The sequence below is a fragment of the Tricharina praecox genome (genome assembly GCF_024521635.1).
Source record: "Tricharina praecox strain CBS 144465 chromosome Unknown BZA05scaffold_21, whole genome shotgun sequence".
Lineage (NCBI taxonomy): Eukaryota > Fungi > Ascomycota > Pezizomycetes > Pezizales > Pyronemataceae > Tricharina > Tricharina praecox.
Window position 1 is genome coordinate 521,479 of NW_026250423.1, and position 129,923 is coordinate 651,401.

Genomic DNA, 129,923 nt, shown 5'->3' on the forward strand with positions numbered 1-129,923 from the left:
TGGCTGGCAGCGGCACGTGGGTGCACGTGGGTGCACTGCGTGGGCCAGCTTCCAGCTTTCAGCTCTGCAAGCGTCGGAGCGTCGGAGCACCTATGGACACATGGACCGATGGACGGGAAGAATTCAATTCAATTAAATTCAATGTTGTGAGCAGGTCACCGCGAGAGGAAGAGAAGCGGAAGGGAGGAAATACGAAAGATGTACATGCGAAGGAAATAAGTAAATAAGGAAATAATGAAATACATGGATTAGAAGGAAAGAAAAATGGGAAGGAAAAACAGAAACAGAAACTTCAAACCATCCGAAGAGCGGATCCGAGAACCAGAACCCTTTCCAACAAAAACAAAAACCCAGAGCTCAAATGGTTACCAGTGCTGGATAGCACGAGCTCTCCCCTCCCCCGCCCGCCCGCCACGCGCCGAGCACTTGGAGGTGCCGAATTCGCTGCTCTCTCGCCCTACCCAGCGTCGATGCGATGTCACATACCAGGCTGTGTGAGATAAGCCGGGAACTGGGGATTTACGCGGCCACACTTTGGCAGTCCCGCTCTCACTCTGCGTTGAATGGCCCTGCAGAGTATCTCGTGCTCTACATGGGTGATGAAGGGGGTAGCGTCAGGCCCCATTCCAAGAGCGCGGAAGATATTATGGCCGCTAGTCCGGCACAACAGCGGATGGTTGATGCGGTCGAGAAGCTCCTGGTAGGTGATCGTGCCGAGTGCGCCTTTACGTAAATCTGTGTGGTGCACCATCGTGTTTCGATGCCGGAGAAGACGTGATGTTGGAAGATGGGTGAGAAATCGTGTGTGGTAGTATGCGTGCACTGGATTGTTGGTAGCTATGTACTGATGATGATGGTTTCAGATGCTGTTGTTTATCGTCTGGAACTAGTTATGGGGGACAGAGCGCAAAGGATTTATACTTGGTGGGAGAGCCACTGCGACCATTTAAAGTTTCGTGATTCTAGCTGGAGACGCATTCAAATGGTTTGGCCGCTCGGGAAATTGGATGGGAAATATGTGATATCATAGTAGACGAGCTCTGAGATGGTGGGGCTCTTTCAAGTCCAGTGTAGAAAATCGCAGTTGACTGGAACACAGTAAGAAGAATGGAGTACCTAGCCGAATGAGATCGTGAGCTCCCGTCGGAGGAAAAGTGGCCTCGGAATGTCAAACTTTGGACGCCCGGAGACGTTGGCATGAACATTGTTCCGCGGTGAGCGGTCGAGACCGAGTGTCGGCGGGGGCGAGGAACCATCGGCGGCACCTCAGTCTGTATGTATGTAAAGAGAGACCTCGCCGCGGATGACATAGTTGCTGTATCGAATGGATTATCTCTTTCCGTCTACGCAAATATTGCAACACGGAACTTTGGAGGAAATCACGGCCACGAGCCCAGAGGTGAAGAAGCAAACTCCAAGCGTACCGAAGGATCGGGGAATGCAGAGGTAAATGCATCCGGATGCCTTCTGCTGATTCTGCACAACGGTAGGCAAACGTTTCGAACTGCCGAGTATATTTTGTAGCGGCACCATCCGCAGCGGGAGAGAGGGAGAGATCTTCCTGTTTTATTCCGCATGCAGCCTAGGTAGGTATCTAGACTAGGTATGGCGAACCAACGAACTTCTTTTCCTGCCCGCCCTGGCCAGTCGAGGTGAAAGCCCCGGTACTAGCCAGCCCGATGCGGCGCTCCGCTTCAGATGCCCATCCATCCGCAGCGGGCGTCTGGTCGGCTTGTCGTCCACTGGAGGGTGCGAGTGACATCTCATGGCGACCTCCGACCGGAGCTGCAGGTGTGCGAGTGACACTTTATGGTCACGTACGACCGGAGGCCCGGAGCTGCAGGTGTGCACAAGACCTCAACCGAACGGCGGACCACGTGCGCACACCACCACACCCCACCGGTCATCCCACCATATCTACCAGACATCTACATCATGCACATATCCAGCACGCACACCCCACCCGTTGCTTGTGCCTGACCAGTGGTGCCTGGTGCCTGGTGCCTGTCTCCCACCCGCTGCCCATCCGGCGCCGACACCACCTAGCACCAAGCACGACTCGAGACGTCAGATCTTCCGCGTCACCCAGCACGCCCACGCGCTGGAGCTAAAGCCGAACTCCCCCCATCCAGCGGAATAAATACCCCCCGGCCCCCCATTCCCCCCGGCCCCCCACCCCCTCTCCCCCCCTCCTCCCGCTCGCGGCCCCCACCGAATGTTTCCCCCGCCCCCATTCCCGCCAGATACCATCTCGATGAGGAACCGCCCACCACATCCACCACGCCCACCACTCCCGCCACTCCTGCGGCTACTGGCCGCCTGCTGCTGCTTCGACCACGAACAACAATACTCCTACTCCTACTCCACCTCCGCCCCCCATACCACCCATACCGCGCTCACGCCGCCGCCGCCGCGCGCATACGCCCACTGGGGCGCTGACTGGGGGTATGACTGGGGATGCGCTAGCCGCGACGGCATACTCACGCCGCCGCCGAGGGTGTTGTCCACCCGGAGGGCGCGGAGGGATAGGAGGGAGATGGGGGAGAGGAGTGTGCGTCGCGCTGGGAGTAGGAGTGGGAGTAGGAGTAGGAGGACGCCTAGGCTTGTGGTTTCGGAGCAGAGGGCTAGGGAGTTGAGTTGGTAACTTCCATGGTAGCGGGTCGTGGGTTTTTCTTGGGGGGGTGGGGTTGTTGGTTTGTTGGTTTGGTTTGGTTTGGAGCAGTGTTTACGCTGGGGGCGGGGGCGGTGTTTGCTTTCGTTGGTGTGGGTTTGCACGATAGATTATAGAATGATAGAACGATAGATGATAGATGTGGAGATAGATGTGGAGATGTGGAGATATCTGATAGACTATACATAATACAACCAGCGTGCTTTTGCTTTTGCTTTTACGTTTGCTGTTGCTCGTTGGATGGTTCTGACAAAGTCTATAGTACTGAAGCTACGACGGTAATTTGGTACGCACGTTTGGGTGGAGGGAGGGATATATGTGTTCACATGATCTCGTGGTTCGTGGTCTGCACCGGCGAGCGGTGGCCGTCAGTGGTTAGTGGAGATATCACTCACGAGGCATCACAAGGCATCACGCGGCCCGAACACGAACCATTGTTCACACATCACTCCGAAAGATGACAGCGTCACTTGGTACCGAGCCTGTTACCGAGTCCGTTAATTACCGAGCCAGTTAGTCACCGAGCCCGTTACCGGGACCGTGGACCGACGGACCGAGGGGAGCACAGACCATACGTGTCTACGTACGTACCTTTGCCATCGGTATCGGCCGACAAGCGTCCACGCGAGCGAGCTGTCCGTTCGTCAGGATATGACTAGTGTCAGTGACAGCGAGGCGCGGATGAGCAAGACGTACATAGTAGCAGGCTGGCAGCCTTGTTCCGTGGTCCTTGTTCCTTCGAGAGCGAGGCTTTGCGAGACTCGAGAGGAAGGCATTGGGAGGCTTTGTGAGTCGAGAGTTACAGTTGCACTAAACTCATGAGGCGTTGGGGGCCTGTGGGAGCTGCTTCGAGATGGGATTTCGGACTGTGAGACACCATTACGGTTTTGTACTGTGTAAGTACTCACTGTTATCTAGGTGAGTCGCACGTAATCTAATAGATATGAAGGAATGGAAAATAAGTACTGCCTACCGACGGGTTGGCTGGACCAGGCCCACCATTCACGCTGTTCCCCTTCGCCCAGCCCGTGCACTGGTGGCCGTCACTCATCTCACTCATCTGTCTTGCTCCGTAGGTATGGATGTATGGATAGGGTGTACGTGCGTTTGTATATACACTACTACTGGTACATCATACAGTTGGACTCCTCACTCCTCCGCGCAAACAAACAAAGAAAGTAAAGTAAAACAAGATACAAATACAAATACAAATGCAATACAAAACGAAACAGGACAAAGGAAACTAAAAGTACAGTGCCTCCTGTTCCATGCCCCCCAAACACCAGAACCAGAAACCAAAAGAAAGAGAAAAAAGCAAGATCAAAAGAAAAGAACTGGTGGGAAAAAAGAAAAAGAAAGAGCGGCTCCAACGGAATAGATGCAAGTCGAATGAGACATGCCATGTTGAACCGAACGCCGGAACGAATCGAAACGAGAAAATCAAAGCAGCAAGAAAGCAAGCAAGATCCCCGCCCCCGCCCCAGCCCCCCGTATTGCGCCCGAGAATCCAAACAGAGAACAGAGAACAAAACGAAACAGGAATGTGGATGTTTGGCCGAAGCCTTGTTATTGTGGCGAACAAGAATGTGGATGTGTGGCGGAAGTCGTGTACTCCACTCTAGATAGCAGTTGTGGCGAATGTGGATGCGCGGTACGAAGGCCGAGGATTGGAGGGATTTCTTTTCAACTGTGGCGCAGTTAAGTTCAGATCTGTTGGGACAGCGCGGAGCGCCACTTCAGATCTGCTGTTTGTTTGTCGCATCGCATCGCATCCTGGTGTCGCCCCCCGGTAACCGGTGATCGAGTTGTCTCGCTGGCTGGCTGGCTGGCTGGGTACAGAAAATGGCTCGAAGTTGCAGGGAGGGTGCGCTCCGATTCGCTGTGCAGCAGATGACTCTTCATCATCATCATCGCCGGTCGGCCATCCCGTCACAGAGCGCGTGGCAGACTGGCAAGGGCAAGGGCTGAGGGGAAAGTCCTTGCCGCCTCCCCTCCCTTCCCTTCGCTTCCCCTGCGCATTTCCTGCCGGTCGGTCGGTCGGTGTGTCGTGCCTTTCCCCTCCTTGTTCCAGCCCCCCCTTCCCCTCTTCGCCTGAATCTGGAACAGCAGCAGCAGCGCACCCACGCCTCTCTACCCAGGTAGGTAGAGTAGCTCGTTATTTCGCGCTCGCGACCGAAGACGACGACGAGGCCATAGAGGTATCGCTCCTCCAGCCCTCACTCTCCTGACTCGCCTCGCTAGCCCACATTTCCTCGCGCTCCTCGAGCTCCTCAAAAGAGAGCGTCTTTGTGCCGCCGCCAACGCCGCGGCGCCGATCGCACAGAAGCGTTTCGTGTCGCTGCAGCGTCGGTATCACTCGTGTGTGGCTAAAGGCGGTGCGCCGACGTGAGGCGCCACCGCTCGCGATCGCGGGCTTGGGCGAACTCGGCGGAGAGGGCAGGTACATCGTCGTTCGGAGGATCGGTGTTGGTTGGTTGTTTGTTGTGTTTGTTGTGTAGTTTGTGTGTGTGGTGTTTTGGTTGTGTGTAGAAAGTCCGCTCGGAATATGAAGAAGAAGAATGTTGATCGTGAGCGGCGCTTGGTGCTTGAATCTCTTCGAGCGGGGGGGGAGACGGGCGAGTGGATGGTTTTGTATCCGAAGCGAGCGCCTCCTCTCGCTCAAGCCTCACCAGCCATCCTATCACGTCGGTCCAACCACAACCAGCCCCTGGGTGTGCCTGCAACAAAGGGAGAGAGACAACCGTGCAGGCCACACCCACAGCGATGGATGGATGGATGGCAAATGGAAGGCGAGAAGCGTCATCGCATCGGGGCGGTGGCTGGAATTCCCTCCCTCATCCCTCCGCCTGCTTTCCTGTTTGTGTTTTCTTTCCCTGTTCCCAACGAGAAGAGAGCTCAGGCCTCAAAAGAAAATCCCTTCAATCGATCGCAGACTTGCCACCTCACTCCCTCATCCACGATAACTCCAGTCCAGTCCAGCCTCCGGCTCGTGTACCCCGACTTGCCCCCCGCCCTACGCATGACACGCACCCGTCGCCCGGACCAGCCAACGCATCTCTCGCACGCGCTTGCCTGTTGGTTGCTTTCAAGTTGCAACCTGCATTACCGACAAATCATCTGCTTACTTACCGTAGCTAGCCCTTACCATCCCTCCCTCCCTCCCTTCCCTCCCTTCCTCCCCGCTTCCAGAGCTTGCTTGCCTGCCTGCCCGGTGTTAGAGTTGTTGCAGGGATGACGACGGCAGCGAGGCTGTGTTGGGTGTTGGGTGTTGGCCTATGTCTGGGCCGGTGTGACGCATCGCATCGCCGCCCCCACCCCCCAGCACGGATCACGTGTGCTGGCGCGTGCTGCGCGATGAGTCGCGCGCTGCGGATGGAGGGTGAGATCGAAGGGGGGTGGGGCGACGCGACGGACTGGGCTGTGGTGGGGTCGTGTACGGTAGGGTAGAGCTCACAGTAGTTAGGCTTCCGGACTCCAGAGTCCAGGCACCAGAGTCGAAATGGTGGTGAGCGCCGAGCGGGATGCGCATACGGTAGGTATGGTAGGTGGGTGGCGGTCCTATCATATGATCGCCTCTAGCTAGGTATTGTTTGTATGAACTATTGAGCGCATAGACTCGCCAACAGCCAGCAGCCAGCGGCCAGCTGTGCAAGTCGAAGTCGAAGTCGAAGCCCTCCACTCTTCATCCACCGAAAGCTCGACTCAACTCGACTCAACACAACGTCCTTTCACCTCCGCCTCCACGGCCGCTCCGGTTCCGCTCCGATTTCGCCTGGAAGACACTCTTGCGGTCGGACGGCGAGATTTATAGATTATTTATTTGCGGCGGTGGTGGAGGTGAGGTGAGGCGTGAGTGAGACGGTTGTATACGGTAGGTATAGGTAGGGATGACTCGTAACTGTGAGTATGAGTAACATCCCGGAGATGGGCATAACTACCTTAGGTACTCTATCGGCTTGCGACTCTCGACTCGCGACTCTCAGGGCCGTATTTCGGGGCCATGGTTATTTCGGCAACCCCGGATATACCTAGTAGAGTAGTAGATGACGGTAGGAAGATCACAGGCTGCACTCTGCACTCAGGAACGCAGCCAGGATCCATCATCCATCATCCATCGTCCACCAATCGTTCATACATTACCGCTCCAGCCGCGCGGCTTTCAGTGACGCCAGCCTTCCTCGTGTATTGTACAGCACATGCACATGCCATCCACATATAACAAAGCTGCAAAGTGCACTCCCAAGTACTGGTCGTGACCGGTTTTACACTGCAAAGCCGTTTCAACTTTCAACAAGCATGCCAGTGGGCGCGTGTGTGCTCGTGTGGCCAGCGATGGTGTGGCTACCTGCCAGGTAGGTATGTGGCTGTGTGGTGTTGTGGCTGATCCGTGCCCATCCATGGGCCATCAATCTCCACTCTCCACTCTCCACTCTCCACTCGAAGCGGGGGACTGGAGGCCAGTACTCCACATACTAGGTTTCTGTCCACGTTTGCTTTGCTTTTTATTGTTCTCTATACCCTGCCTTCAAATTCAAGGAGCTACAAGAGCCCAAGTACGCACTGCGGCGGGTCAGGGCACAGATCACTCGTTCCTCTGAAGTCTGTCGTGGGGGCACTGGTGGTGGTGGCCGCTGGTGTATACTTTACCGTAGAGGACAGACCGTTATGGCCGCCACCGCCGCTCTCCCTACACATCTATAGCCGGCATCGATTTGGATATCTCTACAGACTACATACAAACTCAGTCTGCCCACTGCACAGGGCGCCTTACAAACAAACAAACAAACACTGCGGGGCTCATCATCAGAAGAAGAATTGATTCATGTCATATTTCAATGTTTATAATAGAAATCCATAGTAATAATTATATAATGAAACAAAAGGAAAACCTCCAGCAAAAACATCGACGGAGCACTAGTCGTTGGTAAACGTCATGGTGTAGTGTGGGTTTATGTAGTTCATCGCCACGCCTATCATTCCGTTAGCATGGGCAAACATAGTAAAAGCTGGCTACTATAACCTACCTTAAAAGGCGTGGAAAGTGAAAGTGGTGGTGCGGAACGTAATTTTCCTTCCTCATTCGATGAGCCGCGATTTGGATCCGGCTGGGGAGGGAAGTAGTTCCCAGTTAAGCCAGCCCGAGGACACTGGGCAGCAAACCCAGTAGTATTTTTATCCTAGCAGAACACTTGAACTATAGACATATCAGATGAACCACAAATCGCTCGCGAGTCGTGACATCCTCGGGACGTATCAGATGACACCCTAAAGGTTCGCGACATCCTCGGTGAGCGGCTGTCCGGAATTCCCAACATTCTCCTGTTCCTCGGTGGGCGGCTGTTCGGAATTCTCGACATTCTCCTGTTCCTTGGTGGGCGGTAGTTCGGGATTTTCAACCTTTTCCTCTCCTTGTGGGCCGCGAAGAGCAAGAGCTCCTTCTCGATCTTCCTGATCTGGTCCTGGACATCCTCGGTCTTCTGTTCGAGATCCCGCCGCTTCAATCGCTTGTACAGAGCACCCGTGGTGTCGTCGAGAGCAATGCATATCTTCTCCCCCATGATCCGGAGAAGCTCTGAGTTGAAAGCGTTCCAATGCAGCACCAGGCATTTCTCGGTGTCGTTGGCCTCCACCACTCCTTGTAAGTTACTTAAGACTGCCTGAAACTCATCGACGTATTCTCCAATACTCTCTTTGACCTCGGAGCCCAATCCCCGGGAGATACGGCTCTGCTGCTGAGAGACGGCGGCGAATGCTTCTTCTTCCTCCTCGTAGCGGACAAATATGTTGTCGCTGTCGGTGTCGCTGTCGGACATGGCCGGGGATGTCTGTTGGACTGGTGTCAGTTTAGATACATAACTATGTCTCGCACCGGTCAGGGAGATTCGGGAGTGGAAAAGTGCCTTGCATGCTTGATGCTTGAGTCTTGACAAAGACCCAGTTCAACTAGAAGAAGGCCGAACGCATCTTTTCGTCGTATCCAGTCAGCTCACAAACTCTCTCGGAATGCCCCAAAGTAGAATCGAATCACTTACCTTTGTCACTGCGCAGCGTTGTGCGCAGACAACCGGCGAAATATTCGCAAATATGGTTGTCGCTGTTTTCCTCCCAAATGTTTGGGAGGCAAAGCGAGGCGAAACGGCATGGAAGCCGGTTGGCCATGGTGTTGATGATGTCGAAAGACAGACCGAACCGTCAGTGCCGGATTAGAAGCGCGCCGTACGTGTAGGACGGTTAGTTGTATGTGTTAGGAGATAGTATGCCTTCGAGGGACGTTTGCTTCCTTGATAAAGGCGTCATTGGTAGCGGCTGGCCCATGAGCTACCACGTACCAGATGCCGCTGTGAAATGTGGATGGGAAAGGGGGTGGAATGTTGTGGGAAGAAGATGAGGAGGAGAGGGAGCTTTGTTTACGCTTTTGTAGGTCTCGAGGGTGGAAATGATTGTGGGATGGAACCCGTGACATGCTTTAGGACTGAGAGTAGCATCTTGGCTGTACTCGCACGTGACTGCAAAGGAGTTGCTGCAAGGACAGACATGAGGACGGCCCAAATGCGTTTCTGCAGTGAGATGACTGTGGAGTGTTTCCTTTACTCTATTCCAACTCAAAGAACGGAGTCTCCAGAGTGAAAATAAATACTCATGGAGAGAGTGAGCGGCCAGTCACCGAACGGGACAGCGGGCGTATGTGTGTGACGAAGTGGCTTCCATAGGTGGGTGGGTATCGACCAAGAGCTGGATCCGGCCCGACAGGACACGAAGCCAAAATGACCTCGAAGCTACTTAGGTTCCTACCTCAATTGTGGAATTGCGCCAAGCAAGACCTTTCCGTCGTGGAGACTCGAGCTGCTTCGCCAGCTGCCGCTGCGATCATCTGGAACGTGCCCGTCGGGCTGCGGTCACATCACCCCCCGAGTCGATCACTGATTATCACTCGCTCACTCGGCCGACAACAGTGGTTCAGTCGGATATCCGTTGCGGAGGCGTCTATTCGGTTTTGCGGGTTCGATTAGACTACTAGTAGATCACTGCGGTAGTGTTGATCGAAACATGCGCTGCCGAAGATATGTACATATGCTGACGGGATATTTCACCCCGTCGCACGCTATGTCAGGCTATATCATGCTTCGTTTCTGGTCTAATTCACTTTTAAGGAGGTCGTGGCTTTTGGTTTGCCATAGTCTAAGGGCCTAAGGCTGTATACGAAATACATTGGTAGCTCTCTCCCCATATGAATATTTACAAGCGCTCCAGTTCAAATGGCTCGGCGTGCTTTTGTGTTCTGAATGATGGCTCCTCAGATGTCGGTGGGCCTCTCCCAGACTTCTCTGGCGCAGTCCCGCAGTTTTTTATATCTTCCACCACTGGGTAATCGCGAAAAGGAAAGGGTTGTCATTCATCTAGCATGATGTAAACCATTACGAGGCCAACCGAGTAGATATCGTTGGTGACCTCTCCGGAGTCCGCTCTGCCGTATGTATGTACAAGATCGTCGTTCGCGCAACTCTGCAAACATTCCGGGGCGTCCCACTGTCTTATACCGCCACGAGGCTGTCCCGAATCTCCGCTGACCTTGAGGCCACTGAATCCGAAATCCGTCACTTTGACCACGGCCCATGATATCGGCGTCAAAACCAGGCTGGCCGTCGGTTGTAACTTGCGAAGATCAGAGCGTTCTCGGGCTTGAGGTCGGCATGGTTCGAGCTCACTTAGGAGCTGCTGCAGAACTCGTGAAAATGGCTAACGGTATCGTTGCCGTTGGGCAGTTTTGTCGGAATGGAGGATATTGGATACACGCAAACGGCAGCTCGGTCTGGAGCTTGACCCACTGCAGTCATCCTCAATGCGATGACGCGGAGTTGGCTCTTGTTGAGGGTCTTGTCAGCTCGGCGGTAGTAGGAGCTCTGTCTATTCCCAGAGAGCTCGTCCGTAATTGAGGCACAGGCCGATGAGTTCTGGTCGAGTTTCGCCAGGCCAACACCCGTGTACGATCCCCAGGGCTGCTTCAGCACCGGACATGTGCGCGACTGGCTTCAAGTTTGCGGACGACTGCTGTGACCGGGCCCAACTAGTGCAAAAAATTAGTATTTGATTGGTTGCCGGTCGACCAGCCGTGCTGTGGATAACAGTCAAGGATTGCCTGACGTTGGAAGACTTGCCTGTGGCACGGGTGTTTGTTCTGGCCACCAAGAACTGGCTAAGCCTGTCTTGACGGTATATGTCTAACTTTTGACTGGTGTAGTAGCCGAGGTCGGTCGTGAGTTTTAGGAGGATCCGCAATGGTCGGGGATGCTAGCCCGTGCATAGATCAGCGCAGGGAGATGTGAGGACAACGGCGAGCATCTTTGGGAAGGTCGAAACAGAAACAAAAATAGTCCGTGGACCGTGGGTATGTACTCGGGTTTGGAATCGGGGTTGCGAGATGAAGAACAATCCGGCGATCCTGCTGGCGATCTGTGCCAAGTCACGTGGAATCACGTGGGATTGCTTCTCTCAGGGACCAGGGACCATCGGTTAGCCGTTGGACAGCTCCAAGCTCGGCTGTGGAGTCTGGATGTTTCAACACACAAATAACTACAGCCCACCGATTCGCCCGGCCGGACCGTAATCGAATCCACACTCCAAATCCACACTCCGATTCCACTTCAATTCCACCTCTGTACATATCTCCCGCACTCGATGGCTAAACCAACCGTCCCTGCCCCCACCCACCCTGACTTCGCTAGCACACCATGGGCGCACGCACTCCTCACCTTGCCCACCACCGTCCCCATCACCAACAGCATCATCCTCGAGCCGAAGCATACGCTGGGACGCGAAGACTCGCTCACGGCCGTCACGCTGCAAACCCCGTCGACGTTCCGGGCACTATCGCTGTTCCGCATTCTGCCCTGCGACGACGCCTGCCTTCTCATCTCGCTGGGCGACGGCATGAACGGCCACGAGGGGATCCTGCACGGAGGGATGGTAGCCACCATCTTGGACATTGCCGTAGCCGCCTCGGTTGATACTCTGGCTGTTACGGCGTACATAAACGTCGCTTTCAGGAGACCGGTGCCCACGCCGAGTGTCGTGCTGTGTAAGACCAAGCTGGTCAGGAAGGAGCGGAGGAAATTGTTTATCAATGCTACGTTGGAGGATGGGATCGGCGGCGTGTATTCTATGGCAGAGAGTTTGCTTATTGAGATGCGCCAGCAGGCGAAGTTGTAAAACGGTGGGAAGGACCCGAAGCTCAGTCTTTGGACAGATGTACATACATTACAAGGCGGTTGTTGGGTCACTCGGGCCGATGTAGATTTTATGAACTGCACTGCTATCATGTGTGCAAATGGCAGTACTGGTGCTGGTGGCGTGTGTTATAGAATTTTATTTTTCTCCATGACGATCGACAATGTGGCCTGATTGAATTAATGTGGTCCAATTGAATCCTTCCCAGTATCTACATAGTCTCCCAATCCGAGAACCTATCGAAGTATGTAACTACCACAGTACCACGGTAGCACTCATATGCGGTTTTGGGTTTGGGGAACACTTTGTCGATCAGCTTTTCTTTCTTTTCACTCTACATGATGCTCCATGTGCCCATGGGTGGTGGTGGTGGTGGTGGTGGTGATGGCTCATGGATATCTTTTGGGGACGTGAAGGAGGAGAATGGCGTGGTGGGTCTGGGGAGGAAAACCCGCAGAAGCAGAAACAGATCCCACCGTCCCTGCCTTTCATACCCCCGCCGCCCAACCCCCGGATACCATAGTTAACTACCTGCGAGCTCTGCCGGCATAGGTACCTATATGATCGTTGCCCGGGGAAGGCGAAGGGGCAATTCTGAAGGACGTTGGTTAGTATAATACTGTACTGGTAGCAGATGATAGGTAATACAAAACGTTCCGGGATAGGGTGACAACGCACTGCAGTTTTTTTTCTTCCAACGGAGGAAATGGGATGCAGCTTACGGGATGAGGAGATGGGGAAGGGGGTTGGAAACGCCACAGCCAGATATCTGTCGATGTCTCGACCTTGGAGGGTCCCAGGTTGGGTTCCGCCGTCCAGATCATGGGAGAGGGTGGTGGCCAACAAGCCTGATGCCGGCCTTGATCCGTGCAATACCAGGTATGTTGCCCAGCGCCCAGTGCCTTGCGCCTTGAGTGGATGATGCATGATAGCCAGCCCAAAAGCGACATGCCGGACGAGATAGATATTTTCGCATGTGGAATACGGCCGAACATGCGGGTTCGTGTAGCCCGACTCGGTGGCCCAATATCCGTCTACTTGGTATATCCGTACTGCATGGTTGACCCACGAGCCCGACTCTGGTGAAACAAATCCCGCGCTTCCCTTGGGCCGACAGAGGATCTTCATGGGGAATACCCGATGAGAGTCCGATTCGTGGTTCCTCGCTCCGGGTAGAGTCGAATATCTATCTGCACGTCCTGGTTAAATAGACCCAACTGCAAGCCACCATGATGCTACTGACCCGGGAATGCACCCACTCCGCTGTTGCGGGTGTTCTGTTCCAACCCTCCAGTAGTTGCTCTGCCAATCCTTCCGGTGCATGACGTTGAACATCATGACCACATCCGGCAGATTCCGTCCAATCTCGACCGTCGCGACCTGGTCACCGAAGCAGCAGCCGCATTTGCGGGTGTTGGTTTTCGCGCAGCGCTAGCCGGCTAAACTCATGGCTTCAAAGTTTCGATCTTGTACTTTGCCGGATCTTCCCCACCCCCTCCATCCCTCCCCACACGCAGACGCAGACGGTTTTAAAACGTTTCGACCACGCGAGGGCAGCTGCCAGACAATCAGACAGCCAGACAACAACCGGCGCACCAAAAAAAATACAGAAAGAAATATATGCCGACCTACCTACTTTGGCAGCGGAGTTTTGCGGGGTGGGAAACTTTTTGCATTGGTGGATTGCGATCACCAACAGCCTTTCTCGGACCTGTGACCGTCACTTACGCCGAAGTCCGCTCGGCATCTGCATCTGCACGGGATGAGTTTTGATGAGATCCCCTCGTCTTCTGGTGTAGGTACCGTACATAAACTAGCTGCACGGGCTTTCAAGCTTCGAACGGGTACCGTAGTGGCTAACTATTGTCCGCAGTTATAAGTAGAAGGACATTCGCCCATGTACATCGTACATATCGTCTTTTGTTTGCCGTTCCATCTTAGCCTCGCCTCTCGGCCTAATACTATGGCGGTTAACTCCCCCGGAAACACGTTAATCCGAGGCAATCCTTTCTGATCGGCAGGTCTCCAGTCGCCGGGATGACCCCCGGGTGATGGACGTTTCATGATCGATGAGAAGAAAAGTGCGCCGTTTTGCCGGAAGGTGTGTGTGTGCCCTTTTCGAGTTTATGCGGATGAATGGGTTGGTGAACGTGCGTGTGTAACTACCACTGCTATATATTAGTGTACTATTTCACACGTGAGGGGACTCGGCTTCCCGGCGCCATTGAGTGCTGTCTAGTGTCTGATGGTATCCAAGTACCTAACTGCTTACTGACCTACCCATAGTGGTGTGTGTAGGTGGCCGCTGATCCTCTTCTCCCCACCGTCCCACGTCCAGACGCCGGTCAGTGGACAGCGAACAAGACACATCCCCCTCATATTAGCCTAAATACCCCGCCATAGTGCGGGGCTGGGGTACTGCAGCCTTCTCGGCTCGCAGTTCGGCTGCGTTCGTCACCGGAAAATCTCCAGCACTTGGGCATACGCTTAAAGTGCGGTGCGGGTTGCGGGTGTGTGTGCACTGTGCGTGCGCCACCTCGGATGTCAACCGTTGTTGATCAAGCTTTAGCATTCAGGCTAAATGGCGAGGCGGCGTTTGGTTCAGGGCGGTTAATGATCCCATACGCATGGGATGGGACGGCGGTGGGGCCAGCTCCCAAGTTCCGTCTTTCCCCACGGGGGAGCAAGATTCCGCACCCTCGTCGTATGGGGTATGTACGTACTACACACGAGTACCTAGATAACGCGACATAGGTAGGTAGGTACCTACCTTGGTACTCTAGTAGAGTGGTAAAACTGGGGTTCGCCAACGCCTTGTCTGGAGTATAAAGTGCGACGAAGACCCCCCTTACAATGGGATCTCCTCCTTTCTCCGAAACTTCGTTACGCCATCTCGGGTTCCAAGAGGTGCATACTACCAATACTCGCTCGACCGATAAGTCCGGATTCTGACTGCATCCGACGCATCTGCGTATATCAGCCATCATGTACACCATCTACAATATATACGGTACGTAGCAAGAACTCAAAGCCCGCGTTCCATATTCCATACGAATTGGCTTGCTGACGGGAATGGTGACATAGTCTTGGCCGCCTTCGGTACCATCGGAGGTGGCCTCTTCGGTTTCGATATCAGTTCCATGAGCGCATGGATTGGTACGGAGACCTACATGGACTACTTCAACCATCCCAATGAGAACCTGCAGGGAGGAGTGAGTTCTCCACCCAACTTTTTTAATGCCCGGAACGAGTCACTGATTGGCGTTACAGATCACTGCCTCCATGTCTGCCGGTTCCTGGATTGGTGCATTGGCTGCTGGTTTCCTCTCCGATCACTTTGGGCGTAAAAAGACATTGATGGTATGCGCTTCTTCACTCGCCTCTAGTTGAGGCGATCGCAAACTCGGTGCTGACTTCTTCCCTAGCTCGCCTCCTTGATCTGGATCATTGGTAGTGTGATATCCTGCAGTGCACAGAACGTTGGACATCTTATCGCCGGTCGTGTCGTCAACGGTTTCTGTGTCGGTATAACCTCCTCGCAAACACCCGTCTACCTCGCCGAATTGGCACCAAAGAACATCCGTGGTCGTGTTGTCGGGATCCAGCAATGGGCCATCGAGTGGGGTATCCTGATCATGTACTTCATCTCCTACGGCTGTTCGTTCATCAAGGGTCCTTCCGGCTTCCGTCTTTCTTGGGGTCTGCAAGCTGTCCCGGGCCTTATCCTCTTTGTTTCCCTGTTCTTCTTCCCCGAATCTCCCCGATGGCTGGCATCCAAGGACCGCTGGGAGGAGACTCTGGACGTATTGGCGCACCTTCACGCCGGGGGAAACCACAACGATCCTGCCGTGGTCGCGTAAGCATCCCCACCCCCCTGCACTTTGGTGCACCCACGCTGACAAGCTCCTAGTGAGTACGAGGAAGTCCGGGAAGCGCAAGCGATCGCCGCCCAAGCCGCCAACGCGACGTGGATGGGCCTCTTCGGCAAGACGATGTGGAAGCGCACGACGGTCGGCGTGTTCGCGCAGGTGTGGCAGCAGATGCTCGGAGGAAACGTCATGATGTACTACATCGTCTACGTCTTCCAGATGGCCGGTCTCACCGGAAACGTCAACTTGGTCTCCTCGTCGATTCAATACATCATCTTCCTGCTCACTACCGTGGTCACCCTCGCACTGATTGACCGCATCGGAAGACGCCCGTTGTTCATCTACGGTGGTATTCTGATGGGCATTCTTAACTTCCTGGTCGCGGGATTGATGGGCGGTTACGGGGTGCGTTGCTTCTCTCTCCCTTCAAGAAAAATTCATACTAACTGAAAACAGCACTCCATGCCTGAAGTTGACGGCAACAAGAACATCGTCTGGCAAGTCACCGGCGCCCCGGCCAAGGGCATCATCGCGTGCACGTACCTGTTCGTGGCGGTATACGGCTTCACGTGGGCACCCTGCACCTGGATCTACGTATCCGAGATCTTCCCTCTGCAGTACCGAGCCAAGGGAGTCGGACTCGCCACCTCTGCCAACTGGCTGTTCAACTTCGCGCTCGCATACTTCGTGCCGCCCGCGTTCAAGAACATCATCTGGCGCACGTACATCATCTTCGGCGTGTTCTGTTTCTGCGGCGTGATCCACGCGTTCTTCATGTTCCCCGAGACGTGCGGAAAGGCGCTCGAGGAGATCGACCTGCTGTTCGATGAGGGCATTCCCGCTTGGAAGTCGTCGAATCTCACGAGTAAGCTCGATGAACGCATCCATGAAATTGAGGCGAAGAATTTGCATGGTGCTGAGGCCACCGAGATCGAGAGGGCGAATGAGAAGATCTGAAAGGGCGAGGCGGAGGTTTTTTTTATATTGTAGTTATGTAGCCACATACCCGTAATGATGAGATGAGTTTTCTTTGCTGTACTGGGGTACCACGTATTCTCATATTCGACCTCAAGAACAGAGTTGAGTAACTATGGCCCCTGTGATTATAAGGAAGTACAGTTCCAGCACCAAGTATATCCACCACCCCTCAACCATCGCGCGAATCAAGGTGGGCCGTGGGCGACGGATACACGCAGACACCTCCCAAAAGAACGGGGGACTTTGCCGTAGGCTTGTTGATGGCCGCGTCTCCAGCAGCTCGTTCACAGCACCAGACTCCAGTCTCCACCACCTTTGCTAATACGTAGTTGCCGCTCGAATGTAATAATGTAAACTCACTCGGTTTGCTCATCACGTGGGCGGGAATGGCAGCGACCCATGGGTCGGCCAGCTTCCAGCTCCGCAGGCGCCGATGGAACGATGAACGGTCACGGGGAAGAGAAGCGGAAGGGAGGAAATATGAAAGATGTACGAAGAAAATAAGGAAATAAGGAAATACACGGATTAGAAAGAAAAATGGGAAGGAAAAGCCGAAACCATCCAAAGAGCGAATTAGAGAAACATTTCCAACAAAAAAAAAGCTCAAATGGTTACCAGTACTGGATAGCACGAGCCAACCCGCCCCCCGCCCCCCGCCCCCGAGCACTTGGAAGTGCTGAAATCGATGCTCTCTCGCCCGGCCCAGCGTCGATGAGATGTCACATACCAGGCTGGATGAGAGGAGTAACTTGGTAAGGAACTATGCGCTCACAACTTTGCAGTCCAGCTCTCGCTCTCCGTTGAATGGCCCTGCAGAGTATCTCGTGCTCTACATGGGTGATGAAGGGGGTAAAGTCGGGCCCTATTGCAAGAGCGCGAAAGATATTCTCGCCTCCAATCTGGCACAACTTTGAATGGTTGATGCGTTCGAGAAGCTCCTGGTAGGTGATCGTGCCGAGTTTGCCTTTGAGTAAATCCGTGTGGTGGACCATATTGTTTCGATGGCAGAGGTAATGTGGCGCTCGGAAGATGATTTCGAAATCGAGTGTGGTAATATGGCTGCGCTGGATTGATGGTAGCTACTGATGATGATGATTTCAGATGCTGTTGTTTATCGTCTGGAACTAGTTATGGGGGACAGAGCGCAAAGGATTTATACTTGGTGGGAGAGCCACTGCGACCATTTAAAGTTTCGTGATTCTAGCTGGAGACGCATTCAAATGGTTTGGCCGCTCGGGAAATTGGATGGGAAATATGTGATATCATAGTAGACGAGCTCTGAGATGGTGGGGCTCTTTCAAGTCCAGTGTAGAAAATCGCAGTTGATTGGAACACAGTAAGAAGAATGGAGTACCTAGCCGAATGAGATCGTGAGCTCCCGTCGGAGGAAAAGTGGCCGCCAAACCTTAACTCGTGCCGAGATCTCTGGGCGACTAGAGTTTGACAGATGCTCCACTAGAGTACACTAGGGACATCGTCATCTCCGGACGTCCCATATTGTGACACTTTGGACGCCCGGAGATGTTGGCATGAACATGTTTCCGCGGCGGGCGGTCGAGACCGAGTGTCGGCGGGGCGAGGAACCTTTGGCGGCACCTCAGTCTGTATGTAAAGAGAGACCTCGCCGCGGATGACATTGTTGCTGTATCGAATGGATTATCTCTTCCCGTCTACCCGAATATTCCAACACGGAACTTGAGAGGGAATCACGACCCAGAGGTGAAGAAGCAAACTCCAAGCGTACCGAAGGATCGGGGAAGGCAGAGGTAAATGCATCCGGTTGCCTTTTGCTGATTCTGCACAACGGTAGGCAACCGTTTCGAACAGCCGAGTATACCGAGCAGCCACTTGAAGTATTACTATTATCTGAACTATTAGCCAAGATAACTGTGAATGATCTAACGGGCAGTGACTTTAAACCTGATTCATTCCGCCGAGATCTCGTAGTCCTCCGGTCCGATTGACCGCAGAGAAAGCCCATTTTTCAGACGGCTCTTTTGCCAATACCCCTTCATGCCGGCGAGGGGGTGAAGAGGAGAGCACATAGAAGAAGGAGGAGGTAGAGGTTGGTCGTCTATTCTGTAAACGATGATCAAGAAAGAAGAAAATGAAGAACAAGACCCGCCATGCTCGCTAACGTCGATTTCCACTACTAACCACATTCAGTTTCTCCCGCTGACAGGAGTCCTAGGCACTCACTTACCTACTGAGGGAGCGCGGGGGTCGAGGCGGCTCTGTGTTGGAGGGTGGCCTACATAGATGGCTACACAATCATACGACCGCACTCGTCCCAACTTAAATCTACGCCTCTCCCGATAATCTACAATAATCCGCTTTGCCGTGTCACATTATGATCGGAAACGGTGGTATACAGAATGATGAAGAGAAAACAGAACCGAAACAGCGTGAAAACGGAAACAAACTCCATTCATTCCCTGAGTAAAACATACTCCATTTATTCCCTGGGTAAAAGAAACCCCCCCACCCATCAGACCGCAATGGAAGCCTTGTCGTGACCCTCTTCGGTCGGAACAGACAATTCCTCCTCGGCCGGAGAAGCCACGATCTCTAAATCGTTGTATTAGCGGCGAATAGCTCACAGTTGGTACTCGAAAGGATCTGATGACATACTCTCGATCGTATCCACAGCGACTTCGTCACCGTCGAACGAATTCTCCTCAACCTCCTCCGACTCAGTCTCTGCACACACAACCCACGTTAGCAGCTTGCAAATCAAACCTCGTAGGTACTCGAAAGAACCTGATGACCTACTCTCGACCGTATCCACAGACCGCCCCGAGGAAAGCGAGACTGGCGTCGAGTTGCCCGAGTGGAGGAAATTCTATCCACTCGGGCAACTGAGGCCGGCTGCTGGGTGGGTGAAGCAGCCGTCAAAGTTGACTTTTCGTAAGTTAGTTTTATGTTGTAGGAAATGATGGAAGGATGGATGAGAGGGAGGAAGAGAGGGGAAGGAGGGGAGCTATAAATACTTGAAATATGTGGTGTGGAATCGACGGCGCCAAGATATTTCTGGTAGCCCGGAAGGTTGCGCAAACCCAAACTAGCATCAAACTTGTTGTCCGTCTCTGCGACGACGGAGCAACCTAGCTCGCTACTGGAGTCGAGCCTCGCAACACTTGCTGAGTACTCCTCCTTCTTGGTTGGATCAAACCTGTTGTCCTTCTCGGTGACGCCGGAGCAACTTAGCTCGCTGCTAGACTCGAGCTCCGCAACACTTGCCGAGTACCACCCCTCCTTGATGGGAATGTTCGGCATGACAGGAGCCATTTCCTTCTCCTCTCCTTCTCTTGAGCCATCCAAACCAACAGCAAACACGGAATCCTTCTCATCCGCGGGAGATCGAGCAACATCACTCTCCACGCGAGTATCCTGCTTGCCTGGAACATCTGAACTCGAAGAAGAGGCAAGGGCACCATCACACTTGAGCGAATTCATCTTGTACCAACCCTTCTTCGTCAGACTCGAGCAAATGGGAAGTGGGATCGCACCACAACGAAATCTGAATAACCCGAAAGTTTTCGTCTCTTTACTTGAGACGGAGAAACCCTTGACCGATCTAGACACAGAAGCCACCTCTTCCTCTGCTCCCTTGTTGACATCTTGCTGACCCTCTGTAACAGAAGTCCTGTGCAGTCTAACCATGGAAGGGGTGCGAGGAGGAAACACGGCCACCGAAGAGAACCCGACATTCTTCTCGAACTCGGTTCCATCGAAAGAATGAGATGAGGCAGCCGAAGCAGAGACTTCCATGTCACGAGAGGCAGAAGCTTTGAGGGTGGCTTGATCGTCGTGAAAGGAGACATGTGTATCATGGATGATAGCCTTGCCCTCTTCGAAGCAAGCGCTACTGGCCTGAGAGACTACAGTGGAAGCCTTGTTGTCATCTTCATCAGTCAGAATAGACAATTCATTCACAGCTCATAGTTGGTACTCGAAAGGATCCGAGAACTTACCGCCAACAGCAGAAGTCTTGAAGGCCGCTTCTCCATCTTGAGATGAATTCTTGTCATCCTTCTCGGTCGGAACCACCTTCTCATCGGACGAATTCTCCTCATCATTCTCAGTCTCAGTCTCTGCACACATCGCCCACGTTAGCAGCTTGCAAGTCACACCTCGTATTCGAAAGGACCTGATGACATACTCTCAACCGTATCCATAGCGACTTCGTCACTGCCGGTGGCATAGTTATCCTGTCTCGTGAGCGGCCTATGCACCAGCTGCGTCTTCCTGGTGCGATTTTCCGCCATTGCATCAACTTTCTTTTTCATTTTAGAACCGTAAAATTGTCTCACTTTTGATGGTCGCAAAAACATTCCTGTTCTGATCGAATAACCGGAGTGGAGGGGAGTCAAGTGTGGCGCAGCACTGAGATGTGGCGGTGCAGCGGGTTTTGTGGGGTACGCTTGTGGGGGCTGGTTAACGTGGGGCACGAATACGAGTGCACGTGACGTGGTGTTTACCGTAGGGCGGGGCTTTGTGGTTGGGGTGCCGGACCGAGTGATAGCTAGGTTGGTGGGATTCTTGCGCTTTTTGCGCTGCGTGAGAGTAAGCGCTCGCGCGCAGCGGGCGAGGCTAAACCCCTGACCTGCGGAACTCTGCGGAATAGCATAGCAGGTTAGAACTGGTCGGCAATTTTCCTTACTATGTATAAATTCGGTATTGGAGGACTCGATATCGCTGGCCGAAGATTGCATACCATTCTCTTCGATCTCGAGATCAGCATACTCGTTTTCATACTCCCGTCCACAAGCTGCACAAACTTCATCTCTGCCGTGCTCGTCCCCTTCGTACCCTCGACGTGCCTTATCCGTAGTCAGATCTGCCTCCTCCCAATCCGGATCATCCTCTTCACTGGCTGCATCCTCTTTCTCTTCCTCCTCGGTGATCACCTCGTACGCATCAACATCCTCCACAAGCCGCCGTACACCCCTCAAATGTATCCTGCTATCCTTCCCAAACTCCGTCAAAACCGACTGACTCTCGTCCCAGTCCTCCCAATTCTCCCCACCCTCATCATCCTCTCCGCCAACTTCCCCTGCCACCACCAGTCTCGCTCCCTCAAGGCGCCTCACCAACTCCTCCAACCTCCTCAAACTATCATAGACCATCTTTAGCGTCACCTCGACCTCTCCACCTCCATCCGTAGCCGCCTCACCGTTCCCTTTCTGTGCCCGATCTGGAGTTTTAACCTTCCTCTCCTCTGCTTCCACGGACGCGGGACGTTTCCGCTTCCTGGTGGCGGTGATCTGAGGAGCCTGAGCGAGGTCTCGGCAGCCACGTGGCCGACAGTGGCGCGGACTGTGGTTTACTCGACTTAGGCGGGGGCACGCAGTGCAGGTCCAGAGGACAGGCTTTCGGGCGGTAGGGGTGGGTGTTGGTTGGGACATTGCGGCTTGCTATGGAGGTTTGCGCAGTTGCGAGCACGACGGATCCGACCCGCTGGGTATATGCGCTTGGTGGACAAAGCAGAAGTATCCATTCAGATGACGGGTATCGTGAAACGGTGACGGCCTGCGGTTAGTAACGAGACCATCAGAGGACAAAGAAATGTCACGCCCGTCACTGTGAAACGATGATACGAGATGTAAAATAGTGAATCTTGACATTGCGGTAAGCTTTGAAATCGGTCGGAAGCATGATGTATCTGCTTCCACTTATGCAAGCTCGACGTCCATCTACTTAATTACATACCACCAGTCCTGTTTGCGCATGATCAGCTCTCTTCCTCACTACCCAGCTCAAACGCTTCTCCATGCGTAGGTGACTTCTGGGATTAGAAGGAGTACTCACTGTCCGTAAATCAAACATTCAAGTAAGGTGACTTTGCTCAGGAACATTTGCATCATGAACATGTTGAATCTGCAAGGTATCATCAAAGGTCACTCACGCGTGAGTAGAAAGACTACCGGAAGTTTTACTCCACCGTTCAGCTCTGTCGCCGTTCGAGTATGCAGTGGTATATCGCTGTTATTTCTCCAGATGTGGGCACCCTCGGGGCAAGTGCGAATGATATCTCGTGAGTCGCAGACCATCCACGCTGGCGTGCGGGAACCACAATATATGTCCGGTCACGCCCTCTTACATGTCACCGGAAACTGCCAATCTCATTCCCGAGTCGCACCACCCCCCGGTGACTACCCGTCTCCACTCTTTCCTACTCTGGAGGCTGCACCCGTCAGCTATCGATCGGCATTCGTATCAGATCCGTCTCCCTTCGTGTCTTCGCCGCCTTCCCTCGTCAGTTATCGATCGACCTGCATTCATCATTGCACCCCTTCCATTTCCGTTTGCCACCCGTTTACATTCCTCGTTCTTCACCTTCCCGTCGGCTGCTCTTCTCCATGCACATTCCCTTCCCGCTTCCCGTTGGCTCTCCGTCTCCTGTTAGTAGCCGTTACAACCAGTACTATTAATACTGTATTTCCGGGTCTCGAGTCGGCCCCAACTTCCAACGGTTTAATCGATAGCTCTGCAAAGTGCAAATATCTCATCCTGCAGACTGCGGAAGGTTTGTCTCAGCGAGCTTTTCAACGTGGTCTCGAGTCAAACGCTCGAGCACTCTCGTCTTTTTTGAATCACTAGCCGTGCCCTCCGTGTGATTTCGACGTAAACCCTTGTTCAAAGTGAAGTTACTGTGAGGAATTGGGTAAAGTGCAGAAGAATGCCCGGTAAGACATTTTCCGACCATAACTAGATATCATCATACGGATTCCCATTCACAATGCACAGCCCTTGGAAAGAAAAATCTCACGAGATTACGTATGGCATAGCGTAGAGATCTAGTAATGCTCTAACCCATCACCTCACCGGCCCCCATGATACTCCATGAAATTCAGCACATGTCCATCACCGTCCCTATTCGCCAGCGTCGCCAGCGGGTCCACCTGTGCGGCAGCCCCGCTGTCCGCCATCACCGCGCCCCTTCTCACCCTCCTCATGCCACCATCAAGCTCCGCCAACCTCTCCGCTTCTTCCTCCGCTGGCAGTTCCTCAAGCACAGCATTATCCGGCAACTCTCCTACACCCCCCACAGCGGCCAGATCATTCCTTGCATCATCTCTCGCCTCCGTCTTCGATTCATCCCACTCCCTGTGCTCTCCGTGGCTGGCCCACGGCATGCGAGGTGAGAAACTCCACCTGATCGAGCGCCTAGGAGCGCTCCTGTCCTCCGGCGTAGGCTCCGCATTCTGTTGTTTGAGTCGTCGGCGGCGAAGAAAGAACCACCCGAGGGCGAGGAGGAGGAGGGTAAGAACGCCCAAACTTATACCGATGCCGAGGGGGAGGGCGAGAGAATTGTGCTTTTCGGAGGAGGAGGAGGAGGTGGTGGTGGTGGTGATGGTGGTGGAGGATGAGGATGAGGAGGGAGTGGTGATGAAGGTGACGGACGGCACTGTGGTTAAGGAACCGACATTGGTCTCTGGGACAACTGTACCGCCCGAAGGTATAGTCATAGTGGGAGCAACGGGCGTCGGTTTAGTCGCGTCCGGTCCAGTCGTCGTGGGATCACCCAATATTGGCTCCGTCGTTTTCGGTGTAGCAGTAGTGGACTTGGTACTTGTAACCGGTATCGAATTGGTACCAGTAGTTGTCACCAGCGTAGTTACCAACTCCGCAAAACATTCTTCGGAATTATTGCATGCATCGACGCTGCAGCAGCCTCTGAAGCCAATCGCCGCACAGGTATACCATAGTTTCCCCGAAGGACAGGAGCGGTTGTCAGGATTCTCGGGCAATGGTGAGGATATAGCGGTGGTTGGGGTGGGGTGGGTGGGGTGGGGAGTGGTAGGTGACAAACGGTGGTGGAAGTTGATGTCGAGGAGTAGAACGGTGGAAGATGCGAACAACCGTTGGTGTCGGGCTGATCAACTCATTCTTTACCCCAACCGTCTCATTCTCAGCGCGAACAGCTTCATCAACACCACCCACCTACCTTCGCTACTTCTATCAAGAATCAAGGCGATAAAGAAGGTTGTGGGAAGTGGTATGTGGGAATCATAGTACACAGTCCCTTTAGACACGATAATAGATATCGTGGTAGGGATCACTAGGTGCTTAGTTAGACTATCACCGTTGTCTTTCGTACCTACCAGTAGTAGAGTACTCTCTTTAACTCGGATAAGAGTTCTTTCCCAGATACGATTAACTCATCATAGGCCTCAAACTTTAAAGAAACAAGTTGCAAGCCCAAAGAGAATAACGCTTCTCCGGCAAGATGCAGGAGCAAGTCCTCCCGAGAAGCTGTCACGCCACAACCAATGGAGAACCACAACAGCGATTTCGGACCTCGAGGACACCATACCGAAAGTCATCCAGGTTTGTCTGCTTCTCTGTCACATCTACAGTTTTTACTATGAAGCACAGTGCTTGGCCCGAGATTCCAACCGCATGGGACTCTGAAATGAGTTTGTCTTCGTGGAAAGTACTAGGTATCGAACTCATTTCATCAACTGAAGGAATCAGTGTTCTCCATCGTCCGGTCCAGACGGTCCGATCCTCGGACGGACGGTTGCAAGATTTCTCTGTCAGGTCCGAGCCTGGGACGGACGGGTCGGTCCTCGCCCGACGGTGGAGGACGACCGTCCATATCACGTGATAATGTTCTGATCACTCGTCCCAATAGGGGCATACACTAGCCGTTTGCAGATGCACGACTGAGATATCATGATATCTTTTGCAATGAGGATCAACGACCTTTGGCAATTGCTGGTCATCACTTACTATACCGACAGATGTTACCTTGCTCACTCAACACCGACTACTCTTTTGATGTGGCAATTCTCAACACGACTGATGAGGAGGACTTGGAGTAGATTGTACTGCGCACAAATTGCCCAGTCATGCCGACGCTGTTGAGGCGAAGAGTATCAGTATTCTGACTCGGACGCCTAACTTCTACGCCCGAAATCAGGTTTTTGCACAAGGCTTGGCGTCGGACGGCCGCAGGACGGTCGTCGACGGTCGTCCGTCTGGTCCGTCCGCTGAAATAACCTTGGCCGTCATGTCCGACGCTCGGACGGATGGAAGGCACGCCGTCCGTCTTCGTCCAAGGCCCAGGACGGACGGACCGGACGATAGAGAACACTGGAAGGAACCCATTTCTAGACCTTGTCCCTAAAGATTGGCCTGTTGTTCTGATTTCTGGGTCTATATTCTTTTGGTGGCTTTACTGAACCCAACTTTCACGCAGACCTTCAGAAAGACCGGCTATCTGGGGGCTTTAAGACAGAATACGAAAATACCACGACTATTGTTTAATGAGGTCATCAAGATGCCACAGGTTGTTGGGCAGACTTTCACTGGTATCTACAACATATGTCTATCTGAATTCTAGACTTACATATATAACTGCTGGACATCGCCGTCACCACATCCTAAGAGTCATATTCAGACATCTCCTCCGGCTCGGGCATCAGTCCTCCTAAAAGCCATATCCAGACATCGCCTTCATTCTCCCTGCATATTTATACCAAGATATTTCCGTACAAATTCCAGGCAAGGCTGATTGAGCGGCGTAACTGGCCAGCTTGGCCACCAACAGCACCATAGCATAGACTGCGTAGCACGATATATAAATGCTGCTCATTTTCTCGGATAGTGGCAGAAGTACTCGGACAGGCATTTAGCATCCCGGCAGGCAGCATTTTTCCTGGGCAGGAAGCTTTCTCTCCGAGGTCTGATTGTACTTGAGGTATCGAGTCGAACGGGCCTCCAGGAAACACGGGGACGGCGAACATCTCCACTGCGCAACAGTCCAAAAAATTTGAAGATGCTATGTACAGATGATCTACGGAATGGACATGAGCACATCATCGCTCTCAGATGATAGCAACAACCTGCTAAATAATGTCCGTTTGTCTCCCACTACACCGGTATATCGCGATCCGCCTAAGCGGTAGATCATTATCGAACTCGCACGTACTTAGTATGATCTGATAGGGGAATTCAAGACTCAAGAGGAACTAAACCTGTTTCTCGATTGGCCTCTTCAACCTCCTGCAGCATCACTCGATGCTAAACTTTGACGTCAGCTGCCATGGATGATAGCGAGACCAGGTACGTAGTCCCTTTCGTCAATGACCATGCAACCAACGGCCTAGTACTTACAAGGCTTCACAATTTCAATGCGAGCTCGGCAGCTCGGCTTACACACAGGAAAGTGTCGAAAACAACACAACTCCGACCACCTGCGTGACCCCAAAAATTACTTCCGTAGATGCGGCGCATCCAAATCTTCCATTCCCGGTTGACCCTCCCGGCAATCAGGCACAGGTCAGTGACGGTGGTAATATCAGCGGGTGCCTTGAGGCTGGGTATTCATTTTTATAAATCTAAACATGCAAAGAGTTCAGCACGCCATGGGGATGGAACGAAACTAACGCAGCTCTGAGCCGAACGCTTTGCAGTGTACAGCTTCAATTCACGGCCATGCGGAAAACCGCTACTAATCTACCAAGAGTCTGAGTTTCCGGACATGATCCATCAAAACGTAGGCTAGAAATCGAACAAAGTCAACGTTGCAACCCACCGGCTCCTTCCCAAATCACCCCAACCACTTCTACCCATACTCCCTGTCACGTCCCATAGCTTCCTAGGAAATACAAGCAATCGCCACACATATGATATGTTCGCCATCTTATATTCTCTGCGCAGCTTAAAATGCTCCATCAAGCCGAAAACGTCCATCACAAAACAGCAACTGAAAAATCAAGCAACGCCGCAATAGGTCAGCGAGGATTGCATGGAGTTGAATAGCGTGTGGAGAAAACATACCTATCCATTGTCGCTAATCGAGGGCCCCTCGCCGCACTTATAGCTGCGCTATACCGTTCCTTGCATCTGCGATCGATGCCTGCAAAGCGTTGACATGTTCCCCACCTTGAGCGTCGAGATCCGCCCCTTTCTCCAAGAGCAACCGTATCGCCGCCTCATGGCCACTTGAGGCCGCTGCCTGAAGTGCATTGCCGTATTTTCCACCTTGGGCGTTGACATCCGCCCCTTTCTCCAAGAGCAACCGTATCACCGCCTCAATGCCACGTGAGGCCGCTGCCTGAAGTGCATTGCCGTATTCTCCACCTTGGGCGTTGACATCCGCCCCTTTCTCCAAGAGCAACCGTATCACCGCCTCATGGCCACGTGAGGCCGCTGCCCAAAGTGCATTGCCGTATTGTCCACCTTGGGCGTTGACATCCGCCCCTTTCTCCAAGAGCAACCGTATCGCCGCCTCAAGGCCACTTGAGGCCGCTGCCTGAAGTGCATTGCCGTATTGTCCACCTTGGGCGTTGACATCCGCCCCTTTCTCCAAGAGCAACCGGACCGCAGTATCTTCGCCACTTGAGGCCGCTGCCTGAAGTGCATTGCCGTAAAATCCACCTTGGGCGTTGACATCCGCCCCTTTCTCCAAGAGCAACCGTATCACCGCCTCATGGCCACTTGAGGCCGCTGCCTGAAGTGCATTGCCGTATTCTCCATCTTGGGCGTTGACATCCGCCCCTTTCTCCAAGAGCAACCGTATCGCCGCCTCATGGCCACTTGAGGCCGCTGCCTGAAGTGCATTGCCGTATTCTCCACCTTGGGCGTTGACATCCGCCCCTTTCTCCAAGAGCAACCGTATCACCGCCTCATGGCCACGTGAGGCCGCTGCCTGAAGTGCATTGCCGTATTTTCCACCTTGGGCGTTGACATCCGCCCCTTTCTCCAAGAGCAACCGTATCACCGCCTCATGGCCACGTGAGGCCGCTGCCTGAAGTGCATTGCCGTATTCTCCACCTTGGGCGTTGACATCCGCCCCTTTCTCCAAGAGCAACCGTATCGCCGCCTCATGGCCACTTGAGGCCGCTGCCTGAAGTGCATTGCCGTATTCTCCACCTTGGGCGTTGACATCCGCCCCTTTCTCCAAGAGCAACCGTATCACCGCCTCATGGCCACGTGAGGCCGCTGCCCAAAGTGCATTGCCGTATTGTCCACCTTGGGCGTTGACATCCGCCCCTTTCTCCAAGAGCAACCGTATCGCCGCCTCAAGGCCACTTGAGGCCGCTGCCTGAAGTGCATTGCCGTATTGTCCACCTTGGGCGTTGACATCCGCCCCTTTCTCCAAGAGCAACCGGACCGCAGTATCTTCGCCACTTGAGGCCGCTGCCTGAAGTGCATTGCCGTAAAATCCACCTTGGGCGTTGACATCCGCCCCTTTCTCCAAGAGCAACCGTATCACCGCCTCATGGCCACTTGAGGCCGCTGCCTGAAGTGCATTGCCGTATTCTCCATCTTGGGCGTTGACATCCGCCCCTTTCTCCAAGAGCAACCGTATCGCCGCCTCATGGCCACTTGAGGCCGCTGCCTGAAGTGCATTGCCGTATTCTCCACCTTGGGCGTTGACATCCGCCCCTTTCTCCAAGAGCAACCGTATCACCGCCTCATGGCCACGTGAGGCCGCTGCCTGAAGTGCATTGCCGTATTTTCCACCTTGGGCGTTGACATCCGCCCCTTTCTCCAAGAGCAACCGGACCGCAGTATCTTCGCCACTTGAGGCCGCTGCCCAAAGTGCATTGCCGTATTCTCCACCTTGGGCGTTGACATCCGCCCCTTTCTCCAAGAGCAACCGTATCGCCGCCTCATGGCCACTTGAGGCCGCTGCCTGAAGTGCATTGCCGTATTCTCCACCTTGGGCGTTGACATCCGCCCCTTTCTCCAAGAGCAACCGGACCGCAGTATCTTCGCCACTTGAGGCCGCTGCCTGAAGTGCATTGCCGTATTGTCCACCTTGGGCGTTGACATCCGCCCCTTTCTCCAAGAGCAACCGTATCACCGCCTCAATGCCACGTGAGGCCGCTGCCTGAAGTGCATTGCCGTAACATCCACCTTGGGCGTTGACATCCGCCCCTTTCTCCAAGAGCAACCGGACCGCAGTATCTTCGCCACTTGAGGCCGCTGCCTGAAGTGCATTGCCGTATTCTCCACCTTGGGCGTTGACATCCGCCCCTTTCTCCAAGAGCAACCGTATCACCGCCTCAATGCCACGTGAGGCCGCTGCCTGAAGTGCATTGCCGTAACATCCACCTTGGGCGTTGACATCCGCCCCTTTCTCCAAGAGCAACCGGACCGCAGTATCTTCGCCACTTGAGGCCGCTGCCTGAAGTGCATTGCCGTAAAATCCACCTTGGGCGTTGACATCCGCCCCTTTCTCCAAGAGCAACCGTATCGCCGCCTCAAGGCCACTTGAGGCCGCTGCCTGAAGTGCATTGCCGTATTCTCCACCTTGGGCGTTGACATCCGCCCCTTTCTCCAAGAGCAACCGTATCACCGCCTCATGGCCACGTGAGGCCGCTGCCTGAAGTGCATTGCCGTAAAATGTAATGCCGGTATCTCGTCTGATGAAGAAGCGGACTACTTCCAGTTGCTCATTCCCAGCCGCTTCGATGATCGAATAATGGCCCTTGCTATCGGCCTCGTTCATAAGGCTGAGCAGCCGGTCAACGGCATCAACCGAGCCTCCACGAGCAGCGTCATCCAGCGCATGCTTCAGTTGCGTTGAATCTACAGTAAAGCCATTGAGGGTATAGAGCTCGGTGTAGACATTCAGAATGTCGAACAGGGCACAAAAGCTCAACACGCTGAATACTTGCGGAAAATTTCTGTTCCTTGCTATATAAGGGGCAATATAGTTTTCGCACTCAAAGAGGGTTTTTAGCAAGGCTATTAAACCCGCTGTTAGCGGCCATGGTGCCCTTCGAAGATGCTTATCCCAGTTTGAGAATATATAGGCCAGGCCACCATTCAAAGTTCCCTCAGCATATAGAATCCATTGACGGCTTTGGATCTGGCGGAAGTTCTCACAGAGGAAGAGGGAAATTGACCGCCTCGCAAGTTCCGAGTTGGCTTCGCTCTCATCGGGGATAAACTCGAAGTTGTCGTTGAGAAACTCCTTCACAGTGAAATGAATCGGCCTTACAAATCCGTCATCGCTGTTAAGAAGGCCGCAGCATGCGTCGATGGCTACATGGTCCTGATATTTCCCTTTGAGCTCTTCGAGTTTTCTCGTTGTCGATTCAATGGCTATCACAATAGCCAACTCTCCAGTATTGAGCGGCCGCGTCGCCGTGATCACCCAGACCAACGCTCGCCGAGCTAATTCCACCATTGTGGGGTGTTGAGATTTGATCTTCATCAGGATACGGTGGTAGGTTGATGTCATGTTGGTAGGGAGCCGTTGCAATGCGTTTTGAATATCAAGCTTTGACGGCAGCTCAAAGATGTGGTCCAGTTGAAATTTCACCCACAGAAACCTTCTCAATGTCAGTACTGTCGTTAAAAAAAAAGCTGTGCTAGGATACGTCTTACATTCCGTTCGATTGATTCACCAGCGCGTCCTCCACTTGCTTCTTCAGACTAGAATCCGTGTGAATATTATAATAAGGATGACTGCGATTCTCCAGTTCATATGTTACGTAGGATGCCGTATCGGCTTTCACCTTCGTCGCCTCGACCGTAATGGTTCTGAATGTCTCCGACCCAAAGGCCTCCTTGATATCCGGCTCCGGGCGGCTGGTTACGAACAACTTCAGCTTTCTCGGTGAGCTCTGGAAGATGCGCACTATGTATACGAGTAAACTTTTGCGGTAGTCCTTCTTGCACTCGTCCATCGCGTCTATCACGAGAAAGACCTGGTCGAAACATCCGATCGTCTTCTCGAAGTGGTCTTCAAGCTCTGTCAATCGCGGGGCGCGGTCATCGGATGTGCATCGAGTGTAGAGATCCAATATGTGCTGAGGGATATCCTTTGTTCGACGGCAGAGTTGTTTGATCAATGTTGATAATATCTGGACAGGCGTCGACTCGGCCTGAAAGCTGAAAAAGAAAAAGGCAATCCCAACACGGGGGTCAAGTAGATATAGGGACCTCGTCTCCTCTATAACGATGGATCTATCACATGAAATGAGCATTTACTCTGAGACAAGAGAGTAAAGTTCTTCACTCACGCAATAACAGATTTCCCTACGCCGGCTAGTTACGGGTTAGAAAACGAATACAAGATGGAGACCCGACGACGTACCAGAGCCATGACACCACAAAAGGCAATGCTTCACGTCATCAATCCACTCTTTCAACTCCGTCAACTCAACCAACCACATCCCCGTTCCCGGATGTCTCTGCACGAAATACCTCTCGAAGTCATCCTCGGGCTCCAGGTTTGACAGCCACGCTAATTGGCTCCGTCGTTCGTGGTCTCTCTTGTTAGCCGGCTCTCTTGAGCACTCGGATCCTCAACTTTTGCAGATTCGTATGTACATACTTGCAGTTTTCCGCGCGTTCAATGCCTCCTGCAACAGCTGCCTCCCCTTCTCCATAATGTTTGCCGTCTTCTCGATCTTCATTATATGCTCGTTGAAGCGCTTATTGATTTCGTCGAACGTGTCCTCCAGTGGGCTCGACAACTGTTTGAAAAATACCCTGGCCGATATCTTGTCTATCACGTTGTGCTTAGTTCTTTTTCCGGTAGATATCCCGTGCATAACATACCATTCAACGTTCCGTCCTCCTTCACGAATATCCCGCAAGCAGTCTTGAAAAACATGATGAGATCCCCGTACGCGTCGCGAAGTGCCTACACCATCAATCAGCACATCCACACGCGAAAGAGAAGAATAGTCTCACCGTTTTCACCTCTGAATACCCGCTGTAGAGTTTGCCGTAACGCGATAGGTACTCCAGATTCTCACTCATCAAGGAAATCGTCTCTGCTAGCTTATCAAAGAACCCCGCATACCTCGTTCCAATCTACCACCGCCGGCCTTGTATCAGCATTTCATGAATACCATACTATCGCACCGCCAGGCAACAACATACATCGATAAAGATCTTGAGCCCGCCAACTACCACTTGCGCGACCTGGCTGAACTGCGCCGGAACCGCCAGTACCTTCAGGTAGCCATCCGTCGCCTGTAAAAAGCGCTGGGCCTTGATGATGGGCTCACGGAGGACGCTGTCAGTGTGGTGCTGCTGATTGAGGTCCTGGACCACACCAAGCAACTCGACGGCTGAAGCACCAAGGAAAGCGGTTCTCTGGGCAGCACTGAGCTCGTCGTTGTGTCGCTGGAGCTCCTCGCGGAATATATCATCCGCAGGGTCCGTATGATCAAGTAGTGCGGCCAGGGCGTAGGGGGCGTCATCCCGGGTTTGCAAGGCGGGTGAGGTTGTTCGGGATCCAATACCCGGTGGACCTGTCGGAGCAGCAGTTTTTTGAGGCGGAGGTGTAGAGCCACTCGGAGACCCACAATACGGCGCAGGAAGAACTCGCGGGACCAAAGGTGTTGCGAGGGGAGGTGCACTGCTTTGAGGATCCACCGCTTGCGCCACGGTATTCGGAGTCGTAGCCGCACCTGGGCTTCAAGATAACAACGTAGAAAACCCATTAGTTTCCCTGTAGCATTGCGACATGACGCGCCACCCACCTTGTAGTATTCCCACTGGATGCTTGCGCGATGCGGGAGTTGGGGCCGGTGCCTGCAAGATCCGTCGACGGTGGCCTAGAGCAGCAGAGAATCGATCTTCGGAGCCTGAGGCCTATTTCCTTTGGCATTGTTGTCTTGATTGTAGGGGTGCTGTTGGTTGTAAGAATGAGGCTTTTGGGATAGATGGAGACTGTGAATCACCCCGCACGTCCAAACGATTGAAGGGCTGAGAAAGAATACACGGCGTACTTACAGACCCAGATACGTGTTCCGACTGATTGGTACCCAATCGACCAATAGATTTCTGCAGCAACTCACCACCTGAGACAAAAAGGCTCGCAGTTCAATATGCGATTTTCGTCCACGCCACAGCGCTTAGAGTCCACTGCTCCCTCTGGTTCTAGTTAGTTATACGGTACATACACTTTCTGAGTATAGCAGTGACCAGTGACCAATGACCAATGAACATCGCTTGGCCGGCAAGAAGATCTGTTGCCGTCACCTAATGCGACCTCTAGCGATACATACGAATATCACGAAGCTCCCTCTCCCCTTCTCTCTCTCTTCATTCATTCAATTCATACAAGAAAACAACTAAAACACGCCCAACAACACCAAGGAAAGTCCAACCAAACCCCTACTGGCCCCTCCTCATTTGCGGTAGTAAATCTTCTTGAGCTGGAAATGCAGCTGGAGAATCCCTTTCTCGAAGCTACTCTTAAACCCGCGCTCCCGCTTCGCAGAGTAATCCCACTCCTTATCCACGATCCGAAACGCGATGTCTTCGTACGGCGGACCGGCAATGAAGCGGATGAGACACGTATCCTCTTCACCCGCGGGCGCAAAGCTTTGCCCACGCTTCCTCCCTCCTTCTCGCTCGATCCGGTAGGTTGGCGCCTTCGATTTGTCGATGAGATCTGGGTAGAAGATATTGAATTTGTACCCCTGGACGACCTTGGGCGGTGGGTTGTCGTGGTCGTAGTGTGTCTGATTGTATTTGTTCCATTCGTAGCCCATCTGCACGCGGTTGAAGTAGCGGGGCTTGCGGGGGCGGTATTTGTCCGCCCAGGCGGGTTTGGCGGTGGACACTTCTTCCTCGCCGGTAAAGATCTCTTCGTTGTCGGAGACGCCGCGAGCAACTTCTCGCTCATAGAGTGCCTTGGTGGCTTGCGAGAAATCATCGTTAAAAACTGCTGCGAAGCGTGAGGTAGGGGCGACTGCTGTTGAGGACTCGGGCTTCGAGGGAGATGTAGGCCAGAGAGATTTGGTGGACACAACCTTGTCTTGCGGGCGAGGCTTGTGCGGGACATAGCCCATTTTGTGGATCTTCTTTCGCTTCGCCGTTATCGAGGCGAGAAATTCTTTCTCATCCATAACCTCGAAGCCTTTGTCTTCGTACCGGAGCTTCAGCAAAGGCTCTGGATCCATCTCGCGGGAGTAGAGCACGAGAGGCGCGTCGCGGTATGCCTTCTCGGTGTTTGGGTTCTCGCTTCCTTCCTCGACCACGTCTTTTGGCCCGAGAATTGCTTCTAACTTCTGGCGTACCGTCTCCGCCTCTTCCTGCTGCTGTTTCCGCAATATTGCAAGGCGGTTAGCGATGACGCGTGAGTAGACGTTCTTGAGACTAGCTTTAGCTTTCCAGATGCGCAAGCTGCGCAGAAGCTCATTCCAGTAGTCGACGTCGATAGGCTCATTGGAATTGAGTTTCTTCACAATCTGTTCCTCTAGTGTTTCGAGTTCCGAGAGCGTTTTGCTGCCGAGAAGCTTGTCGACGTCGCTTGCAACCGAACCGACTGCACGGTTTCCGTCCGGGTTGACGCTACTCAGCTTCGAGCGGCGGTCGGCGCATAGGATCTTCATAGTCTGAATATATCGTCAGCGTTCCTCTGCCACGAACCCGCGCATGTAGAATAACCCCACCCTCCAGAACTCATTATTAACCCGGTTGGTCTCGAGCGAAATGTACGCCTCGATATCCGTCTGCAACTCTGCGAGCTCCTTCTCCCCCAGGTTTTCCAGTATACTCTCCGGATCAACGACATCTAGATCATCGTCTGGGATCTCATCTTCAAGCGGATTCCGTTCCGTATCATCAATGACGCGCAGATTCACCGCAAGCCAGTCAATCGGCTTCGCACGGCCCTCCTTCACCCGAATCTCCGCCTTCTTCTTTGCCTGCTTAAGTACAAACACATCCTCCTGCTGAACCCACTGACGTGCCTGCTCTGCTTCCTGTAGAGCGTTGAGTCGTGTCTGCTCTTTCATGTTCCGATCGTGCCGACGACGGTCGTCGTCACCACCGCCGCTGGCTTCGTCGGGCCGCGACGACCGATGCGCTTCTTTTTCTTTACGCCATGGTGGGGGGGAGCTCGAGCGCGTACGTTTGCGAGAGGTACGGTCTTCGACGTCGTGTTGGCGGTAGGACATCTCGTAGGTTGTTCGTGAATTGTTGGTGGTGAATTGTGGAAGAACAGAGAAGCTCAACGTTGTCGTTATTGGTGTCAACGGGCTACGCTAAAAACTGTCTAGCGCCAACCGATCGATGCAACTGTCGTCAAGCTCCTTCGCCCTGCTCACAAAACACGTCAACGCCAACAGCAAGCAACACCCACGACCCAACGCGTGACGACAGCATAATGGGCAGACGAAAGACTTTTCTGGACGAGTACGCATCCGACTCCGACAGCGGCAGCGGCGACGAAGACGAGGTCCTTCTCCCCGGCGCGACCCAGGACGAACAAGATGAAGCAAATCAATTTGCCGGTCGCGGTGGCCACCGACACAAACGGCGACGGACGGGGAAGGAAGCGCGAGAGGCGGTGGCACTCGGAGTGTTTGGCAGTGAGAGTGAGGATGAGAGGCCCGGAAGGGGCGGCGCGTGGAAATCGAAGAATTTAAGAAGTCGTGGAATGGGCTTCGTTAGTGCTGGGCAGAACGTTGAGGAGGAGGATGATGATGAGGAGATTGACTATGAAGAGGAGGCGAGAGTGAAGACTAGTAGCGGGCTGGGGTTTTCGGGGGCAAAAGCTACGGAGGAAGAAGAGGAAGAGGAAGAGGACGAGCGACCGACGTTGGGACTGGGTGCCAGAGGGAATCATTTTGTGCCCCCGAGCTTCCAACCGGCGGCGACGCAGGATGAAGACATGATGGAAGAAGACTATTTCGTACCACAGGACCGACCACGGCTCGGTCTGGGCGGCCGCGCATTCAGCAAGCATAACAGAGGTCTCGATGCCGGTGCGGGATCTAGCGGCGAATCGGCGGCGGCTTCGGGAACCTCTACCCCTCGGTCCATCGACGCGCACTCGGGTCTAGGCTTCCGGCCGGGTGCTTCCACGCCCGAAGCTACCAGTAGCACACTACAGAACCCGGCGCCTTTCGGTAGAGGATTCGTTTCCTCCTCAGCAGCAGCACGGGCTGCGACTCCTAAGTTCAATCCAGCAGCGCCATCTTACGAAGCACCCCCTGTTGTACGCCCTAGCGCGTTTGGCACACCAGATCCAACCGGACGGAAGAGCAAAGGCAAAGGTCGTGGAAATGACTCCGATGGGATACTCGCTGTGAATCCTAACAGTTTTGCCGCAAGGATGATGGCAAAGATGGGCTACAAGACGGGGGAAGGTCTCGGAAAGGCCGGTCAGGGTCGACTCGAGCCGGTAGCACCCAAAGTGAGACCTCAGGGTGTTGGTGTCGGTGCGGTCAGGGAAATGTCAGAGCAGGAGAAGAAAGAGGCTCGGAGGGCAGCTCTTCTGCGAGGAGAGATCTTGTCGGACAGCGAGGAAGAGAAGAAGAAGGCACGGAGGAAGAAGCATGCTGGGTCTACCGAAACCACACCCAGCTCGACACCGTTGAGGATCAGGAAGGAGAAGACGAGGTTTAAGACGGCAGAAGAGATTTCGGCGAGTGTTGAGGGCTTGGAGATTCCATCATCGCTGAAAAACATCATCGATTTCACCGGCAAAGAGCAGAAGCTTTTGTCGTCGGCTACTGGACTCATGGTGCAGGCGCCGTCGATGGACGACGAGAACACGAAACTCGCAAAGATGGCAAGGAGAGACTTGGAAAGCTTCGCAGGGGAGTGGAAGGGACTACAAGATCGAAAAGCATTCATCGATAAGGAGGAATCGCGACTTGGTGCTGAGATTGATGCGCAGGTTGCCGAGTTGAAACGGCTGGACGACATGGTCAACATTGCGAAGACACTGCAAGCCTTGTCGCTGCAGCGAACAGCCGGGTCCGAGGCTATAGAGGCACTTGTGGTTCAGCTTGAAATGCTACAGGTAGAGTTCAAGAACGAGATTGAAAGTCACGACTTGTCCGACCTAGCTGTTTCCGCGTTGCATCCATTGGTACGTTCATTCTTTCCATTCCCCTATCTAATCCAATACTAACTGTTTTGCAGTTCAAAGCAGAGCTAGCAGATTGGCAACCTCTCAAGGATCCTTTCATGTATCGAGACTATTTCCGCCGTTTAAGCAGAGTCTTTGCTATCCGTTCGAGAGAAGATCTTGAATACGAGTATTCCAAGAACGGGTTTATTGAACGCAGCAAATACGCAACACCATACGAGAGCATGATTTTGACTCTGTGGCTCCCTAAAGTGCGTGCAGTCATCAACAACGAGTGGGATGTCCACAAGCCGGCACCGGTCATATCCCTCCTCGATATTTGGAGTTCTGTAATCCCATCTTACATACAGTCCAACATCCTCGGCCAGATCATCTTCCCGAAACTCCGCGCTGCCGTGACCGCATGGAATCCCCGTCTCCAAAAGAAGAAACGAACACCGCCTCCCCACATCTGGGTGTTTCAATGGCTGCCATATCTAGGTGGGCACAACATGGACGAGATCCTCCGTGAAATGCGCACCAAATTTGGCGTGATCCTCGACACATGGGATCTTTCTCGCGGCACAATCGAAGGTCTTGAAGCGTGGAAGGAAGTCTTCGGCACGGACAAGCTGGAGCAAATCCTAATCCGCCACCTCCTACCACGCCTCGCCGTGCGCCTTCGCGCCGACTTCGAAATAAACCCCGCCGACCAGATCCTCCAGCCACTCGAAGACGTCTTTAAATGGTCCGACTTCTTCAAACCTTCCACCCTCGGCCGCCTCATGGACGCAGAATTTTTCCCGAAGTGGCTATCCATCCTACACCAGTGGCTCACCGCCGACCCGGTCTTTACCGAAGTTCAGCAGTGGTACCTCTTCTGGCAGGATGTCTTCCCTGCGGACGTCCGCGCTTCTCCCGCTGTCATTGAAGGCTTCCGGAAAGGACTAGACATGGTGAACGATGCTCTTGACCTTGGCGACCGCGCAGCCAAAGAACTGCCCATGCCCGCCGCCGGTCTTGTCAAGTCCTCCCGCACTACCACCAAGGAAGTCCCGCCACCGCTCAAGCCACAACCCCCAGGCGAGCTGAAGGAAACAACATTCAGAGACGTGGTCGAGGACTGGTGTGCGGAACACAATGTTCTGCTCATTCCACTACGGAAGGCACACGATGGAAGCGGGAGCCCGCTATTCAGGATTACGGCGAGCGCGAGTGGTGCTGGAGGCGTGGTATGTTACTTCCGTGGCGACGTTGTGTGGTGCCAGGACCGTAAGGACAAGGAGATGTGGAGGCCGATGGGGTTGGGAGAAATTTTGGAACTTGTGGAGGGGGTACACCGTTAGGATATGCTGGGGAGGGGGGAATATGATTAATGAATGACACGGGAAATTGCCAGGCGAGGCGGAAGTTGCTGTGATATTCCTTCACGTGATTGTAACCGCTCATAGAGCGGGTGAATTGGCCCGAAAATCCGAGACGGATTCCTCGCCAGCTGGGCAACAGATTCGCTATGTTTGGGCTGCGGTTCTCCGGCGCCCCGTCGATACAGGTCTAAATCAGTAGCCTAGGTTGATTTGATTCGATATTCCCATATTCACGGGCGAGACCTCTACTGTGTGGGTGTGTGAAGGTACCTACCCTGCTTATGCTCTGAGCCATCAGGCGCAAGCCATCCGCCAAAGAAACGAACCCATGTAAGTCCTGAAGTATGTACAGTAACTTGAGCTTGTATTCTCTCCACCAAAATCTGGGGGGGGGGGGGGAACACCCAGATTCAGAGCGAACAGGAACCCCGAGTTCCACCAAAAGTTGAAGTTGAGGATTCAAGCACAAGTGAACGATGATTACTACCTACTATATAGGGAGTATAGCCAACCACTCAAACCATCGGCACACGGAGCTCAAGGGTATAGGTATGTAAGTAAGCAGGTAAGGAAAATCGAATGCCCAAAGCCATAGGTAGTAGTACGGATACGGTAGGTACCTATCCAGCTTCATTCGGCTTCTCTCTCTCCCTCAGAGCCAAGTAAAACCAGAAATCAATTCCCTCCGGCACCGGTTCCTTCTCATCCAACTTTTGCAGCCACGCCAGCACCCTCGTCCTGCGCACCGCCATCTCCCTCCTCGCCTTCTCCTCGTCAACGGGGCGGGCATCTAGTATCACCGCGCACCTTAGCCTTGCTCTCCACGCACCCCCACCCACGCACCCCACCCACCAAGAAAAACACACGCACGGGATGCACATACTAACCCCACCACTCCTCACCGCCGATGAGCACGCACTCCTCATCATCCAAGCGCTCATCCTCGCTATTCTTGCACTTATCGTCGATGAATCTGGGGTCCTTCTTCTTTTTCACTTTGAGGCGCACATGCAGCGCACGGATGCACTCGTGCAGCTCCGCGAGCGACAGCAGCGGCACCGTCGCACGCTGGCATAGCGCCTGGAATATGAATTGTGAGCCCCGACGTGTCAGCTTGCGCGACGTGATGTGCGATAGAAGCTCTGTGAAGTCCATCTTTGCGATCTCGGAGGGCTTGGGCGACCGCAGCGGGTAGTAGCGGAATATGCCGGAGACAGACATGGCTGCTTGGTGAGGGGGGAGGGAAGAAGACTGCTGATGGAAACTTGAGAGGAGGCTGGGTGATGGTGCGGGTTCTGCTCGAGTGAGTTGGAGAAGCTGGACAGGTCGGTGAGCTTCTTCGTGATGAGGAAGGGGACCTGAACGGGGCCGTTAGTCTACCTGATCTGAGCTTCTGAAGACTCGCAAAACCTGCGAGACATGTAGTACCGACTCACCTTGAGCAATGAACTTGTGCTGTGTCTTTTCGGGTCCGAAGTCTGAGATATAGGGAAGTCTCCGAGCTCTCCTGGTGGCTTTCCCGGTCATCTGTCAAATTCTGATACTACTAGTCGTTTTCCGCGAGTTGGATTTACCCACCTATGGTCTTGTCGTCGTCGAGCTTTGGGTAGTGTGAAAGACCCCTCTTCGTGAACTTCTTCTGGCCGGCGATTGATCAGACGGGCGCCCTGTCTTCCTGGATCGATTCACCCTACACACCTGTCACAACGTCTTTACCTTCTCCTTCGCAAAGACGGTATGGTAGGTATGTTGGAAGAACTGCTAGCTCGTATGTCGTATTTCCTCCCGTTCTCTGCGAAATTTATCAGCCCCACTATATAGATATGCCACACCCACCCACCCACCCGTCCACCAGTCCATCACTCGCCCACTTACCTAGATACCTTCTTCTTCTCGTAGGTATATCCTGTTCGTATGTCGTATGTCGCTTGCTATGTCGTGTGGCACTTCTGTCTAAGACTGTTTCCAACGCAACGTGTGGAGCTGCAGTCTGCAGATGCCCGCGCTTCTGCAGCCGGTATTTCTCGTAGTTGTGCCCTCTGTCGTATCCTGTGGTTGGTGTTGTTCGCAGTGGAGTCGGGTAAAAGACGGATGTCGAGAGGGAGGGAGGATATTTTAAGCTGGTGGGAGGCCGAATAAAATGCTAGGGGGAGGGCGGGCGGGCAAGAGCGGGTAAGAGCGGGCGAGTGTCGGCGATGATGTCGCCGGCCCGTTGCCGGTCTGTCGCCGCTTTGGCACTTGACATCGCCATGTCTGATTATGGGAGAACACTCCAAAACGATGTAAGTACATACCAGGAAAAAAAATAGACGCAAGCACCAACATGAAACCTCCCGACCGAACCGAAGTATGCTCTAAGTAAATAGGACAACTCTTTCCTGTACATCACCGCCCTGTCCCCTCCATCGTTCAATCCATCGCCCCCATTGTCGATACTAACTCCCGCCCGTTGCTTGCCGAAAACTTTTCCCCCACTCTGATTGGTCATACGTCAAAATGAAGTCCACTCGCCCCGCTCGGCGCCCGGCCCGGCCCGCACCGTTCCCGTCGATTCATTGAGGGATAAGCCCGCACTTTTCACCCAAGAATTCCACAATATCATCGATCTCGTCTGGCTCCTGATTACGAGGAAATCTCATCAGTCATCATCATTATCATCATCTCTCTCTTTCTCTCTCGTTCTTCGCCCCACATCCATATGGAGGGGGATACATCGGGTACAACAGGAAGCGGTGAGGACGAGACCGGACAGCAACGAACCTTGTACCAATGTCCAAACTCCTTGTATCGTTTCCACGTAACGTCCATCCCTAGTCCGTGTCGGAGCGCACTGTATATATTCCTTCCCAGCTTGTAGTCCACAGTCTCGTCCTCATCGCCATGGGCGAGGAAACACGGGGTCTTGAGAGCATTCAGCGGCGAGACCCCCGACGGCGGCGGCGGCATCGACAAATTCTCCCTCACGAACGCCAACGCCTCCACCTGCTTCGCAGCGGACGGCGTGGGATATCGGAGTTTCCGGCCCGATCCCCACTGCATCTTCAGAACAGCATCGATATGATCGGCCTCGGCGCCCCCGGCCTTCTCATCCTCCTCCTCCTCTTCCTCCTCATACTCCTCCTCGCTCTCACTATCGTCGTCGGTATCATTCGGCCTTGCCGCTGACGCCCTCAGTCCGGCGCCGGACCCGAGTCCGCAGATCTCCCGGATGTTGCTGGCAAACGGTAACCACCCGCTCATCCCCACGAAGCCGCCGAGCTGATGGCCGAGCGCAAGGAGCACGTGCAGGGCGGTTGCGCAGCCCTGGCTGATGCCTCCGACGATGATATGGTCGTGCGGGATACCGTTGCGCACCTCGGCCTCGATCAGGGCCGAGAGGTGGATCACAGCTTCCCGCAAGCCCTCTCGCTGCAGGTGGCCCTGCTCCTCGGGGAAGGTGAGCGACGCCGTGTCGAACCACTCGTTCATGTCCTCCCTGAACGTGGTCGAGTAGCGCACCGCCGTGGTCGGGAACATGAATTTGAGGCCTGGGTACAGCGACGGCAGGCTAAACCCGCTGGAGGGGGTGGCGATGTACAGGCCCGAGCCGAACGAGGGCCCGCTGTCACCTCGGCCATGGAGAAGGATGAGCGTGTGCGTGTGCTCGCCTATCGGAGAGACCACGAACGGTGTGGGGAAAATGTGTGGTTCGGCCATAGTGTCGGATGGGGTGGGGGCGGGGAATGGCCGAGATGGCGACTGATGGGCCGTAACTCGTCTGTGGGGCGCGCCCGAACTTGTGGAAGGGGAAGGAGGAGGGCAGTATGAGGAAGGATTTGCCCGCTACCCACGGATAATCGCACAATTGCCACGCTTTCGACTGACTGACTGAGTGAGTGACGAAAGAAGATGGGGGGTGGGGGGGTGGGGCGGTGGAGCGGTGGAGCGGAGGAATTTCGAGCTGAGATGGAGGAGTGCACCAGATTGCCGAAAACGCCCTTACTGCTCCTAGGGACTATTCAGCTCGCTTTTTTTCGTTGGCAGGCCGGACAGGGAAGGTTTGGCGAGGGGAAAGGGGAAGGGGATTTGCCGTACGGAGGGGGATTTGCAGAGAACGGAGGGGATTTGCAGAGAACGGAGGGGATTTACAGTGCAGAGGGGAAAGGCTCGAGCGGATTCCGAACTGGCCCCGCCTGGCGCACACATGTCCGCTGTACGCTTTTAGCTGCCTGCAGCCAGCTCCCAAGAAACGTAGAGACGCAGAGCAAATGTTCTCGACCGACCTGGAGGCTCCGCGTGGGCGAACGAACCAGTGGGATTCCCTCCCTCGTCGAAGCAACTGCTGCTTGATGGCCGATCGATGTCCGGCGGAACCGTCGTATCCGGCTGGACACATCCCCGGATCGGGCGGGACTCGTTCGTCCCTTCCCCCTCCCCCTCTCCCCCACCACCACACCTCCCCCCGCCAACGAACTATTTGTGATGGATCCGATTCTCGCCATGCCCCGCACCACACTACGGAGGGGGCGAAGCTCAGCACGTTTTGAGAAGTGCCCGGTGAACCCAGCGGTAATTTGCTGGTGGGGATATGCATGTCTCGTTGTGGACTCCCTCCTGTGGAGTGAGACATAGATTGATACGCGCCTCGTCCACAAACAGGTTGTAGATCTCGTCTCCGAGAAGGGTGGACCGCCACTACGCAGCCCATTGGTTCAGCATCCATACCCAGTGCTTTTGTAACCGTAGTGGTGGTGGTGGCGGCGGGTCGGCGGTGGTGGTGGTGGTGCGGTTCACGTTCTCAAATCTATGTGTGAGGCGGGCGGATGTCCACGGGAACCTGTCTACATGTAGAGTACCCGCTCTGGACTAGCCGGCCTGTGGGGCCAGAACGGCTGGGTACCAAAGGCTTCGTTCTGCGGAATGCATGAACCTATCAAACCATTCACTAGGCCCTTCTTCAAATCCGAACCTTACGGCCATGCCGCGACTGCTACTGGAAATCCAGCACGATTTATGTACTGAATCATACAGGTACGGAATCTTCCCCATTGCTGCATAACGCGTGCACAGTTGTCATAATCTGCCACCGCCCGCGCCGCTCTGGTGATCGGAAAGAAGAAGGAGCTCTAATACTCAGGCGGCTGTCAGAAACATACTCTAGGGATTCTGCTACAGTACGGTTCGCCTTGTGTATGTTCGAAAGGGGATTCCCCAGTGTCAAGAACCATGCCACCCATTACTCCGAACCTGAGGCCTGAGGCCTGAGCTCTGATGTTTGAGGCTTGAGGCTTGAGGCCTGCAGCATAACTAACGATGGCTGCAGTGGACGGCCAACCACTCCGGACGATCGAGACCGACGAGCCCCAAATTCTTCTCCGTGGATTCATAGGGAGCATACCTGTGTACTAAGTATACATGAGAACTCTGGAGTGGAGTCTGGACACGAAACTGAAACGGCAACCAACAAGGCAGACAAAGAGGCGAGACGCACACTACATACGATAACGATAACCTGGGCATTTTTCCCTATCCTTATCCCTATCTAGGGGCCCTGTCTGGCCACCTTCAACTATGTAGAGTACCGCACATATCGTAGCCCCATCATCGACATCGGGTTTCTGAATCTGATACTGCAGAGGCATGGGATTCTGTGCGTGGAAAATCGAGTGGAGCCGCTCCAAGTCCATGGGCGCTCTAGATCGCCGACCGACCCACCACAGCTCTATGCTCCTGCCTCTATAGTAGCGTCACCTACCCGCGACTGCCCGTCGCATATATACCACCGAGGGTACATATCATACTATGGCAGCGGCGGAGGACAGACGGAATACTGCAACACATCTGATTGATTCCGATTCGTAAGAGACACCAGGAAAACAGGCCACCCACACGCCAGATTGTGATCTGTGGTGGCTTGCATAAGTTTGATATGTCCAGTCGGCCCTCTCCAGGGCTAGCTACCTAGATGGTTCGTTAGCGGTGCTTTTTTCCGTTCATCATTCGGTATTCGTCCCGTACGAGGTTAGCGCCACATCTGGAGGGAGCAGCTGCTTGGCACGAGTGCGCGGTCGTGACCGCGCCTGCCACCGTCGACAGCGCGGACGAGTGGTTAAAGGCCAGACTTCAGTGGTTCTGCGGGATTGTGGGTTTCTCGTTCCTCGCCGCCTCTGGACGGCGCGGTAGGAACGGCTTACCATGGGAACCCGAGACTCCGTAGACTGGGCCGTCCCACCTCCTCCTCCTGTTGACCATCTACCTACTCACAGCCTTGGTCGGTGATCACCCGTCAACCAGCCACATGGCGATGTCATGAGTGGACAGCTCCACCTAGAGTAGGTATTGTACATACAGCTTCGGACCGGCATCGGCGCACATTCACGCAGTCACTTTTCACCGCTCCCCGCGCCGAAGAACCCGCCGCCGATCGACACCTGTGAATTGTCGCCGTCAGGGCAGCTCGTAAGGCCATTGGCCACAAACGTCGACGAGGCATCCACAATCCTCCACTCCACCGGAGCCACAAGCCGACACGCTCGGAAATCGCTCATCGGGCAGTCCATAGGCAGACAGGCAGGTAGGCAGTCGATGTGGGTTTGAACTTTGAACTTTGGACCCTGAACTTATGCACTCCCGAGTACGGTAGAGTAAGGCCTAGCCCATCGCCCCCTTGCAAAGAAGTCTTGTGCTACCACATGCGAAGAAGTCAAGCATCCCCCCCCCACCACCACCACCACGTTGGATATTCTTCCCGTTGCTAACTACTGCCGTCGCTGCTGGCTGCTGCTGGCTGCTGTGAGTTCCACGTGCGACAGAAAACCGCTGCAGATTTTGCAGATCGTCACGTACGGTATGTACATACAGAACTAACCCAAACAGCCATATCAGCCAGATTGTGTGGATTTGTTCGCTCCAATGGTTAAATGCAACTCAACTGCCGGCCGAGTGGGATGTGGAGATGGATTGATGCGATGGATGGGTGGGAAGTAGGTATCTAAACCGGTGGCGAAATGTGAAGACACCGGGAGGTACATACGGTACATGCGCGCTGGCTTTCATACATAGAGCCCATGCTTGGGATGACTTTGGGCGGGCGAAACGTGACGCTGCTTCTGACAGATGTGCGTACATACTAGTATATTTATGTATCACTCGGCGGTCACGATGATTCGGTTTCAAGCACATGGAAAAGACGGATCTCGGGGTTCATGAAATGTTTGGCCATCGTCTGTGTAAGATTATAGATATATCCTATTCTTAACCTCACTCACTCCACCCCCCATCTTTCCCCGCTACTCTACTATCCAAATCTCTTTCCTCAACCCCACGCCTTTCTCTTTTGAAAGAAAGCCTAGCAGCAGATGAAAAAGAAAAGAAAAAGAGCACCGCCTGTCAGACCTCCATCGCCGCCCACCCTCGTCCCCACCGCACTCGAAAGCACAGTATACGGGAACTCAGGTTGAGATCATCACCCACCCGTCCCTAAGGACCGGCAAAACAGGCTTCACTCTGGGGCCGCGAGGAAATAGATCATCGTCCAGGTTGGAGATTCTGTGGCTCTTGTAAAGAGTTCAGATGAGACGATTTACTATAGAAATGATCCCTGATGTGGGGGTTAGTACTCTGTTTGGTGGTGGAGGCGCGGAAATGGAGGTGGCTGTTGGGGGGTACTCACTATGAAGTAAAATCGCATGAGGTTTGAAAGTTGGGGGAGAAAGGGACTTTTATACTTGGGCCGGCGCGGCTCAACTACCGGTGAAAATTTCGGTGCGGACTAGTGGCGGTGAAAATGTGCGGTGCGGCGCGGCTTGGCTTGGCTTCGGTTTGGCTTCGGTTTGGCTTCGGTTTGCCGTTACCCTTCACCACGAGCGCTACAAACAACGCCAGTAGCGTCTCGGTTTGATTCAATCCTTTGAGAGAGAGAAAACATCAATTGGAGAGAGCAAACATCAATTTGTTGTCGCATATGGCCTGTATAAATTATCTCAATCTTTTGCAAACCATGCTCCCGATTGGCGGTTGTCAGCGAGTGATACTGCATGCCGCAGCACACTGCTCTCCCCCGTCTCGGGCCGTCTGCATGTTACCACTGTTTTCCGCGGAGTCAAAACGCACTGCAGAAGTCTACATATTGCTCTTCCTCTCTTGTAGCTGGTTTGGAGCCGTCCCCTCATTGACGAAGATCCACGAGTGAGGACGTGTGAATCGCCCTACTTATAGAGTAAGTACCTACCAGGTCGCCGATTTTACGGACAGGGGAGATGCTAACAACCTAGGTATTAGGGTGGAAGGGCTGTGATGTTTTTCTCACGACGTGTGGAGCGAGTGGGAGAAGAGCAGTGAGCCCTGATACTTGCCCAGAAGACAATACGAAATTACGAATCTACGATGGACGGGGATCACAGTTTGGATGATGGAGAAGATCAATGTGGAGCACTTATTCAACCGTCGAAACCCAGTGACATTGTTATCCCAGCAGAACACTTGATCTATAGACGCATCAGGTGAACCCCAAATCGTTCGTGACATCCTCGGGAGTCGGGACGTATCAGATGAAAACCTAAAGGTTCTTGACATCCTCAGCGAGCGGCTGTCCGGAATTGTCGACATTTTCCTGTTCCTCGGTCGGCGGCTGTTCGTAATTCTCAACCTGCTCCTTCTCTTTGGGCGGATGTTCTTGATTCTCCTCCTTCTCCTGTTTCTTGCTAGTCCTGATGAGCTCGAGCTGCTTCTCGATCTTCCTGATCTGCTCCTGCACATCCACAGTCTTCTGATCCAGATCCCGCAGCTTCGATTCCTTGTATAGATCACTCCTAGTGTCGTCGAGAGCAACGCATATCTTCTCGCCCATGATGCGGAGAAGCTCAGATTTGAAAGCGTTCCATTGCAGCACCAGGCATTTCTCGGTGTCGTTGGCCCCCACCATTCCTTGGAAGGTACTCAAGACTTCCTGGAACGTATCGACGTATTCTTCAATACTCTCTTTGACCTCTGTGCCCATTCCACGGCAGATGCGCGTTTGGTTCTGGGAGACGGCGGCGAAATCTTCTGCTTCTTCTTGGTAGCGGACAAATTGGTTGTCGCTGTCGGTGTCGTTGTCGGACATCGCGGGCGCTTTCTGTTGGACTGGTGTCAGAAGCTTGAAGTCGTCTTTTCGTCGTATTCTGTGACCTGTCAGCCCATCCATAATGTGACGCCATCTCGAAGAAGAGATGAAATGGTGGGTTTGGTAATGTACTTACGTTGCTGGTGGTTGAGAACTTTTCTACTCGAGTGAGTGAACGAGATTCGGCTGATGGAAATCGGAACCAAAAGATCACAGGCTTATTCGGTCAGTTTTGATACAACACTGTAACTGGTCTGGAAGAGACCAGTGAAGAGAGAGAGAAAGGAGAGAGAGTACACACCTGCGTAGTATGTTCTTGTTGATCCACGAGGAGGATCGAAAGCTGTAAGACCGACTCAAAAATCTCACGAGTGACTGAACGAGATTCGGCTGATGGAACTTCGGACTGGATGAACACTGGCTTATTCGGTCAGTTTTGATACAACACTACCACATGTCCGGAAGCGACATGTGGAGTGTGAGAAAGAGAGAGAGAGAGAGTACACACCTGCGTAGTACGTTCTTGTTGATCAACAATGAGAGCCAAAAGCTGCAAAGCCGACCGACTCAAAGATCTATCTCGGTGTCTTCGGTGATGAAAACCTGCACGCCGGCAACGGGGACTTATCCAGTATCCAGTCAGCTCATCCACGATACCTACTGCATTAATAATTCAGAAAAATGATGATTGCCTTTTGATTGTATTGTTTGAGCTCGTCGAGTCGTCGTTGGTTGGTAGTGAACTATGAAGAAGTCGGAAGGAACGAGCTTAATCGGTCGAATTTGTCAGGGTTAGTGGGCTCGGTGTGGGCTACGTTTTTCGCTGTGTGGGCTGGTTGCGACGTGTTTTTCGTGACGGACACGGTTGAGGCCTACACTCCAGCTTGCGAAGTCACTCGTGGTAAAGCCCTCTCTCGTTCGCCGGACCACGAGGCTCTGGCTGCTTATCTCGTATCTTCCGCACTCCACGAGCTCTCTGGCTGGCTGCTTAACCGTCTCCAATATATGGCCTTGAGCATCTCAATATTCCGGCACATTGTTGCCCATAAACACGCCATCCGGCCAAACCATTTTACGCACAACAGGGACCGCCGTCTGTGATCTACGACTTGCTTAAGCTTTAGCTACTGGTCTTCCAAAAGACCAGTACCTTGACGAGGGCACAAGACCGAGAGTTCCTTTTCGGACGATTAGACAATGCAGCGCCTGATTGTAGCTGTTGATTGCGCCTTTGTGCGTTTGCGTAACCCTCTCCAATGTATGGCCTCTAGCCCCTCAATATTCCAGCACATCATTGCCTATAAACACTCTATCCGGCAAACCCATTTACGCACAACAGGGACCCCAGTCTATAACTGCCGACTGGCTTAAAATTTAGCGACTGGTGACTGGTCTTCCAACAAATCTGTACCTTGACGAGGTCACAAGTCCGGGAGTTCCTTTCCGGACGATTAGACAATGCACTGCTTGACTGTGGTTGTCGAGTGCGCCTTCATGATCTTGCTTAACCCTCTCCAATATGTATCCATGAGCTTCTGAATATTGCGGCACATCGATGCCTACTCCCCATAAACACCCCATCCGGCAAACCCATGTTACGCCCAGCAGTGACCACAGTCTGTAATCTCCGACTGGCTTACGGTTTAGCTACTTGTCTTCCAACAAATCGGTACCATTACGAGGCCACTAGACCGAGACTTCGTTTTCGGACGATTAGACAATGCACTACTTGACTGTACTTCTCGAGTGCGCCTTCATGATTGATAGTCGCACAAGCAGCACGTGTTAGAGTAGTTACTAATAGTATAGTAGCACAGGACATGCCTGCAATTTTACGCCCTCCTTGGCAACCCGTCCATTGCACCTCCCACGCGTCCCTCACGAAGCTCCGTCACGTCGTCCCACATCCTACTCCCCGCACGCATCACTACCAGCATCAACACCAGCACCCCTCCACCACCCCTCACCACCCTTCCTCACGATGTCGGTAACACTACACACAACCCACGGCCCCCTCAAGCTCGAGCTATACTGCGAAGCATGTCCCAAGACGTGCGAGAACTTTCTCGCGCTGTGCGCCTCCGGTTACTACGACGACGTGCCTTTCCACCGGAACCTCGCTGGGTTCATCGTGCAGACAGGGGACGGCGAGCTCAAGACCGGAAAGGGCGGGAAGAGCATCTGGGGAGGATTGTTCGAAGACGAGATATCCCCCGCACTGAGGCATAACGCGAGGGGGGTGGTTAGTATGGCGAATAAGGGCGAGGGGACCAATGGCAGTCAGTTTTTTGTTTGTTATGCCCCACAGGTACATCTGGATGGGAGGAATACGGTTTTTGCGAAGGTGAGTGGAAAAGGGGCGGGGTGGATGTGGGTGTCTTAGGAGGTTGGGTGTTAATGTGTGATAGGTCATCGAGTATGCGGATACGACGCTCAATAAGATCGAGGAGGTCAAGGTCGATAAGAAGAATCGCCCCAAGGTGCCGGTGCGCATACAGCGCGTCACCATACATGCAAACCCGTTGGCCGAGATGGATCCGGGCGAGTGAATGGGATGGAACGGATGTTTGTACATTTCACATCATTTACGGCGTTTGAACTTTGGGTTGTTACAGCATTACTAGTATATTGATGGCTCTCATACCAGCCACCTCCGCACTGCATTCCCATCCACCGCGTCCCACCTCCATACCACCTCACCAACAAAACTCCCACTCACACTCCCCCCTCAACGAGCTCTACGCGCTCTGAGGATACCTACACTCCGTCGCCTTACCAACAGTCAAACTAACCCTACTGCACCCCTCCGTCTTCGCCAGGGTACCATTTCCATCCCAATTGATCTTCCAACTTCCCGACGCCTCCGTCTCGGGGGACTTACAGGCGACCCACATCTCAGCGGGCCCGCTGCCAGTGTCGAGCTGAAACTTCCCGTCCCAGCTGCCGAAGCCAACTGTCTGCGCGCCCGCAGGGATCGACGCAGAGTGCGGCGTCGTAAACGCCAGCGGCGCGCTCGCGTTCGCGAATACGTACAGTGTGCGCCACCCCGTCGGCGTCGCGTGGAACGACGTGAAGGAGATACCGTAGCTGGGGGAGCCGCCGGATACTATATGCGTTGGCCTGTTAGATAAGAGACAGAGGAGGGGAGGGGCAGGGGGGACATACGCAGCAGAGGCTCTGAGGACGAAGCGTATTTCACGTTGCCGACATAGGCGTTGCCGCCGGAGAACATCACGTTGTTCCAGACCAGACCGTCGAGGCCGTCGGTGCTGCTGCTTAGGTCGAACAGGGCCGGCGTGTCGTCGGCGTGCACGGCCGAGGGCGCGAGGAGGACGATGGCGGAGAGGAGGAGGGTAGTGAACTTCATTGTTGATGGATTGGTAGTGGTGTTGATGAGTGTGTAAAGAAGTTGATGCGCTGCTGGCTGGTGAGTGGAAGTCTGGAGAGCAGGAGGGGGCGGGTTTATATCCTCTTCTACGGAATGGGGGAGACAATCTACACGACACACTGCTGGCCGACGTGATGGATCATGGATGTACCTTCCCGCTCTCATCCGCCATCGATCCGCCATCGCCACCCGAGCTCGGAGTTTTACCGGCGCATGTGCTCTGCCAGGTAGGTACCCAATTGACTTCAAAGTGGTATCACGATCAGGGCCATGGGCTCTGTAGACTACGGGTTTCGGGGCCTGTGGACTGTAGGACACTGTACTCTACACAACGGCCAGCGACGTCATTACAGCGGAGAATCCGCTTAATCGGGAAATAACGTTGCGGGTCCGGAAGACTGCGGATGAGTGCGTATATCTATCACCCTGACACCCTAATCGCAAGGTTCAATTTAGAGCTCTGCGGGAAATTGCCGGCCGAGCCGGAGCTCAGCTACCCAGGAACAGCCCGAATCCAGCTGGGAGACCCCCGGACGCCTATGTACAGCTAACTAGCGGAGCGAAGAAGAGGTGCCGTGAACGCCGTGTGGACATACCCTAAGACAGCCCACATGTCGATCTCCCGCCCAGATCCGTGGATGAATGTACGATTTACGATTTACGTCCTGCTTTCGACGGCAATGAGGTAACCATCTCATCGAGATGTGTCCTTGTCCAGCGATTCAGCCAGTTGATCTAGATCCGCAGCTCCAACTATCTACAAGCCCTCGCCGGGTGTATATACCTCTTCCGCCTTCCGCGTAACCATACTCCAGATCCCCGGCAAGAAAACCCCCTCCTCAACCGCCTCCTCGAGCACCTCCCTCGCGCCTCTATCCCCCTCCCTAATCCCGCCCGCCTCTTCCACCCCATCCTCGACCCTAACGGCCAACTCCTTCACCTCCGCCTCCCTCTTTGTCTTACCCTCCCTCTCGCCCACGAGCCTGACCGCCCCACGATAAAACACGCCCGCATTCCTGCGCAGCACCGCTCTGGTCTCGGGAGTACACGCCTCAGTCCGGCTGCGAAGCAGCTCCGTATCGCCGCGCGCCACATGTATCCGCGCGGTCTTCCCGCCGTCGAGGCTGGCGGCTGCGGCAAGGGCCTGCGAAGACAGGGCGTAGTGTCGCCAGGCCGCGGCGGGGACCGTCGAAGCGAGGGATATGTGGCAGTCTGATTTCGCGCAGAGCGCTTCTGGGGAGTGCGGCCACGGCCAGGTGGGTGAGAAGGCGCTGGTTAGGGTGGATTCCCAGGTGCTGAGGCTGGAGGGGGAGGGCGAGACGCGGTGCGCAGATTCGGCGATCGCGCATTGTGTGACTGCCGAGGCGATGGAGAGCTCGGTTTGCCGCGAGGGGAGGGAGGCGTGCAGTAAGTGGAGTTGTTGTAACAGCTCCGACGCTGATGCAGCTGCTTTGCGCGGATCGGGCAGCAGCGGTAGCAGTGTGCTCAGCGTCTTTAGCAGTTCCACGAGGGTGTCCGCAATCACGCCCTCTGTCACAGGCTCTTGGATAACCGCGTACTCCTCCCCCTCCTCCCTCCTCTCCTCGCCCAGCTCCACCCCGCCCATCTCCATATCCTCATCCTCATCCTCCCCCGTCCCGTCCCCCGCCCCCATCCCAATCCCCATCCTCATCCCCATCCCCTGCCCAACCAGCGCAGGCTCACTGTAGCTCTCAAACACCCCCCTCTGCCATCTTAAACACTCAGCGAACATATCCCTCGCCTTGAGCAGATGCGCGACCGCCTCCCCCGCCTCCCCCCCATCCCCGCTACCCCCCCTCTCCAGCACCTCCGCAACAGCCGTATGCACCTGCGCAGTATTAAACAAGACATCGACCCTGCCGCCCCCGTCCCTGGCCAACTCCAGCGCACGATAGTGCGCCTGTAGCACACCCTGCCACTCTTTTTTTCCCACCCCACCCCCCACCCCCTCCCCCACCCCCCCCTCAACTTCAGCAATCCTAAACCTTACCCGCGCAAGATTATACGCCGCGTCAAAATCCAGTGCCAGGTTGAGAGAGCTCTCATACGCCTCCGCAGCGCGCACCCAGAAGCGCAGCGCCTTTTTGGCGTCGCCGGCGCTCCACCGGTCGCCGGCTTCTTCGTACTCGATTGCGGCGCTGAAGAACTCGGCCGAGGTCGTGGGGACTTGGCGCCGCTTGGAGTGGGTGTGGTATTTTTTTGGGGGCATGGTGTGCTGGTGCTGGTGCTGGTGGTGGCGGTGGTGGTGGTGAGGGGGGGGGGAGGGGGTGCGATCTGGGGGGCGGGCGGTGGGTGGGCCGTGGGTGGTGAGTGGAATTGAGTTGCAGAGGTGGAGAGTTGAGAGTTGGTGGAAAGTCTGCCCTACAGGAGTGCCCTAGTGGAATGCGGGGTGGTGAATCGTGATGACATCGACTTTTGACTTTCGATTCTGCAGGTGTGTATAAGCAGCAGCTCACGCTCAAAATCTTGTACATATGCATTATGTATTCAGCCTCCTCAACTTCCTCAATTCCCGCTGGCACTTCCTAAGTTCCCCATTCTTTCTCTATCCACCGTAACGGCCAGCCAACCCAATGTTATTCCAGATACCACTACAGTTCGAGTTTGAGTCCCCCATTCAAGCCCTCATTCAAGCCACATCTTCATCTTCCAAGTCTACACCAACGCTCCCCACCACGCTCCCCACCACGAACTATTTCCACGGAACAGAATTTCAGCAACCCGCCCAAATCCCCAACCTGCCCAACACACCCAAATCCCCAACCCGCCCAATCCCAACATTCCCCAAGCAAAGAACACAGAAAGAAGGGGTATAAACACGCACTCCACAACAGCAGAAGCAGCCGCGTCAGAAAGAAAGAAAGAAAAACTGAAGGCAATTAATAACCAGCCCATAAAAATCAAATACAACCACAACCACAACCACAACCTCCCACCCTGCCACCCTGCGCACATGGGGTATTGAAAGAAGAAAAAAAAAATGCACATAACCCCCTCAATCACCATCACCATCACCGTCAAAAAAACCATCCATGAAAAATCGGCAGCGCCTCCAGCAGCTCGCTCAAACAGGATGACATAAAAAAACAGAAAAAAAGCCGGCCAATCCCATCCCATCCCATCAGAAAGAAGAGAAGAGAATAAGAATGAATGAATGGGAACCAAGGGGAGGAGGGGAGTAATGAAGAAAACAATATAAAACTCCATAAAAAAACCAAAGGAGCAGAGCAGGTGGAATATTCACAGAGGCCGAAACGAAAAGCGAAAGCGAAAGGGAAAACACCGTCATTAGAAACAGAAAAATCATTAGTTTGAGAAAAACGATTGCGCGCAAAAGCGAAAAAGCGAAAAAGCGAGAGAAAAAAAAAAGTGAATAGAAAAAAGAAGAAAAAAGGTGTCCGGTTAAGGTTAAGGTTAACGTCGCGGTACGTTCAGATCATCCTTGAACCGACTGGAGCTCTTTTCACCGAGGCGGCGACCTGGGTATGCTTCAGCTCGCGGATCGCCATAGTGACTGTCGTCGAGGTTCTGGCTGCGCTGGGAGGAGGAGGATTCATACTCAGGTGCCACTTCATTCTCGATCGTTTTCTGCCAGTGGTCGGGAAGACAGACGCAGACGAGCGGGAACGCTTTGATCTCGCCGTCGACGTCGGGAGAGGATGGGTCGCGGCGGTGCGAGCCGTGCGATGACCCGCCGCGGCGGTGCGAGTGCGATGCCGACACTCCGCTGTCCCGCATTTCGCGTCGTCGCCGGGACGCGTCTTCGGCGCGGTCGGGGAGGAAAATTCCGGTTGCCCAGCCTAGAAACGTCAGTAAACCCCCCACATCCTCAGACAAAACAATATAACTCACCATCATCCCAAATTCCAACCACCTTCAACATATCACCCCGCTCGAGCTCGAATTCATCCGGCGCGCGCGGTGCATACGCCCACAGCACAGAGACCTTATCGCCGGGATGGATATCTTCGTTAGAGTAGTAATCCCTAAAGTACGGCAGCTGTTCCGAAGTCGAGCCCGAAAACCGTCTCGATCCCTTCTCACTCGATGCAACCAGGGATGTCAGGCCTCCCTCAGACATGAGGACCGACGAGCTGGACAACGACGCATTCCGTCCACGCGGCGGGGGATGCAGCGGTCTATGCTGTGGCGATCGATCCCGACGGGATATTGGGCTGTCCTGGAGTCCGAATTCGGACGACGAGGATGATTCAGCGCCAATGATTGCGCGCGAGATGTGCGGTGGTGCCGCGCTACCGGCTGAAGAAGCAATATCGATCCGAGAAGTGCTCTCCTCAAGAGCCGACATGCGGGCGACGCGACTTCCAGTAAGCGCTTCGTACCCGTGGCCGGTTTGTACTGGGCCCACCGTGGTGAAGGTCATGGACGGTGGTCCACGCGCGGGGTGATTGAAGATGGGAGTTTGATTTCCGTACCGGTTCCGACGCCTCCACCAGAAGAGCAACGCGAACACGAGAAACCCCACACCGACCAACGCTCCAATTGTGATCCCCGCAATGACGCCGCCGCTCAACTCATCGTCGTCACTACCCGAGGCTGAAGACGTCGATGTTGCTGTCGTTGTCGTGGTGGCTGTGGTGATTGGCGGCAGGTTCGTAAACGTTGGCAGAACCAGCCCAGCGCATTTCGTTTCGGCGCCCGAGGAATAACAGCAAGTATCCGTAGAATTCGGCGAATTTTCGGCGCAATACAGACACAATCCCAAGAGATTATCCCTTCGCATGGAAATTAGCGACGATCGCCCCGTAGCATGTACCGAACCAGCATACCTGAAACCACAATTCTCATACTCGTTGTCGGACCCCAGGATACAAGACTGATCCAGAGAATCGGGGGGCGAGCAGATTGTGTAATCGGAGAAGACGATGCTGAAGGCATCGTCCCTTGCGTTCGAGCACGTGTCTGGGTTCGACACGATCATCTGTTCACTCCTCCCGAACTGGGCCTACACAAATCATCAGACGCGGAACCCACATCGAATCACGGGACACAAAAACATACACAAGATTCGGCACAGAGCGGCTTAGCAGTTTCGTCCGTCAGCCCGCAGTCCGTCCTCGAGTCTTGTATCATCCTCGAGCAGAGAACCGTCGACGTGAAGCGAGCATAGTACTCGTCCGTATTCGGTAACGACGTCGTGACATTGTCGCATCCGAACAGTAGTCCAAACCTATCCTCGCCGGCGGCAATCAGCAAACCCGTCCCCCCTCATCACTCCGCAAGGCATCAACTAACTTGCTCGTAACGTATTCCTCTTTCGTGAAGGTCTCGAACTTTTCATCGAAGTGGGTAAGGTTGGAGACAAATCTCAGGAATGGGCTGTAACACATCCACAAATCAGAATCCCTCTCCTCTGCACTCGGGCTCGATCCAATCTCACAATTGACCCGTAAGTGCGTCCCCCGTCGAAATCTGCGACTTCCCAAAGGCAGAGCACATTGTCGATCCGGCGAGCGGTATGCATGCGGCAGCAGCCAACGACGACGCCGGCAACAGTATCACGGCCATTCCCATCGCGCCGACGACCCCGATCCCGCCCCTCCTCTTGCTCCTCCTACCCCCTCCTCCCCATCCCCCTCCTCCTCCTCTCCTGCTCATGGTGACTTGCTGTGGCTGTGGTTGTGGTTGTGGACGAGATGTCGAAGTCGAAGTCGAAGCCGCAATCAAAACTGCATGGCGATCCTTGTTGTTGTTCTTAATACTGGAGGTACTGGCCGTCATCGACCGCGTTCGTCCGTCCCTCGGTCCGTCCGTCCCTCCCCAGGTTTTGTATTGTATTTTGCCGGTTCGTGTTATCGTCGTTTATGCTGACTGCTGGAAGCTGAAAGAACTGCACTGTGCTGGACTGCACTGGACTGCACTGGACTAAGGAGCGACTATGAATGACGGGGTACCCGAACGAACTGTCTAATCGGAACTTTTCTATCGCTGGGCTGGCTGGCTGGCTGGCTGACTGGCTGAATGGTGAAGGAGTGTGGTGAGTGTAGGTAGCACTGTAGCTTGCAAACAGGAGAAGCGAGCGAAGAGAGCGTGCGTGGTGGTGGTGGTGGTGGTGGTGGTGTGTACTCTATGTGTGAGTGTGAGTGCTCTGATCTCCTCGCTCCTTCCTTCCTTCCTCTCCTCCCCCTCGTCCACCTCCCTCCCTCGTCTCCCCCCGTCTCCCTCCATGCCTCCATGCTACTCTAGGTACTCTAGTTAGTTAGCGGAGCGGACCCGGCATGACAGGGGTGGGTGCAGCCAGCGCTCGTTATGGTTCCTGGTTCCTGCATTCGCACTCATTTTAATTTCTTGCGAGGCGAAGAAGAAGAAGAAGCAACCAGCAACCAACCCAGCACTCCACCTCTCTACTCTGCACAGTCGGCCCAATCGTGGCGGCGTGATATGGGGGCATATGGACGTCAGCCAGTGGATAACCTCCATTTCGCGATGATGATGCAGTATGTGCTCTTTCAATAACCTGCACTGCAGAAGAGTGGAGTGGACGCGATTCTATTTGCCGCGCGCGCAGAATTGTGTACTCAGAGTACCCGGGTCGCTGGGCGATGGATCCCTCGTGAGTCGTTGGTCCGCGAGGCCATTGTGGGGAGATGCACGAGTGGCTGGTATCAGCTTGGGCGACCAACCCTCTGTCTCCGCGACCGGAGACTCGTACTCACTATTCTGCATAGGTACGACAGGGCATCGTATATCACTCGTCTTCACCCGCCCGCACTTCCAAGTTCCGTTCCCGAGCGAGCGATCTCTCGTCAGACTCCTGACGGCAGGCAGGATACCTAGAGTAGAGTACGCGGGTTATGATCCGTAGAGGTCGCACTCTATATTTACCAGTACTATGAAGAATAGGAAGTAGGAGGAGGCAAACAAGCGATCAGGAATCAAGATCTCAGCCCTTCTCAGCCGAGCATCCTGCCTACTCTATGGAGCAGATACGACCTGAAGGCCGTAGCCCGTCCCACAAACGAGCTTGATCCACAGCCGAGCTTGATTCACACAAAGCATCGTGATACCTACCGTAAGAACACACCCGTATGATGTACCGGTATCATGTAAGCATGCCATGGCCATCCGCTGCCAGCCCAGCTAGCTCAGGAGGAGGAGGGCCAGATGTAGATGCCACATAGTACCTAAACAAGCCATGGCCATATTCAGGTACTGAGACCTATTCCTAGCTATTCCTGGTTATCCCGCGGTATTTTCGTCGTCAGCCTTCAGGCGGGCGGAAGCCAGCCCAGCCGAGCCAGCCCAGCCAGCCCAGCTCCTCCCCCTCACATGCATGGCATCAGGCTGAACGAGAAGGAAGGAAGGAAGTATCTCCGAGAGAGGCAGAAGCAAAGCGGAAGGAAGGGCTTGGGCTGCCGCTCTCCACACGCAGCGCCACGGGGCATCACTCCTCAAGTTCACCCCGGATTCCGCGTTCTTGTTCCTCTTCCTGTTCCTGATCTCCCGGCTGGGGCGAGCATGCAGTGGGGAGGGGGAGATGTCCCCGCCAGTTCTTCTGGCTCCGACGATCGTTCAGTGGCCACATCCATGGTCCGCCCTCCCATCCCTCCTTTTCCCCTAAGAACCACAGCCACAGCCCCATCCGGCGTCATCCATCCATCCATCCTTCCTGTCCAGACTCCAGACTCCAAACATTCACAAAACTCCGCAAGATATATACCATCCCTCAAACCTCAAACCTCGCAACTCGCAAGGAAGAGCTGGTACAGTGGTACAGTGGTACTCGTCTCAACCGTAATCTCGCTACTCTACTTAGTCTGGTCGGTTCTTAGGGATGTGTGTGTAAGGATAGGAATTCATCCATCGAGTGATCATAATAGCTCGCTATTATATCGGCACCGACACCGACACCGATAAAGTGCTTACCAGCCCCACACACATGTGAATCTCCATCCTCACCGCGATCCTCACCGCAATCCCCACCGCAAATCAATTGATTTCAGTTTAAGCAATCGGAAGAAGAAGATGTATAAAAGGTAAAAGCAAGGTATATAACACGCACACACTTCGCACACACTTCGCACATCGCAGTTCGCACGCACAAACTACCATATCCCCATCTTTCACCCATCCACCCACACACACACGCGCACACACACACACACAGCAAGTCCAGATCAAAAAGCTGTCTGTCCACCACCACACGCCTCAAACGAAACGCAGCAAAGCAAACAATACTCCCAACGCCAACCGCTCCACACCACGTAACGTAACGCACGTAAGTACCCGCCTTACCCACTTTCCAACCAACCAACCGCCCATCCACCCCTCCATCCGTCCGCCGCCTATAAAATAATACAGCTCTTCTTCTTCTTCCTCTTCCCGCCGATGCCGACGGCTGGCCCTTTGCCGTTGACCCCTATGGTCATGTCCATAGCGAGGTCGAACACCTCGTTTACGCCGACCATCTCCTTGCTCGAGCACTCAGCGTAGGTGGCGTTCATGCGCTTCGCGACCTCGCTGCCTTGCGCCGCCGATACGGGCGTCATGCCGTGCGTGCGCAGGAGGTCGATCACGTTGCGGTTCTTGCGGAGATCCGTCTTCAGGCCTACGAGCACCACGGGCGTTTGCGGACAGAAGTGAAGGACTTCGGGATACCACTGTTAAGATCCCGTGGGTTAGCATGTGTCGTCGTCATCGAGGGGAGAGGGGGGAGGAATACCTTGTCGAGCACGTTCTCGAGCGAGTGGGGTGAGTCGACGGCGAAGCACACAAAGAGTACGTTGGTCTCGGGGTAGGATAGTGGACGTAGACGGTCGTACTCCTCCTGGCCGGCAGTGTCCCACAACGCCAGCTCGACGGTTTTCCCGGAGTTGGGGTGCACCTTGTGCGTGATGTAGTTCTCAAACACCGTCGGGACGTATTTCTAAGGCGACGCGAGGGGTTAGCTACGCTCGGACGGAAGTGAAGGGGATGGCGGCGGGGAGAGGGGGGAGGGGGGCTGGGGTCCGTACCTCGGGGAAAATCCCTTGCGAGTATGCAATCAGCAAACAGGTCTTTCCGCAACCTCCATCGCCGACGACGACGAGCTTTTTCGAGTACGCGGGGGTGGGGCCGGGTGTAGTGGCTCCTGTGGAACGGGTAGCACGTGTGTTTACGGTGGAGGTGCCGGACTCCATACTGACGGGAGTGGAGCTTTTCAAGCTGACGGGAGTGGAGCTGTTGTCTGTGAGCGGGATGCTGTTTGCACTGTTGCTTGAAACGAAACGCGAACGTACACTCTGGAGATGGTCGATGCTCTTCTCATGACAGGTGTCTTAGATCGGATGCAGAACGATCGTTTCGTAGCAGTGCTCTGAGGATGCTTGGACCGATCAATTCCGCGAACGAGTGACTGGTGTTGTTATTTCTTTCGCAGCTGTCGGATATAGCGACCACAAACAGCGATGTGTTTTCTCGGGAATTGCGGCGATAAATGACAGCGAGATGGTTGGTTGTAGTTGTGGAGGAGGAGGCGGAGGGGGGTGTTTCTTGTTTGGTGAGCGAGTGGTGGTGAGTGAGCGAGCGCGAGTGTAAGTGGTGTGTGTGTTATGAAGTGGGAGTGGTGACGTTTTTGAAGTGCTGGCAGATGCGTCCACTGGTTGGCGCATCACCACAGCAACCAACCCGACACAACCTTCCTTCCAACTCTAAACACAGGCAGCAGCCCGCAGGCAACAAGCAGCAAAAACATCCCCCCCCCTTCTTTCCCTTCTTCTCGCTCTCGCCTTTCTCTTCCCGACTCGGCTTCGGAAGCGAGTGCTGCATCTCCGCCCTCTGCTCGATCTACTTTTCTGGGGGGCGAGCGAGGCCCGTCTAACGCGACCAATCGGTCCGGTCCGCCTCCCCCTTAAACGACAACGGCTAGTATTCCGTGCAGCGTGCTCCCCAAGAGCAAATGAAGCTGCTGGTTCCGGGCCGAGCTGATCTTCGTTACTGCCCCCTTCCCTCACCGTATGTAAGATCTTCGCATATTCCCAGAGCTTAGATGGAATGTGTAATTGAAAGCTCCACCCGGCACCCTCATCTATGCATACCTCCAGTTCATCAATTCCGCTGTTGCATAGGTACGAGCTCGAGTATAAAAGAATGAAGATAGCGCGCGTTATGTATCGGACGGCGCCAAACGCCGCATCCGCCCCAACATGCACGCTGTTTGAGATGGCTGGTACGCAGGTGAGCGCGGGATCAAGCCTAGACTTGCCGCCGGTGAAAAAAATATGCTCCTTATTTCGTGATCTCCAACTTGCGGAGATGCTTTTCCGATAAAAGGCTTCACAGGAATTTCATAGGTATCCTTATGATCAATCGCAGTCGCAGTCGCGGCTCGGTGGTGATGGAGGAATTGAGTTAGATGCCTCTAGCGAGTTGGACGCGAAGGAGGTGGGAAGGAAGGGTTACACGTGCAGCCTGCAGCCCCACCAAAAAAAAAGTTCGCGAGACAGCCCACCTTAATCTCCCCACCACCATCACCACCTATACAACTCTCACACAACCACGACCACACACAATGCCCAGTAACAAACGCAAGCAAGACCCCACTGACGATGGCGACATCACCATGGAATCCGCAGCGTCAGACAACGGGAACGACAGTGGCTCGGACGACGTACCTCTCCCCGTGCCCCACCATCTTACACGCACGCACTAACACATTCCGCAGGACATGGACATGGTGAACGTAGATTTCGAGATGTTCGACCCGCAGCCCGCGCACGATTTCCACGGGATCAAGAATCTTTTGCGGCAGCTATTCGACGCAGACTCGACACTATTCGACCTATCGTCGCTCACGGACCTGATCCTATCGCAGCCGCTCCTCGGCACCACCGTCAAGACCGACGGCAACGAATCGGACCCGTTCGCCTTCCTGACCGTGATCAACCTGCACACGCACGCGGCGCACCCCGCGGTCGCCACGCTCGCAAACTACATCCTGAGCAAATCGGCCTCCAACTCGGCGCTGCGCACGAAGCTGGCAGGACTTCTCGCGCCGAGCAGCACAGCCCAGGTCGGACTGATCCTGACTGAAAGGCTGATCAATATGCCCGTGCAGGTCATCCCGCCGATGTACAAGATGCTGCTGGAGGAGATCGAGTGGGCCCTGCAGGAGGGCGAGCCCTACAACTTCTCGCACTTCATCGTGCTGTCGAAGAGCTACGTTGAGGTCGCGTCGAAGCTCGACGAGATGGAGGATCGCCCCAGTAAGAAGGGGAAGAAGCAGAAGAGGAAGGGGAAGAGTGAGATTTTCTATTACCATCCTGAGGATGAGACGATCCGTAGAAGGTGTGGCGAGGATAGCGTGGCGGATTTTAGGTTTGAGAAGGAGGGCGAGGTTGCGGATTCGAAGAGGGCGTTCAGCGATATGGGGATCAAGCCGCAAGGGCTCATGATGTGCGTGGAGAAAGACGGGTTCAAGACCATGCTGGAGGACTTGGAGGGACTGTTCAAGCCGTGATGGTACCGAATCTTGTTCAAATCATTCAGACTCAATCATAAATAATCACTCTTCGCATGATCAAGTGATCCACGATTACCCTCCCATCCGGCGGGCACACCCCACCCCCACCAACCCACGAGAAACCGAGCACCATCAACGCGTTCCCCCCACCACCGCGTCGTCGCCACAACAACAATGTCCTCGCCGCCCCCCGCCCTCTCGTCTAACAACAACCTCCTCTCGCCGCTCGAGCAACAGGTGCTCGACGAGTACTCGCGGCTGCTCGACAACCTGCACCGGGTACCTACCTTCCTTCACTGATGCCGCCGGTTTCCACTCCGCTGACAAACAGTTCGCAGCTATCGTCCACCACCGCGGCGCTCGCCGACACCCCCGCCGCAGAGATAATGGACTCGCTGCGCCTGCTCGAGCGGAAGACGGGGCTGGTGTTTACGCTGCTGAAGGCGAGCGTTTACTCCATGGTGCTGCAGCAGCAGCTGGACACCGAGGGGCAGGGGCAGGGATACGAGGGGGGTGGTGCTGGGGATGAGATGGATATGGATTGATCGTGGGGCGGGATGGAATGGAACGATATGGATTGATTGTATGCGCGGGCTCGGAGCTGGGCGTTTGGGCGTTTTGAGTGTTTTGGTTGATTACCTATTCGGAGAGCGTGGAGAAATGCAAATGCACTGCATAAGATATATGCTACTAGTAGATGATATCGTCACAAACACCATGCGATACATAGCAAAAGCAAAGGAACGCACGAAAGAACAAAATCATTACGCCGCCCAACAACAACATCTACCCTCCGCCCAACATCTGCCCCTGCCATTCACGTATCTATCCCCCGTTTTTACGCAGTGCTACCCTTCAAGAAATTGGGATCATTCTCGCACTCCTCGCGTACGATGTCGAGACCTCCGAGGAGTTGTCCGTCGAGGTAGAGCTGGGGGAACGTGGGCCAATCGGAGAATGTCTTGAGGCCCTGGCGGACCTCGTCGTCGGCGAGGATGTTGAAGAAGCCGTATCTGACCTCGCGCTCGCGCAGCAGGGCGACGAGCTGCCTCGAGAAACCGCACTGTGGTGCAGCCGGAGTTCCCTTCATGAACAGCATTACCGGCGCGGCGGAGACGAGCTTCGTCAGGCGCGTGTTGATGTCTTCTTCTGCTGCGGGCTGTGATGTCGTCGACGAGGAGGTGTTGGCGGTTATGGGCTGTGCGGGAGGGAGCGTCACCGCGCCGTCGCTGTGCTTCATCACCGACGAGGTGAGCTTCGACGGGTCGGCGCCCGAAATCTTCTCCAGGATCGCGCCGGCCTTGATCAGCACGAAGAAGGGAACCGCGGAGACCTCGTACGACTCTGAGATGTCCGGATGCTCTTCGGCATCAATGCTGATGAACAGGGTTTTGTCGGCTGAGGATTGTTCCGCGAGAGCTTCGAATACCCTGATTCTGTTAGAGAATGGGAGCGGGAGAGAGGGGGGCGGCGGAATGGCTGTGGGGGCACAACTGGTTCATCTGGGCGCATGGTGCTGCCCATGGTGCGTGAAAGTTCAACGCCACAAGAATGTCGGATGTGGCGTTGGTGACGAGCTCGTTGAACTGCTCGACCGACTTGATTTCGCGAACTTTCGACATTTCGAGTGGTATTGGTGGTAGGAATGAGGGAGGACGGAAGGGAGGGGGTGAAAGAGACGGGGTGGTTGCTGTGTTGTGTTGCGACTTGTGCTGTGGTGGGGCAGAGTTGGATGGTTATCGGAAGTGGGGTGGTGGGGGCACAGAGACATCTCGTCATTTTTTTCTTGTACCACCACATCATCACCGAATATCAGCCCGACAAGACTTGATCACAAATCCTCTCCTTCAGAGAAAAGGTACAGAATGCCCACTGTGGTTCCAAAAAGCTATCCTCTACCATTCACGTTTCAGTGACGGGCTCAATACATTTTAATGACAAGTCACTAGGTATTCTCATAGCGAGTCAGTAGCTTTTATGCCTCAAGCGTAAATTCCACTCATCTCGTCTGCGCTATTCACAACGCGCGACTGGAAACAAATTGGCCATTCAACAATTGTGAGTAAATTCTTAGTAAAATGATTTCAATTAATTACAGTATCCCAGGTTGCATTCTTTTTCCCACGCCAGTCTTTGAGCAGCATTTCTGTGGCCGGTGAGGGTATCGCGTATCGTGAAGGGTACCGGATAACTTTTTAGCATCACAGTGGGCATTCTGCACCTTTGCTCAAATTCTTCACCTTTACGATAGTGAAGGAATTTACTTTTTCTCAACAAACTAAACAGAGCAAACACCAGGATTCAACCGAAGCAAAAAGCAGACACCAAACAAGTAAATTACCCCGTCTAACGGTACCGGTGCAACTGCAGAGTGTTGTGTCTCTTCCAGGTCTTGCGCCGCCCAGCAGTGGTCTTGTTGTACCTGTGTCCCTTGCCCAACCCGCGGTTCCTCTTACCCGTGGCAGTCAATCCCCTAAGCTCACGGTGTTTGTGGACCGGCTTGACTATCCAGTTGATTCTGGCGTCGCGGCGGATCGCTTTGTGCTGTGGGTCGACAAGGATCACCTCAAAATATTTGTATGTAGCATCTTGGTTGATCCAGTAGGAGTCTGTTTCTCGTCAGTTGCCGGCATGGTGGATGCTGATGGCTGGGGGGACTCACTCAGCACTCGCAAGTTCGCACAGCGTCTGCCGACACGCTCCTCGGCCACGGAGCGGAGAGACCTCTGGAACTTGAGTTGGTTCACACTGTGTGTACACTTGTCAGCATCTCAATTCACAATTGTACTGTTTCTCCTTTGGCCGCCGAGGTTTGCCTGTACAACACAACACATTAGCATCAAAGCATACCAGAGGGTACGAGTAGAACAAACATTGGAGCCCGGCGTCCGGAACATGTAACACAGTGGTCCCGGACAGCTGAGAGCTCCAAACCTCTCATCTTAATGAGTCAACGAGGAAGAGGAGATCAGCACTAACCCCTGGTTCGTGGGTTTTCCATAAGTGGCACCTTTCTATTGCAGGAGTCAGGCATCACCCTCAAGACATCAAACAAAACACTGGATATGAATCATACTAGCACGGGCTTCTTGCGGTTACCGCGACGCACACGGATACGGTAGATGACATAGCCCTGCTTCGCCTTGTAGCCGAGACGGTGAGCCTTGTCGGGGCGGGAAGGCCGCGATGCACGGTGAATGACGTTGAGCTGGCGGTATTCCCAGCAGCGTACGCGGAGGAGGAAGCGCAGAATGTCGGACTGCTTCTTCTTCGCGATCTCTTCGACATATTTGAGGGCACCCATTGTGTGTACTGTAGTTTGGAGTTACTGGGTCGATTGAGTGGTTGAGTGGTGGAATTGACTGGAAAGTGATGATGATGGAGAGCGGGGAGCGGGGAGAGTCGAATTCTAGAGCTCGCTTTAAACATCTTCGGCTTGGCTGGGAGCACAATCCATGCCGTAAATAGAATAGCCTCCCTCCTTCCTCTATGTATCTACTCTAAATCCATCAAACACGTCCCCCAATACCGTTGTGCCAAAAAGTTGCTTCATCATCTCAACCCGCGTTCCACCCTTCACCAACCCCGACCCCACGAAAACCCGCTCGCGTACCTGCCGCACCTCGCGGCTCCTCTCTCTCAAATGGTGCAATTCATCAAACCTCGATGGCTGACACATTCTTGTATGTTTCACGTGATTGCGCACCGCGCGTGTCGGGATGAACGCGAGAAGAAAGAAGTTCTGTAGAATGGGTTGAACTGACTCGACCCTATGTTCTAGCGCCGGACAAGAAAGCGTGCGAGGTCTATTCATTACACATATCTGCCGACGCGCAGAGATTAGCAACCGGAGGACTAGGTACCAATCCTCGGCCCTCCAAACGTAACCGCAAGCTCGGTGATTGACAGACAGCTTTGAACGACAGATGGAACGGTACGCATCTGGTCGATGGAGGCTATCTTCGCCTCGCAGGGCGAGGAAGATGTCGAAATGCCGAAACAGCTATGCTCGCTGTCGCACCACTCGGGCGCGGTCCTCGCTGTGCGCTTCTCGGGCAACAACCGCTTCCTAGCTTCTGGCTCGGACGACAAGATCGTGCTGATCTACGAGCACGACAAGACGGCGGGAGCACGGCCGGTGTTTGGGAATGGCGAGTCGCAGACGGAGGTTTGGAGGACACATCGACGGCTTGCTGGGCATGAAAACGATGTGCAGGATCTGGGGTGGTCTGCGGATTCGTCGATCCTGGTGTCGGTCGGATTGGACTCGAAGATCATTGTGTGGTCGGGCAGTACGTTTGAGCGGCTGAAGAGGATCGATGTGCATCAGTCACACGTCAAGGGCATCGCCTTTGATCCGGCGAATAAGTACTTTGCGACTGCGAGCGACGATCGGACGGTCAAGGTACATAGGTACGCGTCGCCAGCAAGCAACGCGACAGCGAACGACCAGGCGGGGAACTTCTCGTTGGCAGTCTCGATTGAAGGGCCATTTCAGGATTCGCCGTTGACCACATACTTCCGGAGATGTTCGTGGTCGCCAGATGGAGCGCACATTGCAGCGTCCAACGCGGTCAATGGACCCGTGAGCTCGGTGGCTATCATTACACGTGGTAGCTGGGATAGCGAAATCAATCTCATCGGCCACGAAGGACCCGTCGAAGTGTGTGCATTTGCCCCACGGATGTTCACCAATACCGACCCAGAGACTGATCTACCGCCGACAGGTCCTGTCACAGTGATCGCGTGTGCTGGACAAGACAAGGCGTTGTCGATTTGGAATACTCTCAACTCAAGGCCCCTGATGATCATCCAGAATATAGCAGTGAAGGCGATCTCGGATCTAGCATGGTGTCCCGACGGCAAAAGCATGTTCGTTTCGTCTCTGGATGGTTGTATCCTCTGTGTTGCCTTCGATGAAGGCGATCTAGGATGGGTCTTACCCATTGAAGAGAATGAGCGTATCTTACAAAAGTTCGGTGCTGGAAGAAAGGGTGCCACCCTGCCCGAGGGTCCCGAGAGCTTGAAGCTGGAGGAAATGTCGAAGGCCGGCGAGAGGAGGGAGGTGGAAAGCAAAATGGGGGCGCTGATGATGGATGGACAGAACGGAGATGTCCCGATGGCTAATACCGGGGCTGCTGTAGGGCCGCAGTGGCAGGCGCAACTACTTACTCCCGCAACCGCCGCTCCTGGAGAGCCCGTGGAGAAGGAGAAGCCATACAAACAGAAAGTTACCATCACCAAAGACGGCAAGAAGCGTGTTGCACCTTTGCTGGTGTCAACAGGCGGCGGTCACCGTTCGAACCTTCCAAATGCACATCTGTTACAAGCTGCGGCAACCGGCTCGACAGCGAATCTTGACCCCAAGACGACATTGGATCTATCGCGTCCCTACGATGGTCTCCCTAAGGGTGGTATGGCGGCTCTGATAATCGGTAACAAGAGGAAACTTATAGAGGAGCCCGTCGATGAAGGGCAGCCACCACCGCCTACTACCAATAGCAAGCGGGTTTCAATAATTCAGCCATCGGACCAAAAGGCGCCAAAAGGGACTCCGGAATTCCTTAGGCCAGCAGTCGTCTGTCAAGCCCAGGCGGTATCACAAGTGCGCCTGGCTGTGCCCAAAATCAGATACACCGTTAGCCGAGTGATCGATGCGTCAGGCCATCCTTCCAACAGCATCCCAGGTGTGACGGCGGCAGCATCAAGCACCAACACCGGCCCGGCACCGACAGACACGATCTTCGAAGCTAAGAACTCTCGAGATCCCACGCGTCTGACAATATCGAAGGCCGGACAAATTCTATGGGTTGACTTTCTGCCAAAACCTGTAGTCCTAGTCACCGGCAACTCCAACTTCTGGGTTGCAGCATGCGAGGACGGCACCATCCACGTCTTTACCCCCGTTGGACGCCGCATGCTCAACGCAATAGTGATCGAAGCCATCCCATGCATCATCGACTGCCGCGGCTGGTGGCTCAGTTGCGTCTCCGCCGTCGGCGTAGCGCACGTCTGGAACCTCAAAACCGGCAAAGCCGCACACCCGCCTATCTCTCTCGCCCCCATCCTCGACGTAGCTAACACCTACCTCAAATCCGACGGCGTCTCGCGCGCCGAAGCCATCCAAGAAGTGACCATCAACTCCAACGGTGTGCTGATCGTCTCTCTCACCGACGGCGACGGCTACGCCTACAACCGCGATCTCTGCAGCTGGCAAAAACTCAGCGAAAGCTGGTGGGCAGTCGGTAGCCAATACTGGGACACGTCGGGCTCCGTACGCCCCTCCGCGGCCACCACCGACTCCCTCAACGGCGAGCCGCCCCTCTCGATCGGAATCATCCCACACCTGGAGCGCCGCACAACAACCGAAGTCCTCCTGCATCCACGCGGCCGCTTCCTGCAAAGGATCGTAAAGCAATGTCTCAGTCGAGAGGGCTTCGAGGGATTCGAAACCGCTGTGTCAATCGCCCACCTGGAGAATCGTATGGCCGCCGCCATCATGCTCGGCGCGAAAGATGAGTTCAAGAGCTACCTCATGACTTACGTCCGGAGGATCGCGAGCGAGGGGATGAGGGGGAAGGTTGAGGAGCTGCTGAGAGAGCTCATGGGACGGATGGATGTGGAGGAGGGCGAGGAGGATACAGAGGAAGAGGACACAATCTGTGGATGCAGTAAGAGGGAGCTGCTGCAGAGTGTGCTCCTGGTTGTTGGTATGTTCTTCACTACGAGCCCCCCGTCACTCGACACTGCTGATACATTTGCACAGGCAAACACAGGGAACTCCAGCGCATCACGGTGCCGTACGCCAAAACGATTGGGACGCTGGATATGGAAGTTGACGAGGCGGCGGACGCGGAGCTGTAGGCGCCATCACCATCACCACTATCTATTACAATAGCTTTGTGTTTCTTACTGTAGACGGCTTTTACTTGTTCTCGGGGCGATCATCTGTTTTCACCTCTTCTGTCTGTCTGGGATTGCAACGGAGTGCTTTTTTGCTGCTTGTATCTGTGTTTATGTTTTGTTTTGGGGAACATTTTTCTCTTCTGTCTGACTATCAATCCAACCCAACCCATCCCATCCCATCTCCAGTTCCCGTCCACCCACCCCAAGTATCCCCCTCCTCCTCCGATCATCAATCCAGATTATCCTACCTACCTTCCATCGCATACGAACTTCCCAATATCTTTGCATCAATATATACACCCACCATACAAACTTACAAAGTTGCAGTCCCAGTCGCAGTCCAGTCCCAGTTCCAGTCCCATCCCAGTCCACCATCCCATCCCCCACCATCCCCCCCCCCAACCACCCCGGCAATCCTGAAACGCCTTACCAGCCCCTTCCCCCACACCCCTGCAAAGTCGTCGTAAGCTCCCACCCCGGGCCCCCCATGTCCCATGTCCCATGTCCCACCATGTCCCCCCACCACCCACCACCCACCACCCACCAAACAAACAAAACAAAACAAAAAAAGGGAATTCCAGTCCATTTTTTTTATACTTTCCTTCCCTTCCCTTCCCTTCCCTCCTGAGTAACACCGATAAAAATCACAGACAGAGACAGAGACAGAGATGAATCAAAAAAAAACCACATTGGAAGAGAAATAAAATCGATAAAAAAAAACCTGCCGTGGGCTTATTTGGTTGGTTTGGTTGGGCCTAGCTGAGTAGTAGTGGTGCTGAACACACAAACATGTAAAAATAAAAAAAATAAAAAAAAACACCGCCAAAGAATATCGCATGCAAACAGCAGAAGAAAAATGAAAACCCAGAACAAAGGAAACTCAAAAATCTAAAGAGCGTCCTATCCCTATCAACCCAACCCATACATCCCATCGTGATCTAAAGCGAAGAAGAAACTACTGGCTACCGCCAACCGACAACCCAATCCGTCGGTACACGCCTTCGGCCTGTTTGAGCATGTGATTGGACTTATTGACAGTAGCACAACGCCTGGGGGCCTCGGCGACGGCGCGGGGCTCTGGCACATCGGGTGTCTCCATCTCGAAGACGTCCTCTGGCCGAGCCTCGCCGCCAGCAACCATCTCCAGCTTCTCGAGGAAGTCGTTGACGCCGACGCCGGGGAAGAGGTCGTCGAGGTTCTGCTTCGACTGCTCCTCCTCGAGGTACACATCTTCGAGGTTGTCGGGTGCTTGGTAGTAGCTGTCCTCGTCCTCGTCCATGCGGTTGTAGTCGATGTCGCCCTTGGTGTCGCGGATGCCCGAGAAGAAGCCGTCCGCGATGGTGTAGTCCTCTTCGACGGCGCCACAGACGCCCTTTCCGTCCAGATCCTGCAGAACTGCAGGGCCCGAGGGGAGCTCAACGTTGTAAACGTGGGACAGGTTGTTGCTGTTGTTCCACGTGGTTGCGTAGGCAAGAGGCCATTGCTCTTCGGCCGAGACATTGGGGTTGGCATCACGAGCGGAGTTGTAGAGGGGCTCAGCTACGGCGGCGGGAGCCACAGTTACGGCGGCGCGGCTGACAGTTGGCTGGTTGATTAGAGGGGCACTGAGATCTTTGAGGAACTCCTGAAAAGCAGAGTGCTTCATCAGCATCTCTGAGAAGCTCCGTAGTCGGGTGTTCTCCTCTTCGAGACGGCGATGCGCTTCCTTGACAGCTTCTGCCTCCTGGGTCTTCTTTGCCACTTCTGCCTCCAACTGAGAGATGTATTCTAGAGACGACGTGTTAGTGAAACCTTGTCTCCAAACATGGACTGGCTAATAGTCATACCTTTTCTCCGACTGCGGAAAGCGCGTGCGGAAACCTTATTCCTGAGCTGCCTTCTTTCCTTGCTGCTTAACTTCTTTCCTTCCTCGCTAGCCAGTAACCGTTCATCCTCATCCATATCCTCCTCTTCCTTCTTCATGCGCGCAATATGCGGCAGTATGTCACTCGAGTTTTTGCAACCATTTATCGGCGACGACGAGATCCGGAACGAATCCAGAATTGCATCTATCTCACCCTGTCGCGGGTGCGATGGTGCCTTGGGCATGGCTGTAGCTGCTGCCTTCTGGCGTGCCAACTTTTGCTGTTGCAGACGCATGTTCTCCTGGTACATTTGCTGATGATAGCCAGGGTAATACTGCATCCTTTGTGGTTGTTGTGGTTGTTGGGGTTGAGCAACTGCTACGGGCACCGGTGGCGCTTGTTGCTGCTGCTGTTGTTGCTGCTGAGGATTCATTTCTCCGATCGTCATCATCGGCGAAATTCCCTGCGACAATGAGTCCGCTCCCGATCTCGGCGGTGCCGTCGTTTCGGGGAAGAAGTACGCCGGCTGCTGCGCAGCCCCTACGTCGGCGTCCAACCGCATGAACTCCGAAGTCGTACTGTCACCAAAAAAGCCTCCATCCTGAACATCGAGTCCGAGTAGATCGGTCTGTTGTGGGTGCAGGTTGTAGGGGTGACTTGGTGCAGGAAATCCGGACGACGATGGGTGCGCTTGTCTCATCGTAGGTGTGCTTTGTGCTGACGAGGCGGATGACGACGAAAACGACGATCGGATGTTGCTGTTTGGTGCTAGGAAGCTGTTGTTGTTGTCGAAGTCGAGGAAGGAGTCGATTTCGCTTGCGAATCTGGTCTCTTCTCCGAAAGAAGGAGACGAGCGGTCTCGTTGTTGTGTTGACATTTCGGGGGCGACGGCCACACTATTGCTGCTGTATTTGAGTGTTGTTGGAAGCGACTTTCGTTCTCGACGTAAGGTTTAGTGACGTTGATGTAGGTTCGGATAGCTGAGCGAGAGTGGAAGTTTTGGTGGATAGAGTTGACTTCAAGGGGGGGGGCGAAGGTCAAGTAACTTGGGAGGCTAGGCGGAGCTGTATGCTGGGCTCTGGTTGAAGGATTGGCTTGGGAGATGACGACTGCTCAGTGATGCTAAGAATGGATGCTCAGATGGTGTGGGTGAAATTATGTGTGGCCAAGGCTTAGGCAGTGGTCGGTATATACGGTGTGTATGTGTACGGGATCGTGTGGTGGGAGGAGGAGGAGAGGAGAATGGGTGATGAGCGAGAGTGCGTTGTGGTTCTGAAGATGGAGAGCGGCGGTGGTGGTGGTGGTGGTGGTTGAGGGATGGATGTGGATGTGGATGCTGTTAGGAAGCAGCAGGGGAGCGAGACGGGGCAGTGCACTCTCGCACACCCTCCACTCCACTCATCCTTCCCACACCATCCCTTCAGCATGTCTCGGCATGATGATTCGTACACTTTCCGCGTTGTAGCGCCGAAACAGGAAGTCGGGCGAGGCTGAGTTATGGCAGACCAAGCGAAAGTGCGCAGGGGACTTGTGAGAGAGAGTACTGAGAATGAACGAATAATAATGAAAGAACTGGTGAACAGGATCCCACCGGCGTAGCCACACTTTCCCACCATGGGGATCGATACATCAGACATAAGGCACTGGCGTTGTGGCAGCATTTTGTCCCCTTGCCGGAGCAGAACTTCGGAATCTGTTGCACCGTCCAGGCAGTCCAGGCAGATGGAGTTTCTGGGTGCTATTGATTGCTGCCAGAGTCTATTGACTGCTGCCAGAGTCTATTGACTGCTGCCAGAGTCTATTAACTGCTGCTAGAGTCTGTTGCAGACGGTTCGGTTGGCCCCGGTGCGGTTTACCTATGTGGGGTATACCTACTAATATGTGCTCCGTGTTAGTTATGGCCGTGGAGGCAGACATCTGAAGTCGCAGTACAGCATCGCTGCGAATACCTTTACCATACTCTACACGAATCCTCGACAGGCACATGCACAGCAAGTCGAGCACACGGATAACTAGCCTGCACCGGTATATGCCGCACGAACTGCCATGCCACCGGCCGGTAGACCGATAATTACTATAGGCAGGCGAAAGGACCATTGTTGTTCCGAGTATGTGATATACCTGGGGGCTACTTTACCTACCTACTTTGCGAGTGTTGATGGAAGACCGCAGGATCTCGGTTCTTGTGGGGAGGTAGCATAAAGTTGCCTCGTGCTTTTCGAAAATGTTCTCACCTTCTTCTCTCTTCCTTCTTTTCACCTTCTCCGCCGGCCACCAGTCCCTCTTGCGTTAGGCGTCCCAAGTCTCCGAAACAAAACAGACGCCAAAGCCATCCTGGTCCCCATCGTCTCGGCTCATTCTTCCCAGCGCAAGTGGATCTGCTAGAGCAGACCAACTCTAAGGATCGTGAGTCTCAAGGAACGAGTCGGGATTCGGCAGGCCTATGTAGACTGTAGTACCAAATGTCGCCAATATATCGATACTCCTTACGTTACGTGATATCTCTTCAAAGCCTTCTCCATGTCAGTTAAGCAACCCGAAGAAAGTTTCGGGTCCGCCTTATGGGGAGGTTCCTCCAGTCCATAGATAGCTAGTCACGGGTCACTTTTTTTTCCGGCTCGGAGTATTGTACATAATAAAGTTCGGAATATTACCTGCTGCTCAGGCCACAGTGTTCAATTGGGAAAGTCCGTCAGTGATGTTGTCATGTGTCGCATTTTCGGCCTGAAGATGTTCAAGATAACATTGTTCGAATCCTCAGTCTACTACCGGTAGGTATACTAGAGTACATAGAGGACCTCTCCGAAGCTCTCTGGAATGATGGTCCATTCGATGCTACATACCCCGAGTCCGATTACCCGCAAGTATATACCTACCAAAGAGACGGAGAGCCCAGGCCGCAAATCCTAGCATCCACCGACGCCAGTAAAAGCCAGCAAGAGCCAGCAAGATCCACCGAAGCCAGCAAGAAGCTTCTTTCCCGTCAGGTAGATTATCCAGTCCAGGGACCGCAGGGCGTCAGACCGGAGAAAGCTCTTCGATTGGTGATCGTGCGAGAACTTGTCTAGGTATAGCGAGCACAAAGGCAAGTTGCAAGGAGATACCTGGCAACGAGACCCGAATCCGAGACACCGATTGTGGGTATGGACTCTGTATCCGGCGAACTGGGGGAGTAAGCTCGGGGAAGGGGGGAAAGATGTGCTCTCGGGAAAAATGTCTTCGGAATTCAACTTCAGTCGAAGAGATGCTGTATGTAGGTACTGCGATCGATCATTGCGTCGAATCTTCGGGGATGGGGCCCACGCAAGGGGTTATCGAAGGGGATTACCTAGTTCAAACTTCAAGCAGAAGTACATATATAGTATATACTCCATACCCCATACCTCATGGGCCATAGTTAGTTTGAACCTCAGTGAAAAAACTTCCCTCTGCCAGTATTCACTCAGCCCTCAAAGATTGAAGTATTCGCCTTCGCCTACAATCCCTTATTGTGGACTCCAAAGGTAAGTACATATCCCCACAGTAGTTCCGCACTGACCTTCACGGTGGTAGGCCCGAGATTGAGATATACTACTATATCTACTCCACCCCGAGCAGGCTCCGGTCTCCGAATCCACAGGGCCATGGATGATGGCAGGACATGCGGTAGCGGTAACGGCAGCTGCCGTGATATCTGATCCCGCCGGGGCAAATTCCTCTCGAAGGCTGTCGTTACTAACGAGACACATCTTTTCTGTTCCAGATGCCCCACTGCTCAAGAACCGGCGGAGTTTTGTGCTGACTTTCGACATCAACATAGGAAGTATTTACCTATGTACCCAGGGAACCTACCTCAGGCTTCGGAGATAACCACTCGAGTATTTTCTACTACATATACGCTAGGAACGATACACACATACCACCTAGGTCCCTGCCAGGGGTCCGAATGAATCTGCAGCACTGAGCAGTGCAGCCCCGCCCTAGTTGGAGCAGAGTAGAGTTGATGCGCAGTTGCAAGATTGCCGGTGCTCCCGTTAGTGGTCACTCTACTCTACTGTTGCTAAAGAAAACTCGGTCTCCGATTCGCCTGGGGGCGAGTCGAGTGGCTATGTAGGTAGAGTACGGTACTCGAGTTCTCCATGACTTGAAGCCTCCAATCCTTTGAATGCCGCTCTCTCCGTGCCTATCTCCATCCATCATCACGTCCCACCGAGAAAAGAAGAAAAAAGAAAGAAAAAAGCCACAATGACGCCCTTGGGATTGTTACGTTTCGAGTTTTCTGCCCCGAGAGGGGGGGGGAGAGGGGGGGCCGAAGATCTTCAAAGCTTCCTGGGCCTGCCTACCTATCACATCCAGTACATCCAGTACGGTACTGTATGTAGAATGCGACTTCCGTTACATATGTACAAGTAGGTAGACCAGCCCTGTCCAGTGTCCCCCCCCCCCACCCCCTGAAACACCTCCGGTTCCGAGTCCCGCGCGGTCTGGTCTGGTCTACCGTTTGGTGGGCCGTTGCGATCGATGTATCCGCCCTGGTTGGATAGTTATGTGTGTACATATGTGTGTAGGAGATCTCGCATTCCAACGTACGGATGCCGGGAGCGTTTCATGCTCAGGCTCGGGCTCAGGTACGGCCACCCTGGCGATGAAAAAATAATGCGTCGGTATCATTCAAAAACGCACCACATGTAGCGATTTTGACCATGAATTTCTCATTGTTGTCGCGTGGTGACTTCGTATCTGTGTGGGGTCGGGCTGGTTGACGGACGGCTCTTATAGTAGATACCTAAAACTCGCGATGGTCGAAGACGGCCCGAAGGTAAATTTTAGATTCGGTAGGATTACGGACACATCTGTGGCTCAAACGAATTGACAATCGAATATGATAGTCGCTAGAGAAGTCTTGAGACGCAGTAATGTTTTCAGATGGGGCTGTCAGCAAAAGTGGCGGTGTCCGAACTTCGAGGGTCTCAAGTTTCAACATGTCCACTTTAGGCAAGAAGCAAAGGAATATATCCACATTATATTTCCCGCCAAGGCCGTGTCTAACTACCTACCTCCTGATCTCCAGGAGCGGTATCATACTATACATGTGGTCGTCGTCGGGACTCGGGAAGCAAGTGGGCGCGCGCGCGCGAGACCGATGGTATGTACCGGTAGATGCTTTATCGCCGACACGCAGAGACGGGTCACGGATGGCGTACCGACGACGACGATGGATTCGACCCCGATATCTAAACAATCAACTTGTTACCTACTCTATCGTACTCGACTTTGGAGTGGACTGAGCTCGCTTTCTCGGCCGAGCTCTCCGGCGATTCGCGAAACGGCGGATGCGGACGAAAAGTTGTATGTACTGTAACGTGTATGTACTATACGCCCCGGATCTCTGGGCTTGGGTTTCCCCATCTTCTTCCATGGTCGAGCGAGCAACTCACTTCGTGATAATTACCTACCTGATACTTACCCCGCAGCAAGTAGGTATGATCATAGATACATATTCGATAACCAATTATCGATTGCGTCAGATCTGCGCTGGCCTGGCGAGCGCAACTGTACGCACGAATCGGGGGAAAGCTAAATCCACGAATGGGAGGGAGAAGGTGATGCTGCAACATTAACATTTTACGAATGGCTTGCATGTTGGTGTTGATTGACGGCTTGCATGCTGGAGGTACCAAGGTGATGGCCGTCATGGGTGGGTGGTATGTATTTGCGGATATGTACCGATGCTTTACCGTATCATGCTAGTGGAGGTGGCGTTGTGGCTTGTGGAGGAACAGAGATTCAGAGAAGACCGTGCAGACTAGGTACTCCAGAGCGACTGTTGGGAACTTGGGATAGAGGGCTGAGGTACTCGTACATACAAACATATGCAACTAAGAGGGTGGACGGCCTGATGTTCCTCCGAGTGACGGGGCTGAGCCACGTCGGACGCGTCAGTAGAGCGGCATACCCAACATTTGGTCGCTTGGCGCTGACTTCGGTACGACGAGTGATGTACCGGTAGGTAGTACATACCTCATATCACGGAGAGTAACTATCATCAATTGAGAGTGCCTTCCGTTCGTGTGCCGCTGTGATTACTCCACGGAAGGTTTGAACACCCTGCGGATGTCACGGAGATCAATCCCAGTACTAGTTGGGCATCGGTATATCTACATAGCCCCGCTTTATAGATAGACTACAACTCCTACTCCGGCGCCATTCGCTTTTCTGCTTCTTTCAAATACTATCTTTATCTCCCCATAGCCCCGCGAGCTAAAGATACACAGATCACTACCCGTCACTCACCATCACTCGGCTCTAGCGTTGACCGGGAGGCTGGAATAAATGACGGTCGGGGGCTTTGACGGCGACGGGGGAGGCTAGAACCTTCTTTTACTGGACGACGGCCCCATATATCATTAGCAGTTCTCGTGGTCTCGTTTCCAGATACGACTGCCTCTAAGCCTTTCTTCTCTCTTATCCCATCCCATCATCTCATGGAACCACCACCCGGCTCGCCCAACCCACTGTCCTCTTCGTCAGGAGTCCTTCATTCTCACAGCTCCGCACCGGCCCCGATCAATTCGCAGCCTCGTTGTAGGATTTGGTATGGACAAAACCTGCTCGGAACTGAGGATTCACTCGACCCTCGGCTTGTGAGCTACCTACCCAAACAGGGACGCAAATTGATGCTCCGCGGGAGGGTTGAATTTCGAAAGGCAAGTTACCTATACCCTTCAGCCAGTTGATGGAGTCACGAAGTTTATCGGCAGTAGTGAAAATTTGCAGCAAAGTTCTCCGATGGATCCACAAAGCTGGCCCAAGTACGTACTTTTCGTACCAATCCAACGGCACGTGCCACTCCACTCCACTCTGCTCCAATATGGCCTGCTTCAAGAGCCTGAGAAGACAGTACTATACCGGTGCATGGAAAGTCACTTTGCCACGACCACGCATACGTTAATCCGGCGTACGTTCGATATGGATCTGAACATACAATCCAGTACCTACCACGAGTTTGTCGAGCTCTCATCGAAGAACGCTAATCTCCTAAATACCTACCATTTTGAGACCGCACGCAACGTCATCTCGTTTGTCCATCTTAACGACTCCAAACTTGAGGAACTGCTCTTAAGGCCCGTTTGGATGGCCTCAGTTTTAGCGAAAACTGTCAGTTTTTCAAGAAACCGAGCAAACAAAACTGTAACCCTGTTTGGATGGCACAAAAACTTTTTTTAAAAAAAACTGAAACTGTGCGGCTCCGGTGCCGGCGATGAAACGGGAACTGACCTCTGGAGGTCTTTTCTTCACCACCACTCAGTACCACATTTTAACTTCAACCATGGACTCCCTTTACGGGGAAGAGAAAAAACACAATTTGTCCACTATTAAAGTTCTGGTGAAGCCTATTTATTATTCAGACCTATGGCTGAGTATACTGAGAACTGCCAAACACTCTGTTCACCTCGCAGTTCTCCGGAAACTAAAACTGGGCAGTATTCGGTGTCCCGGCGGGGAACAATTTGGCTCTGAAACTGAAACTGAAAACTGAGGCCATCCAAACGGGCCAAGCATTATTAGTCCTGGCCCGAAGGATCAATTGATCTAAGCTGACCCGAGTGCATTATGTACTCTTCCAGTACCAATCCGACAGCACGTGCCACGAACCCTCCACTCTACTCCAACATGGCCTGCTTCAATTTTCTAGAGCCTGAAAAGACATTACTACCTGGAGTCACTCTGCCACGACTGCGCATAACTACCTAACCCGGCGTACGTTTGATGTGGACCTGAACCTACATACCTAAGGTAGGTACCACGAGTTTGTCGAGCTCTTACTGAAGAACGCCAAAGCCTCCCCATGTCCAACCCTTATACTCCGCCGAGCTCTGTGGCTGCGCCACATCATGAACTGTGATTCGGAAACTCATAGATTCCGGTGGGGATGTACATACTATTATCGTAGTGTGGCTTAACATGGCTTGAGCCTTGAAGTTTACTGCGACGGAACTAATATATACAGAGACAATGATGATCAGATTAATAGAAAGATTAGATGGATATTACACACCTACATAGGGTGTGCTCAGCACGGATGTGCCAAGTACTCTACTCGGATGCCAGGACGCTAGTTGGAGATTGTTCTTTTTTTCGGGGCTGACAAGCTTCGGTGAAAAGTAAAGAGCTGCAGGGCTGAAAAGCTTCAGCCGGTGAGAAGAACTGCAGGGCTGAAAAGCTTCGGTCGGTGAGAAGAGCTGCAGGCTGATTGGTAAGTATTCACCCTTTAATCATGTTTTCGACACCGACGGAACATGTTGGCCATTTTTGCTACAATAAAGGTCTACCAGCGAGCTTCTCAGCGGTGAGCCGCGTTACGATAGGTAGTACTAGAGTATATACTGGCTTTTACCACGAGGTGTTGCTTTCATGTCATATTTTCCTGAAGGAACCGTAAGTACCAGAAGCCGCATCCACAATTGTAGTTAATGGTCTACTCTACTATCTATTCGATGATGGATTCAAGCCCTTGCTTGTCTTAACTGGACTAAACCCGGCTGAGAACGAGAGGCGCTCCCTCACAGACTGAAGCTTCAAACTGTGCGTATAAATTTCCCTGGCCGGCGAAGAATCACGAACGATCAGGCTTGCCAAGAGACACTGGCCGTACTACTTCTTAGCGTCCCGGCATCCTAACTACCAGGCACATGTGACCCTGGGTCTCCGGTGCGAATAGCAGGTGTGTAGTAGAGTACGTAATAGTAGGTACAGAATCCAGATCGCGTCTGCCTACTACTAATTAACAAACACCATCATCAAAGTTTTAACCAATAGGTAGCTAATAGCTAAGCGTATAATATGCATCTTCCTTTACTCCTCACAGACGCCCAAAGTGATGGCACGTGCCGTTCATATGTATGCGGGGACTCCCGAGTCCCTGGCCCAACTCGGAGTCGTCCTTTCCTCCGCAGGCCGCTAAAAACAACTCGCAAATGATCTTTCTACACTATTGCCGCTGCCGCTGTTGATGGCAAGGAGGTTCGCGATTTCCTAGGGCAGTTGCTGGAGGCTGGAGGTCAACGAGTAGGAAATACGCTGGTTCCGGTAGTAGTGACTAGTCTGACTTGAGAAATCGTCTGAAGCTTGATAAGAGGAAGTCGAAGAGTGCGGGGAAGAAGCATGAGAATTACCTAGCAGGAGAAGGGAGGGTAGGAGGAGGAAGGGGAGGAGGAGGAGGAGGAGGAGAAAGACGGTGCTACCGGAGGATATTGCGGATGATGTTGCTTCTACATATGGAGGAGGAGTATGATGATGGAGGCGATTGAAGCGACCACCACCGGGGTACATCTACTGAACGATGGCGGTAGATCCATCGCTACATAGTGAGATATTATTAGCTATGTTCCGATCTCCTCATCATCGTGCTGTTACTCCTCACACTATGTACTCTACAGGAAGCCATGACCGCAGACTGCCAGACACACCTCGTGTTCCGTAGTTCCGTGTCCCCCGACTAAGATACCTACATAAGGACATACGTTCGCCATCATACGACGAGCGGGGAAGTGAATGCGACTTCGACTTCGATCTCAGCTCGCACAGCATTGCATATGGACTGTAAGTTGGGCCCGTAGTGATACGGTGATACGGTGATACCTGATGCGCTGGGTACCCGATACCTCGGCCTTTGTTGCCTCGAATCGCCTTGATCGCCATGTCATACAGCCTACAGCCTACAGGCGCCCAACTCACGCGTCAGCGCTCGGCCGATGGAGGCGAGTAAGCCGGGCGACGGACGACGGACGTCCAACTTTCGAGTTCTTCATCGTTTCTTCTTGATGATTCAAGCGACTCTCGGTACTCTATGCTGGAAAAGGACAGGTAGGAAGAGGCCGGTCCGAAGGGAAGGGAAAGAATTCGGTGTCTCCTGATGGCAGGCCCGGGGAGGCAACAAGTATAGTGGAGATGGCCGATGGCGAATGGGAGGTACTTAGAGTGGCCAGGTCTCGAGCTAAACGGGACTTTAGGATTACTATAGTTACAGCTGCAGTTCTAATAGGTGACAGAAACTTTCTATGGATGATCTAGATAAATGGATAGTAAGGTAGGTATTGAATAGTGAGTGTCCTACTAGGGTGCTTTGACGGGGGTTAATATTATTTTGACAGTTGTCTACCTATTATCGCGATTCATGACTGCTCGGGCATGCGATTGGTGGTGGGATTATAGTACAATACACTGGAGCTCGAGAAGGGAGAATAGATGGGGAAGTGGGTAAGTAAATGTAACTACTGCATAACCCCCACCACGCCTCTAGATCTCTCTTCTCTTCCTAGGGAATCTTCACCTTTATACCCCCTCACCCTATAGTACCGCTTGGCTGCTGCCTACCGGAGTAGTTAATCACAACCTCTCACCTACTGGTACTCCCACGCATGCGTCTCGGCAACATCAGTACGGATCGGTGAAGATCGGTGAACGTTACACACCGACCGAATGGATTACGTTTTCCGGTCCTTTCAATTCCGCTCGGCCAGCCGGTGTATCCACTACATACCGTACCGGTACCGCTTTTTCCACCTCTAAACCGCCCACCCTCCACCGGCGATCGGCGGTATCCCGGGTGGGCCCGTGGGGGCTCGAGTTATTCCGAGTAACAGCTAGCCTTACCGACGACCGTACTATACACAACTATACACAACTAAACACACCGCGTGCTGTTCAATTATACATTCTTATGTATGCAGTGATCCCGCCTGTCGACTGCTGCCTGTTATATGTACGATTGCTGCCTGCTGCCTGCTGCCTGCGTGGGTGGGGGTGTAGTAACTATAGTAACTAGCCCTATCGGCTGCAAGGAAGTGCAACGTCAACGCCAAAGTCAAGGCGTTGAACGGTGAACATTCCCTCGTGTTCACCATGCCCAGTGCACACAGGCATAGGTGTTTGTACTCTACCATAATTGCATCTGCCTCTGCCTGAGCCTGGGCCTGAGACGACTACCTCACCATGGAGGACGATATCCGGTTCACGATACCCACTTCTGTGGGTTCGACTAACGTCAGAGTTGTCTGATTATGCCGTGGTGGTGGTGATATCGTGGTATTTGTTTTGAGGTATCAAAATTATCGGCTGCTACATAACTAATCAAGTAACCCAGCAGGTAAGTAGGTATGTAGACCAACATCATCACCGGGCCAGCAGCCAGCTGGGTTACCTGGCCTAGTTACCAAACGCTCGTCTGCCTCTATACCATGTAGCATATCGGCTTACCCGTTATAGTATCCGCTGGTGTTGGCCGTCTATCAAATGTACTACTCAGCCCGCAGGGCTGAGTAAGAGTATCGTGGGTGGTGAGTGGTGCGTGGGGGAAAACCACACCAGCGGGAAATGAAAGGAATCACGATGCGTACCGAACAGCTCACCATTGGGGGTTGATACCTACACCGGTACCGCTTGGCAGAGCCGGCGGCGAGTGGCGGCGGTGGTGGTGGCTGGGAGACACGGGAGGGGAGGCGGGAGGGAGGGGGAGGGAATGGATATATGGATCCCATTGAGTCCCCGGATTGACGATTTTTTGATCACCAGCAGACAATTGGCACCCTAATCAGACCTTTAAATTCTAATCATCCATCCTCGCCCTTCCTCCACTTCAATCCCCCCTCCCCCCCACACACAAACCCAACAAGATAACAAGAATGCACCTCCGCCCCGCGCACCGCCGCGACATCCCCGCGATCTCGTTGCTATGCACGCAAGCCTTCGCGACAGAGCCACTCTTCACAGCACGCCACCCCTACCGACAACAGCACGCCGACGACTTCCGCCGGGCCTTCTCGCGCTCGCTGCACACGCACCTGCTGTCGCGCAACACGCTGATCCTCGTCGTCGAGGCCGTCGGCCAGGTCGTCGGTGTGGCCGTGTGGATTGCTGATGGCACCACCGGGCCGTGGTTGGAGATGAATACCGGGTGCGGGATCTTGACTGGTTTGTATCCCCTCCCCATACTGTGGGGATATGGCTGACTGAGGGTGTAGATCTCGAGCGCTACTTCCTTCACCTCACGACGCCACTGCAGCCAACAGACCGCAGCATGTCACCCGCAGTATCCTCCGAGCTGACCCGCGCGTTCACCGCGCTGTCGACGCTGGTGCCAGCGCGACGCCTGCACCTTGCGCTGCTGGGGGTGCACCCGGAGTGGCAGCGGCGCGGGGTGGGAAGGCTGATGGTCGAGGAGGGCATGCGGATTGCGGCCGAGGAGGGCGTCCCCGTAATGCTCGAGGCCACTGGGAGTCCTGACAGGTCCGGGTTGTATAGGAAACTCGGCTGGAGGGATGTGGGTGAGCTCGTCCTGGAGCAGGCGAAGCATAGGGGCCCTGTGATGCGGTGGGATCCGCCGATAGTGGAGGGGATGGAGAGGAAAGAGAGGGAGAAGGGGGAGAAGGGGGAGAAAAGGGAGAAGGAGGTGTGGGATCTGTTTGGTGCCGTTGTCGTGTAATGGCTGGATTGAGGGTTGGGTGTTGGAGATGGGGTATGGCGTATATGTGCTGGTTATTTGGTCCTGGGCGGAACTTGGAAGGAAACTGGGAAGGAGAAGGAGAAGGAACAGGAGGAACAGGTTTGGGATCTATTTGGTGCGGTTGTTGTGTAATAGCTGAATTTCGGGTTGAGATTTGGAGCTGGGGTATGGCGTATATATGCTGGTTATTTGGTCCTGTGGGGAACTTGGGAAGGAGGACGAGGAGGACGAGGAGGAACAGGCGTTATTCTGATTCATTATATTTGACTTGAGCTCTACACGAGAATTTCTGTTTTTCTTTTTCTTTTGCTGCATTTCCCATTAGCAAATACATAGTGCTGGGTGTTAAATACCTACTACATACATTCATTTCCTTACCTACGGCATTGTGGATGCGACCCTATGGACCATAGTAGCAGCAATCCCCATGATCCCATCAATCTCCATCAATCTCCATCACTCGCACGCACAAGGATTCACGGGGACCGCCTCCACCAAAAACGAAGTATATCAACCTCGTGGGAAACTCACATGCCCCTACAATGTATTCGACCTCTGTACATATCCTACCTCCTTTGTAGATCACGGCATATAGTACGCATCTAGTCCACTCTAGACCTAGAGTTCGGCACAGTGCAACCAGCTGCCCTCTAAGTTCTCTCTCTCCACACTTGGGTACATAGTTAATCACTCGCCAACTTACCGTAGATAGTGAAGAGGATAAAATGTACGCCGCCGCAGTCCCCCCCTTCATCTCTTCAAGATCAAATACTACATACATTGTGATGGTGCTGCTGCTGCTAGAGACGTGCGAACAGCACTCTCGGCTTCTCCATGTTATTTTTTATTTTTTGCTATGATATGACATGACATGACGCCGTAAGGCCTAGTTAAGCCCTATGTGGTAGCGGCGAGAACCCGACGAGGCTACTAGTGTCCCTCCAACAGCTATGTATAAAAGGCTCTTCTCCCTCCTTCCCCTCCGCTTCTTTTCTCTTCAGCTCTCTTTGGTATGTCATCCCCACCCCAAGTCCAACATCCAACATTCAACATTCAACACCATCGAATATCCACAGTCCACTAACAATCCCCCCTCTACATACACACAGCCTTTTGGCTTAGATCAAGTGTAGTATCTGTTCTTTTCAGTTTTAATATCTGAGAACCGATCACATAGTATCGGTGTTAATATTAATCTTGTTTTTGGATCCTGGGAGCTGCTGGCCACTGTGCTTACGCATGCTGGCTCCTAACTGTGTCACTGGTATTACACTGCATCCAGGTGATGCGAATATTCATCCAGTCTGCGTCTGCGCTTCATTGTCGCTCTGGATGTATGCGAGAGCACGAGGAAAGATTGCGGCCGTTGGCGGTGAATGGCACGTGCGCATGTCATGTTCCGACTCTTGCCCTTTGGCACATAGTTTATCACTCGTCCCGGACTGTTTATCTAGCGTCTTCTGGCTGTCTTCCCCCCCGATCGGCGAGGAGCCGGTTTGTATCTGCCTTAGGTAATCCAAGAATGTCGAACTGCAATGATGATTAACCAAGCAAGTGTATTAATCCCCCATAACCTCCCATAATCCCTCATGGCCCCCATAATCCCCCATAACCCCCCCATAACTACCGCCCACCGCCCACCGCCCACCGCCCACCGCCCACAGCCCTCTGTACATTTACATAAATCTCCTCTCCTCGCCTCCTGCATACATCTACCTACACAATATACGCCTATAACCCATAACCCACATCTCATAACCCATGACTCATGCCACACAAATATCAAACAACATATGCAAAGAAAGAAACACGAGAAAACCCCAATGCAAAGAAATATCATACGAGAAAGCCCAATGCAAACTTCAAAGTGGTAAAGGAAATTATAAAAAACACAACCATAAACATGAACATGAACATAAACATGAACCTTCACCCGGTCCCATCACCCAGTTCTCAAAAATCAAAACCAGTCCTAGAAACCAACCCAAGAACCAACCCAAAAACGACCAAAAACGAGCCAAAACCCAACCCAAAAACCCAAAAACGACCCCCCACCATAGTAGAAAGCTGAAACACCCTTATTAAAACCCATACATGGACTTTTACACAAGAAGCAGTCTCCGTGCGTGCTCTCGTAACCGGGACGAAGGAGAAAAAGGAAACACAAAAGGAAACGGGAAGTGGAAGGGGAAGGAAGACAAAGCGTGGTAGCATCCAACATAGGTACATACAGGTCGTATTGATATACAAAATGAAAATGGAAAAAATGGAAATGGAAAAATCAAAACCGTCCTGTCCCGTCCCAGAAGAAAAGAAAAGAAGAAAAGAAAAGAAAACCCGCCAGTCCAAACAAGACAGATGACAGGGAGAAATAAAAGAAACCCCAAAAAGCCGACTACATCCTTGGTATCGTGACACGCTCCGCCGGAAATCGAAAGGAAGAAAGGAAGAAAGGAAGAAAGGAAGAAAGGAAGGAAGGAAGGAAGCGAATGCAATATTGTGACGGGTATATGCAGGGGTACGTTATGTTGTTCCGGAGTCCAGAAATCATGGGAGGCCTCCTGTGTACTTCCTATCAGCATTGAACATCCGCGAAACCTTCCTCTGGTACAGTGCATAACATACATGTGAGGTAGCTGTAGTTCATCCACTGCTCGGTATCCAACCCATCGTTGCCACCAAAAGTGTTCGCATCCGGCTGCTGCATCTGGGAGGGAGTTGGTTGTTGTTGTTGTTGCTGTGGTTGCTGTTGCTGCTGCTGCTGAGGAACCGGTTGCATCGGCCACTGCTGCTCAAACGGTTTCTGGTTGCTGTCGTTGTTGTTGGGGCGCATGTATAGTGGGGTGTATCCTCCTAGGGGCGGAGGGTTCAGACTGCCGTACGACGAGCTGCGCGTCGTCAGGGACTTGTCGTTCGTGAGGGCGGGAGTGCCGCCGGCTGTAGCAGGTGCGCTGATTTGCGCTCCCGAAGTGACCATATCCGTGTACGAAGGGAATCCATAACTGGGTGTGTTGGAGACTGTGATGTGTTAGCAGTGTATAAAGGGAGGAGGTGGTGGTGGTTGTCGAGGACTCACCAGCACCGCTGGAACGCCGTCTCTCTCGTTTGTCCAGTTCCTTCTCGGCCGATGCGGCTATGCTGTCGAGTACCCGTCGTAGGTGCTCTTTACATGATGCTCGTGTGGGCGAGGATGAGGCGCTGAAATTGAGGTTCTCAACGTGCGGGACTAGAACATTATTGACGAATTCCATGAACTGATCACTAGTGTCAACCCTGGGGCCGCAGTAGCCTGGGATGCGGGCCGCCGGGAGTAGGCCTGCGGCGCTAGGATATCCTGACGGAATGCTGTCGGCGAAGGTGATGCTGGGAGGAGCGCTGGGAGGAGCGCTGGGTCCGGCTCCGGCTCCGGCTCTGACTCCGAGTTCGGCTCCGAGTCCGGCTCCGTAGATGCTGGTGCGCGGGAGAAGAGAGGTGGGAGAGACCGGAACACTGTTGGTCTCTTGCCTGACTGCGAGGCCTTGATAGGTGCGGCCTGGGGGTTTTATGGTTAGCAAGCGATGCCACACAGAATCCTTGACTACAGGCTACTAACCATCACTTCCCCGTGGCTCATCGAGCTCCTCGACGCTCTTCGCCTGACAAATCTTGACGATTCGCTCGTACGAGATGGCGCGCTCGCTCAGCATTTTCAGCTGCTTGGCAGCGAGACCATCGTTGGTCTGGTCTTTATACTGCTTTGGGTCCTCATTCGGGTGTTTGTTCTCCCTGTGTCGTTTAATCTGGTGTTTATCCCCCTTGCGCATTTCGCAGGAATCGCACATGTATGGCCATAGATGCTTTCGACGCAAGTGTTCCCTTTTCGAAGTGATCAGCCATCGCTATCTTAGTACATAGCATCGGGGAGGGGGAGGGGGGGAGGGGGGGTTGTGGAACCCACTTGAGACGATTGGATTCAAAGAGATTGGTGTCCCTGGTGCCATCGCAGCCGGGCCACGGGCACGGGTTTTTGCTGTCACCAGTACTGGCGGTCGATCCGTTGCGACCTGGAGGGGACGCTGGTCCCTTACCCTTCGCGGACACGGGTGATGCCGTCTCGGGCGACGCCGGCAGGGAAGCAACCTGTCCATTGGTTGGGGAGCCTCTGCTGATAACGGCAGCAGACAGATCATTGACGGTGGAAACTGTTCTCTTGTAGCGATCCTCGTGGATCCCGCGTAGCGTGGCCGAGCGATCGAGTTGATTCAAGTCGTGGATGGGGCCTTCTACGTAGGCGTGGTGTGGGGGAGGCGTTATGGATGGACTTCCTAGAATATGGGCTCTGGATGTTGTCGTGGCGTGTTCGTTCCAGTCATTGGGTGGATATGCCTCTACGTTGGTGTTTATATAGGGCACGGTGATATTGTGGGTTGCAAAGGCGGACACGGGATGCGATGCGATCGGCGCGCTGTCCAACAGCATGGGAGTTGAAAACATAGAATCACCGAGTTGCTGTTGTTGCTGCACATTGTATTGCTGGATAGTATTGTTCGTCTCGTAGTAGTCGATAGGATCGGTAGGATAGCTACTCTGGCCGGCATGTATCTGGGAATCCAATACCGACAATTGGGCGTTCGACGGATCTTGTTGTTGTTGTAGTTGCGAGCTTGTTGGGTAGGGCGGATGGTAGTCGGTGCACGAAGGTCTACATACCTCAGGATTTAGCATTGCCGGAACGAACAGCATCCGATCGTAGGCCGTGGAGGGGGAGGGGACAATACAGTACATACCTCTGTTCGTGAGCATTAACCCTAGGTTCAAAGCTCCTCGGACTGGTCGACGACGCCCTGCCCAGCACCTTCTCCACCGTCTTCGAGACCATCATCTTGGCTCTCTTTCCCGGCCCTGGCCCTGAAGAATGGCCGGACGAATGCGCCCTCGACCCGATGTTCGAACTCATCCTCCGTTTGAGATTCGTAAAATCGTCGTGCAGCGCCTTCCGCGCTCCTCGTATGTTGTTCCGTACATCTCGTAGGCTCGATCTCGTGTCCGAGCGCCGTGGTGGGGTGGCAGACATAGTAGAAGGTAAGGATAGTAGGTAGCTTGGTAGGTATAGCCTCGTCTTCGTGGTCGCAGCGGTGGAGGGCCTAGGCAGGAGTGGGGTTGCCAATGGCCGAAGGTAGGTAACAGAACGGAAAGGTGACGGGAGTCCTCAGGTTCTCCCCCGAGAGATAAGTATGTTCTGCTAGGCGCCCGAACAGCTAAAGCTAAGCTCCTCCACTTCGCGTACCGGACAAGTCGGATGGTGGTGTTTAAGTAAGAAAGTAAGTTGATCTTAAGGTAAGATAGTGGTGAATGCCGGCAGGTGGTAGCAAGCTGCTGTGTAACTAATTCTCCATCAAAAGGAACGCTGTCTATACTATGGTGGTGTATGTACACACTCTCTCCCGGATGAACCTGGAGCTAGCTACTATATAGATAGCACGGAGCCCTGAGGTCGGTCGAAGAGGTATATACCAGGTGATGGAGAGTACTGTCCCGTGTGGTCGTGTCGTGTCGTGTCGTCGCAGTGCTGTTCGTGAAGAGAAAACAAGAATGGTCCTCTCAATTGCGCGGGCATCGTGCTGTAAAATAGGTAGAGGCAGAATGTGTGCGCGCGCAACTCTGCCGGAGGCCCCAGGGTGTTGTTCTGGGGGTTCAAGGATTGTGTCCACCCACCTACCCATCCACACTCGATCCACCTCCGTCCAGCCACCATCCACTCATTCATCCCTCCCATCCATTCCCCCATCCGCTGCCCCATCCATTCCCCCATCCGCCGCCCCGTCCACCGCCCCATCCACCCCTCCACCCATTCATCCCAGCTGGCCAAACCTCCCCCCCTCCACATCGTACCTTACCCCCCTCCCACCATCCCGCGCCCATCCCAGGCCCGCACCCCCTCCCACCCAACCCATTCCTGCAAGCAACCATGAAACTTCTGTGCGTTCATCCCGACAGGCCCGCTGCGATTTTGACGTCGGTTGTCCCCTTCCTAACTACTGTTCCTAGCTTGAGCAACTACGGTATGTAACAAGTACCATCGCGCTTGGTGGCGCCCAGGCTGAGTTTAAAGCGGCGGCTGTGGGAAAAGCTGGTGGAACGCACCACCCGGGAGTGGCGCGGCATGCAGGATGGATGGTCCGTCTCATTTGAAGCCACGACGTGGTGAAAGATAACCTACCTGAGTAAGAACTAGTTCGAGGATGGGGCTTCTTCATACACAGGTACATAGTACAGACACATCACATCGTAATTGAAGCTCCGCGGACGTCATGTCCTGCTGCTCCATAGCAACTCCCTACCTACCCGTGGCGGTGAGTTTGGAGAAGAACTGCTCCCCGCACTTCTTGACGTCAGGTCCTATGGCTTCAGCCTCTCTCAAGATTTCGGTGAGAAGACGGCCGCCAACTTCCCCGCCGCGGGGAAGGCGTAGCTACGGTAGTTGCCTATCGACGATAGTAGCCATGGCGCCAATACGGGTTTCGCCAGCGGATTACGGCTGGTTCGAGACTCTGACGATCCATCCTGAATCATTCTTTCGAATCCACCGACCCGGTTCTTCGGGGTCCCTGTTGATGGATATTCCGTCTGCGCTTCTGGAGTGGGTTGGCCCACGCCAACTGCACTCTGTAACCCAACCACTCTACTATACTCTACTCTGATGAGGTTAGCGTGCAGCTGCCTCCCACAGGGCCACCACCACCACTCACCACCACCACTACCACCACCACCACCACTACCACCACCATTATTACCACCACCACCATTATTACCACCATCACCAGCATTACCACTTGTGTACGACCACTCCACCACACAAAACCCACGCAGGCAGGCAGACTGTGCAAGTGAGCGATGCCGCCTTGTCCGCCCATGTCGAGATGCGTGCATCGCACATAACACATCGCATACCTATCGTGCATCAGAAATCGAAATCTAAATCTAAACCTAAAGCAAGCACGGAGATTGGTTTCTTCCCCATCTTCTCCTCCGGGAATCTGGGTATCTGGGTATCTGGGTATGCACGCATCAATGGATTCTGGCAGAATGCGAGAGTTAGGTACGGAAAGACAGCCAGAAAGAGGCCCGGAAAGAGAGCTGGGAAGAGAGTCCTATCTCGGAAAGGCCCAAAGGCGGGCGAACGCAAGAGCGCGCCGAAATTAGTACCTATCGTACATTACCGTACACAGTAATGGCAGTGGTATTATCCGATACCGAGGCTCGCTGCTCGCTGCTGGAGATCTTCCCTCCAGGCCCCCGCCAGCGACTGCCAGCGGCTGTCGTAATCCGCTCGTAATCCGGATTGTCCTGTGACGAAACATTCGCTTCCTGTCGCGTGAGTTAACCCGTCGGCGACGAACAATCCGAATCGCTAACCAACACACTCAGAAGCCAGCGGGGACAGTTATGGAAGCGCAGCATCTGTGTATCGGCTTGCATGCATCAAGGTGGTGGTGGGGGGCTGAAACGGCCGGCATGCCAAAAGTGTCGGTCGCATCATGCAGCCATTCATTCAACATTACCCTCCATACTCTGCATTCTGCACGATCCTGTACCGACCCGTGGGGCTGTACAGTCACAAGTGTACCGTATTACCGTACCGTACCGAATCTCTTGCAACTTTCAACTTCAGACTTTCATCTTTCATCTTTCAAGGCGCATGCGCATGCGATTGCGATTGCTAATCGAGCCGGAGTTTGAATAATCGGACCGTCATGCTTCGCATGGCCGCGACTACACCTGAGTAAGCAAGCAGTGCTCTATGTAGAGTAACCACAGCTCGTCTACCGACCCGAGTCGGCAGAAAGTGTACCCGGAAGATCGTCGCTGGTGCTGGATGTCTTGACGCTTGACGCTTGACTGTTGACTTGACTTCGCCTCGCTGCCACGCTGGCTTGGCCTGGTTCGGCGCCGGCTTGTGTGGAGTATGTAATCGAGCCGGAGTTTGAATAATCGGGCCGTCATGCTTCGCATGGCCGCACCTACACCTGAGTAAGCAAGCAGTACTCTACTCTGGAGTAACCACAGCTCGTCTACCTACCCGACTCGGCAGGAAGTGTACCCGGAAGATCGTCGCTGGTTGTCTTGAACTCTTGACGCTTGACGCTTGATTGTTGACTTCGCCTCGCTGGCTTGGCCCCGCCGGCTTGTGTGGAGGTGTGGAGGTGTTCGCCCCACCTTAAACCATGAACCACGAACCCTACTCTTTACATAGCCGTAGCGGTCGGCTCGCACAGACGGTTTCGGCTGCGGTACCCAGGAAAGCTCGAACCACTTGTTTACTTATGTAAGTGCTCGGCGAGTATCCTACAGAGATGCTAGTTGGTTACATAACTACCTTTCTACTAGAAGGGAGTCAAGGGACCAGTTAGATGGGGCGGGCCGAGGGCTGAGGAATGTGGGTGGACAAGAGCTTCAGCGCCAAGTGCAAACGCCCGGCACCTGTCCAGTCCAGCACAGCCCAGCAAAGCCGGTACGCACACACCCACCTTACAGACCACCCATACCACGGGGTAAATGTCCAAGAACTCGCCTCACCCAATCGCTTATAATCTAGCATCTGGAAGTTAGAAAACTTCAGCTCTCTGAGCTCTCCCATGCCGAGTTCTCCGTTAGTGTCCAGAAGCCAGACACCGTCACGCCGGTGCAGATCCTTCAAGGTTTTCCGCTCAACTCCACTGCGCCCACGAACAAATACGTGGTGTATGTACTCTACTAGGTGGTACCGTGTCGTCTCCGTATCCACCGACTGGTCACGGCCACTAAGTGGAAATGTTTTTCTCAACACGCCGCCCCCCACCTGTCACAGTGTCACTTCACCGCCCGGAACGCCAATTAAGACATTCATGCGTGGCTACTCGCTAGAGTACCCCAAGTTGCCAAGTAATCGCTTGCTTACTTACATCCTACCACATGTCACCCCAAGTTCTCTTCACAAACGGAACGGGACGAGACAAAAATGGTGCCTGGCTGTGGGCTTGGATGACGGGTCGGTGGTTACCATACCGCACCGTACCGTACCGTACTGTAAGGCATCGTTCGCCAGGAGCACTACTACTATTAGTATGTAACTACAGGTGGGTAACATGCCCCTAGGGTACAAGGAATGCGGCAAGCCGCATTTAAGTAAATGCGAGCCTGCTTGTAAACTGGCTTTGACACAAAATGCGGCTCATTTGCTCTGATAATTTAGGCTTCTGCTAGTAAATTGGCCCAAGTCGAGTCAATAGGCGTTTGGCAATAATTGCGGCCAGTTTACAATAGTCAAATTGGGCTCTTATGCCTAATTTGGCTGTCGATACTCAACCCACCAACGTTTATTCCTAACATTGATGCCCACTACTACCTAAGGCCTAGTTTGGGTGTCAACTACACATTGTCGACTGAGCCACAGTACAAATAAACTCTACGGACAACCACTAGTAGCAGGTACATGCCAGCACCCCCCCGTAGTCAACCCCGCCATAGTCAACCCCACCATAGTCCCTCTTCATTCCGCCTACGATGTCCGACACCAGCCACGTTCTACGGTTCTTTGATTGTTTCCACCGAGTCGAGCTACGGCACGGGCGGGTGGAGAGACAGGTGGGTAGAGGCAACTAGTGTGTAGGTGATGATGTTGGGCTGATGTCAAGTGGTATGGTGAGACGACTATGCGGCCGACTAAGAGATCCCTCGCCGCCACCGCACCACCTATGCCCGCACCACAAGCCAGCCTTCTTCAGCCGGCTGGTGGCCGGTAGCCCAGAAGTAAAACAGAGTTTACAACAGGACACGCTGTGATAACGAGCTTAAATAATCGACTCTTGGTGCCGAGACAACAGCAAAACCTAGCCACGGTGGCCCCACCGCCGCCGGTGCTTCAATACTCCTCTCGCTAACAGCTCCTCCTCTCCTCCTCTCGCTCACAGCTTCTGCTCTCCTCCTCTCTCTGACAGTTCTTCCTCCTCTCACGAACATCTCCTCCTTCACTTTCTCCTCTCGCCGATAGCGCCCCCTCTCGCAGCCCCTCCCCTCGCCGATAGCTGTTCTCGCTCCTCTTCTTGCTAACAGCTCATCCGCTTACTAACAGCTCCTCATCTCGCTCCTTATTTCTCCAACAACTCCTCTGACTCCTCCTCTCGCTTCCACCGGTCGTCGATAGCTCCTCCATCACCGTCGTTCACTCCCTCGGTCTCTGGTCTTCCTACAGCAAGTACGTATTGCGCTCCTAGACCTAGCTTGCTGCGGATACCTCACTGCCATCGCCAGTACTAACAGACTGTCTATTCAGCCCGCCGGTCATGTTGAATGTGTGCTAAGATGTCAGTGAATGCCGGCGAGCGGGGGAGGCTGAAGAGCAGGGTGGAGGCTGAAGAGCGGGAAAAGCTGGGGGAGATATATGTGTATATATTGGGCGAGCAGCAGTAACTAGAACCTAAAATAAATATATTATCAACGCCAGCTGAGCAACTGTGCCCTTATAGCCATAGAGCCGTAATAGAGCCATAGGGCTGTAATAGAGACAAGGGCCGTAATAGAGATGAGGGCCGTAATAGCGCCGTAATAGAGCCGTAATAGAGCCCTAAGAGTGGCCGGATTAGACACGCGCCCTTTTACTGTAATTGCGACTTGTCCGATTCCTTGTACCCTAGGGATGCACTCTACTCTATGATGAAGCCACACGTTCACCGCTGTTGGAGCCTTGCCTACCCGTCGGCGACCGCGGCAACCTCCCCTCCCCTCCCTCACAGTCACCCGGCACCCGCCACACCCTCCTCTCGCCCCACAATCTGCTTACATCTCGACCGATTAATAATACTAGCCAATATAACTACTGAGTACTGCACGGGGCTGTGATGAGGTAGTCACCCAGGTAACCAACGCTTGGAGAGCCGCATATTATCGAGGTTTTGCACACCCGAGCGTCCGTAAGTTATCTAATCTGGGTATACTGCCGGTATGTACGGTAATACCTAAACGGTGGTTAGTTGGTCCGCCAGGTGCCGGGTGGCTACTCGAGTACTCTATACTCTATTAACCATGAATCTGACTGATATGATATGTCTGTATGGCTGTAGACTGTATGTCTGTAGGCGAAGCCGGGCCCATACCTATCAAGATAATCTTGTTTCTTCCCCATGGCGCACGCCGGTACCGATCGTGAAAACCCCCATTCTGACACCTCCGTACTCACCTTCAGTACTACTATTATAGATAATGGGTTGCGCGGTAGGTACTATATCTGCTACACATGTACATCCATAGGTACGGCGAACAGAGGCGAACAGAGGCGAACAGAGGCGGACGGAATTTCTGATTTACCACTCGCGACTTCGCCGACGACGGTTTCGGAAGTCACGCCCGTGTGCGCTTATCTGCCATGTACCTGCCTGTGTATGTACAGTTACAACTTTGGAACGGGGTATTTTGGTAACCTGACTCCCATCTATCTATCATCTATGTTAGGTGTATGATATATCCGCCGCGGCGCCGCCCCCATTTACCAGCCGACAACTCTATTTACATATTTATTATGTAGTATGTATAGTAGATGTAGCAGCCGACAAGTTGACAATTCTTGAACTCTAGGCAGCCAGCCAGACTTCGGCATGCACGCACTCGGCATGGAGGTCACTTTCACATGCTCTTTGACTTTTACTTTGACTTTGTATTTGCCTCCTTGTCTTTAATTTTGGCGTAGGTGCACGCCCGTTATTTCGGTTGGGTTTTGGGAGTGAACCGAATGTCGCCATCACGAAAGTCCCGGTCAGCATAGATATATGTGAGATTAATCATCGACCGACCGACCGAGCGGATGCGCGGTGCGCATGAGAAACAAGAAACTTGAAAGGGGTGTAAATATAGTATCTATCGGTGGTTGTATATAGTATGTAGTACATACTCGGGGTGCACGGAGTACACGGAGTTGCGGAGTTGCGGTGGGATGATATGGTATATGGGATGTCACTCGGTCACAGACCGTAATCCGGTCTGGAGGCTGGCTCGCTGGCTGCATATCGAGTATATAATACTGGTACTGTCGCCAACGACTATAGCCAAACCCCGTGAAATCTGAAGGGTACACCTTGAGCTCCTTCGGAAACGTCCATCTCTGTGCAAATAGCCAAAGTCCTCTCTCTCACACACACCCTCCCTCCCTCCCTCTCTCGTATCTCATATTCAGTCAAATCGATCTTCATGATCGAACCAACCTAGAACCAACAGGCCCCAAGTTCCCAACCCACTCATCCACCCCTAGGGTACAGGGAATGAGACGAGGCTCCATTAGTTGAATGCGAGTCTGCATGTAAACTGGCTATCAGCACAAAGTGCGGCTCATTTGCACTGGTAATTCAGGCTTCAGCCAGTAAATTGGCCTTTTTTCCTCAGCGTACAAGTTGCCATGTTTATTTGGGCGGAGCCGAGTCAATGGGCGGTTAGTAGTAATTGCGGCCAGTTTACGATGGTCATATTGGGCGAAGCCTAGTCAATAGGCGGTTGGTAGTAATTGCGGGCCAGTTTGCGATGGTCATATTGGGTTCTTTCACCTAATTTGGCTGTCAATACTCAATATGACGAATAGACAGAGGCCAAATTTGGCGTTGAGGTGTATATTGACATTTGGCAGTGAATGCAATGTCTTTCCACCACTCTCTTCGGACATCCGTTGGTAAAAAGATAAATTTCCGCTCATTAGGCTTCCGGCGTGAGTGAAAATGGGCTTCGGTTTATAAATGGAGCATTTTCTCCTTATTCGGCCGCCCCCGCCATGCCCCCCGCCATGCGCACCAACGTTGATGCCCACCACATACTAACCACATTCGCTTCCTCCCGCCGACAGCTCCTCCATCACTACGTCATCCTCTCACCACCATTACGCATTATAAGCGTAAGATGAGGCACGCTTACCCTCACACCCGAGTACATACCAATTCTCAGAGCATGCGGCCTCAGCCAATCCCGGCCACCATCCCCGCATTGATCCCCGCCGGTATTCCGTCGTCGAGCCCGCATTACCCACGCTGGAAGGCCTACTCCCCTCGTCTTCCCTGGGGTTAACCCCCTAATATTCAGCAACATCGGGATGTAACTCCATCTAAGCATCCATCCGCATCCTGCGGAGTAGGTATCCTCGCGGTCCGCTGGATTATCACCACCTTCACCTCGGCAGCTTCGTCAGGCGGGAGAAGCGGATTTGGTTAAGTTGGTTAGAGGCGGATATTTCATCTTTCTTTACTTTCAACCGGCCTTCTTCTCATCGATGCCGCACTATCTTACGGTATTAGAGGGAGTGGTATGAAGAATATAGTGCCCTGGTTCCGTTGAGTAAGTACGTTATTAGAGTATAGACGTCTCAAGCTGTTGAATCCTGTGATGAGATGTTCATGCACGATCACTCGCCTGGCTCAAGAAAAGGGAAAGTTTCGGAAGCTATATATCATCCTTATGTCTATCACTCCTTGTATAGATATAGGGTGATGGCGATCGGTAGGTTAGCACGTACGGGAAGCCCCTCGTGAACCAAAGCAGTTCCGTCCCTCGTTCTCCAGTGCCGGATAGGGCCACGCAACATCGACACTTCAACGGCTACATCACCGTATCGAGAGTTTTCCCCAGCGGAATCCAGATGCGTAAGGACATGTGTCCGTCCAGACATTGCATGAAGAAATGAGATGCAAAAAAAAAAGAAAATACTCCAAAGTAAAAATATCAACTTTGGGATTTCCGGATCCCGATTCGCACATCTCATGATGGTCGCCGTAGCAACCGATCGCGTGCCACTGCCGTTCTAGCTCTCGGATAGGGCCAAACACCCATCATCATTGATCGTCCCCAGCTTGCAGCGCGCGCCTCGCCAGCCAGCCAGCACAACACGCCCAGCCCAGCCAGCCCACCCGCCACCACCACCACCACCACCGTCCGGATCATCCATTGATCGCCTGTCCGAACGTTGCTGAGCGAATCGACCGTCGATCTCCTGCTACCACTCGTTGTCGCGCGTTGGGCCACGGCGAAGCCACACCCACAAACACCCACACACACCCACAACTTATCGCAAAAAAAAAAGGAAGGGCCTGTCAGCGGGCGGGCGGCCAACGGACAACGCGCTTTTTCCATGCTTCCCTAGCCTCCAATCCTCTCGATAGGCTAGTACTATACCGCACCTCAGACCTTGTACTCTGTGCTCCCGGCCAGTTCTAACTATCGATATCGCCAACCACCACGCACCAACCATCACCGATACATACTGGCCTAGCTAGCCACAGTGCACGCACGCTGTCCTGTCCCAGCAGCTGCAGTCCGCTTCGCCCCGATCTTCTTCTTCGATTCGTCACACTCGCTCTCATCTCTTTTCTTCCTTCTTCTCTTCTCTCGGATTCCTTCCCTATGGCTTCTTCGTGATCTCCAACATCTCGTACCTCCCCCCCCCATCCCGCCCCTCCACCTGGGCCCAGCCCCAATAATAACGAACTCGCAACGACTTTCCCCCCCACCGCCCGTAGGGCCACCGGCCACAATTCCAATTCCAATTCACGCGCTTCTCTCTTACATACTCACTCGTGCATTACAACAACAACAAACACCTACTCCACCGCCGCCGCCGACCGCCGAAACAACAAACTACCCGCCCAACTCCCTATATATACTAACCCATCACCACCTCCATCTCCAAGCGCCGCCTGCCCGCCACATCTAAATCGGGACCGTGTTCAATTTCCGCGCGCGAATTGACATCACCCTGCGCTTCCTACAAATTCCCACACACCCCCGACCGTCCCGGGATAGCGACGACGACGACTGTTACGACTGTTGCGACTCGACGAACGAAAAAGAAAAAAACCCTAAATGGCGGACCGCAGCTGGGTCGACGACCTCGACGAGGACTGGATATCGCAGCCACGCTCGTCCTCCCCGATCATGCCGCACCACTCACCTTCTCAAGCAGGCACGGTCAACGTGCAGCGCCATCCGCAGCAGCAGCATTATACCCACACCAACAATGGCACGACGAACCGGCACATGCGGCGACGGAGCAGTGATACCCTGGGCAGTGGTGTATCCAATTCCTACGGGACCACGCAGCTGCACAACAGCCGGCGGACCGCGGATACCCCCGAGTGGAAACGCCATCTGATGCGGAATTTTGATCCGAGTGCCGGCGGCAAGGATTTGTTCTCGCCGTTGGAGCTGGAGAGCCTTTTCCGGCCGCCGACGGCGCCGCGCTCGTCCTCGCCTGGCCTGCCGTCGAAAACTCACCATTATCAGCCGCAGCAGGAACAACAGCTGCAACACCACCAGCAGCAGCAACAGCAGCAACAGCAGCAACAGCAACAGAGTTTCCCGGGCCTACCACCGCCGAAATCACCGCGGAGGAGTTATCTACAGGCACCGCATTCCTCCGGATTTCCATCTGGGCTGTCGACGCTCGCGGAGGAGACGGGAAGCGGCAGTGTAGCGGGTGCACTGGAGCCGATAAAGCAGAGTATTCCGCAACGTCAAGATGCGGGTGGAAAACCGGTACTGAGGCCGCTGAACCGCCATTCGCTAATGTCAAACGGACTCCGCCGAACGCAGTCTTCTCCCGCGGCGGAACGAGCGTCGGAAAGGTTCGAGAGGTTCTCGGAGGGCCTGAAGGGGAGGCGGAAAGTCACGGGGTTTTATTCGGATGTCAACGGCGGCGGCGTGGAGCATGGTGCGGCTGCGGGTACAGGTGTGGGCGCGGGTGCGGCTGCGGATAGGGCTTCCGTCGCCTCAAGTTCGCACTCGTCGAGGCAACCGAGTACACGTTCGGGACAGGGACAGGCTGGAACGCGATGGTGGAGGTCGAGATCACGGCAGTCGCAGGAGTCGAGTGATGACCGAAGGGATGAGAGTATTTCCCCGGTTTCAGTGGGGGCCGCTGGGTTCAACAGCAACCCCGGTTTCCCGGTGCTACGGCGTGGAAACAGCAATCCCGAGCCGGATCGGTCGTCTCGTCGGAGCAGGAATGGGTACTATAGGGATCGGGAAGATACGGCGGAGGAGACGCACAGTGATACTGCGAGTGTGGGGAGGTTCATGCATGCAGAAGCTTCGGTGTATCCGTCCAGTCCGCCCATACCCGGCCAGTACATGCTCAGGCGAGAGTATAGCAGGGGGCGCGGGGATAGGTTGATGGAAGAGGATGAAGAGGAGGACGAGCATCCGGACGACCAGCACTATATTGAGGACGGGCATCCGGACGACCAGCATTACATTGAGGACAACCACTACATGGAGGAAGAGGAAGAGGAGGACGAGGACACTGGGTCTTCTCTTCCTGCGGCATTCATTGCTCCCCGGAGACCACCGCCGACACCACCGTTTCCGGACAGGCGTTCCGTGCTTCAAAGCAGCTCCAACAGTGCAGATCCCGATGGTAACGGCTTGCTCAGTAATATCCGTAACCATCGGGACGCTCCAAAGTCGAAGTCACCTGTGAAGTCTATGGTGGGAGTATTCAGCCATAGTAATAGCAATACGGCGGCTTCGAGCGGTGATGAGGTTGAATCATATTTCACGTCGAAATCTTGCCGGTACACGCCCGAGTTTCGGACCAAGACTCCACTCGATTCCTCTGAAGGCCAAAGACGCCTCGATTCCTCCGAAGGCCAAAGACAGGGGAACGGAGGAAGTCCGTTGAAGCTGTTTAGTGGTGCCTACGACACCTACACGAACGAGAAGCTGCGCAAGCGACTAGGCGAGTTGGAAGAGAGCGAGGACAATCGTGAGGAGTTGCCCAGGGCCAACCGAAGAATCAGCTTCAATGGCTCGGACGGCGACTCGATGGATGGACGGAGCGATCGAGACTTTTCCGGTGGAAGCATGGTGGTGAACCGTCTCGAGAAGATGGCACGGCAGACCGAAAAACGGGAATCTCCTCCGCCCGGCACTAAGTATGTCAGGCGACACAGCAAGACCGTTCGGTACGGAGCCGCCACAAAGGACGAGCAGCTCACGGCCACCACTACCACTACCACCTCGACAAAAATCGTGAACGGTCGCGACCGCAACCGAACCCGCCATCACCGTCACCAGCGCCAGTTGTCTGCTCTTCCGGCGTCGTCCTCTGATCGGCCATCGCAATCGCCCACGAGCGGCCGTAAGCATCGCCGTTGGCGGTCAGACGAGTCGTCGGCCGCAAATGACGGCGTTGCAGGGCCAATAAGTCCAGTTAAAGAGCGCACGCCCAAAAGGCTGCGACGTGACTCTGTTATCGTCCCGCCACGACCAGGCTCCAGCGGTACTCCAAAGCATTACTTCCAGAGTCCTGCAGCTAGCCGACGTCGAATATATGCAGGAATCGAGGAGGGAAGCATCCTTGCCAGCTCGCGACGAAAGCAACGGAGCAGGGCGAATTCCAAAGAATCCCAGGTTTCAGCTAAAAGAGCAGTGCATCCTGTCGCGGTGCCTAGTGGAACGTCGCCATCGCCCACACCTAGGAAAAAGAAGCACCACATCCTGAAGAATACCAGAGAGCTTGGGATCGCGCCGTCAACAGCTGCACCGCTTAATGGTCAGAACGGCCATCCCCGGAAAATCATCTTCAGTGGGAGTAAGGGTGACGGCATGCAGGGGGAGAGTTTCGAAATGCCCACCCCTCCCAGAGATGCCCATCTCGGCGCACGAAGGGACAGCATCACGACAAAAGATTTCCTTGAGCAAGCAGAGGCCGTGATGGCCAGACTCCGTGGACTGGGGCTGAGTAACGACAATAATGAGTCTGGGGAGTGCGATGGAGGCCCGCAATCGACGAGAAAAGGAATCAATGAATTAAATGCCGACACTGGAATTAGAGATAGGAGGATCAGCAACGGTGATGATAGCCGGGGGGGAGAGGGTGACCGTTCCACTGTTTCGACCAGCATGAGACTTCACGCCGTAGCAATCAAACTCAATAACAACCGATGTGGCGACCAGGGTGCATATCCCAGCATTCATGCAGCACCGCCAGTCGAACGCGAACGCGAGCGCGAGCGGCAAGACGGAGACTTTGGCTTTTCTCGATCGTCCAAATCATCGCGCACCTCGGTCAGAGTCATCTCGAACGTTCCGGAAGTTCTGGCGCACCGCCTCGCGACAAAGACCGCGATCGCGAACGACATGACGTTCGACAAAGTCGCGCACGCCTGGGTATCGAGGACGCCTATTAAGGAAGGCGAGGAGGATCCGCTGCGCGACATCTCGGACCTGACGGTGGACTCGAAGGAGGAGGAACGCGCGCTGAACCTGGCGAAGGCTCACCTGCGGCTGTTTGGGTGTACACCGGATGGCGAGAAGAGCGGGGTTTGGAGGAGCTCGAGGGCTATGGACGATACGGAATTGCGCGAGATGAGGGCGGGAGGCGATAGCTGTGCTGTCGGTGGCACTTGGGATGAGTCGCATTGGGGCCGGTCCCAGCCGCTGAGCTCGAGCGTGGGAAGCAACAGCTCGCAGAGGAGCAATGAGAGCGGGTTCGGCGCGAACATCGTCAGGACGGAAACGAGAACTACGAGCTATGGGACCGATGAGAATATTGAGGATGATAAGAAAAAAACCGAGACGACGCAACATGATCACGACAGTAACGATAAAGACGAAGGGGAAGAACCCAACGATAAAGATGGGACGGATGCACAAAAGTCTTCCGCCAGGTTTGCGGACGACGCGTTTGCTTCCTCGCCTTTGAAACGCGAAATGAGGATGGATGATGTTAACGATGATGATGTGGACGGATTTCTGGAGCACGGCTCCCTACGGCGATCTGGCCGCAATAACCCTTCGGTCGGCTCGTATCGGAATACTTCCCGGCGCAAGTCGCTGGGAAAGACCTTTATCGGACGGCCCATTTCCAGGATCACCGAGGAGGAGGAAGAAGTGGCGCTGAAGTTCCGTCGCCCGGTCATGGAGCGCCCCATGGAGCGCGAGTTTAGAAGGTCGTTCAGCAGTGCTCTGACTCCTATACGATCACCGTACGAAAGTCAGCTGGCAACGGCCCCGCCCTCAGTGAAGAACAAGGGAGACGTCTCTTACTATATGTCGCCGCTTCCTGATCTTTCGTACCGGTTCGAGACTACCGAGGCTTTGGTTACGTTGGAGCTCTCATATATCACCTCCCGTCGGGGTCCCAAGGCCACGTCCAAGGCTGTCGAGGCATCGTTTTCCATCGCCCAGGCGAATCTCGTCAAACACCTGACGGACGTGGAGCCGTACGATCCGTACTGGGATTTCATCAAGTGTCTCAAGCTCTCTGATCGGAAACTGGAGACGTTGCACACTCTGAACGAATGGTGTCCTCGGATATCCGAGTTGGATGTGAGCAACAATGATCTGGGACAGCTGAGCGGGGCTCCGGATAGTGTCCTCACCCTCAACGCGCAGCAAAATTGTCTCAGTAACGTGACATTCTTTGGCCACCTGCTCAATCTGCAGTACCTCGACGTCTGCGGGAACGGGTTGGAGAATTTGGAGGCGCTGAGAGCTTGCATCCATCTTCGCGAGATCAAGGCGGACGATAATCAGTTGACGAGTATTAGCGGGGTCTCCTCGATTGCGGGGTTGATGTCGTTGAGGTGCCGCCGTAATCGCTTGGAGCGCGTTGATCTCTCCAAGTCTGAGTTGTATGTATCCGTTCCAGTCGATAGGAGGCGATGGAAGTTAACGTTAGTAATAGGACTCGCTTGGCTGAGCTCGACCTCCGTGCGAACCGTATCGTCGAAATCAAGGGTCTAGAGGCACTTCCATCACTCATCCACCTAAACTTAGACCAGAATTGTCTCGCTACCCTCTCCCTCCCGTCCGGAATCAAGCTCAATACTATTCGTTCGATAAAGTTGACGCAAAACTCGTTTACTTCCTTCGACGTTGGACCATTTCCCAATGTTCGCATCCTGTACATGGACAACAACAAGCTCTCGCACGTGTCCGGTCTCACCAGGGCGAAATCCATTGACGCGGTGTCATTCCGAGACCAGGCTACGATCTCGGGAACATTCGATCTGGATGTAGCGCGTATGTTCGAGTCACGGAAGCTCTACCTTTCATCCAATCCGGTCGCCGCACTCAATCTTAAGGCTAGCTTCCTCAACCTTCAGCTCCTGGAGATGGCCGGATGTCATCTGCGGGCTCTGCCAAAGAATATCGCGTCACTGATTCCGAACGTGCGCGTGCTCAACCTCAACTACAACGCGATACCAGATATCCGTCCGCTCGCTGGGCTCACGCGATTAGTAAAGCTCTCGTGCGCTGGGAACCGCATCTCGAACGTCAAGAAGCTTGGCCAGGCACTCGAGCGCTGTCGCGGGATCAAGTGGGTGGACTTCCGCAATAATCCGGTTACTGTCGGCTTCTATCCACCCATCACAACGGTCACAAAGCCGGCCGCCGAAGACTACGCTAAAGACCCGTTCGAGATCGTCGAGGCGGAGGAGGAGAAGGATGCTGCGCATGTGGCCAGACTGGACCTGGACACGAGGTGCGAACGGAAGCGGTACTGGCTCGTCGTTGCGGCGGCGTGTAGGAAGCTGCGCGGCTTCGATGGTCTGCTGTTTGTGAGGGAGGATGTCGAGGTCGAGGATGACGTCTGGAAGGAGTGCGTTAAGCGTGGCTGGCTGGTTGTTGGGGATGCCGTGGAGAAGGAGGTTCATGAGTAGTAGTGTAGTAGTTTTTTTTCTTTGCGCATGTCGAGTATCGGGAGTTGAGTTCTCCCACTTGTTTTCTTGGAGTTGTGGTTTCCTTGAATCGCCAACATCACCTTCCTGTTTTTTTTTGGAGGGTTTTCTTTTCTTTTCTCCTTTCCTTCTTCTTCCTGCTTATAACCGGGTGTTTGGGTGCTTTTACTGCCAACTAACTGACTGACTGACGGAGTGTGTGTGTGTGTGTGCGTACTACTATTTCTTTGTCGTTGTTAACTTGTTATATGGGTACTGGATTGGATATCCCTGGAGTTGTTTCGGGTCTTCTTTGTTCTTTTTTTTTCTTTGCTGCCGTTTTTCTTTATTGCGTTGTACAACTACTGGTATCACTCCGCACGCCACCGACATGGGCGTTTTTTTTTACTCTATGTATCTGGGTATTGTTTTTGTTTTTGTTTCTTTAGTGTATGGTAGTTCACTTTACTTGGGAATTGGGGGACTGGAGCTGCGAGCGGAATAGTTAAAAGCGAGTCTTGGGTACTTACATTCATATCGGGTTGTGGATCGTGTTCGCTGAGCAGTGAGCGCTCGGATCTGCGGCTAGTGGTCGGGTCGGGACTCGGTAGACCGTTTTCTGGGCTGCATACTGCGAAGTATGTAGGCCTACGGAGAAGGTCAGGTGGCCATTCTCGAATACGGGGCGGAATTCGTGGATCGTGATTGCATTCACTGCACTTTGTTCTGTGTTCTGCGGAATGACTGTTCGTGCAACTTTTCTCTCTCTTCACGATTCACGAAATTCAATGGCATGTAACCGTTAACGTAATGCACCGGGATTGTGTTCCTACCTTGTATGTGATCGCGCGAGAACTGGCCTATGGCCCTACGCCGTCATGGGGCCGACGGACCGGCGTGGATGATTCACCCACGAGCAGCCTACGAGCTCCCCCTGTAGGTACCTAGCACTAGGATGGATACTCTATCGCATAACACCCGCCCGCCTCGCCTCCCTTCTCTCTCCTCTCCATCACACCTCACCATGGCATCCGACACGATCCCCACCGTCCGCGAGACCTCGCCGCTGCTGCTCAGAAGCGACACCAGCACCAGCGTGCCGCGCCGCTCGATCCTATCATGGCGGCCCCCGAAATCCTGGAGCACAGCTTTATCGCTGCTCTCAGCGCTGAACAACTGCCTCTGGGCGGGCAGCGTGCTGATCTTCTCGCTGTACGCGCCCTTATTCAACGAGCGCCTGCACTACCGACAGATGCAGATCAACGCGGTCTCGGTAGCGACCGAGCTGGGAATGTACCTTCCGGTGCCCATCTTCGGCTTCATCTGCGACCGCTACGGGCCCAGCCGCCTCTCGCTGCTGTCGACCGCGTTCTTTGGCCCCGGATATGCCCTTGCCGCTCTTGCCTACCAGCGTCAGTGGGACTATAGGCTCATGGTCGTCGCCTTCGGCCTCGTGGGAATGGGCACGAGCTCCATGTACTTCTCCGGCGTCACCACGTGCGCGAAGAATTTTACGGGGAGGAGGGGGCTCGCTCTCGCTGTGCCCATTGCCGCGTTTGGACTTAGCTCGCTGTGGCAGGCCCAGGTCGTCTCGAGGGTCTTTGTGGATGCGGCGGGCGTGCTGCTGGTCGAACGTGTGTTTCTGTTTTTTGCTGTGAGCTTGGTGCTCGTGGGACTCGTGGGCAGCGTGGGGCTTAGGGTTGCTACGGATGATGAGGACGAGGGGGAGGAAGAGGATGATGGCGACGAGAAGGACTGGGTCAATGCCGATACACGCGCCTTCCTCAAGGACAAGAATATGTGGTGGTTCGCCACCGGCGTGTTCTTGGTTACTGGGCCTGGCGAGGCGTTCATCAACAACGTGAGTCACCTCTCCTCTACACGAGTATCAACTCGGACCTGTCAGCTAACAGACATTCTGGCAGATGGGCACACTGATCCAAACCTTGCGCCCGACGCCGACCACCTCCATCTCGACCGTCGACCCGGCGCTGCAAGTATCCTTCATCGCGCTGACCTCGACCCTAGCCCGCCTCGTCGCCGGCTCCGTAAGCGACTACCTCGCGCCGCCCACGCCGACCCTGCACCTCGCGCCCGCTCCCAAATCCCACCGGCGCCGCCCCACCTGCAGCCGCATGAGCATCCTGTTCCTCTTCGCGCTGCTAATGTTCCTCGGGCTCTCCCTGGTCGCCTCAGGCACGATCCACCGCACGCCGTCTTTATTCTGGCTAGTATCCACATCCATCGGCGCCGGCTACGGCGCCGTGTTCTGTCTTGCGCCCACGGTGGTCTCGGTCGTCTGGGGCACTAAGAACTTTGGCACTAACTGGGGGATTGTGACGATGACGCCCGCCCTAGGCGCCGTCGTCTATGGCTGCCTCTTTGCGGTTGAGTTCGATAATGGCGTGGCGGAGGGAATGCCCTCGTGTGTCGGCTTTCATTGCGCCAGGTGGTCGTTCACTGCTATGGCCGGGAGTGTCATCGCCGCTGTTGGGGGGTGGGCGTGGGTCTGGGGGAAGTGGAGGAGGGCCGGGGTCCTGGTGTAGAGTGGGGGTGATGATTGGCGTTTTTTTGGTTCAGTTTGGGGCGGGACGTGGGTGTTTTTCTTTCGAGATGTGTTGCTGTTGCTGCTTCCTGTTGGACTGGGGATTGTTCTGTTTGATAAGGGGCGTGCACGGGTGTTCGTTTTTCTATGTGTTGCTGCTTTGCTCCCTGTTGGTCGGATTGGGGATTGTTCTGTTTGCATGTGTTTGAGTTTGTTGCATCTTTACAGGGTTTTTGTAATTGTTTTGTAATTGTTTTGCGACTGTCTAGTGCATCTATACACGCATGGTGGGAGGTGGCTGTATTGTGGAGGGTGTAGGTGTAGGTGTGGGATGCTCTGTACGATACAGATAGAGTACTGGTAGAGTAGACGTATCACTGTATTGTAGATGAGATGTAGAGTCCCCACTCGTTAGAGGGGCATCATTAAGCATATTCACTTCACTTCACGTGGTCCTCGGACGGCGTACGGCCTGGGAGCTACTACCGTGATATGTATTCTTGCAACGAGGTTCTTCAGGATCACATCACTCGTAGGTACCTATTCACAAACGCAACGCCGGACGACTCTGGAGTCTGTACACAATCGGCTCTGCCACCACTATTCTATATATCTATCCGTGGGCTTACTTTACTGTCTCTCTCCCTCCCTCCCTCTCCTTCTCTCTCTCTCTCTCCAACCCACACCACACCCGTGCTTTTACCATATCCAGATGGCATAAAAATGCAACAGCAGTCGAAGCCAATGGAAAAAAACAACCCCATGTACAGTGAAGAGAAGAACAACGAACAAAACAAGATAAAACAACACAAAAAAACTCCGGAAAATTCATACGCTCCACCCCCCAAGAAAACAACAAAAGAGAAGAAAAAAGATTATCTGCTAGAAGAAGACAGAAGAAGAAGAAAAAAGAATGGGGATTGGAATTAATGACTTGTTATTTTAAAAAAAGAAAAAAGGAGAAAAAAGAAAAAAGAAAAAAAGAAAAAAGAAAAAAGAGGAAGGCAAAAAAAAAAGAAAAAAGGAGCGGAGGGCTCTAAGGGTGAATCCCTCCCGCCTCCTGCCCCAGCCCGACACCCACGAGCAGCAGCTGCTGGTCGACGTCGCCAACAGCCAAAGGATCCACAAGGGTATCCTCCAACTGCTGGGACTCGCCACGCTGTGCCATCGGCGCGACCGGAGCCATCGACGCCTGCGGGGCGAACTGGTGCTGGTGCTGGTGCTGGTGCGGGGACGGAGACTCGGAACCAGCAGCTCTCGCCAGGTCCTCTTGCGAGGCCTGCTCGATAATAACTCCCCCCCCAAAGTTGTTATCGGCCACACCGTTGGTGTGGGCGAGAGTGTGGCCGAGCAGCATGGCCCCCTCACCACCATGCATGCTCGTCTCCTCGTCTCCATCCTCCCCCCCCTGCTCGCTCCCCTCCCCCTGCTCGCTACTACCCCCCTCGTGTTCGTCAGACGACATGTGGTGGTATCCCGACATGTCGTCCCCCCGGTGGGCGTTACCAAGAACGGTAACCGCGGCGACGTGAGCAGCGTCTTCCTCTGCGCTCGCTTCAACTGCCTTCTTGGCCGCGTTCTTGGCTGCCTGACCAGGGGCGCGGGTCTTCAACTCCCCCGTGACGAACTGCAGGTAGTACGGAACCTCAATGCCGGACTTAAGAAAGAACAGCTTGAGGTTCCGCGCCTTGTCCTTCAACTGGACCTGGTTACGGTCCTTGAGGGCCTCTGAGACGGTCCCACCCGGTCCGAACATCGCGAGGATTTGAGACCAGTGCGGCCCCTTGACGCGGTCAAGACCGGCCATAAGGGCGTTCTCTTCCTCGGTAGTCCACGGACGCCGTTGAGATGGCAGTCCTGAGCGGCGAGCATTGGGAGACGCCTTGGAGGTGGCGGCGAGACGGGCGCGTTCGTATAGAACTTGCGTCGGCTGGGACTGTTGGGGCACGGGGGGCTGCGCAATCGGCGGCGCTCCCATATTGTACGAAGTGTTGGGTCCGAATAGTTCGTTCTCCAACACTTCGCCACCAGTCTGTCCCAGGCCGTGGGGAGGGGTGTGCGGGGAGCCATTGTGGGCGGTGGTGTGGGCTTGGAGGACAGCAGCCACTGCTCCATCCTCGGCACTCTGCGGGGTCGGGCTCTGCTGGTGGTCCTGTGACATCGGCGGCATGGCCTGCGCGTGTTGATGATGGATGGGTGTCCCCATCACATCAGGACGAGGTCCTCCATGGGACATCCTCTTCCGAGTTTTCTTAGCCTGAGTCCCAATCAATATCAATCATTACATAGCGAGCTTAAGGGCACTTACCGTCAGGGCGACAATCGTCTCGTGATTCTTGCTCACGTATCCACTAACGTCCTTCAAAAACTCTTGCCAGGCGTACTTGTCGGTCAAGTTCACATCGTCCGGGATCTGCATCAAATGGGTGCGCCTGCAGGCCAGACGACTGACGAAGTCTTGTTCGCTCGGTGTCAACTGCTTGCCGCCTCCTCTGCGGGACAACAAAATCTCCCCCATATTGGCGGGAAATAGATCTTCGAGGATCTCCTCCTTGCTCCTCTCATTGGTGGACATTGCCGAGATGTATGCCTGGGTCTTCAGGTCGAGATATAGCGAGCCTTGGGATTTGAGAAGCCTTCCTCCGTCCGGTACGAAAGTATCTAGAAAGTGTTCGTTCAGGTGGAAGAATCCAACCTCCTGTGATCCAAAGACCGAAGAAACAAAGGTAGCCAGGTTGACCTTTCGAATGGTCGAGCGCTGATCTGGAGTCTCAAGCTTGAGCTCGTCGGCTGACAGGAAAGCTTCTGGTGTGTACAGTTTCTTCGTCTGATCGAACAGCGACTTCATCGTGTTATAAGCTTGGCCTTGATCCGAGTCCGGCTGCGTAACGATATTCAAAGTTTCGGTGTACGGGCCCTTTCCGAGTGTCTGTAGTATCTGACTCGACTGATCACGTTTTCAATTAGCTCCATTGACACCACACAAGAATCGTAGGGGACCTACGAGATTATCCAAAATCGGCAAACTGTGTATCTTCAGTGTTTGGTTCGCGTCCCAAATTTGGTATGCGTTCTGCTCTGCATTGAAATAAGATTGGTTATTGAGCTCGGAGGCCAGCGCATTAAGCTGGTCTTCATCCGGCTCCTCGTCCTCGAATTCCTGATCCTGGTCGCCATCGTCCTGAAGGGCGTCTTCTTCGTTCTGAAACGGGTTGTGTTCCATGTGTGCGCGGATCTGATTCTGTACTTCCACCTCGAGGAGTGACATATCGGGGTCGAGATGGTGACCATTCTCGTCGTTGAAGCGGAGACGCTTATCACTGTGGGCATCTTCGTCGCTCGTTTCCGCCGGTCGCTTTCCCCACTGATTCGGGATGGGAGAGGCAGTGCCGTTCGTGTCGGAGTTGTAGTTCCTGTTGAACGCTACAATCGATGATAGGTTCGCGTCGACAGCCGAGACAACCGTCACGTCGGGATTGACTTCGTTCGCTGCTACTGCTGCTGCTGCTGCGCGGTGTCAACTGAGAACTCGAGAACTCGGTAACGGAGAGAGAGAACGGAAGGTGAGGGTAGGATCGCTTACTGTTCGGAGACGAGTCTGTAATTTCTTGGTGGTTGGTGAGCGCCACGATGCCGTCGTGCGATGACGATGTCGAGTCCATTTCCGTGAGGGTTGGAGGGGCGGGGAGGGACTGTGGGTTGAGGGCACAGGTTAAGGGCAAAAGTCTTTGATGCCAAGACATATCGTCCATTAGCGTCGGCAACTTAATCTCTCCCGATCCAATCGTTGATCACTCGACCAATGTAATCAAATGTAACCAGCAGGTGAAGAAGCTCGGTGGGAGGGAATTGGTTGCGCGTAGGTGAGCAAGGCTGGAGGGGAGGATGTCAGTCGACGTGGAGGGGAGAAGAGGCGTGGAGAGAAGATGGTGTGGAGGAAAGAAGGTGTGGAGGTGAAGAAGCTTTATATAGGGAAATTGGTTGTGTGTAGGTGAGCAGAAGTGGAGGGCGGAATGTGAGTAGAAGTGGAAGGGAGAAGAGGTGTGGAGGGGAGAAGGTGAGGAGAGAGGAAAGGTAAGTGGTGAGAAGGAAGGCACGACACAGTGAAGCTAGCTGTTATGAACAGCCTAGTGCAAGCGTGATAGGGTGTGAAGGATTGCGTTGGGGGTGTGGTTGGGAGACGAGAGAAAGGGTGTCGAACTTACAGAGGTAGTTGAGCAGACGAGGGAAAGGGTGGAGATTTCGCAGAGGTTGTTGAAGCGGTTGGGAAAGGGTGGAGATTTCTCAGGTGTGGTTAGGAGAGGAGATTTCTGAAAGGCTGTCGATTTCTCAGAGGTGTGGCTGGGAGAGGAGAGAAAGGCTGTCGATCTTGCAGATGTGTGGGAGGGAGAAGAGAGAAAGGCTGAATTTATACATGGGGCGGTTGAAAAAACGGTGAGGCTCTTGTGCGAAACCAGTCTCAAACCTGCGAGCGTGAGAACAGAAGAGGTATGCACACACCATCACTAGGCCTCACTCAGGCATCAGACACAAATGCGGTTGGGTGTGGCTGCTTTTCAGCCTTGCGGTATACTAGTTTGCACGTCGACGGATCTCAACCGACGGATCTCAACCAAGACTCGGTGTGTAAGGTAAAAATTTCGGCGCCCTGCCGTGGGACACGGTATCTGAACAGATAGCAAGCAACAGCAAGCGCTTTCCTGATCCATAAAATACAAACGTAGGAGGCTGCAACTCATGCCGAACCGGGGGCGATGCATCCAAACGAGTGCTACACCATGAGGAGACAAAGGTTTCCACAGGTCCCGGTATGTAGGCTATCGTCCCCGCATATTTTGATCATTGCATCTCTTCCCAGCGATCAAAAAGTACTTGAGTACTCCTACAGATCCGCTCTTTGCCGGCATTCCGAATAAGGACGACCTCCCGATCCTCGCTCGATCCCGACCGGGGCGGAGATCCGCAAGCAGAAAGAAAGCAAGAACACACCCAGAGTAGACTACCTAGCAGTTAGCCGAGCTGCACGATCCCGTCGATTCTGTGGGCCGAACCGAAAGAGCAAGTTGCATTACGGCGGGTCCCAGTTCCAGCGAGTGACTAATCATGCTGCACGCTTCGACCCTCAGGCTGGACCGTACCGACCCGTTGCTCTACTCCGTGATTACTGCAAATGTAGCAGCTATGCATTCCATACAGGCTGCGATTGACCACTTACCTTGCGTACTGCCGCGAACGATCCGCTTCGAATCAAGTTTCGGGGGAACAGAGGAACAGAGGAACGACCCGAGAGAAATACCGGTACATACCGACCGGCTTCGTCGCGGGTGCGTGGTGGTAGGTGTGCCGGAGAGAATACACCGGCGGAGATTACATAAATAGCACCTAATGTATGATGCACACTCGACGCTTCGAGTCCGAGTCCGAGTCCGAATCCAGGTCAGGCGAGTGCCAGTCCGTGATCCCGCCGAGGGGTTGGACTGGTTTCACGCGTCTCCGCCGGCCGGGAGGAGAGCGGCTTCGCGCGAGTGGGTGCCCCATAGCCGAGGGTGGAATCGGTGGTGGAACTCGGGTGGCATGTTGGGTGGTGGTGACGGTGGTGGAATACTGCGGGATCGATAGGCTACGCCGGGGGTTCGCGAGGCTCCCGCCCTTAGTAGAGTACCGGTATACTATAATACTTACACTTTACGAGCGGAACAGAGCCGGGGAAGGGATGTGCCGGGGAAGGGATGTGCCGGGTCCGTATGCACATACTCTACATACTGTATAGTGAAGGCGGGGGGGGGGTAAAAAATACGCATTTTTCCGTATCAGTACGGTTAAAAGTTATCTCAACCGAGCATGAGCAGACTCCGGTTGAGAATGGAGTGAATAAACAGGCAGCCGGAAATTCAGCAATCGGCTCTCTTAGGAGCATCCGAACGTCGGATTCTAGGTCGAGCCAGCTCAGTGGGCTGAGAATGGCCCAGATTCCAAACTTATCGATCGTCTGCCTTCCAGTAAATATTTCCGAGCTGAACAATGGCGACATGTACAGCCAGAGCGAAAGATATACTGGTGGCTGTGTGGCCGAAGAGGGGCTCATTGTGGGGCAATTCCAACGGCTTCGAAAGGGCAGCATGAATAGCGCCAGTGCAGGCAACAGCCCGAAAAGCCCATGGGCTGGGCTGGGGCTGGTGGGCTATCAGTTGAGCTGGGCTACACGCGCCGGGCTGTGGGCTGGCTTTGATTGGGCTGGGTTGTTGCCTGCATTGAATAACGCTACTCAACCAGGGCGCCGACATCGAGGCCGAGCAGGCGGAGGCGGATTGGAGGCCGCTTCACTTAGTGGCTTGGGACGGACACACGGCTACAGTGCAGCTTCTGCTCGACCGGGATGCCAACGTAAAGGCTACGACGATAGACAACTGGACATCACTTCACGAGGCTGCCGCGTACGGACTCGAAGATACATTGCAGATACTGCTCGATCTGAATGCCGACATAGAGGCCAAGACTAGCCTAGGTCTCACAGCATTGAATATCTATAGCCACTCAAAAGGGCCCGCAGCATGCAGGTATAGTGAAGCGACTGCTCAAAAAGATTGCTGCCATCGAGGAGTGAGACCGACGACAAGTACGATTTGTCGCTGTTTCCCTTGGCTGCCGTTAGCGAGAACACGGGTATTATAGCTACTGGAATTCAGGTGTGCCAACGTCGAGGCATAGTCCAAGATCGGTTGAAGAGGGCGAAACAAGAGGCCGGATGATAGCTGGGAATAGGAGTTTTATGTAAGGAATGAAGATGTCGTTTGGGCGGATAATTTTTGGGGGTGAGGTGGAATGAATGGTTTCTCTAAGCTCTGTTCAAGCCCGTCGCGATGCCGCGTGACGGGATGCTTGGTAGGCTTTATGTATTGAATGAAATCTTGCTCCATCCGGAGTGGCCACTTGATACCTAGAAGCGACGGAGATATTCGCGTTCGTGGCTCGTGCTGCCCTAGCCACTAGTTGAGCCCCAGTTAGTGGCGGCCGCAATGACTGCGACGGGAGACGGCACGTGACCCACCTCTGTCAGCACAACGTACGCCTCGTGTGAGGCAAAGGTAGAGCCTCGGCTAGAAGGCAGGACGGCTTGGCGTCTTACTACCATCATCATCATTATCTCCTTCTTCTTGTTTGCCAGACAACTTAATTGCATACAACCTCTCCTCACGTTTTCCTTTCTTCAAGTCTTCTCCACGTGCTTCTCTATCTCTCCCGTTCCCTTTTCATTCTCCCGACGGTTCGTCATCATCATCATCTCTCTCACTCGGCAGCCCCACGTGCCCTCAAGCCTTGGCTCGTGCCCTAGGGAGCCTCAGACTCCTCACAATGACGTCTCGCAGCTTGGCCTATTATATAAGGTTGCCGTTCGATTTAAGGGTGGATCATGACTACAGACATTAGTTTAGAGGTTCGTCTAATTGCCCTGACATTGCTCGACTTCCCCCCCGAAACTCTCTCTGAGCCGTGGGGGGCCACGGGGAGAAGTAGAGACAGTAGGGGATGGCCGTGGCAGGTGTCGCTCAACAACGAAGCTGTATATATGCTCTATGTTGGAGTGCGGGAGGTTCACGGAAGGCGTTCATAAGGTATCTACTCTACATACATGAACGATTTTGCCACTTGCTTCCTGCGGTGACAAGTTGTCGAGCCTAGACTCCAGCTTCGTTATACTCTAGATGCCCATACTAAGACTCACTCCCAGTCTATCGGGAATCCAGGCGAATGCGCGGGTCGTATTTAGGTTTAATCTCTAATGATCAAGCGAGAGGCAGGACTGCTAGGCCACGGTAGGTGGTGTATTTCTCGTTTCCGCTGCCTTACTCGGGTGTGGTGTATCCCTATTTGCGGCCGCCCCCAAAGACAGCACCAGAGTTGCGCCCAGTTGAGACGAATGCTGAGCAGCCACTTTCCCATGCCCGCATCTCGGCTGATGCTGCCTCCAATCGGATCGTGCTGGGGTTCTCAGGCTTGGTTCATGGGACAGCCTTTGGTTACACGCATTGCACCTACCTCCCCCTGAGATTTTGTTGGTGCCACGCTGGCCGACTTGAGTACTACCGTAATGGGTGACACAACAGTCACACACAGCCAATGGAAGACGCGCAGGGCTGCCGTTCGGACGACCCTCGTATCACAGCCCGTCGTAGAAGCGAACCAAGCCTGCAAGCTGAAGAGCCCACAGATGTCTTTCTCAGCCGTACCTGATGGGTTGATAACCGAGATCTTTGTGGCCGCCAAAGAGTGGCACTGATAAAGTCCGCCCGCTCGTCCCTTGAATGGCACGGAGCACCGCCAGAACGATATTCACTTCACTCGCCTCACGATCTCTCACTCGCAGAAATGGTGCTCTCCGCCTCCTTCTCCGTCAGCTTTGCCCTCCTCCTCCAACTCTCCGCGGCCAGCTCTGTACCAGTTGTCCGACGCATGCCACAAGATCGCCGAGTGAGCGCCAACAACCTCCGAAACCGTGCCACGTTCGTTGGCGCAGCACCCCTACGGGCACAAACATGTCCTACGGAGCTCACAGATTGTGGCGTGAGCGGCGCTCTCGGAACTCATTACTGCTGCCCAAAGGACACCGTGTGCGCCGCGGATACCACTGATTGTTGTCCAACTGGTGGAGTACTCCTCTTCGGTGCACCGACCAGCGAAAGTTCTAACAGACACAGACGATGATTGTTCTAACTTGGTGCGGACATCCCCGAACTGTGCCGATCCGGACTGGGAGCTATTCACGTACACGCGCACCGGCTGGCCGATGCCCGATACTCTCGTCGAGCACTTTTGCTGTCCCAAAGGTCAGCCCAGTCCCTTCGCATTGTGTCCTTGATTGCTAACCAATGTATTGACGGAACAGGCCAGCTGGGCTACTTCGGAGAGCCGGGAAGTCAAGGGAGAACCGGAGGTGAGGCTTGTGGCGAGGCCCCGCTTAATGTCGCTTCAAGTCTCTTGGCAACTGTTGTACGTTGTTGTCGTTGTTGTTGTCCCACGGAATGCTTGCAGTAACACTAACACGTGTTGCGGTAGACGAGCCCATTTGCCGGCGCAACCAGCGCTCCCGGATCCGGCGGCAGCCAGACGCTCAGGACCGCTACTGGCGCCGCAGCAACCGCCACCACCGGAGTCGGGAAGATCAATGTTACGCCTGGTGCGACAAACACGATAGTCGGTGGAGCTAGCACGAGCACTGCTGCCGCTGGTGGAGCTGGTGGTGGAGGAATAAAGACTTCGACCATGGCTGGCATCGCAGGGGGCGCCATCGCCCTCATCATCTTGCTGGCATTCGCATTGTGGTTTGCTTACAAGTCCGGAAAGAAGAAGGCTGGCGCGGCTGTCTTTCCCACCTCTCAGGTCCCCCCTCCACAGCCTTATCACGGTCAGGGCCAAGTCGGCGGAGCACAGCAATATCACGGCCATGGCCAAGTAGGAGGAGCACAGCAATATCATGGTCATGTCCAGGTCGGTGGAGCACCACCACCACCGCCATCCACAACGGTTACTCCTCACCATACCGGCGGGACAGCACCACCCATGTATCCTCCCAACCGACCACCGGTTCCAGCACAACACGATCCAACTGCAACGATTCCGGAGAAGGATGCGGACTACACGCGGGAGGAGTTGGATGGAAACCCATACCACGGAGTCGTGCATGAGCTGGCCGGGGCTAAACTTAGGGACCACAAATAGAGGTTGGAGTGAAATGGCACTCACGCCTGGTTATTTGCTTTCGGTATGTATATACGTTTGTTCTGCCTGTTGTTAGTTCTTCTTTGTTGAGATGGCCGTACATAGAGGCAGCCCGGGAGGTAGAGATTTTCAAGCTGTTCACTCCATGTATCTTACCGTAGACTTTATTTTGAAAGTGTGTTACGTGGGAGCTCGAGGATAACAACCGTCATCATATCCAGCGGAACTGATCTTCATGTCATATCCTCCTTTGTGCCAAGTCCAGCTGCTCCGCCCGGGTGCATGATCGATCGCATGCAGGTGTCGCTCTCGTTTCGCAAACATTCTCCTCGGTCTGCTACCAACTCAACTTCCACGTCGGATATTTATGTACCTTCAGGCGATGCAGCACCATGCCATCTCAAAGCCACGATCACCACCCGCTGCAGTGAAGAAATGGGTTGCGCTGCTGTGGCCGGTACATACTTGTGCCACTTTCTGTCAGACATGAGACGGGGTTTCCGTTCACAACCACTACGAGCGTCGTGGCGGACACGGTTGACGGCAGCGCGCGGCTACCTCGTCAGTAGCACACCCCACCACCACCACCATTCCGCCGCCGCTGCCGCCACAAAACAAAGATACTCTGAGCTGTACAGTACATACGAAAGATGACATGCCAGGATGACCAAGGCTAGAACGATCGCTGACAACAGATATATTGACGGAGGAAGATTTGCCTTGACTCTCGGCGGCAACGTCCGAATATCCATGGGGATTCGAGACGCGAAGGGGTTGTTGTTGGCAACGAAGGGCAAAGATACGGCAGCAAAGGCGCAGCGCGGAGGTGTGGGCAGTACGGTAGTTAGCATGGATCGAGTCGTGTATGTCCCGGTGCCACTTGAGAATGAAATTTCGCAAGAGAAGTGGCTTCACGGCGGGGAAGTGGGATGAGGCGGCGTGCAACAAGCGGCGTGCAACAAGCGCCATGTACTAATACCTGTCACTTGAGAATGAAGCAGCGGGACGGGTCGGTGCTGGCCATCGCAAGAAGTCGATCGCCACGAGGAACTTCTACTAGCTCGAGACGGGCCACGCGCTGATTTCACTATACCCGAAGAGGAGTGGAAGGTGGAAAAGTAATACTGACGGTGTAATCGGATGCAGGAAGATCCCCGGCAGAACATCTCGAGGAATTGCACGAGATGGGGGATGACGCAGGCCATCCTGTGAGCGGAGGCGATGAGGTGCAGGAGGATGAAGAAAAGCCAGCTGCAGATATCTGAAGGAAAAATGCAGCAAAACTATACGAGCCTTCAAGCCTGGGAGACATGGATATTGGCAGGCCGACCTCACTGAATAGCGGGGTAGAAAGACAGCGCGGCGAACGCCGTTTCCTAGCCGTCCTCGGAGTGGGAGCGCAAATATAATGGGAAGTCTGTCTCTTTTTATTTGTTTGCTTTTGTTTGGTTTGTGAGGTGGGTTCCTTTGCTGACGGTGCTCGAAAGTGCTGTACCATTCGAGGTACGGGAGAGGCAGGAGCAGAGTGTAATTAGCCGTGATGGCCGAAACCAACCGAATGCAATGAAGAAACAAAACAAAACTGTACTCGAGTGAATTCCGGCTCTCAAGTTCTGACTATACTCGGCCCTCACACTAGGTCCATAGATGATAGCTGTTGTTAGAACCAACTATCCGCAGAGTCTGCCCTGCGCTCCCTCTCTCCCTTCAAGATCGAGCGCTATATTTGCACCCCGAGACAACAACAACATCGGATTGACACGGAGGCGATCGGCTCGTGCGACGGTGTGATCCTTCTATCTGTTGAGAAGGTTTTATTCCGCTGGTTCCGCAGCCTGCAGATCTGTCACTAACGGATCAGAGTGGCGGAGAGAGAGTGCAGTACTGCCCCACGCCTGTGCTGTGGCACATAACCACGGGCGGGGGGCTGAATTCTACTGACAGAAAGAAGTTAGTCCTGCAGTAATAGCTCTGCCTGGTGGCAAGATTGAACACGTCTGCCCGCGTACGGGAGTGATGGCAGTTCGAACCGACGAGAAAGAAAACAAGGTGCTGGTTGGCAAAAGATTGCCCAGTACGTAGGTCGGTTTGCTGGCAATCTAGACCGCGGCTTGTAAGAAAAGAAAAGGGGGATGATGTGATTGCCAAAATATTTGTGAAGGTTTCGATTCCCGTTGCTCGGATTCATGCGTGGTGTTTGCTCGTTTCGTGGCCCTCTTGTTTCAACACCGGTGGCAGGCGCTTCTTCAGGTAATATATATGCATGGAAACTCATGCATTATGCGGACACCTCCGGCACACGCTTGGGATATGCCTAGGAGAGCGGGATAGCTTGACAGCTTGAACAGGCTCACTTGATAGCTTGGTCATAGCGCTGTGATATCCAGTTTGTTTGATTTTTCGCCCTGCGCAATATGGCGCAGCCGGCATCGAGTGGCACTTACAAGGTACCATTGTTAAACCTGTTGGCATGGAACTGCTCCGTGTGAACACTTCCGGAGCATACTTCCCTTCCAGTGAAGCTCTTGCATGGAACTTTCGAGAGCTGACAAAGGGGCTGGTTATCAGCTGCTTCAACTACCTAGATCATCCGCAATCGTGATATCACATCCGTATAGTCCATTGATCGTGGGTTTCTGACAAGTGTTCAACATTGGATGAACTATTCTTGTGGTGAAAGCCGCAGCTCACACCGCAATCCGTTTCTATGGTTGAGACAGCTGGCAAACCAACGTGGAGCTCCTCCTCAGGCCAAGGCAGACCTCGCGATTGTCTCATTCCCGCAATTGCTTCCGAAGCAAAAAGTTCAATCGGAGATTCCGGAAGATCTGTCCACCAGTCCGACGGTGACGAATATATCAACTAGGTGGCAAGGCTGCGAACTGTCAAGTCACTGGACACCAGTTCAACCGGGCCGAAACTCGGATCGTAGCCTCAAACTCTATATTCAAATTCAGTTCACGGATTACCAGATTTGTTCACCGCGGAGAATTGTGTCGTGTAATGTTCGGTGGCTGAACGAGTGGTCGCCGAGATATTGGAGCCTACTGCTCGGATGAACCTCGCCACTTGGTATGGGGCCAATCTGCCACTATCAGGTACATCAGGTCAGAGCAATCGTAACGGTAAAATACCAGAGAAGTAGTACTTACTGGCGGCTCACCAGTACATACGGCAAAGGTTGGTCTCGAAAAAAGAACTGAAACAACTACAGTCTGAAGAATATCACAGCAAAAACCATTTCTTCTGGAGGTGGCCCCGCCCAGAATAGTATTATCTGACTGCTTGTACGTCTTTATGTACGTCGGAGCATTTAGCGCTTCGATCCACACCTCACGGCAGTGTGCGCGGGTAAAGCGTTTCCGACGTGAGAAACTGTGATATGGGCCCAAAAACACTCACGCAAGAACTCGTCAATCATTGGATCAGCAAAAACATGCCCCAAGACGTTTCGGAGTTCAAAAAGAGGCCGCCTCATCCAGTAGCATTTTTACGTTTCCGATCGATCCCCCGGGCTATATCCAGCAAGATGTGGATTTTGGAGGGGCCAGCTTAACGCCTGAAAAATTGAGTCTTATGGTCTAATTCTGGCGATGGGGAAGAGGTCATCTAGTGTAACTGGGTGATGCCAGCGCTTCGAACGGTGATGATGGAAGCGGGAGGGAAACAATGACGGTTGCCAGAAACAAAATGGTTTTGTTTATTGGTCTGTAGGCTTGGCCTGAAACCGGGGCAATCGCGTTGTGCCGAACGGTAGGAGTATGCATTGACTAGCATGGTGGCTATGGCGGACTTTTTATTATGCATGCACCACTCACTGCCGCATGATACGATCCTGCACATCTTCACACCTCCACGTATGTCGTTGGCTGCCGCGAAGTCAGCAGGTGCTTTCGTACACACCATTCGTCCCGGACGCACCCTTCTACACCCATTTAACCGCCGAGGAGCCCGCCGTGCGCATTAAGGGCACGCACGCAGATTCCGCATGAAGTGGCGGGTCAAGCCTCCAGGACTGCTCGAACTGGCCTCCACCCAGCCATATCGCTGCCTAAGCCCGCAACAGTTGAAGGGGGGGAAAACTTAAAATATTCATGCAGGATATCGCCTTGATCGACTCGTTTGCACTCCACCTCTCTCTCGCCAGGCTGTCATAAACGAGATAATCAGATGCGACGTGGACCGAAGATTCAACGCCCATTTATCTCCATCTCGATCTGTTCTCGATAGTCCTCCCGGCTTGACACCGCTGAAACTGGAAAGCGGTGAGTACCCGCCCTCGGATACCAGAGATGGAACCGGCTGATGTTCTGCTCTAGAGTCTAGGGTACCTCTCGAGGCGTCGTTGTTTCTAGGAGTGGCAGTTGTGCTTCACGACAACGAAAAGCAATAACTTACTTTCACGGTTTCCCAGTATGCCCCGTACGTTTCATCTTTCGCTGCCGCACGATTTGATCAGATGGTACTTACGCCATGTACTACAGTGATATATAGGGTCTCGGGTCAAGGCGGCATTATCCGCAGATCCAACCACTTCCAAAGCAAAACTAGCGGCTGTACCTCAACCATGGATCCAACTCCTCCTCCACAAGGTTCCCCCGCGAGCAGTACTACCTTGACAGACGGCTTCTTCCACTGTCCTTCTCAGGGACAATATCCTGCAGTTTCCCTTGAACAGCAGTGGCCGCGCCACATAGTCGACTCACCAGTACCCTTGGATATCGATCTCGGTTTCGACGATTTCCAAAACTTCGCACAGCACCCGAATTTAGTCAATTCCGATCCAAACGAATTCTCATGGCAACAGTCACAGCAGTTTTCTGGGTATCTGCTCGAAGGTGCGGGCGATGAGTACTCGGTCTCGTGTAGCAACAACAATCGAACGGACGAAGACCCATGGACACCACTTCATGCGCTCGGTCTCATGAACTTCCAGGTACCGATGGGGTTCTCCGGGTTTGCGCTGGATATGATGCCTTTCCATGGGGGAGATCCATCAAACGACGCCTGGAATAACACGAACATGGAGGCCGCGTGTTATCAGGACTGCAACACAACTGTAACACTCATGCCGCTATCCGCCTCCAACCTTTCGAGTGGAAATACCTTACCGTCCCCTCTTACGCCATCACCGGGGGTCAGCTTCATGGCCGAGCCAGAATCCGTGGAGATCTCTAGGTTCATCCCGCCCTCGGAATCCCCAGAGGCCGAAACCAAAGCCACACTGGTTTCGCGGCGCAGAAGACAACCAACGTTCCCCAGGGTGATCGGGGGCCGAGTTCACAAGAAACCTCTCCCAAAGTACAAAGAGGGGCAGGTAATGTTCGACTCCATCGAGGGAAGAAATTCCGGGAATCCTCGTGCACCGTTTCAGCCCGAAAGACGCAAGGAAGTGGCAGCAGTCAGGGCTCGGGGGGCTTGCTTTAGGTGTAGGATGTCCAAGAGAAAGGTACTACACCATCCCCCAGCCATCGATGAAACGATTCTCACCTGCCTCCACAGTGCGATCTCCAACTCCCTTGTAGCAATTGTACGAGCTCTTCCAAATGCGCCGGTTTGGAATTCAGTGTTATTCCGTCAATGCCCTGCTTTCAGCTTGATTTGAACGGGTGTAGATTCTTCAGAACCAGTAGGAAAAACCATCATCATCCGAGTTACAACTTCTCAACGAAAGCTAATCAACCATCGATAGAATCCGCAGCATGGACCAAACCATTGCGGGAGAAAATGGTGTGGCGGTCAACCAGTCAAGTCCACCTACAGGTCCAATGCATATACCGCAACGGCCGAGGCCCTCGGTTTACAATTCCATGTCGGGAGTTCAAGCAGGAGGAAACAGACATCGTCACTAGGAAGTGGGGCCGTGAAGACCACCAGATCCTGCGAATTCCGACCTTTTGTGCTGCAAACTTGAGTGTTCTCCGACGACAGATGCCGGATATGGTCGATGAATACCATCGGGCCGCCATAGCGGAGGCGGTTGATATGCCGAGGGTGATGGTCGAGACGTTCAAGATCGCGACTGCACGCCAGGTACTCACTGTCCTGTTGCTACTTCTTCCTCATTGTACTGTCTCTAAAAAAAATATGATGAGGCGAACAGGATCGAGAACCTCTATTGAAGGCCGCGCTACAAATTTGGGCTGGAAGTCACTTCATAGCAGCGTCCCGTAAGAAACGCGTTCGCTTTCAGGTGACATCCGCGATTTACTAACCGTATCACAGGATCACTCAGGGGCGAGCATACTCTAAACATAACTCCGCTCGTCGGAGACGATAGCGCGCATGACCACGGGAACATACCTATTCCGCCGATGCTGGACTATCAATTGGACACGGTAGCGATCAAGTGGATGCGAGAAACGATGAAGAACATGCTCAAGGAGCTCTGGGAAGTCCTGAAATGCCACTCGGCGGAATCGTGGTTCGACGTGTTCCTCGTGATATTTATCCTGCTCAACAATCTGGAATATGTTTACGAAGCGCAACTAGAATACGCGCAGCAGCATGGTTCCGCCCGCGCCGATCACGACGTAAGTGCTTACTTTCCCTTTTCCCCGCTTTTACCCCGCTACGGTTCCCTACACCACATACACCACCATACGCAACACGTGCAGCTCACAGATGGGGATTGGCTGACGATACGGGGCGTCATGCAAGAGTGCAGAAGCGTTCCGATGCAAGATCAAGGAGCAGTCGGAGGAGATGTTGACACCATGGGAGGAGACGGCGGGATACCTGATTAAGGTCTTCAGGCACCATATCAAACGGTGCGCTCTATCGGAAGCGCCGCTGTTCTCGGAAGAATACTTTTCCACCGCCTCGCAAGTCGCGGGGCTCGACGAACCAGCGAAAGATTACCTGGCCTATCTGATCGGTTGGAGCAAGGGTGAACAATCCCCCACATTTTCCTCGCGGGGGGAGCTTCATCCTGTCTAAGTACTAATAGTTTGGACACACAGAAGTCGGGAAGGAACGCTCTTCGGGAAAGAGGGGTGGCTTCTGTTTTCAGACAAAGTGGTGCCGGGAGCTGGTTCTGGACAGAGAACTATGACGCCGAACTTCACAGACAGCGGACAACTATCCTGTCTACTCTAACTTACTACCCACACTATGAGATGGAGAGAATTGAGTTCATTGACAATCTCTTACTTACATCTGCCACGTCCGTGCGCGTGAATGGTGGTTGCTGAAGCTGGGGTGTGGGGGGGTTTTACACCATCGTCTTCTTCTTACCACACGGTATATATCAATTGCAAAGCATATTCCGACACGTACATTCCGCGGGGGGAAACAAGTTTACTTATTGGCTGCTATTTGAGAGCTATCGATTGTGAGAGGTCCCACTAGATACTTGATATCTAGGCCTCCGCGATTCCGGCTCGACTCCCTGCAGGCAGTACATGCTAAGTTCATGCTAGGGACCTTTTTACCAGCAGTGCTTGCTGATTTGTGTCGACTGAAGGCCATTGGTTGATTTACTTTGGTCCAAGCTTTCGAGCAGCAGCAGCTGCAGTGCCGATTCCCCGCCCTCATGAGAGGCCGAATGGTATCATGGGGATAGCAATATTATTATTTTTGCTGCTGCCCCACCCCCATCCACCACAGAGATTTGTTTCAAAGCTTTTCCGCGCAAACTCGCCGCCCCGCCGCCCATCGGCCGCGTCGCCGGTGGTGGTGTTAAATCGGGATCACGCCGCACTCGCCGCTATCTTTGCTTTACCAATACGTACGAACAGAACAGTGCAATGTCCTCACTTTCGATGTAAGTACATTACTTTTAACTGCTCGCCATCATTTATTCGATTAACGCAACAACGACGTGCTGTGTATTTAAACTCATTCCCGGTCCGGTCACCCGTTTTGTTTTCCCGTGTCTTCTGATCAGGCTGCATTGGAATCCTTTCAGACTACATACATTACAAAAAGCTACATTCATTACATTACAACGATGGAGAATGATAACGAGCAAACAGCACTTCCGTACCACCCCTCGCACGAGTCCCATCTGCTCCGCGTGCAGAACGACGGCTTCGAGATCGATCCCGACGAGAAGTACCTGCCCGAAGAATTCCCGAAGGTCATCGAGTCGCCGCTCGTCTGGAAGGGCGAGGAGGTGGCGGCCACGCCCGAACGGTGGATCCTCCAGCTGAGCAAGGACGATGTGGATGAGATCAAAGGAGCGATGGAAGTGTTTCTAGGTGAGTAATCCATCCATCAAACCACCATCCACCCATACATCCAACCATCCACCCCTCCATCCATCCATCCATCGGTTTCATCGAAAGCTTACATGTCCACTCCCCTCCACCAGACACGGGTGCACTGTTTAAGGAAATCTCGCCCGCGACGTTCTCGCTGAGTCCCGAGTTACGGGAGCGCCTTGCGAAGCTCCGAGACTCGCTGTACGACGGATTGGGATTCGGCCTGATTAAAGGCCTCAATTCTCGCGACTACACCATGAAGGAGAACATCGTCATCCACGCGGGTCTGACCAGCTACTTCGGTAGCAAGCGGGGGTACATGGGGGCTCAGGGGAACGACGTTCTGGGTATGCGACGAAAACATCCGTTGTCGATGGTGTCCAGGAGCTCCTACTGACGGAGGGGGGTGAAGCGCACATTCGGAACATCCAGCAGCACTTCCCGGGGCAAGATATCGTGTCCCCATCATTCACGAACGCGGCAATGGTTTGTCTGCCGCCATTCCGTCATTCCGTCATCCCCCCGTGTGTGTGCCGCCGCTAATGCGAACGGCCAGACATTCCACACCGACCTCGGCGACATCGTCTCCATCTTCACCGCGAGCAAGGGCACCTCCGGCGGCGCGTTCCGCATCGCCAGCGCCTGGAATGTCTACAACGTGTTACGCGCGACCCGTCCAGACGTGTTACGCACCCTGAGCCAGCCGTTCGTATTCGACACGTGGTCTTCCCCCCCCCCCCCCCCCCCCCCCATCCCTCCCCCCGCCCCCGCCCCGCTAACCCCCCCGCAGCCTACACCCCGACAATCCCCTCGTACCAAAAACCGCTGCTGCACTTCCACGCGGGACGGGTGCTACTGCAATCCTTCCGGCGGCCATTCACGGGCTTCGGCGGCACCGCGCGGTCCGACACGCTGCCGGCACTAAGCTCTGCACAGAAACTGGGCGCTGGACACACTGCACTTCGCCGCGCTAAACAGCTCCCTCACCATCAACTTCGCAGACGGCGACCTCTGCGTCTTCAACAACCTCGCGCTGCTGCATGCTAGGGACCAGCACGAGTCGCCGTCCACGTCCCACTCCGAGTCCCACCCCGAGTCCGCGCCCGCGCCCGCGTCTGTGTCTGTGTCCGCGCCCGAGTCCACGTTCGCGACCACGTCCGCGTCCGAGTCCGGGGAAGCGAGTGCGCGCCACCTACTGAAGATGTTTGTCCGCGACGACGACGCGGAAAGGGCGTGGAGTATCCCACCCGTGGTACAGGATCAGTGGGATGAGCTGTACGGAAGTAGAACGGACCCGCGGACCGAGGACTTTCCGTTCGATTATCCGCGCGGCGGGACGGTGCCGAATTATGGGTGGAGTCAGAATGGTTGAATCGGGGATGACGGGGGGTGAACGGAGGGCGGGGTGTGAATGGGGGTGGGACGGACGGGGTGAGGCGACGGGGGCTAATGACGGGTCGGGCCGGGGATGGACAGGGGGGCGGGGAGGGGGCGCAGAGGCGTGTGGGTGGTTAAAGTGCATTCACGTGCACGTTCACGTTCACGTTTTCGACAGATTATTTCACCTGGCCAGCATTGGACGGTTTTATTCATTTATTTATTCTGTTTATTTCGTTTCAATCTCCACATTTTTGCATATGGGGGAGGTGGGGCGGGATACTCTTGTGTTTTGCTTTGAATCCTGGCGTAACTTTATTCCTTTTTCTTTGGTCTGATGAGAAATTGCTTATTCCGTCCGTTCCCTCCCCTCCCCGCAGCCCGTCCTGCCCCGTCCGGTCCTGTAGGATCTCCACATACATGCATTACCGTATGTAGCCACGCCCACGAACGAATGGCAGGTTAGAGTTTAGTTAGGATTCTACTTCCATTCCAATAGGCAGGCAGGCAATGCAACCGTACGGCGCGGACCCGCGGGAGCCGGGGCATAAACTCCCCACAAAAACAAAAACAAAAACAAAAGACGAAGAGAGAGAGCGTAATTGTATGTAGGAAGTACTCTTATACGTATGCACGAACAACTCACAAGCACCGAAAGAAATCGACATCATACCCAAGTAAAAAAAAGCAAAGAAAATAAACAAAAAAGAAGAAGAAAACAAACTCCACTTCGAACTCCACCTCGGCAGACAAGCAAGCAGGCAGGCAGGCAGGTAGGTACGCTGACGCCGACACTGCTTACAAGCAACCGTTTCAATCACCCGTATCCCGTATGTACCGTAGTTATCCTGGCAAAAACCAAAACCAAGACCAAAACCAATAGCGATATGTATGTAGCTTCACATGTGCGTCCATGTGTTCCGTTCCAACCCCCCGTCATCCCCCCGCCCCCTGCCCCCCGCCCCCTGCCCCGACCCGTCCCCCGCGCCCGGCCCACCTCCCGAGCCGAGCCGAGCCGAGCCGAGCCGAACCCGCCCACCCCACTCACGTCCCTAGTCCAGCCCTATCCCGTCACCGCCCCACGCCTCCATCTATCCCCGCCACCGCCCCAGTCCCCGTCCCCGCCGCCTTCCCAGGCAAACAAACCATCACCCTAACAACCAGCTCCTCGTCCTCACCCTGCACATTAACGACCATCTTCTCAAGCAACCTAAACCCGAGTCCCTCATACAGCCCTAATCCCATAGGCGAGCTTTCCACGCCCACAGCGGCGCCCTCCCTCCGCGCCTCGTCGATCCCCCACCTCGTCAGAGCGGTCCCCGCGCCGCGCCGCCGGAACGCTGGCAGCGTGCACAAAAGGTCCAGATGGAAGTTCTCGGGGTAGCGGGACGTCCAGTATGTGCTGTGTACGGAACTCATGACGGAGGAGAACGCGGAAAGGTGTAGGGGGTTGGAGTCGCGCCGGGAGTAGTGGTGCGTGAGCGACCAGGTTTCGAGGCGCGTTAGGATGCCTATAAGGGGGGGTTAGCAGGGGGGACAAGGGAGGGCGGGGGAACGGCGGGCTCACGGTGTAGGCGGTTGTAGCAGTTGTTGCGCTCGCGGCGGCGGAGGCGCGCGGCCCGCGACCGCCCGTTACGCTCCCAGAGACCGAAGGCGATGATGGTTTCCGCCTGCGGCGGGGGTGGTGCGGGGGATAGGGCGTAGTGGGCGGATTTCTCCTCGGTGGGGGCGGTGAGTGTTGCGACTAGGAGCGTGAAGCGCGGGTTGAATAGGTGCCCCTTCAGCGTCTGCTGCCAGAAGAAGTAGTTGTCCTCTGGGTACTCGTGGCGGTGTGACCACAGGTAGTCGAATGTTGGGTCGTCGGGCAGGCTGTCCACCGCTACGCGGGCTATGCGGGCGATGTCCGGGAAGGCCGCCGGCCGGACGGTGATATTGCCGCCGCCGCTGGTGCCGGTGCCGAGGCCGGTGATGTTGCTGCTGGTGTTGCTGTCGCTGTTGCTGATGGTGCTGCTATGGTCTTCGCTCAAGCTCGACGACATCGGTACCTGCCTATGCCGAATCCCGTGACTGATTGTTTGTTTTTTGGTTTGATTGTTTGTCTTGATTTGTTTCGTTTATCGGCACTGTAACTGTAACCCTTTGATATCGATATCGCCAATACTAATATTTTTCCACATTTTGCACGAGGAGTCATGAAGGGGGGAGAAGCCGGGCCTTTTGTGCTTCCCCCCCTCCGCGCTATCCATTGTTTTGCCTCGACTCGAACTCAAACTTGTTGAATGAAATTTCTGACATTTTGGCTTTCTATGGCGGGCTTGCCCTGAGTGTTTTTTTTTTCAAAATAAGTGCCCCCTTCTCACCGCTTGCTACAATGGTCAGGTATACACATACATAAGGATTTTATCAGTAATATAGTTATGCGAAACTGAGGTCGATAGCTACCAACCATGTGAACCGAAAGTATGACAGTATCAGACAACGATTCGAAGTGGGGGTGCACCTCCGCACACGCGAGACACGATTTGATCGAGGTTTGACAGACTTGACACACACCCGGCGAAACACGACGACAGTGGAACACACCGCGACACACGACGACCAACCCCTCGTGAGCACAAGACGGTCTTTCTCCCCAATCTCAGCCCCTCGATCCATGGCAATCTTTGTCGACTCAAGTCAAGGGCTTTTGATTGAGCCGTCCCCCTCACGTTCATGGTGGGCGGGCAGCTATGTATGGCATATGCGGTGTAAACACCGGGGTGTGTAGGTAGGTATTGGCACGTCGTCAAGCAGCCAGCCAGCGAGCAAATGCAAATGCAAGTGCACTAAAGTGTTTTTCCCCCAACAATGCGTTAAAATGCTGAGGAATAAAGAAAGTCTTAGCGAATAACCGGCGGAAGTGCTGGGGCGGAAGGAAGGAGGGCGAGAAGGACGGAATGAGAGTGGATCCCCTCTCTTCCCGAGGGGTCGCAGGCGGTATGGTATGTACGATACCCTCTCTCTCTAATCACTACCGGACGGAGGGAGCTATTGTTGCTCCACTCCACTCACTCCACAGCAGTCTGCGGAGTTGAGCCCAGAGGAGTTCTGCCGCTCGACGGCAGAAGTGCTGCTCGATCCAACCGACAGCTGTGTATTTGGTTAGCAACCGAATGCAAGGCGAGGCGAGGTGGGAAAAAGAGCAGACAGTACATACAGCGCTCAGCTGTCGTGTTGCTGCTTGTGCTTGTGCTTCTGCTTCTGCTTCTGCTTCTGCTGTTTTCTTTCGCAGCTTCTTCTTGCGTGACAATGAAACGTTTAGGGCGGCTGCGGAAAGAAAGAAAGTCCACAGGTATGACGAGG

The 129,923-nt window shown here is 53.9% G+C and overlaps 35 protein-coding genes across 35 annotated transcripts; 16 read left to right on the top strand and 19 right to left on the bottom strand.

Annotated features, from left to right (window-relative positions):
• Window positions 1-7,564: 7,564 nt before the first annotated feature.
• BZA05DRAFT_405299 (uncharacterized protein) lies at window positions 7,565-8,498 on the bottom strand. Its single transcript, XM_051484401.1, has 2 exons — window positions 7,696-8,498; window positions 7,565-7,641 (listed from the first exon to the last, which is right to left on the bottom strand). Exon 1 carries the CDS (start codon window positions 8,482-8,484, stop codon window positions 7,849-7,851), a length of 636 nt encoding a protein of 211 aa, XP_051337391.1. The 5' UTR covers window positions 8,485-8,498; the 3' UTR covers window positions 7,565-7,641; window positions 7,696-7,848.
• A 2,726-nt stretch (window positions 8,499-11,224) lies between these two features.
• On the top strand, window positions 11,225-12,020 carry BZA05DRAFT_405300 (HotDog domain-containing protein). Its single transcript, XM_051484402.1, has one exon. It carries the CDS (start codon window positions 11,348-11,350, stop codon window positions 11,876-11,878), a length of 531 nt encoding a protein of 176 aa, XP_051337392.1. The 5' UTR covers window positions 11,225-11,347; the 3' UTR covers window positions 11,879-12,020.
• A 2,584-nt stretch (window positions 12,021-14,604) lies between these two features.
• BZA05DRAFT_356713 (general substrate transporter) lies at window positions 14,605-16,809 on the top strand. The gene is made up of 6 exons (XM_051481416.1): window positions 14,605-14,906; window positions 14,981-15,108; window positions 15,167-15,256; window positions 15,322-15,752; window positions 15,807-16,170; window positions 16,222-16,809. The coding sequence occupies exons 1-6, from the start codon at window positions 14,882-14,884 to the stop codon at window positions 16,720-16,722; spliced, it is 1,539 nt and encodes a 512-aa protein (XP_051337393.1). The 5' UTR covers window positions 14,605-14,881; the 3' UTR covers window positions 16,723-16,809.
• A 4,570-nt stretch (window positions 16,810-21,379) lies between these two features.
• Window positions 21,380-22,151, bottom strand: BZA05DRAFT_447066 (uncharacterized protein; the record flags this gene model as incomplete). Its single annotated transcript, XM_051487131.1, has 2 exons — window positions 21,380-21,405; window positions 21,461-22,151. 2 exons carry the CDS (start codon window positions 22,149-22,151, stop codon window positions 21,380-21,382), a joined length of 717 nt encoding a protein of 238 aa, XP_051337394.1.
• Window positions 22,152-23,567: 1,416 nt separating this feature from the next.
• BZA05DRAFT_457686 (uncharacterized protein) lies at window positions 23,568-24,215 on the bottom strand (the record flags this gene model as incomplete). Its single annotated transcript, XM_051487582.1, has 1 exon — window positions 23,568-24,215. The coding sequence occupies one exon, from the start codon at window positions 24,213-24,215 to the stop codon at window positions 23,568-23,570; it is 648 nt and encodes a 215-aa protein (XP_051337395.1).
• A 3,172-nt stretch (window positions 24,216-27,387) lies between these two features.
• On the bottom strand, window positions 27,388-31,987 carry BZA05DRAFT_126668 (ankyrin repeat-containing domain protein). The gene is made up of 5 exons (XM_051478746.1): window positions 31,811-31,987; window positions 31,737-31,761; window positions 31,099-31,680; window positions 27,535-31,043; window positions 27,388-27,479 (listed from the first exon to the last, which is right to left on the bottom strand). The coding sequence occupies exons 1-4, from the start codon at window positions 31,887-31,889 to the stop codon at window positions 27,572-27,574; spliced, it is 4,158 nt and encodes a 1,385-aa protein (XP_051337396.1). The 5' UTR covers window positions 31,890-31,987; the 3' UTR covers window positions 27,388-27,479; window positions 27,535-27,571.
• A 1,489-nt stretch (window positions 31,988-33,476) lies between these two features.
• BZA05DRAFT_356720 (mid region of cactin-domain-containing protein) lies at window positions 33,477-35,735 on the bottom strand. Its single transcript, XM_051481417.1, has 2 exons — window positions 35,130-35,735; window positions 33,477-35,072 (listed from the first exon to the last, which is right to left on the bottom strand). The coding sequence occupies exons 1-2, from the start codon at window positions 35,634-35,636 to the stop codon at window positions 33,861-33,863; spliced, it is 1,719 nt and encodes a 572-aa protein (XP_051337397.1). The 5' UTR covers window positions 35,637-35,735; the 3' UTR covers window positions 33,477-33,860.
• On the top strand, window positions 35,736-38,939 carry BZA05DRAFT_376782 (GC-rich sequence DNA-binding factor-like protein-domain-containing protein). Its single transcript, XM_051481825.1, has 2 exons — window positions 35,736-37,558; window positions 37,612-38,939. The coding sequence occupies exons 1-2, from the start codon at window positions 35,846-35,848 to the stop codon at window positions 38,881-38,883; spliced, it is 2,985 nt and encodes a 994-aa protein (XP_051337398.1). The 5' UTR covers window positions 35,736-35,845; the 3' UTR covers window positions 38,884-38,939.
• A 2,517-nt stretch (window positions 38,940-41,456) lies between these two features.
• Window positions 41,457-42,600, bottom strand: BZA05DRAFT_426621 (putative acyl-protein thioesterase 1,2; the record flags this gene model as incomplete). Its single annotated transcript, XM_051486020.1, has 3 exons — window positions 41,457-41,522; window positions 41,665-41,886; window positions 41,953-42,600. The coding sequence occupies 3 exons, from the start codon at window positions 42,598-42,600 to the stop codon at window positions 41,457-41,459; spliced, it is 936 nt and encodes a 311-aa protein (XP_051337399.1).
• Window positions 42,601-42,749: 149 nt separating this feature from the next.
• BZA05DRAFT_126733 (uncharacterized protein) lies at window positions 42,750-43,790 on the bottom strand. The gene has a single exon (XM_051478747.1). The coding sequence runs from the start codon at window positions 43,604-43,606 to the stop codon at window positions 42,899-42,901; it is 708 nt and encodes a 235-aa protein (XP_051337400.1). The 5' UTR covers window positions 43,607-43,790; the 3' UTR covers window positions 42,750-42,898.
• Window positions 43,791-47,440: 3,650 nt separating this feature from the next.
• Window positions 47,441-48,457, bottom strand: BZA05DRAFT_420639 (uncharacterized protein; the record flags this gene model as incomplete). The annotated part of the gene is made up of 4 exons (XM_051485653.1): window positions 47,441-48,051; window positions 48,123-48,145; window positions 48,288-48,392; window positions 48,438-48,457. 4 exons carry the CDS (start codon window positions 48,455-48,457, stop codon window positions 47,441-47,443), a joined length of 759 nt encoding a protein of 252 aa, XP_051337401.1.
• Window positions 48,458-49,967: 1,510 nt separating this feature from the next.
• Window positions 49,968-50,535, top strand: BZA05DRAFT_447074 (cyclophilin-like domain-containing protein; the record flags this gene model as incomplete). Its single annotated transcript, XM_051487132.1, has 2 exons — window positions 49,968-50,330; window positions 50,395-50,535. The coding sequence occupies 2 exons, from the start codon at window positions 49,968-49,970 to the stop codon at window positions 50,533-50,535; spliced, it is 504 nt and encodes a 167-aa protein (XP_051337402.1).
• A 107-nt stretch (window positions 50,536-50,642) lies between these two features.
• Window positions 50,643-51,772, bottom strand: BZA05DRAFT_126975 (uncharacterized protein). Its single transcript, XM_051478748.1, has 3 exons — window positions 51,465-51,772; window positions 51,152-51,403; window positions 50,643-51,092 (listed from the first exon to the last, which is right to left on the bottom strand). Exons 2-3 carry the CDS (start codon window positions 51,351-51,353, stop codon window positions 50,725-50,727), a joined length of 570 nt encoding a protein of 189 aa, XP_051337403.1. The 5' UTR covers window positions 51,354-51,403; window positions 51,465-51,772; the 3' UTR covers window positions 50,643-50,724.
• A 359-nt stretch (window positions 51,773-52,131) lies between these two features.
• On the bottom strand, window positions 52,132-53,666 carry BZA05DRAFT_475813 (uncharacterized protein; the record flags this gene model as incomplete). Its single annotated transcript, XM_051488213.1, has 2 exons — window positions 53,386-53,666; window positions 52,132-53,307 (listed from the first exon to the last, which is right to left on the bottom strand). Exons 1-2 carry the CDS (start codon window positions 53,602-53,604, stop codon window positions 52,132-52,134), a joined length of 1,395 nt encoding a protein of 464 aa, XP_051337404.1. The 5' UTR covers window positions 53,605-53,666.
• Window positions 53,667-55,125: 1,459 nt separating this feature from the next.
• On the bottom strand, window positions 55,126-57,057 carry BZA05DRAFT_405346 (uncharacterized protein). The gene is made up of 5 exons (XM_051484403.1): window positions 56,797-57,057; window positions 56,652-56,735; window positions 56,418-56,586; window positions 56,186-56,361; window positions 55,126-56,131 (listed from the first exon to the last, which is right to left on the bottom strand). The coding sequence occupies exons 1-5, from the start codon at window positions 57,012-57,014 to the stop codon at window positions 55,225-55,227; spliced, it is 1,554 nt and encodes a 517-aa protein (XP_051337405.1). The 5' UTR covers window positions 57,015-57,057; the 3' UTR covers window positions 55,126-55,224.
• A 2,430-nt stretch (window positions 57,058-59,487) lies between these two features.
• Window positions 59,488-60,628, bottom strand: BZA05DRAFT_127117 (P-loop containing nucleoside triphosphate hydrolase protein). The gene is made up of 3 exons (XM_051478750.1): window positions 60,371-60,628; window positions 60,079-60,282; window positions 59,488-60,016 (listed from the first exon to the last, which is right to left on the bottom strand). The coding sequence occupies exons 1-3, from the start codon at window positions 60,533-60,535 to the stop codon at window positions 59,702-59,704; spliced, it is 684 nt and encodes a 227-aa protein (XP_051337406.1). The 5' UTR covers window positions 60,536-60,628; the 3' UTR covers window positions 59,488-59,701.
• Window positions 60,629-61,840: 1,212 nt separating this feature from the next.
• Window positions 61,841-62,900, top strand: BZA05DRAFT_475816 (p21-C-terminal region-binding protein-domain-containing protein). The gene is made up of 2 exons (XM_051488214.1): window positions 61,841-62,004; window positions 62,059-62,900. Exons 1-2 carry the CDS (start codon window positions 61,906-61,908, stop codon window positions 62,851-62,853), a joined length of 894 nt encoding a protein of 297 aa, XP_051337407.1. The 5' UTR covers window positions 61,841-61,905; the 3' UTR covers window positions 62,854-62,900.
• Window positions 62,901-62,953: 53 nt separating this feature from the next.
• Window positions 62,954-63,521, top strand: BZA05DRAFT_405364 (DASH complex subunit Dad3-domain-containing protein). Its single transcript, XM_051484404.1, has 2 exons — window positions 62,954-63,135; window positions 63,195-63,521. Exons 1-2 carry the CDS (start codon window positions 63,031-63,033, stop codon window positions 63,399-63,401), a joined length of 312 nt encoding a protein of 103 aa, XP_051337408.1. The 5' UTR covers window positions 62,954-63,030; the 3' UTR covers window positions 63,402-63,521.
• Window positions 63,522-64,589, bottom strand: BZA05DRAFT_405366 (thioredoxin-like protein). The gene is made up of 2 exons (XM_051484405.1): window positions 64,351-64,589; window positions 63,522-64,286 (listed from the first exon to the last, which is right to left on the bottom strand). The coding sequence occupies exons 1-2, from the start codon at window positions 64,476-64,478 to the stop codon at window positions 63,695-63,697; spliced, it is 720 nt and encodes a 239-aa protein (XP_051337409.1). The 5' UTR covers window positions 64,479-64,589; the 3' UTR covers window positions 63,522-63,694.
• Window positions 64,590-64,956: 367 nt separating this feature from the next.
• On the bottom strand, window positions 64,957-66,241 carry BZA05DRAFT_405368 (putative ribosomal protein L15.e.B, cytosolic). The gene is made up of 4 exons (XM_051484406.1): window positions 65,933-66,241; window positions 65,836-65,870; window positions 65,519-65,604; window positions 64,957-65,465 (listed from the first exon to the last, which is right to left on the bottom strand). The coding sequence occupies exons 1-4, from the start codon at window positions 66,158-66,160 to the stop codon at window positions 65,203-65,205; spliced, it is 612 nt and encodes a 203-aa protein (XP_051337410.1). The 5' UTR covers window positions 66,161-66,241; the 3' UTR covers window positions 64,957-65,202.
• Window positions 66,242-66,364: 123 nt separating this feature from the next.
• BZA05DRAFT_127187 (TUP1-like enhancer of split-domain-containing protein) lies at window positions 66,365-69,795 on the top strand. Its single transcript, XM_051478751.1, has 4 exons — window positions 66,365-66,539; window positions 66,638-66,715; window positions 66,783-69,566; window positions 69,623-69,795. The coding sequence occupies exons 1-4, from the start codon at window positions 66,500-66,502 to the stop codon at window positions 69,718-69,720; spliced, it is 3,000 nt and encodes a 999-aa protein (XP_051337411.1). The 5' UTR covers window positions 66,365-66,499; the 3' UTR covers window positions 69,721-69,795.
• A 486-nt stretch (window positions 69,796-70,281) lies between these two features.
• On the bottom strand, window positions 70,282-72,483 carry BZA05DRAFT_376811 (uncharacterized protein; the record flags this gene model as incomplete). The annotated part of the gene is made up of 2 exons (XM_051481826.1): window positions 70,282-71,529; window positions 71,589-72,483. 2 exons carry the CDS (start codon window positions 72,481-72,483, stop codon window positions 70,718-70,720), a joined length of 1,707 nt encoding a protein of 568 aa, XP_051337412.1. The 3' UTR covers window positions 70,282-70,717.
• A 2,336-nt stretch (window positions 72,484-74,819) lies between these two features.
• Window positions 74,820-77,395, top strand: BZA05DRAFT_420650 (uncharacterized protein; the record flags this gene model as incomplete). Its single annotated transcript, XM_051485654.1, has 12 exons — window positions 74,820-74,859; window positions 75,042-75,109; window positions 75,204-75,408; window positions 75,652-75,695; window positions 75,942-75,959; window positions 76,154-76,213; window positions 76,657-76,731; window positions 76,866-76,934; window positions 77,060-77,062; window positions 77,114-77,140; window positions 77,268-77,283; window positions 77,337-77,395. 12 exons carry the CDS (start codon window positions 74,820-74,822, stop codon window positions 77,393-77,395), a joined length of 684 nt encoding a protein of 227 aa, XP_051337413.1.
• Window positions 77,396-83,120: 5,725 nt separating this feature from the next.
• BZA05DRAFT_437949 (acyl-CoA N-acyltransferase) lies at window positions 83,121-84,078 on the top strand. Its single transcript, XM_051486469.1, has 2 exons — window positions 83,121-83,558; window positions 83,609-84,078. The coding sequence occupies exons 1-2, from the start codon at window positions 83,270-83,272 to the stop codon at window positions 84,067-84,069; spliced, it is 750 nt and encodes a 249-aa protein (XP_051337414.1). The 5' UTR covers window positions 83,121-83,269; the 3' UTR covers window positions 84,070-84,078.
• Window positions 84,079-86,406: 2,328 nt separating this feature from the next.
• BZA05DRAFT_127329 (uncharacterized protein) lies at window positions 86,407-89,366 on the bottom strand. The gene is made up of 6 exons (XM_051478753.1): window positions 88,857-89,366; window positions 88,028-88,771; window positions 87,683-87,945; window positions 87,167-87,622; window positions 86,716-87,108; window positions 86,407-86,648 (listed from the first exon to the last, which is right to left on the bottom strand). The coding sequence occupies exons 1-6, from the start codon at window positions 89,141-89,143 to the stop codon at window positions 86,638-86,640; spliced, it is 2,154 nt and encodes a 717-aa protein (XP_051337415.1). The 5' UTR covers window positions 89,144-89,366; the 3' UTR covers window positions 86,407-86,637.
• Window positions 89,367-90,301, top strand: BZA05DRAFT_127310 (uncharacterized protein). Its single transcript, XM_051478752.1, has one exon. The coding sequence runs from the start codon at window positions 89,590-89,592 to the stop codon at window positions 90,115-90,117; it is 528 nt and encodes a 175-aa protein (XP_051337416.1). The 5' UTR covers window positions 89,367-89,589; the 3' UTR covers window positions 90,118-90,301.
• A 423-nt stretch (window positions 90,302-90,724) lies between these two features.
• On the bottom strand, window positions 90,725-91,820 carry BZA05DRAFT_405407 (uncharacterized protein). The gene is made up of 3 exons (XM_051484407.1): window positions 91,276-91,820; window positions 90,819-91,020; window positions 90,725-90,766 (listed from the first exon to the last, which is right to left on the bottom strand). The coding sequence occupies exons 1-3, from the start codon at window positions 91,428-91,430 to the stop codon at window positions 90,755-90,757; spliced, it is 369 nt and encodes a 122-aa protein (XP_051337417.1). The 5' UTR covers window positions 91,431-91,820; the 3' UTR covers window positions 90,725-90,754.
• A 7,117-nt stretch (window positions 91,821-98,937) lies between these two features.
• On the top strand, window positions 98,938-104,741 carry BZA05DRAFT_340986 (uncharacterized protein; the record flags this gene model as incomplete). The annotated part of the gene is made up of 4 exons (XM_051480988.1): window positions 98,938-99,857; window positions 99,921-101,831; window positions 101,922-103,709; window positions 103,763-104,741. 4 exons carry the CDS (start codon window positions 98,938-98,940, stop codon window positions 104,739-104,741), a joined length of 5,598 nt encoding a protein of 1,865 aa, XP_051337418.1.
• A 1,021-nt stretch (window positions 104,742-105,762) lies between these two features.
• On the top strand, window positions 105,763-107,284 carry BZA05DRAFT_447089 (major facilitator superfamily domain-containing protein; the record flags this gene model as incomplete). The annotated part of the gene is made up of 2 exons (XM_051487133.1): window positions 105,763-106,599; window positions 106,664-107,284. The coding sequence occupies 2 exons, from the start codon at window positions 105,763-105,765 to the stop codon at window positions 107,282-107,284; spliced, it is 1,458 nt and encodes a 485-aa protein (XP_051337419.1).
• A 1,035-nt stretch (window positions 107,285-108,319) lies between these two features.
• On the bottom strand, window positions 108,320-110,131 carry BZA05DRAFT_340795 (telomere repeat binding factor-domain-containing protein; the record flags this gene model as incomplete). The annotated part of the gene is made up of 3 exons (XM_051480979.1): window positions 108,320-109,315; window positions 109,391-109,534; window positions 109,592-110,131. The coding sequence occupies 3 exons, from the start codon at window positions 110,129-110,131 to the stop codon at window positions 108,320-108,322; spliced, it is 1,680 nt and encodes a 559-aa protein (XP_051337420.1).
• Window positions 110,132-113,412: 3,281 nt separating this feature from the next.
• BZA05DRAFT_457717 (uncharacterized protein) lies at window positions 113,413-113,887 on the top strand (the record flags this gene model as incomplete). The annotated part of the gene is made up of 3 exons (XM_051487583.1): window positions 113,413-113,497; window positions 113,557-113,788; window positions 113,847-113,887. Exons 1-3 carry the CDS (start codon window positions 113,441-113,443, stop codon window positions 113,885-113,887), a joined length of 330 nt encoding a protein of 109 aa, XP_051337421.1. The 5' UTR covers window positions 113,413-113,440.
• Window positions 113,888-115,435: 1,548 nt separating this feature from the next.
• On the top strand, window positions 115,436-117,210 carry BZA05DRAFT_475827 (uncharacterized protein). The gene is made up of 5 exons (XM_051488215.1): window positions 115,436-115,915; window positions 115,980-116,108; window positions 116,168-116,271; window positions 116,338-117,043; window positions 117,106-117,210. The coding sequence occupies exons 1-4, from the start codon at window positions 115,651-115,653 to the stop codon at window positions 116,998-117,000; spliced, it is 1,161 nt and encodes a 386-aa protein (XP_051337422.1). The 5' UTR covers window positions 115,436-115,650; the 3' UTR covers window positions 117,001-117,043; window positions 117,106-117,210.
• Window positions 117,211-121,177: 3,967 nt separating this feature from the next.
• Window positions 121,178-124,135, top strand: BZA05DRAFT_127519 (uncharacterized protein). Its single transcript, XM_051478754.1, has 9 exons — window positions 121,178-121,265; window positions 121,320-121,422; window positions 121,485-122,449; window positions 122,503-122,629; window positions 122,693-123,033; window positions 123,104-123,170; window positions 123,226-123,533; window positions 123,661-123,889; window positions 123,963-124,135. Exons 2-9 carry the CDS (start codon window positions 121,416-121,418, stop codon window positions 124,052-124,054), a joined length of 2,136 nt encoding a protein of 711 aa, XP_051337423.1. The 5' UTR covers window positions 121,178-121,265; window positions 121,320-121,415; the 3' UTR covers window positions 124,055-124,135.
• Window positions 124,136-124,766: 631 nt separating this feature from the next.
• On the top strand, window positions 124,767-126,661 carry BZA05DRAFT_405421 (uncharacterized protein). The gene is made up of 6 exons (XM_051484408.1): window positions 124,767-125,201; window positions 125,315-125,551; window positions 125,617-125,690; window positions 125,761-125,878; window positions 125,995-126,106; window positions 126,141-126,661. The coding sequence occupies exons 1-6, from the start codon at window positions 124,952-124,954 to the stop codon at window positions 126,574-126,576; spliced, it is 1,227 nt and encodes a 408-aa protein (XP_051337424.1). The 5' UTR covers window positions 124,767-124,951; the 3' UTR covers window positions 126,577-126,661.
• Window positions 126,662-127,633: 972 nt separating this feature from the next.
• BZA05DRAFT_420660 (uncharacterized protein) lies at window positions 127,634-128,620 on the bottom strand (the record flags this gene model as incomplete). Its single annotated transcript, XM_051485655.1, has 3 exons — window positions 127,634-127,672; window positions 127,728-128,092; window positions 128,149-128,620. 3 exons carry the CDS (start codon window positions 128,618-128,620, stop codon window positions 127,634-127,636), a joined length of 876 nt encoding a protein of 291 aa, XP_051337425.1.
• Window positions 128,621-129,923: the final 1,303 nt, after the last annotated feature.

Bases quoted from the DNA above. Each gene is read 5' to 3' on its own strand.
- BZA05DRAFT_405299 (XM_051484401.1), bottom strand. From the start codon at position 8,484: ATGTCCGACAGCGACACCGACAGCGACAACATATTTGTCCGCTACGAG.
- BZA05DRAFT_405300 (XM_051484402.1), top strand. From the start codon at position 11,348: ATGGCTAAACCAACCGTCCCTGCCCCCACCCACCCTGACTTCGCTAGC.
- BZA05DRAFT_356713 (XM_051481416.1), top strand. From the start codon at position 14,882: ATGTACACCATCTACAATATATACG. The intron at 15,109-15,166 runs GTGAGTTCTCCA...TTGGCGTTACAG, and splicing joins ATGAGAACCTGCAGGGAGGA to ATCACTGCCTCCATGTCTGC. The intron at 15,753-15,806 runs GTAAGCATCCCC...ACAAGCTCCTAG, and splicing joins AACGATCCTGCCGTGGTCGC to TGAGTACGAGGAAGTCCGGG.
- BZA05DRAFT_126668 (XM_051478746.1), bottom strand. From the start codon at position 31,889: ATGTGGTTGGTTGAGTTGACGGAGTTGAAAGAGTGGATTGATGACGTG. The intron at 31,681-31,736 runs GTGAGTGAAGAA...TTCATGTGATAG, and splicing joins GTAGGGAAATCTGTTATTGC to ATCCATCGTTATAGAGGAGA. The intron at 31,044-31,098 runs GTAAGACGTATC...GACATTGAGAAG, and splicing joins GTGAATCAATCGAACGGAAT to GTTTCTGTGGGTGAAATTTC.
- BZA05DRAFT_356720 (XM_051481417.1), bottom strand. From the start codon at position 35,636: ATGTCCTACCGCCAACACGACGTCGAAGACCGTACCTCTCGCAAACGT. The intron at 35,073-35,129 runs GTGGGGTTATTC...CGATATATTCAG, and splicing joins TTAATAATGAGTTCTGGAGG to ACTATGAAGATCCTATGCGC.
- BZA05DRAFT_376782 (XM_051481825.1), top strand. From the start codon at position 35,846: ATGGGCAGACGAAAGACTTTTCTGGACGAGTACGCATCCGACTCCGAC. The intron at 37,559-37,611 runs GTACGTTCATTC...ACTGTTTTGCAG, and splicing joins TTTCCGCGTTGCATCCATTG to TTCAAAGCAGAGCTAGCAGA.
- BZA05DRAFT_126733 (XM_051478747.1), bottom strand. From the start codon at position 43,606: ATGGATGCTGAACCAATGGGCTGCGTAGTGGCGGTCCACCCTTCTCGG.
- BZA05DRAFT_126975 (XM_051478748.1), bottom strand. From the start codon at position 51,353: ATGAAGTTCACTACCCTCCTCCTCTCCGCCATCGTCCTCCTCGCGCCC. The intron at 51,093-51,151 runs GTATGTCCCCCC...CAACGCATATAG, and splicing joins GTCCTCAGAGCCTCTGCTGC to TATCCGGCGGCTCCCCCAGC.
- BZA05DRAFT_405346 (XM_051484403.1), bottom strand. From the start codon at position 57,014: ATGAGCAGGAGAGGAGGAGGAGGGGGATGGGGAGGAGGGGGTAGGAGG. The intron at 56,587-56,651 runs GTTAGTTGATGC...CGGCGAGGATAG, and splicing joins GAGGAATACGTTACGAGCAA to GTTTGGACTACTGTTCGGAT. The intron at 56,362-56,417 runs GTATGTTTTTGT...TGATTTGTGTAG, and splicing joins CGCTCTGTGCCGAATCTTGT to GCCCAGTTCGGGAGGAGTGA.
- BZA05DRAFT_127117 (XM_051478750.1), bottom strand. From the start codon at position 60,535: ATGGAGTCCGGCACCTCCACCGTAAACACACGTGCTACCCGTTCCACA. The intron at 60,283-60,370 runs GTACGGACCCCA...GCGTCGCCTTAG, and splicing joins CGCAAGGGATTTTCCCCGAG to AAATACGTCCCGACGGTGTT. The intron at 60,017-60,078 runs GTATTCCTCCCC...GGATCTTAACAG, and splicing joins TCGAGAACGTGCTCGACAAG to TGGTATCCCGAAGTCCTTCA.
- BZA05DRAFT_475816 (XM_051488214.1), top strand. From the start codon at position 61,906: ATGCCCAGTAACAAACGCAAGCAAGACCCCACTGACGATGGCGACATC. The intron at 62,005-62,058 runs GTACCTCTCCCC...CACATTCCGCAG, and splicing joins ACGACAGTGGCTCGGACGAC to GACATGGACATGGTGAACGT.
- BZA05DRAFT_405364 (XM_051484404.1), top strand. From the start codon at position 63,031: ATGTCCTCGCCGCCCCCCGCCCTCTCGTCTAACAACAACCTCCTCTCG. The intron at 63,136-63,194 runs GTACCTACCTTC...AACAGTTCGCAG, and splicing joins TGCTCGACAACCTGCACCGG to CTATCGTCCACCACCGCGGC.
- BZA05DRAFT_405366 (XM_051484405.1), bottom strand. From the start codon at position 64,478: ATGTCGAAAGTTCGCGAAATCAAGTCGGTCGAGCAGTTCAACGAGCTC. The intron at 64,287-64,350 runs GTTGTGCCCCCA...TAACAGAATCAG, and splicing joins CCATGCGCCCAGATGAACCA to GGTATTCGAAGCTCTCGCGG.
- BZA05DRAFT_405368 (XM_051484406.1), bottom strand. From the start codon at position 66,160: ATGGGTGCCCTCAAATATGTCGAAGAGATCGCGAAGAAGAAGCAGTCC. The intron at 65,871-65,932 runs GTATGATTCATA...CTCCTGCAATAG, and splicing joins ACCGCAAGAAGCCCGTGCTA to AAAGGTGCCACTTATGGAAA. The intron at 65,466-65,518 runs GTGAGTCCCCCC...GACGAGAAACAG, and splicing joins TGCGAACTTGCGAGTGCTGA to ACTCCTACTGGATCAACCAA.
- BZA05DRAFT_127187 (XM_051478751.1), top strand. From the start codon at position 66,500: ATGGTGCAATTCATCAAACCTCGATGGCTGACACATTCTT. The intron at 66,540-66,637 runs GTATGTTTCACG...CCTATGTTCTAG, and splicing joins TCGATGGCTGACACATTCTT to CGCCGGACAAGAAAGCGTGC. The intron at 66,716-66,782 runs GTACCAATCCTC...TTTGAACGACAG, and splicing joins ATTAGCAACCGGAGGACTAG to ATGGAACGGTACGCATCTGG.
- BZA05DRAFT_437949 (XM_051486469.1), top strand. From the start codon at position 83,270: ATGCACCTCCGCCCCGCGCACCGCCGCGACATCCCCGCGATCTCGTTG. The intron at 83,559-83,608 runs GTTTGTATCCCC...CTGAGGGTGTAG, and splicing joins CGGGTGCGGGATCTTGACTG to ATCTCGAGCGCTACTTCCTT.
- BZA05DRAFT_127329 (XM_051478753.1), bottom strand. From the start codon at position 89,143: ATGTCTGCCACCCCACCACGGCGCTCGGACACGAGATCGAGCCTACGA. The intron at 87,946-88,027 runs GTGGGTTCCACA...CACTTCGAAAAG, and splicing joins TTTGAATCCAATCGTCTCAA to GGAACACTTGCGTCGAAAGC. The intron at 87,109-87,166 runs GTGAGTCCTCGA...AACACATCACAG, and splicing joins ACGGCGTTCCAGCGGTGCTG to TCTCCAACACACCCAGTTAT.
- BZA05DRAFT_127310 (XM_051478752.1), top strand. From the start codon at position 89,590: ATGGAGAGTACTGTCCCGTGTGGTCGTGTCGTGTCGTGTCGTCGCAGT.
- BZA05DRAFT_405407 (XM_051484407.1), bottom strand. From the start codon at position 91,430: ATGTTTCGTCACAGGACAATCCGGATTACGAGCGGATTACGACAGCCG. The intron at 91,021-91,275 runs GTACTAATTTCG...GATGCACGATAG, and splicing joins TGTACGGTAATGTACGATAG to GTATGCGATGTGTTATGTGC.
- BZA05DRAFT_475827 (XM_051488215.1), top strand. From the start codon at position 115,651: ATGGTGCTCTCCGCCTCCTTCTCCGTCAGCTTTGCCCTCCTCCTCCAA. The intron at 115,916-115,979 runs GTTGTCCAACTG...TAACAGACACAG, and splicing joins CGCCGCGGATACCACTGATT to ACGATGATTGTTCTAACTTG. The intron at 116,109-116,167 runs GTCAGCCCAGTC...TTGACGGAACAG, and splicing joins GCACTTTTGCTGTCCCAAAG to GCCAGCTGGGCTACTTCGGA.
- BZA05DRAFT_127519 (XM_051478754.1), top strand. The intron at 122,450-122,502 runs GTACTACACCAT...CTGCCTCCACAG, and splicing joins GTAGGATGTCCAAGAGAAAG to TGCGATCTCCAACTCCCTTG. The intron at 123,171-123,225 runs GTAAGAAACGCG...ACCGTATCACAG, and splicing joins TCACTTCATAGCAGCGTCCC to GATCACTCAGGGGCGAGCAT.
- BZA05DRAFT_405421 (XM_051484408.1), top strand. From the start codon at position 124,952: ATGGAGAATGATAACGAGCAAACAGCACTTCCGTACCACCCCTCGCAC. The intron at 125,879-125,994 runs GTCCAGACGTGT...ACCCCCCCGCAG, and splicing joins CAACGTGTTACGCGCGACCC to CCTACACCCCGACAATCCCC. The intron at 126,107-126,140 runs GTCCGACACGCT...AGCTCTGCACAG, and splicing joins GGCTTCGGCGGCACCGCGCG to AAACTGGGCGCTGGACACAC.